Source organism: Chiloscyllium plagiosum, unplaced genomic scaffold (assembly GCF_037043375.1).
Source record: "Chiloscyllium plagiosum isolate Xiang-an unplaced genomic scaffold, Cpla_swu_hap1 HiC_scaffold_33, whole genome shotgun sequence".
NCBI classification, from domain to species: Eukaryota; Metazoa; Chordata; class Chondrichthyes; order Orectolobiformes; family Hemiscylliidae; genus Chiloscyllium; species Chiloscyllium plagiosum.
The window spans coordinates 14,236,376-14,348,361 of NW_028270171.1; the positions used below are offsets into that span (position 1 = coordinate 14,236,376).

At 49.1% G+C, this 111,986-nt stretch overlaps 1 protein-coding gene and 1 non-coding gene across 2 annotated transcripts; both read left to right on the forward strand.

Annotated features, from left to right (window-relative positions):
• Window positions 1–782: 782 nt before the first annotated feature.
• Window positions 783–82,484, forward strand: LOC122541974 (somatostatin receptor type 5-like). The gene is made up of 2 exons (XM_043679267.2): window positions 783–872; window positions 80,441–82,484. The coding sequence occupies exon 2, from the start codon at window positions 80,479–80,481 to the stop codon at window positions 81,664–81,666; it is 1,188 nt and encodes a 395-aa protein (XP_043535202.2). The 5' UTR covers window positions 783–872; window positions 80,441–80,478; the 3' UTR covers window positions 81,667–82,484.
• On the forward strand, window positions 28,478–28,609 carry LOC122542387 (U8 small nucleolar RNA). The gene has a single exon (XR_006309798.1). It is a non-coding gene; the product is annotated as a U8 small nucleolar RNA (small nucleolar RNA).
• Window positions 82,485–111,986: the final 29,502 nt, after the last annotated feature.

Genomic DNA, 111,986 nt, shown 5'->3' on the forward strand with positions numbered 1-111,986 from the left:
CTCCCGACCCTCGCCAATGCAGATGCCCCCGATGCTACCGGGTACCACACCAGCCCACACCCGACTCAGTCACTGTTGGCACCAGCACCGTATCGTCGATGCACTCTCTTCTCTGTTAAGCTCCTTCCTCGACTCAAAATAGGCCAGCCCCATGGGATTAGACTGTGCTGGAACGTGCACTGGGATGTAAGATTTAATGACAGTGATCGGGGGAATGAAGGGGATAGCTGCAGATAAGATGCTGACGGGATGAGGAGGGAAAGCATCTTTTGAGCACAAAGCCAGCACCAGGCTTTGAGGGGCTGAATGGCCATGTCTGTGCTGTAAAACTCCACGTTAAGATGCTTGCCTGCACGATGGAAATAAAAAGGAAGAAAATCTCAAGCATTGAAAACATCCGTTTGATAGGGTAGCCATGGAAATAACAGCAGCAGACAGACAGCGCAACAGGCTACACTGCAGAATAAGTACAAAGAGATGGCATTGTATAAATGATAAATGAATGCTACAGCAAACTTCTAAACCTTGCAGAGTCTGTCAAATAAATCTTGTCAACTCTCCGCCTCCACACACAAGACTGGCTGGTCCTCCTGTTTGTTCTGAAAGTGCTGATTGGTCTCTCGCAGTGTGGCTCCTGATCGGATCTCCGTACTGCCAGTCAAAGCGATTGACACAATTTATAGCAATATTTATGAGAGTGCTAGAGCTGTTGAAGCATTGTTTGCAAAGATTAGCAATTGTATCTCTTCTGTCAGCATGTTTGCTGAAGTCCTGGTGTAGCAGGGAGAGTGCTTTCAGACAGAGGGTACCAGACAGAAAACTGGAAGCAGTTTGTGTATTTTTTTTGAAGTCAAGGCAGAGCTTGAATTAAGGTAAGATGATTGCAAATACCTTTTACAGAGACAATGTGTTTTGAAAGATTTTGCGGGGCAGTTTGTGTTTTAATTTTTCCTTCGGTTTTGTGGCGGGGATGTTAGAGGAGGCAGGGCATTGGAGTTGATAAAGGGCAAAGGTGGTGTCTCTTCAGAGTAAACCTGTATTATACCTGTCCTGGGGAACGTTTGAGATGTTGATACAGGATGTGAAATCTCCTATTTTAATCAGGGCTGACTCTCCATCATCAGACTCCCTCAAAGAAATCTCTCACAAGAAAAACACCTGAGATTGATAGTGTGGCTTCTTTATCATTTAAAAAAAAAAGTAAACATAAAGCAATGAATGTTTAATCATTCTGCCTGTTAAAATATCTCAGCGTTCAAAAGCAGGACACAAGGGGTTGCAATATCTCCCTGACCTCCTTTTTATTTTTCTCATGCTTTAACTGAAAACTTTCTTTCTCTTCCTGCTACCTTCACCTCTATCATAGATTGCCCTTGTTCCTTCTGTACACTGGTGAGACAGTGTGAGAATGGAGGAAGAAATGCAGAAAATGCTTTCTTGTTCAAATGAGCTGGGAAAAAAGATCATCGTCAGTTGTGTCACATTAAACTATATTTGGTCAATGGATCACAAGTTGCCACAGATTGTCAAATGTCGCTTGTCCCTAGGAATGAAACATTAACACTCGTTTATGCTCTGTGTAAGCTTCTTGGCTTTAACATCTTACAGTATAGCAGGAGTCCATTCAGCCGGTCACATCTGTGCTGTCCCTTTCTTAGGAATATTCAGTCAGTCTCTCTCCCCTCCCTCCTTTTCTTCTCCCAATAGTTCTGTGAACCTTTTATCACACATATTGGTCTATTTCCCTTTGAAAAGTTTGCAATAATGAATCTGTCCCTTGTAAGGCAGTGAATTCCAAATCCAGAACATGTCGCTGTATAAGGAAGGTGTTCCCCTCAGCACCTCCTTGTTTTGGTTTAGTTAGTTATGTTACATCTGTAGGCATTCTGTAAATTCCTGGCAGAATGTCAAACACTCAGGTCCTCTTGGCAGCAGACCGGGATCACTGTGAGTCAGGTCAGGAACACTGGGAAGCAAACCAGGATCACTGTGAGTCAGGTCAGGATCACTGTGAGTCAGTCAGGAAAACTGGGAAGCAGACCACGACTACTGGGAAGCAGTCAGGATCACTGTGAGTCAGGTCAGGAACACTGGGAAGCAGACCACGACTACTGGGAAGCAGACCGGGATCACTGTGAGTCAGGTCAGGAACACTGGGAAGCAGACCGGGATCACTGGGAATCAGTCAGGATCACTGTGAGTCAGGTCAGGATCACTGTGAGTCAGGTCAGGAACACTGGGAAGCAGACCACGACTACTGGGAAGCAGACCGGGATCACTGGGAAGCAGACCGGGATCACTGGGAATCAGTCAGGATCACTGTGAGTCAGGTCAGGAACACTGGGAAGCAGACTACGACCACTGGGAATCAGTCAGGATCACTGTGAGTCAGGTCAGGATCACTGTGAGTCAGTCAGGAAAACTGGGAAGCAGACGGGGGTCACTGGGAAGCAGACTGGGATCTCTGGGGAGCAGACCGGGATCAGTGGGAAGCAGTATGGTCAACTGTGAATCAGTTGGGATCACTTTAAACCAGACCAGGGGGAGTGCAAATCAAATTGGGAGAGCTGAAATGAGAGCTAAAGCAAATGTAACTGGGATATCGCAGGGAGGCCATGGGTCAGTTAGCTGGGGTGGTTTATAGTTCTATAGTTCCCTTTCCACAATAGAAAGCTATTTGAATAACTAAAGGAAGATGTTTTGTTTATTGATGGAATAGGGAATAAATTTCAATATATAGTGAAGTGACAACAGAAGGGAGGAGGGAGAGGCTGTTGAGTCTTGATGATGTTAAATAGTCCATTACCATTGTCTAATGGATAGGTGAATGGCAGCTCCTATTCCTGTAGTATCCATCCTGTCCCACATGGGAATTTCAGCAGATTTCCGGATAAAGGAAGTGTCATTGGCTGAAGCACCTCAAACTCTGCCTTTTGGAGTTAGGCATCACTTTGTCGCAGAGGTGAGATGAAGAGATTATGGGCAATTTAGCATGGCCAATCCACCCTAGCCTGCACATCTTTGGACTGTGGGAGGAAACTGGAGTGAACCCACACAGACACGGGGAGAACATGCAAACTCCACACAGACAGTCACCCGGGTCCCTGGCGCTGTGAGGCAGCAGTGCTAACCACTGAGCCACCGCGCTACCCTCAGGTGTACTTGCATCCCATGGATTGCAGTGGTTCAAGAAGATGGCTCCCTACAACCTTCTCAAGGGCAATTCGGGATGTGCCATTGATCTCATTAAAAATATTTTTTAAATGGCATGGCTTGTTTAACCCATTGTTCAAATTTTGGACACGTAGCTTTGAGATGAATCGGGCATTTTTTGGGTTCTAAAGTGGTAGTCTTTGACCCACTGAGAGTGCACCCTGTGGTAATGTGATTGGACAAGTAATCCAGAGGCCCAGGTCATTGATTTAAATTCAATTAACGAAATCTGGAATGTAACACTAGTCCCTGTAATGGTGACATCAACTGTGGTAAAAATCCAATTGGTTCACTAATGTCCTTCAGTGAAGGAAACCTGCCGTCCTTACCTGGTCTGGCCTACATGTGACTCCAGACCCTAAACAGCGAAGTGGACTTTTAATTGCTCTTTGAAATGGCTGAGCATGTCACTCAGTGCTGGGACAATTAGAGGCAGACAGCAAATTCTTGCCACATCCCGTGAAAGAGTTACTTTCACATTTGCGAGCTTGTACATTATGCAGTTGCAGGAGTGGGGATTGGGAAACGAGCCCTGGAATTGTCAGGCTGCACTATACCTCCAGGACACAGTCAGGGATGTGAGGGGCCGCCCAATCAGAAATAAGAATGTCAGGAGACCAGAGAAAGAGGAACAGTGTAAAAAATCTGGGATAGGCTGGTTAGGACTGAGCTGAGGAGAAACGTTCTTCATCCAGGGAGTTGGGAGCCTGTGGAATTCTCTGCCACAGAAAATGGTTGAGGCTAAAACATTTGAAAGTTTTCAGGAATGAGTTGAGATGTGAAGGGTAAGCTTGGTTAGCCAAGGGGAAATGCAGGCTTACAGGGATATGGTGAGGGGGTGGGTCTGAGTGGGCCGAATGGTCTCTTTGATGGGCCGAATGGCCTGTTTCTACACTGTCAGGATTCCATGATTCCATGATAGAGTTCTCAGAGCTAAAGGGATCAAAGAATATGGGGAGAAACAGGAAGAGGGGTCTGATTTGGGTGATCAGCCATGATCATCTTGGATGATGGAGCAGGCTGGAAGGGCCGAATGGCCTACTCCTGTTGGTATTTTCTATATTTCTCAACGGAGAGCTATGGCACTTGGAGTGATATCTGACTTCTTCACTTAGAGGTATCAGTCTCAGTGTTGAGGCACATGATGTTATGTAAGGGAGTGGCTCTGAAAGGGATAATGTTGGAAAGTGAATGAAGTTCCACCCAAGTTGGATTTGGGAGGGGAAAGGCAGAACACTTTGGTGTCTGGTAGGATGAAGATATATGTACCTGGTGTCTTCAGTAACAATCATTCTAACTTACTAATGGAACGTACACCTGATGCTATCATGCAATAAATCACGCTGTGTTAAAGACAAAAGCCTCACCTTGTCAGGACTCTCTCAAGGTTTACCTCTATCACTGCAAACCAAATTGACCCAGTGAAGGGAAGAGCATGATGGCAGCAAGCTACAGGACACCAGCTGGGAACACTCAGCATCACAATGGCATTAGAAGATTCTCCAGTAGAGTGCTGAGGGAATGCTGCACTGTCAGAGATGCTGGCTTTCAAATGAGACGTCAACCAAGCTAAGTTCACATCAGCTCGCTCTGGGAGATGTGAAAGATCCTGTAGCACTATTCTAAACATGAATCTCTCTGGTGTCCTGGCCAAATTATAGAATCCCTACAGTGCAGAAAGAGGCTGTTCGGCCCATCAAGTCTGCACCGACCCTCCCAAGAGCATCCTCCATTCCTGTAACCCTGCATTTACCCTGGCTAGTCTACCTAGCCTGTGTAGTGATTGTAACAAGATGGACCTCATCGAATATGAGTTCCCTGATTGGGGCTGTTAACTTGGTCCAATCAGGGAGCCCTGGCTAACAGATACAAACAGGATTGTTAGGGGTTCTGTTCTCTCTGAAAGCTGGCTCTGAGGGAGCTGGAGCAGTGTCAAGAGTAAATAAAGGGTGACTTGATGATGGGATATCAGCCTCTGTGGAGTTATTTCAGCCTGCACATCACTATGGGCAATTTCCCATGGCCAATCCACTCTCATCTGCACATCTTTGGATTGTAGGAGGAAACCAGAGCACCCAGAGGAAAGCCACGTAGACATAAGTGCATACTCCACACAGGCAGTCACCTGAGGTTGAAATCGAACCCGGGTCCCTGGCACTGTGAGGCTGCAGTGCTAGCACCGATAACCCTCAGTCAACATCACAAAAATAAATTAACTAACCGTTTTCATATTGACAACTGAGGGAGCTTGCTGTGAGCAGATTGGCTATAGATTTCCCGCATTACAACAGTGACTACACGTTTGTAGGTTGTGAGGCAATTTGAGTTTAGATTAGAGTGGTGCTGGAAAAGCACAGCAGGTCAGGCAGCATCCGAGGAGCAGGAAAATCGACGTTTTGGGCAAAAGCCCTTCATCAGGAAATGAGGCTGGTAGCCTCCAGGGTGGAGAGATAAATGGGGGGAGTGGGGCTGGGGAGAAGGTACAATAGGTGAATGGGGGTGGGGATGGAGGTGATAGGTCAGAGAGAGGGTGGGGAAAGATAGCAAAGAGTACAATAGCTGAATGGGGATGGGGATGGGGATGAAGGTGATAGGTCAGAGGGGAGGGTGGAGTGGATGGGTAGGAAGGGAGATTGGCAGGTAGGACAGGTCATGGGGACAGTGCTGAGCTGGAAGGTTGGAACTGAGGTAAGGTGGGGGGAGGGGAAATGAGGAAACTGGTGAAATCCACATTGATGCCCTGGGGTTGAAGTGTTCCGAGGTGGAAAATGACGCGTTCTTCCTCCAGGCGCCAGGTGGTGAGGGAGCGGCGGTGGAGGAGGCCCAGGACCTGCATGTCCTCGGCAGAGTGGGAGGGGGAGTTGAAATGTTGGGCCACAGGGCGGTGGGGTTGATTGGTGCGGGTGTCCCAGAGATGTTCCCTAAAGCGCTCTGCTAGGAGGCGGCCAGTCTCCCAAATGTAGAGGAGACCGCATTGGGAGCAACGGATACAATAAATGACATTGGTGGATGTGCAGGTGAAACTTTGATGAATGTGGAAAGCTCCTTTGGGGCCTTGGATGGAGGTGAGGGAGGAGGTGTGGGCGCAGGTTTTGCAATTCCTGCGGTGGCAGGGGAAGGTGCCAGGACGCGAGGGTGGTTTGTTGGGGGGTGTGGACCTGACCAGGCAATTTGAGGCAGCTGGTGGTTGGGAGAGGTGCTTTATAAATGCAAATTGTTCTCCCAAGGAAGCCTCTCCACCAAATTGGACAGGGCTGTAGTTTCAATGGAAAATGTCAAAATTGGGATTGACAGATTTTTTGATATCAGGAGTGGTTAGTGGATATATAACAGCCTTAGAACAGCAACTCAGCCTAGGGCACTTCACCAGCAGATGGGAGTCTAAACAGGGTCTGCGTGAGGAGATAACAGGAGGGTTGGACATTAGCTGATCGGGTTTTCTGAAACTTGCTTCAGCAGGGTTAGAGAGACGGAGAGGTTTACGGAGAATATTCTAGACCGTGACCAATCCTGGCAGAGTCACCCCTGGTGGAGTGATGGACAGTACATTGTGTTTCACACAGCGGGTGTCGGGGAATGTGTCCGACAATTCAATCATGGAATCAATACTGAGCTGAAACATGTGGCAGGGGAGCCCCACTGCTGTTCCTCACTGCCAGCTCCGACATCCCCTTCCCACCCTTGCCCCTGGAAGGACAAATGGGGGCCTCGGTGCGACATCCCATCAGATGTTCCATTTTCCCACCTTGCTGACAATTATCTGGGTGAATTAATGGTGGAGGATTTAAAATAAAGGCCAATTCACCAGCTGGCACAAGGGGCCCATTTTGCCTGAGATGTCGATCCTCCTGCTCCTCGGATGCTGTCTGACCTGCTGTGTTTTTCCAGCTCCAAACTCTTGGCCCACTGTAACATTGTGTGAACCTGGGTGTGTTAATAAATAATCATTTCCCTTCAGTGATGGACTTGGTAGCATTCATCTGGACAATGCGACGTTTTACTCCAGAAATATGCTTTGTACGTAAGATTTGTATCAGTGCATTACAAACCATTCTCACTGAAAATGACAGCGTTTCCAGCAAAATGCAACACGTCAGAGATATCATGCTCCACTTTTCGTGTAACAATGCAACTGTAATTGTCTTAATACTTACAATGTCCATTCCACATCAGAAATGCAGTCTGAGGGATAAACATTTCAAATGAAATGTATTAGAAGGTGCAGTAGGAGTTTTTATTTCTCTCTATTCATGCTGTTCCGCTGTGGAGTGTCTCCATACACATTAATATGCTTGACGTTCACAGTTCAGTTTCTGGTCAGGTGTACAGTACAGGGGCTTCAGACTGTGAAGAGGGACTGAAAGGGTTAACCTTCCACATGACATCATCCATGCCAGACTTCCTTTGCAAAATTGAGAGTGTGGTGCTGGAAAAGCACAGTAGGTCAGGCAGCATCCGAGGAGCAGGAGAATCGACGTTTCGGGCAAAATCCCTTCATCAGGAATGGCTTATGCCCAAAACATTGATTCTCCTGCTCCTCGGATGCTGCCTGACTTGCTGTGCTTTTCCAGCACCACACTCCCGACTCCAATCTCCGGCATCTGCAGTCCTCACTTTTTTCCACTCTGTGCTCTACGGTCTGTTCCCCGGGATGCACACTGAGACAAACATCGACTGCGCCTGGAGGACCATCAGCCATTGAGAACATGGAGTTGACCCTGACTGAGTGTTACAGACTGGCACATTCCAAGGTCCAGGACTACATGCTGAGGGACGCATTGAAGGCAGGGGCAGCCGCCGCCAAGGCACAGTGGGGAAAGACCACCGTCTGAGGTCTTCCTGCTGAAATATAAGGGGTACATTCAGTTACCAGACCCTCCGGAAGCCTCAATGTATGTAAGTATGATCTTGTACAGGTGAGCGATGCCTTTGACTTGTTTCCTGGATAGGGTCAAACTCCAATGTTTGCTAGTTTCTTTGCTATGTTACTGTACAGAGCTGAACTGCTTTAGTGATGATGCATGTATGTAAAGATATTTTTAATGAATAAAGCATATTTTTGAAATAAAGAAAAATTAGCCCTGCAGCACTTGAAAGGGTTAACAGCCTCAGTGACTCCAGTAACGTACACACTGCAGGCAATGCTTAAGCCTGTGTTTTTTTAACGTGGTTCTGTCCTTTGGAGCCATCTTTCAGATCAGGATAATGTGGATGTGCAGGCTTCAGCTCCGAGTGAATCACAAAGCTGACACTAATTCAGAGCGTGGGCAGTGTCTGGACAAAGAAGCAGGATTGCTGAGAGGAAGCAGCCAAGTACAGTTAAGAATGGGCAGCCGATGGTGACCTTACCAGCAACATTCACATCCCAAACACCAATTAAAAAAATAACATTTATATCATTTTGACACTTAGCACCATCCAAGACAAAACAACCCACTTCGTCAGCACCATCTTTGAGATATACTTCCCACCGCCATCACTGCTCAGTAGCAGCACAGTGTACCATCTCCAACATGCACTGTAGAAACTCACCAAGGCTCCTTTGACCACACTGTCCAAACCCTCGATTCTACTGCCTGGTTTCATTCCCTGAATTCTCTTTCCCTCTGTGTATGTCTCCGAAGTCAGTGTGTGCTAGCTGGAGCAGCTGATGTCCATGTGACTTTGAGGGTATAATGCCACCTGGAAAGACAAATACATGAGAAGGGCACCATCCACAGACTCCCTGCCCATTCTAGCTTCAGCCCATCCTGATTTGGAACCAGATCATCATTCCTTCACCAGGTGAAACTTCTGGAGCTTAACACCTCTATGTACACCACATGGATTGTGGTGGTTCAAGATGGCGCCTCACATCCACACTGTTATGGCGCAATTAGTGACAGGTGATACATCAGTCACACCCACATCCTATGAACAATCGGAGTGTCTTAATGAAAACCAGAAGGAACGTTCCCTCTAATTATTTTTCTCTGCTCCATGAATGTCTAAGATCCGTGTGGGGCAGTGAATTCAGGAAATGGAAGAGAACATGTTGGCACGGCGATCGGTGCGTGAGGAAACTCGGAGTGGCTGTCTGTCCACATTTTTTGAGGGAACGCTAATCAGAAGGCAGTGTGGGTGACCTACTGAAGCAGGAACCTACCACAGACAGAATGGGCCTGAAACCCATCTCTGGTCAAAATCTGTCGGAGACTAGAGAAGGATGTCTTCAGAAAGAAAGCTCAAGGGTGACTCTGGCTCATTGGTTAACACTGCTGCCTCACAGTAGAAGAGACCCGGGTTCGACTCCACCCTTGGGTGCCTATCGATGTACAGTTTACACGTTCTCCCCGTGTCTGTGTGTGGGTTTCTTTCCACAGTCCAAAGATGTGCAGGTTAGATGGATTAGCCATGGGAAATTGTCCAGGGATGTGCAAGTGGATGTGTAGACATACTGATGTGTAGGAAGCTCAGTAATTATGCTTCAGAAAGGGCTGACACTAACTTAGAGGGTGGTACGTGTATGGAATGAGCTGCCAGAGGAAGTGTGGAGGCTGGTACAATTGCAACATTTAAAAGGCATCTGGATGGGTACATGAATAGGAGGGATATGTGCTGGCAAATAGGATTAGTTTAAGTTGGAATATCTGGTCGGCATGGATGAGTTGGACCAAAGGGTCTGTTTAGGTGCTGTACATCTCTATGACTCTATAACTATCAACCATTCAGCCCCTTGCTTTACCGTCCAATAAGATCATGGATGATCATGGCTATCATGATCATGCAAAAAAAAAAGAAAAAAAAAGAAGAAAAGAAAAAAAAAGAAAAAAGAAAAAAAAAATTCATGATCATGCAGGTTAGGTGGATTGGCCATGCTAATACTTGTCTCGTACTGACCAGCGATGTGCAGGCTGGGTGGGTTAGCCATGGGGAAAACTCCATGAGGGATTACAGTGAGGAAGGAGGAGGGGGGGGGGTGGGGGTAGGGCCTGGGTGATAATCTTTTCAGAGGTTCAGTGCAGAGCTTGATCAGTCTCTTTCTGCACTGTAGGAATTCTAAGAAGGGATTCAGTGAATCAAAATCACAATGGGATTTTCCTTCACACAGAGGATACTGAGATTGGGAACGCACTGAATCAGATTCCATTGGAACTTACAAAAGGCAATATGATTAGATGTCTTCATTGGAAGGTACTTCCTGGCTCTGGGAGAACAGCCTGTGAGTAGTTTTGGGTCCCGTGTCTAAGGAAGGACTTGCTGGCGTTGGAGAGAGTCCAGAGGAAGTTTACAAGAATGATGTGGGGCATGAAGGGCTTGTCATACGAGGAGCAGTTGAGGACTCTGGGTCAGTACTTGATGGAGTTTAGAAGGATGAGGGGAAATCTGATTGAAACTTGCAGAATACTGAGAGGATAGAGTGGACCTGGAGAAGACGTGTCCGCTAGTAGGAGAGACTAGGACCTGAGGGCACAGTCTCAGTAAGGGACAACCCTTTAGAACTGAGATGAGGAGGAATTTCTTCCGCCAGAGAGTGGGGAATCTATGGGACTCATTGCTGCAGAAGCCTATGGACGTCAAGTCTTTGAGTGTATTTAAGACAGAGATAGATTCTTGTTGGGCAAGGGGATCAAAGGTTATGGGGAGAAGGCAGGAGACTGGTGTTGAGAAATATTTCTCAGATAGAGAAGACTTGATGGGCCAAATGGCCTAATTCTGCTCCTTATTTGTATGGTTTTATGCCAACACCAGACTGTGAATTGAAATTAGTCTGCTCTTTCAATATTCTAGCACCAATATGAAAGGCTGAATGGCATTTTTCTGTTCCAGATGTGTTATGATCCCATGATTTATAATTGACACTCGTAATATGAGTCTAACCCTTCCTTTGATAAACTTTAACCTCAACTGGAACAAAGCCAATGTCCACATCACGCTCCAAGCAATTTATGATGCTCTAAAAAGAAAGCACACAAACTGTAAACATCCTGCTCCCATTCTCGTAGGAAGCTGTGCCAGATTCGTTAACCTGAGTTAAATTGGGCATCACTGGGGGGCCCGAGTTCTGCCACACTCCCACTGTCAGCCTGGTGAAGGTAAGTGCCTGAAAAGAAGTTGGAGATGCGGAGCTCCTCGAAGACTGTCCAATTCCTGAATTGCATCCATGGATCCCTAGTGTTGGATTACCATTAAGTGAGTGAGCGTGCATACATGTATGTGTATGCGTATGTGTGCATGTGTGAGAGTGTGTGCATGTGCGTGTGTGTATGGGTGTGCGCGTGTGAGAGAGTGCATGTATGTATGTGTGTGACAGAGTGTGTGTAGTGTGAGAGAGTGCATGTGTGTTGTGTGTGTATGGATGTGCATGTGTGAGAGAGTGCATGTATGTATGTGTGTGACAGTGTGTGTATGTGTGAGAGAGTGCATGTGTCTGTGAGTGTATATATGTATACAGGTATGTGTGTGTGTGTGTGTGAGTGTGAGTATGAGACTCTGTGTGTGTTGTTTGTGTGTGTGTGTACATGGGCATGTTTGTATGTTAATATGCGTTTAAGAGTTGATACGTGTGTAAATATTTACGTGCATGCAGGCACCATTGTACACAAGTGTATGTACACAGGCATATTGTGCAGTAAAGCATACACACAGATGCATGTGTGTGTGTATGATCTCATGTTGCAATGGAGTGTAGTTGCCTGTGAGTGGGCTAATGCATGTGTTTGCAGGAGCATGTATGAGGGCTCATGAGTTTGTCTTGGCCATACGTGTGCATATGTTTGGGTGTGCACATGAGTGCATGCATTAGTATGTGCAGATGGTGTGAGCGCAGGTGAGAGTCATGTATGTAAATGCATGTATTCATGTGTTTGTGCATGTTTGTGTGTGTTTAGATTATTGCGTGGGATATAAGTAGCAGTGCCTGTGTATGTGTAATTGTGATTGTGTATTTGATGAGGCATGTATTACTCAGACATATGGGCAGTGGGAAACCCCAGTGGAGGGCTCTCTACGCAGGAGTCCTCCCCCTTTCTCTCGGGGATCTGGGGTGGAGGGTGCTGCACGCAGCGGTCCCCTGCAACCGCAGATTGCGGTGGTTCACGGACTCCCAGCCCAGCTGCTTGTTCTGTGGCGCTGTGGAGTCCGTGGACCACGTGTATATTGGGTGTGGGCATTTGCACTTCCTTTTTGATTTTCTTAAAAACCTCCTCCTCTGCTTTTGGTTGCACTTCAGTCCCACGCTCCTGATCTTCGGGCACCTGGTACGGAGGAGGGAGGGCAGGTCTGAAGACCTCCTCGTGGGTCCGCTCCTGTGCCTGGCCAAACTGGCCATAAACAGGTCCAGGCAGCGGGCCGTGGAGGGGGTCGTTAGGGCCGACTGCCTGCCCCTCTTCTGCGGTTATGTTAGAGCCCGGGTGTCCCTGGAAAAGGAGCATGCGGTGTCGACCAACACCCTGGAGTTGTTCAGGGAGAGGTGGGCGCCGCAGGGAGTGTATTATATCCCCCTCCAACTCTATTTTGATTTAATCCCTGCCCTCCCCTTCACTGTTTGATAACACAGCATTGCCCTTTGATGTGAAGGGCACTACTTGTCACTGGACACCTGGGTGTTTTCTTTCTAAAAAATAACTCAGACATAAGCTCAGCTGTGATCTTTCTCAGTGTCTGACAGACCTGTCTGTCACAGGCAGTGGCTGATCTAGCTCATCTTTACCCTACATTCAATCAGCAGTTACAAGCGTTTGAAGATACGAGGCATTGTGTTAATACCATCAGCGCTTTCAGAAATCTTGTACAGCCTTCACAGCAACATTTCACCACAATTCTCAAATATATTCATTACACATCAATTGGAATTTCAGAAAATTGTAAAATAACAAAGTTAAAACAATGCAACTCCCTGGCATTATTCAGTGTGAGTTGGAAACCATGACTGAGATTTAAACAATTAAGTTGTTAATGGTTAAGAGTAAGCCTTTAGGGAGATATTAGCCTCGGTTAATGGAATTCTTTCAAGAGTCATAGAAGTGTACAGCTAAGAAACAGACCCTTCAGTCCAACTCGTCCATGCCAATCCCAGATATCCTAAATTAATCTAGTCCCACTTGCCAGCATTTGGCCCATATCCTTCAAACCCTTTCCCATCCAGATGCCTTTTAAATGCTATAATTGTACCAGCCTGCACCACTTCCTCTGGCAGCTCATTCCATACACGCACCAGCCTCTGTGTGAAAACGTTGCTCTTTAGGTCACTTTTATATCTTTCCCCTCTCACCTTAAACCTATGCCCTCTAGCTTTGGACTCCCCTACCCTGGGGAAAAGACTTTGGCTCTTTACCCTATCCATAACCCTCATGATTTTGTAAACCTCTATAAGGTCACCCCTCAGCCCCCGACGCTCCAGGGAAAACAGCACCAGCCTGTTCAGCCTCTCCCTACAGCTCAAGCCCTCCAATCCGGGCAACATCCTTATAAATCTTTCTGAACCCTTTCAAATTTCATCACATCCTTCCTGTAGGAGGGAGACTAGAATTGCACGCAGTATGTCAAATGTGGCCTAACCAATGTCCTGTACAGCCACAACACGACCTCCCAACTCAATGCACTGACCAATAAAGGCAAGTGTGCCAAATGCCGCCTTCTTTTCACATTTGAGAGAGTGGGTTAAAGTCCCACCTTGGAGTCCTGTGCTCAGACATCTAGACTGACCCCTTACTCTGGCGATGAGGGACACCTGTCGTGGCAGAGAGCCCCCTGTTGGGAAGATGTTTTTCGCAGAAGAGACCTGGGGCAGCATGTGAAATCATTTCTTGACAACATCACTAATGTGGGGTTGACCAGTTTTACGTTGTAGTGTGTGAGAGCTTGCTGTGTGCATATTGGCTGCTCAGTCTCCAATGTTATGAATGCTCGCCATTGGCTACAAAGCCATTGCAATGCCTAGATGGAGGAGATGTAATACCCTCTCTCAAAGTATGCAATACGAGTCAATAATTCTGAAAAAGGAAACATGCTGCCCAAATGATTCATTCATCAGGATAGAATCGCAAGAATACCAAATTTCAGAGGAAACAACGACTTCTACTGGTCTTTCGGTGGCTCATGGTGGCATCTCGGTTTGGTGTGCCCGTGGATCCTGCCCGGGCGTGTTACTGAGGCACCAGGAGGAGATCGGAGGGGCAGCAGATTCAGCAACAGCGACGGTACCTGATGCAGTGGCTTCGAGAATAGACAGCTGAGATCTCCTGGAGAGCGAGATAAATGGGGGACTCATCAAAGACTGTTGAACTTTTAACTTATTCCTTCATTTTCCTAGTTTATACTGCGAAAGACTTAAACTATTCCTGATTTCTTTATTTTTCTGCTATTCTATGAAGTAATGCTTAACTTTTCAACTCTTGTTTCTCTTACTACTTTGTACCTAAGCTTCTTTTCTACCCAGGTACCATGTGTGGTGACATTATTCACTTTTCACTGTACTTCTGTACTTCTCTACTTGAGTACACACTACAATAAAAATCTAAAGTCTAACAATCTAAATCTACTGCAAGAGAAGAGGGCTTTTATTGGTTGGCAAGGGATTTGCCATTTACTAATTATCCAGCAGTCTCTCCGCATGTCATGTTGCAGCTGTACGGGACATTGGTTAGGCCACTGTTGGAATATTGCATGCAATTCTGCTCTATCTCCTATAGAAAGATTTACAAGGATGTTGCCAGGGTTGGAGGATTTGAGCTATAGGGAGAGGCTGAATAGGCTGGGGCTGTTTTCCCTGGAGCATTGGAGGCTGTGGGGTAACCATATAGAGGTTTATGAAATCATGAGGGGCATGGATAGGACAAATAGACAAAGTCTTCTCCCTGGGGTGGGGGAGTCCAGAACTAGAGGGTAAGATTTAGGGTGAGAGGGGAAAGATATAAAAGAGACCTAAGGGGCAACCTTATCACACAGAGGACTGTGAGTGTCTGGAATGAGCTGCCAGAGGATGTGGTGGAGGCTGGTACAATTGCAACATTTAAGAGGCATTTGGATGGGTAGAAATGAATAGGAAGGGTTTGGAGGGATATGGGCCGGGTGCTGGCAGGTGGGACTAGGTTGGGTTGGGATATCTGGTTGGCATGGACGAGTTGGACCGAAGGGTCTGTTTCCATGCTGTACATCTCTATGACTCTATGTAGTTTAGACTATGGTTCCCTTTGAGACCTGGTATTCTGGATATTGTGTTCTGATGGGTGTAATGTTGACACATTGGTCCTTTGTACATCAATAGTCAAGTTCAAGCAACTATTTTGGTGAATATTTCTTTTATCCATCTAGTTTAATATGTCAGGATTGTTTTAATGGAAATAGTCTACCCATTAAACCTCTGGACAAAAAAAGGATATTAAAGATACATCTTTGTTCATTGAAAGAAGAAGGAAGGAAAAGTCTTGCATTGACATAGAATGTAGGCAAGGCTGAAACGTTCTTGAGAAAATCAGGTAATCTGGAAACAATCGCCTCCCTGTTTGTGGGCTCTGCTGCCATGTCTCCAACATTCCAAAAGCACCTGCACCTTACAGGTACTCAACCGATAAACCACCTCGGAGTCATATGGTGAAAGGCACTACACAAATGCAATTCCTTTCTTTATTTCCGAACGCTGGGGAAGGTCCCACATTTTAGGTGCATCACTCGGTTGTGTGAGCAGCCTAGACACTGCTGTGGAAATTGGCTGTTTCGGGTCAGGGCTGGTTAAAAGGCGGACTGTTCTGAAAATGGCTGCCTTTGATGTTTCTTCACGCGGACGTCTCGGGTTGTAGTAACGCGGTTGAAACTGGAGGTGTGCGGGTGGGTTGCTGTAACTTAACAAGGCCGGCTATATACTTGGCTTCACAAAAGCATTAATTTCTTTTTTGAAAATGTACTTTATTAGTCTCTAAAGCAGTTTGATTCTGTACTGTAGCATATGAAGCAAGCAAACAAACATTGGAGTTCGACTTTACCCAACAAACAAGCTAAAGGCTTCCCTTACTTGCACATTTAAACACATTTGAGGTACCGTGAGGGTCTGATAACTGAACAGACCCCCATTTAACTTCAGTAGAAAGCCCTCAGTCAGTGCCCTTTCTCCACTGCACTTTTGCTTTACAATAACATTCATTTCAGCAGCAAAGGCCACATTTCTTAGAGATTAATGGATCCATCATTGCCCCTTTCAAATGCCATCTGCTTTGTATAAAGGTGAGCAATACAGGGGGAACCGGTACTGAGCAGTCAAAGCAAATATCAAGCTCCAAGCTCTCTAATCTCTCCCATTACTTTGACTGCATCAGTGCGGAAGCAGAGAGGCTAACACCAGCTTTAATAAATGACCATCAACTTCAGCTCAAACAACAAATGTCCCAAAGGCCTTCAAGGTGGCTCAGCTGGTAAATAAGCTGTGGGGTGGCACGGTGGCTCAGCGGTTAGCACTGCTGCCTCACAGCGCCAGGGACCCGGGTTCGATCCCAGCCTTGGGCGACTGTCTGTGTGGTGTTTGCACATTCTCCCCGTGACTGCGTGGGTTTCCTCCGGGTGCTCTGGTTTCCTCCTGCAGTCCAAAGATGTGCAGGTCAGGTGAATTGCCCGTAGTGTTAGGTGCATTAGTTAGGGGGAATGGGTCTAGGTGGGTTACTCTTCAGAGGGTCGGTGTGGACTAGTTGGGCTGAAGGGCCTGTTTCCACACTGTAGGGAATCTAATCTAATTTGTGTCTGCTTCTTTCATGAACTGAGTAAATTCTGTGCCGTCTCACTCGCAGGTTACTTGGCCCAGACCCTCTCTCTCATGATTTTGAACATTTTTTACAAAGTGCCCCCACAGCTTTCCCAATGTTACTTCCCCAATCCATCTCCATCACAACAGGTCAGTTACAGCAGAAAGTTTAAATTAAATTGATGCAAATTTGCATTAGGGAGCAAATTAAAACAGTATCATGGTTGGATTGACTGCCTCCCAAAATGTATTGTTCATTTGTCGGTCACTGTTATTAAAATTCTCATCAGAAATACATCGAGGGCTTGCTGTTTTATAGAGTCATAGAGATGTACAGCACGGGAACAGACTCTTTGGTTCAACTTGTCCATGCCAACCAGATATCCTAAATTAATCTAGTCCCATTTGTCAGCACTCGGCCCATGTCCCTCTAAACCCTTCCTATTCATGCACCCATCCAGATGCCTTTTAAATGCTGTAATTGTACCAGCCTCTACCACTTCCTCTGGCAGCTCATTCCATACACGCACCACCCTCTGTGTGAAAAAGTTGCCTCTTAGGTCCCTTCTAAAGTTTTCTCTCTGACCCTAAACCTATGCCCTCTAGCTCTGGACACCCCCACCCCAGAGAAAAGGCCTTGTCTATTTACCCTATCCATGCCCCTCATGATTTTGTAAACCTCTATAAGGTCATCCCTCAGCCTCCGATGCTCCAGGGAAAACAGCCCCAGCTTATTCAGCCTCCCCCTATAGCTCAAACCCTCCAACCCTGGCAATATCCTTGTAAGTCTTTTCTGAACCCTTTCAGGTTTTAGTGGGGATCTTTGTAGATGCTATGAAAATGACTTTATTTATTGATGTTTATCATATTCCATGAATTAATCCATTCCGCGAGAGCTAGGCTCTCCCGAGTGGCCCCCATGAGCTCTGTATCTCTGACACAAGACATTATTCACCTTAATAAATAAAAAAAATTACTCAATAAAGGGCTCAAGACCCTGACTCTGGGATTAAGAGATCCTGTGGATGATCATGCAAACAATCTGCAGGGTTGGGGGAAAAGGAAGGCGATTGGCTGAACATTTTGAGGGCCAGTACAATCACAGTGGGCTGAATGGCCCCTTTCTACATTGTGATAACTCTGTAATTCTATTAACTGGGGCTGCTCAGGACTTTAAAATAAAATATTTTAGATTAGATTCTCTACAGCATGGAAACAGGCCATTTGGCCCAACCAGTCCACACCGATCCTCCGAAGAGTAACCCACCCAGACCCATTTCCCTCTGACTAATACACCTAATACTACAGGTAATTTAGGATGGCCAAATCACCTGACCTGCACATCTTTGGAGTGTGGGAGGAAACCAAAGCACCCGGAGGAAATCCACACAGACACGGGGGAGAATGTACAAACTCCACACAGACAGTCGCCCGAGGCTGGAATCGAATCCAAGGCCCTGGTGCTGTGCCATCCTGTGATTTGTGAAGCAACTTGTTCCAGAGGTTTTATCACACACCCCGGAGCAGGCTGGACTTCAACTCAGGCTCAGAGGTAGGGACATTACAACAGGGTCTGCCGCAGAAGGGCATCAGGATCAGTAACACATGTGCCAGCCTCTTGCTCTGATTAATTGCGTTGTGTAAGGGCTTTAGGACCCAGGAGTGACCTTGTGATGATGTCACTGAGTTGTTCCTCAGTGGACTTAAATAGTGCGGTGGAGGCAGAGATAGAGGGTTGAATGGAAGGATAGATAGATAGATGGGTTAGATAGATAGATAGATAGATAGATAGATAGATAGATAGATAGATAGATAGATAGATAGATAGATAGATAGATAGATAGATAGATAGATAGATAGATAGATAGATAGATAGATAGATAGATAGATGGGTTAGATAGATAGATAGATAGATGGGTTAGATAGATAGATGGGTTAGATAGATAGATAGATAGATAGATAGATAGATAGATAGATAGATAGATAGATAGATAGAATATGTGTAAGACATTAACCAATGGAAATATGTAGAGTGGAACCTGGTATAGCAGAGATTACAAGGTATAGTTATAGTTTGGATTAACATACAATGAACAGAATTCTAAAGAAACCTAACCTTACCAGGATTCCTCACCCTGCCTTCTCCTTGACCAATCTGTCTTGAACCAAAAACCTTTAGATTGGTCGCAAACCCACATGACAAAGAGGAATGAGCATGTGCGGTTAATTGTGACACCATTCTGATTGGCTGGAGGAATCGCTATGGTGAAGAGCTGTGGAACAAATTCCAGCAGAGAAGGCATGGGATGAGGGGCGGTGCGATAGACAAACAGGAACACGGCCATAAGGAGTTCAGGTGAAGCCTTTAAAGGGAATTCAGGTAAATGCATTCCATCCTTCAGGCCTTCTATCTTGCTTGGATTCAATGGAATAGGGAGAAGGTTACAGTGGATCAGGTGGGCTGTAAACGCTGTACAAGAACAGCAGATTTATTTCCCTGCAGTATGACGATGGTCAATAAGACACAAGAACAGCTCTTCTTCCTCAGGAGATTAAGGAATCTCAGCATGTCCATAAGGTCTCTCATCAACCTTTACAGGTGCAGCATAGGAAGCGTTCTACCTGGATACATCACGGCCTGGTAGAGCAAGTGCTCTCCCTAACCATAGGAAACTACAGAGAGTTGTGAGCACAGCCGTGTCCATCACATAAACCAACCACCCATCCATGGACTCCATGTACACTTCCTGCTGCCACAGGAAGGCAGCCAACATCATCAAAGCCCCCTCCCACACTGGTTCTAATCTCTCCCAACCTCTTCCGTCAGGCAGAAGATACCAAAGCTTCAATGTATCAACAACGGCTTCTTTTCCGCTGTTATTGGACATCTGAATGGACCTCTCAAATTGTAATCAATTGTTGATCTTGATCTTTTGTGCACTGCTTTGCGGCTGTAACTTGTATTCCTCGCTCTGTTCTATCACCCTGTGACCTTTGTATGATATGATCTGCCTGTACTGCACGCAAAACAAAACCTGTCACTGTACCCAGGTATACGCGACAATAATAAATCAAACCAAATCAAATCAAATGTGAGTGAGCCAGATGGGTTTTTGTAATAATCGCTGGCAGTTTCTTCAAAAGTGTTTAGCACAGAGGGAACTGGGTGTTCTTGTTCAGAAGGTTAGCATACAGATGCGGCAAGTAATTAAGAAGGCAAGTAGAATTTTAGCCTTTATTGCTAAAAGTAAGGAAGTCTTGTCACAATTCTACAGTGCATTGGTGAGGCCCCATATGGAGTACTGTGTACAGTTTTGGTCCCTGTATTTAAGAACGGATATGCTGGCATTGAAGGCAGTTTGAAAAAGATTCATTAGGATTATTCCTGGGATGAAGGGATTGATTAATAATCAGGAACAGCTAAACAGGTTTCAGCCTTTATTCATTAGAGTTGGGAAGAATGGGGCATGATCTTGTCGAAACATCCAACATCCTGAGGGAGATTGACAGGGAAGATGCTGAGAAGATATTCCCACGGGTGGGGGACTCTCTAACGAGGGGACACAGTTACAGAATAAGGGGACGCTATCATTTCAAACTGGGATGTGAAGGAATTTCTTCTCCCAAAGGCAAGTGAATGTCTGGAAAACTCTATCCCCTAGAGTTGTGGAGGCTAGATCAATGAAAGTACTTAAAGAAGAGGTGTTGGGTTTTTGAAATATTGGGATGTTGAGGGCTGGAAGAGCTGACAGGAGAGAGGCGACGAGGCCGAGGGTGATCAGACATGATTTTGTTGAGTGCTAGGGGCAGACTAGGAGAAAGTGAGGACTGCAGATGCTGGAGTACCAGAGTTGAAAAATGTGGTGCTGGTAAAACACAGCAGGCCAGGCAGCACCCGAGGAGCAGGAGAATTGACATTTCGGGCATAAGCCCTTCTTCAGGAATGAGGAGCTCATTCCTGAAGAAGGGCTTATGCCCGAAACGTTGATTCTCCTGCTCCTCGGATGTTGCCTGGCCTGCTGTGTTTTTCCAGCACCACATTTTTCAACTCTGGTAGGGGCAAGCTCAAGGGGCTGAATGGTGTACTCCTACCCTTATTTATTATGTGCTCTGCACCTTTATTCAAGTAATGTTTCAATTTGGCACCACATCTGTGGAACAGACGGCCTATGGTTTGGTTCATCTGATCGACCCCTCTCTGCTAGATAACCTTCTGGGTCATTGCTCACAGTCAGCTTGTAGTGTACAGCTCATTCCTGAAGGTGGAGCTATCTCTCTGAAAGTCGAATAAGGATGGGTAAGACGATCAGATGGTGATGGATGTCTTGGTGTACCAGTCATCTGAAGGAGGGATGGACTAGTTGGCATGGGTGAGAGATTTACTTATTGAGGACTGCATTGTACATAATGTCCCAATTGTTCTCTCACATAGAGACAAAAATACTGTGGAACTATTTTGAAGAGGGGCAGGGGAACATTCCTGGTTTCCTGGCTAGATATTTTCTAGTCTACCTGTTCAGAGATGTTATTACACAATTTGGAGTGGCTAGGACTTGAAACTCGGCCTCTTAGTCTCGAGGTAGGGACACTACCATTGGACCACAAGACTCATGAAGCTCTGGCTAGCATCTGACCTCAAACAGATATCACTAGGAACCAATTATCTGCTTGTTTTTTCTCATCATTAATCTCTTTTTCCAACCAACCTGTTCAGAGATGTCAGTACACACCTCTAGAACAGGTGGGGCTTGAACCTGGGCCTCCCAGTCCAGGGATAGGGACACTACCACTGCGCCACAAAATGATCTATCTGTTACCACATCGCCTTTTGTGAGTGCTTTCTTTAAGTGAATTTCCTACATCACTCCAGTAACTACACTTCAAAATGTACTTCAGGCATGAAGTTGTGAGACATAAATTCAGATTCTCACACACGTGATTACTGCTAATGGTTAAAAAAAAAGGTCACAGTGGCTTGGTGGTGGGAAAGTTGTTCAGTTGTACGTGATAATCCTCCCGAATTTATTAAAAGAAGTAAATTCAAGTTCTTCTTTCCTTTATAATCCCCATATTTTCTAAATGAGGAGAAAATTCAGAAGTTTGAACAGTGTGCAAAGAGACTTGGAAGTTCTAGTCCAGGATTCTCTCAAGGTAAACTTGCAGGTTGAGTCAGTAGTTAGTGTCGAGTGTGTGGTACTGGAAATGTACAGCAGGTCAGGCAGCACCCGAGGGAACAGGAGTCGACGTTTTGGGCACAAGTCCTTCATCAGCCCTTCCTGATTTAGGGTTTATTTCTGAAACGTTGATTCTCCTGCTCCTTGGATGCTGCCTGACCTGCTGCGCTTTTCCAGCACCACACTCTCGACCCTGATCTCCAGCATCTGCCATCCTCGCTTTCTCATGAGTCAGTAGTTAGGAAGGCAAATGCAATGATGGCTTTTACTTTGAAAGGTCTTGAATATAAAAGCAGGGATGTACTTCTGGGACTGTATAAGGCTCTGGTCAGACCACATTTGGAGTATTATATGCACTTTTTGGGTCTCATATCTCAGGAAGGATGAACTGGCCCTGGAGCGTGTTTTGAGGAAGTTCATGAGAATGCTCCCAGAAATGAAAAGCTTAACATGTGAGGAATGTTGGAGGACCCTGAGTTTATATTTGGAAGGATGAGGGGGGATCTAACTGAAACTTACAGCATACTGAATGGCTTGGACAGAGTGGTGTTTCCATTGGTAGGACAGACTAGGACACTTAGAGTAAAGGGAAGACCTTTTAGAACGGAGATAAGGAGAAATATCTTCAGCCAGAGGGTGGGGAATCTATGGAATTCATTGCCACAGAAGGCTGTGGAGGCCAGGTCATTGAATTTATTTAAGACAGAGATAGACAGGTTCTTGAGTATCAAGGTGATCAAGGATTACGGGGACAAAGTGGGACAATGGGGTTGAGAAATTTAGCAGCCATGATTGAATGGCAGAGCAAATGCATGGGGCTGATTGGCCTAAGTTTTGCTCCTATGTTTCTGGCCTTGTGATCTTTTAGGGGCTGATTCCATAGCATCAAACCCAACAATAGCACACAAAACTGTACAGCTAATAGTTTTAAAAGGGTCATTTGATATCCCATCTGCCTGAGTTTGCTTATCGATGGGCTAGAGGGATGGGGGGACCTTTTACTTGTTGGAATACATTGAGTCCGTCACTTGTTTGTGTCCTCGCAAAATGGTGTCCCATGCTGTCAGTTCCTCCTTTGTTGCTTGATGCAACTATAGGGGAGTACTTTCAGAGCTTTTCTTTATTTCCAAGATAAATGTTGTTCATGAAAAATATCTTTATGTACATACATAGTCTCTGAAGCAGTTTGGTCTATACTCCAGCATATGAAGAAAGAAACAAACATTGGAAGCAGAAACAGAGATTGCTGGAAAAGCTCAGCAGGTCTGGCAGCATCTGTGGAGAGAGGTCAGAGTTAACGTTTCGGGTCCAGTGACCCTTCCTCACAACTGAATCCAGGTCGCTGAGGAAGAATCACTTGACCTGAAACAATAACTCTGTTTTCTCTCCACAGATGCTGCGAGACTTCCTGAGCTTTTCCAGCCATTTCTGTTTTTGTTTCTGATTTACAGCGTCCGCAGTTCTTTGGGTTTTTAAACAAACATTGCAGTTTCACTCAATCCAACAAACAGACCAAAGACATTTCTACCTGTACAAGATTATAGTTACATGTATTTGAGTCTTCGGGAGGGTCTGATAACTGAATGGACCACCTTTTTACTTCTGAAAATGTGTTGCTGGAAAAGCGCAGCAGGTCAGGCGGCATCCAAGGAGCAGGAGAATCGACGTTTCGGGCATGAGCCCTTCTTCAGGAATGAGGAGAGTGTGTCAAGCAGGCTAAGATAAAAGGTAGGGAGGAGGGACTTGGGGGAGGGGCGTTGGAAATGCGATAGGTGGAAGGAGGTCAAGGTGAGGGTGATAGGTCAGACTGGGGTGGGGGCGGAGAGGTCAGGAAGAAGATTGCAGGTTATGAAGGCGGTGCTGAGTTCGAGGGATTTGACTGAGACAAGTTGGGGAGAGGGGAAATGAGGAAACTGGAGAAATCTGAGTTCATCCCTTGTGGTTGGAGGGTTCCTAGGCGGAAGATGAGGTGCTCTTCCTCCAACCGTCGTATTGCTATGGTCTGGCGATGGAGGAGTCCAAGGACCTGCATGTCATTGATGGAGTGGGAGGGGGAGTTGAAGTGTTGAGCCACGGGGTGGTTGGGTTGGTTGGTCCGGGAAAGGTGGGGGGTGGTGCCAGTGTAGCTGCGGAAGATGGGCTGTTCCACATATCCTTCCAAGGAGCAGGAGAATTGCGTTTCGGGCATGAGCCCTTCTTCAGGAATGAGGAAAGTGTGTCCAGCAGGCTAAGATAAAAGGTAGGGAGGAGGGACATATCGTAGGATATGTGGAACAGTCCATCTTCCGCAGCTACACTGGCACCACCCCCCACCTTTTCCTCTGCTACATCGATGACTGTATCGGCTGTATCGGCTCCCACGAGGAGGTTGAACAGTTGAACAGTTCATCCACTTTACCAACACCTTCCACCCCGACCACAAATTCACCTGGACCATCTCAGACTCCTCTCTCCCCTTCCTAGACCTTTCCATTTCTATCTCGGGTGACTGAATCAACACGGACATTTACTATAAACCGACCGACTCCCACAGCTACCTAGACTACACCTCCTCCCACCCTGCCCCCTGTAAAAACGCCATCCCATATTCCCAATTCCTTTGTCTCCGCCGCATCTGCTCCCAGGAGGAGCAGTTCCAAAACCGTACAACCCAGATGGCCTCCTTCTTCAAAGACCGCAATTTACCCCCTGACGTGGTCGACGATGCACTCCACCACATCTCCTCCACTTCCCGCTCCTCCGCCCTTGAGCCCCACCCCTCCAATCGCCACCAGGACAGAACCCCACTGGTCCTCACCTACCACCCCACCAACCTCCATATACATCCTATCATCCGTCGTCATTTCCGCCACCTCCAAACGGACCCCACCACAGGAATATATTTCCCTCCCCTCCCCTATCAGCGTTCCGGAAAGACCACTCCCTCTGTGACTCCCTCGTCAGGTCCACACCCCCCACCAACCCAACCTCCACTCCCGGCACCTTCCCTGCAACTGCAATAAATGCAAAACTTGCACCCATACCTCCCCCCTTACTTCCCTCCAAGGCCCCAAGGGATACTTCCATATCCGCCACAAATTCACCTGCACCTTCACACACATCATTTATTGCATCTGCTGCACCCGATGTGGCCTCCTCTATATTGGGGAGACAGGCCACCTACTTGCGGAACGTTTCAGAGAACACCTCTGGGACACCCGGACCAACCAACCCAACCACCCCGTGGCTCAACACTTCAACTCCCCCTCCCACTCCACCAAGGACATGCAGGTTTCCTCATTTCCCCTCCACCCCCACCTTGTCTCAGTCAAATCCCTCGAACTCAGCACCGGCTTCATAGCCTGCAATCTTCTTCCTGACCTCTCCGCCCCCACCCCCTCTCCGGCCTATCACCCTCACCTTGACCTCCTTCCACCTATCGCATTTCCAACACCCCTCCCCCAAGTCCCTCCTCCCTACCTTTTATCTTAGCCTGCTTGACACACTTTCCTCATTCCTGAAGAAGGGCTCATGCCCGAAACGTCGATTCTCCTGTTCCTTGGATGCTGCCTGACCTGCTGCGCTTTTCCAGCAACACATTTTCAGCTCTGATCCCCAGCATCTGCAGTCCTCACTTTCTCCACTTTTATACTTCGGCAGGATGACCTCAGACAGTGGTCTTTCCCCACTGTGCCTTGGCGGCAGCTGAGCACATAGTCCTGGACCTTGGAATGTGCCAGTCTGTAACACTCAGTCAGGGTCAACTGCTTGCTCTAGAAGACCAACAAGTTTCGGGCAGATCAAAGAGGGCCTTTCACTGAGTTGATGGTCTTTTGGGCGCATTCGATGTTTGTCTTGGTGTACATCATGGGGAACAGACTGTGGAGAACAGAGTCCCGCTTCATGGAGCTGCTCAGCATGAACTTCAAAACAAACCACTGCATCTCTCTCCAGACTTCCTTCGCGAAGTCACATTCCAGCAGGAAATGTGTGACAGTCTTGTTCACCCCATAGCCGCTTTGAGTGGAGTGGGTGGTGATACAGAGAGTCCGAGTGAACTTGAAGGATCTCACAGGTAGTTCCCTTCTCACTACCAGCCACGCGAGCACTTTTGCTAGCTGTCCCTCCTTTACAATTGTTGGCGGTTTGCAGTCACACATTGGAGCTGTCCGGACTTCTCTGTGACTACACATGTGTCAACAAGGGGCAGATATAGGGGAGGAGTGTGTTCCAATTCTCCAGGATTGTTCTGCATTCTCTGAGAATTGAGCATCACTGTGTCACTGTTTGCAACCCTGGAGAAACATCACAGGATGTCTAAAAAAGATCTGATCAAGAAACATTCACCATTCCAAACACAAAGTTCCCCTAAACACACACAATCCCTCCCTCCAACATTTACTCCCTCAAACACACATAATTCCTCAAACACTCCCTCCCTCCAACACTCACTGCCTCAAACACACACAATCCCTCCAACACTCACTCCCTCAAACACACACAATTCTTCAAGCACACACAATTCCTCAAACACATGCTCCCTCCAACACTCACTCCCTCAAATACACACAATCCCTCAAACACACGCTCCCTCCAACACTCACTCCCTCAAACACACACAATTCTTCAAGCACACACATTCCTCAAACACATGCTCCCTCCAACACTCACTCCCTCAAACACACACAATTCTTCAAGCACACACAATTCCTCAAACACATGCTCCCTCCAACACTCACTCCCTCAAATACACACAATCCCTCAAACACACGCTCCCTCCAACACTCACTCCCTCAAACACACACAACCCATCAAACACTCACTCCCTTCAATATTCACTCCCTCAAACACACACAATCCCTCAAACACACACTCGCTCCCTCAAACACACACAATCCCTCAAACACTCACTCCCTTCAATATTCACTTCCTCAAACATACACAATCCCTCAAACACACACTCCATCCAACACTCACTCCCTCAAACGCACACAATCCCTCCAAAACTCACTCTCTCAAATATTCACTCCCTCAAACACTCACTCCCTCAAACACTCACTCGTTGCAACACTCACTCCCTCACTCACTCCCTCAAACCCACACATCCTTCCAACGCTCACTCGCTCCAACACTCACTCCCTCAAACACAGACTCCCCCAAGCACATACTCCCTCAAACACACACATCCCAAAACAATCATTCCACCAAACACACTCTTCCCACTAACACTCACTCTGTCCAAACTCCCACTTCCCATCTGAACACACAACCTGTGCAAAGCCACCTAAAGCACGTAATGTTTCCCTACTCTCGCCTCTCATTCAGAGAGTCACTTGGCCCCACGTGGTTGTAATCTAGCCCCTCTCCCCATCCCACAGAGCAATAAGGGAATGCTGCACTGTCACATGCTCCCCCTTTGAAGTGACCATGATGTCGAGGTGCCGGTGTTGGACTGGGGCGGACAAAATCTGAAGTCACATGACTCCAGGTTCTACTTCAAGAGCTGTATACAATATCAGAAGTTTTTGGACCGCTGCCCCTTCGTCAGGTGAAAGCGTGTGATTTCAAATAAGTCTGTTGGACCATGACCCTGGTGATGTGTGACTTCTGATTTTTTCTTTCAGATCTTTACTCAGAGCGTGGTAAGGGCATGGAATGCACTACTTGCTAATGTAGTCAACTCAGCCTCATTAGGGAGATTTAAACAATCCTTAGATAAGCACATGGATGATTTTGGGATAGTGTAGGGGGACGAGCTGAGAATAGTTCACAGGTCGGTGCAACATCGAGGGCTGAAGGGCCTGTTCTGTGCTGTACTGTTCTATGTTCTATGACACACTGACTCTTGGGTTCCCAACTGTTCCCTCAGAGGGGTATTGTAGGCTGTGCATCAGTAGTGAAGGAGGAGCAGGAGTTATCCCCTCAGAGCGCTGCCAAAAACAGATACCCCAAAAACCTTCCTCAAGGCAGATTAATCTAGTCAGTATCAGGCAGCAGCTTTGTGGGATCTTGCTGTGTACAAATTGGAAGCCATGAGATTGTTGTGTGTATACATGCAGCATTTTCAGCTCAGAGAGGCATACTTTGGCAGTATCGGTTTTAAAGAAGATGATTCATTTTATTCGCTCATCTCCTTCACTCAATTTAAGACCTGCCCTGACTCCGCCCCTTTCGCGGGGTATGCAGATGAGCATCGCCGGGGATTATGGGATAATCACATCGACGGGGAAAAACTGACTTTCAAAGGAGAATATTTCAATGAATTTGGGTTTTACAGCTAAGAAAATATATATATGAGAACAGACAGGCAAATGTCGAGCATGCAGGGTGTAGGGCAGATCACCGTGACTGAACAATGTGTTGACTATCCTGGGTCTGGAGCCGCGTAGAGTAGATGGTTACATCAGTGAGGTATATCCTTGCCTGTTACTCCTTTTAGGAGTTGCAGAACGTGATGAATGGAGTATATGAGCTTGTGATTAGTCAGCTCCCACCCTTGAGGGACTAACAACTCCTCAAGGGCCATTCTGATTCTCACTGATGTTTCATGTTGAACTGGTTCGTCCAGTTCCTGTATGTCAAAATGATGGTGATATAAGGTGGTCTGTGTATCTTTACTTGCTTCAGGCAAGGCTGTATGTGATTACAGTCATGATTCGCAGATGCCGGTGTTGGACTGGGGTGTACAAAGTTAAAAGTCACACAACACCAGGTTATAGTCCAACAGGTTTAATTGGAAGCACACTAGCTTTCGGAGGGCTCGATCATAACACATAGTTTATAGCAAAAATTTGCAATGTTATGTAACTGAAATTATACATTGAAGAATTGATTGTCTGTTAAGCCTTTCATCTGTTAGAATACAGTGATAGTTTCACTTCTTTCATGTTTAAATCACAAAACCCTTTTTTTTTAAAGTTGCATTCTCGGGTTAGCTGTTAACAATGGTGGTGGATAGACAATATGTTGAAGGTCTTAGCACCTGTGTTCTCTATGATCTGATGTTTAGATTGATTCCAATCTAAAAAGTGAGATAACAGAGTTTTACATAAATCCATGCAGTTTTTGAGCTCAGAGTTCTACATGAGCAATTAGGGGAGGAGTGTGGTTTTTGAGCAAAGTGCAATGTAACTCTGAAAGTACCAAAAAAAATCACCACACAAAATATATGTGTGCATGTGGGTCTTTGTCTGTCTGTGTGTGTGTATTCTAACAGATGAAAGGCTTAACAGACAATCAATTCTTCAATGTATAATTTCAGTTACATCACACTGCAAATTTTTGCTATAAATTCTGTGTTACGATCGAGCCCTCCACAATCACCTGATGAAGGAGCGTCGCTCCGAAAGCTAGTGTGCTTCCAATTAAACCTGTTGGACTATAACCTGGTGTTGTGTGATTTTTGACTTTGTGATTATGGTGCATGGGATTGCAGGCAACTCATTGATGATAGTACTTGGGGTAGTGTATAGTCAATGAGGGAGGTGTTCATGCTCTGAAATTATTGAACTCCACAATAAATCTGAAGGTTATAAGGTCTCCAAAGTGGGCGATCCGGTGTCAGTTCTCTGAAACTAATAAATAGAAAACACTCGAGGATAGTGTTAGGTGCATTTTAATCAGATTGTCCTTTGTGGAGAAGCTTATGAAGAAAAACACCTTTGACCACAAGTCCATCAGGAAGTGGTCAGCACGTAGTGTCCTTGAGACCCTTCGGGAAAAGGAGAGGGCGGATCGTATCGAACGGTTCGCTGAGCAGACTGTCAAAGTCATTTGGCAGAATGCCTCATCGCCAGAACTTTCCAACAAGCACCAAGACATGGCTTGGCTGGTGGTGAGAAGGGCTCTGCCTGTGAGAACCTTTATGCACGCTCAGCCGCACCGCACGCTGCCCTCGAAGCGGCTGCGGGGGGGACGAGACTGTCACACACCTCCTTCTGGAATTTGCCTATGCAGAGGAAGTCTGGAGAGGAATGCAGTGGTGTTTGTCGAGGTTCGTCTCAAGCAGTGCTCTGACGCGGGACTCCGTGCTCTACGGCCTGTTCCCCGGGACGCACACCGAGACGAACATCAACTGTGCCTGGAGGATCATCAACTCGGTGAAGGACGCTCTCTGGGCGGTCCGAAACCCGTTGATCTTCCAGCTGAAGGAGTTGACTCCGACTGAGTGTTGCAGACTGGCACATTCCAAGGTCCAGGACGACGTGTTGAGGGATGCGCTGCAGCTTGGGTCGGCTGCCGTCAAGGCACGGTGGGGAAAGACCACCGTGTAACATCTGCCTGTCTGAGAAGAACAGGGGGCCCACGCAGTCATTTGGGCTGCGCTGACGCCTCAGCAGAAGAGCTGGATAGTAAATGTACAGACTTGTATATATGAAAAATAAATTTCGATGTCTGTATGTAAAGTAATGTAATGTGTGCACAAGAATGGCATGACCAATTGTATAGAGATCCAAATAATTTTATGAATAAAGTATATTTTTGAAATAAAAAAAAAGTCAGGCGTAAATATAGGGAATGGGTGGGTTACGTATTGGAGTGTCGGTGTGGACTTGCCCGAAATGTCAATTTTCCTGCTCCTCGTATGCTGCCTGACCTGCACTGCTTTTCCAGCACCACTCTAATCTAGACTCTGATTTCCAGCATCTGCAGTCCTCACTTTTGCCTTGTTGGGCTGAAAGGCCTGTTTCCATACTGTAGGGAATCAAATTCAGCATCGGTTGGCAGAGTTAACATTATGAGTCACGTATGACTTTTTCAGAACTTTCACTTGTCTGGCACTTTAGCCTGTACTGTAGTTGATGATTCACATGTTAGTTCTGTTTCACTTCACCTCTGACTGGCTGAGTTTTTCTAAAAAGTATCTCAAAAGTATGGTTTATTCACAGAAAAATCTCCTTGTATACATACATTGACACAAAAGCAGTTCGGTTCCACACAGTTGCATATCATATCAAACAAACAAAACGTTGAATTTTGAATCTATCCCAAATTAACCAAAGACTTCTCTTACATAATGCTCATAGTTACATATGTTTGCGGCAGGAGGAGCCTAATAATGTCCAACATTGTATGGCATGTTGGCTTGAGGGTTAGCACTGCTGCCTCACAGTGCCAGGAACTGATCGATTCCACCCTCAGGTGACTGTGTGGGTTTCCTTTGGGTGCTCTGGTTTCTTCCTATTGTCCAAAGATGGGTAAGCAAGGTGGGAATGCACAATTACAGGGATAGGTTAAGGGATGTCCACCCCACTGACCACCCTACTCCAATCCCCCACCCCACTGACCATTCCACTCCAATCACTCACCCCACTGACCATTCCACTCCAATCCCCCACCCCACTGACCATTCCACTCCAATCCCTCACCCCACTGACCATCCCACTCCAATCCCTCACCCCAATGACCACCCTGCTCCAACCCTCACCCAATACAATCCCTCACCCCACTGAGCACCCTACTCGAACCCCCATCCAACTGACCATCCCACTCCAATCCCTCACCCCACTGACCATCCCACTCCAATTCCCCACCCCACTGACCATCCCTCTCCAATTCCTCACCACACTGACCATCCCACCACAATCCCCCACCCCACTGACCATCCCACTCAAATCCCTCACTCCATTGACCATCTTACTCCAATCCCCCACCGCACTGACCATCCCACTACAATCCCTGACCCCACTGACCACACTACTCCAACCCCCACCCCACTGACCATCCCACTCCAATTCCCCACCCCACTGACCATCCCAAACCAATCCCCCATCCCACTGACTATCCCACTCCAATCACTCACCCCACTGACCATCCCACTCCAATTCCCCACTCCAATTCCTCACCCCACTGACCATCCCACTCCAATCCCCTACCCTACTGACCATCCCACTCCAATCCCTCACCCCACTGACTATCCCACTCCTATCCCTCCCCCCACTGACCATCCCAGTCCAATCCCTCACCCCACTGACCACCCTGCTCCAACCCCAGATGCCACTACAATCCCTCACCCCACTGACCACCCTACTCGAAACCCCACCCCACTGACCACCCTACTCCAATCCCCCACCCCACTGACCATCCTACTACAATCCCTCACTCCACTGACCACCCTACTCCAACCCCCACCACACTGACCATCCCACTCCAATCCCTCACCCCACTGATCATCCCATTCCAATTCCCCACCCCACTGACCATCCCACTCCAATCCCTCACCCCACTGACCACCCTGCTCCAACCCCTCACCCCACTGACAACCCTGCTCCAACCCCACACCCCACTGACCATCCCACTCCAATTCCTGACCCCACTGACCATCCCATTCCAATTCCTCACCCCACTGACCATCCCACTACATTCCCCCACCCAATTGACCATCCCACTCCAATCCCTCACCCCACTGACCATCCCACTCCATTCCCTAACCCCACTGACCATCCCACTCCAATCCCTCACCCCATGGATCACCCTGCTCCACCCCCCTACCCCACTGACCATCCCACTCCAATCCCTCACCCTACTGACTATCCCACTCCAATTCCTCACCCCACTGACCATCCCACTACAATCCCCCACCCAAATGACCATCCCACTCCAATCCCTCACCCCACTGACCATCCCACTCCATTCCCTAACCCCACTGACCATCCCACTACAATCCCTCACCCCATGGACCACCCTGCTCCACCCCCCTACCCCACTGACCATCCCACTCCAATCCCTCACCCCATGGACCACCCTGCTCCACCCCCCTACCCCACTGACCATCCCACTCCAATTCCTCACCTCATGGACCACCCTGCTCCACCCCCCTACCCCACTGACCATCCCACTCCAATCCCTCACCCTACTGACCATCCCAGTCCAATCCCTCACCCCACTGACCGCCCTGCTCCAACCCCCCACCCCACTGACCATCCCACTGCAATCCCTCACCCCACTGACCACTCTATTTTAACCCCCACCCCACTGAATATCCCACTCCAACACACATAGACACACATATACACATGCACACACAGGCACACATACGCATACAGACCACACCTACACACACACCACGCACACCCACATACATACCCATAGACACAGACACACGCACTCACACGCACACCACGCACACATACGCACAGACGTACACACACACCACGCAACCCCCCCACACACACACCTACACACACACACAAACACCCCACAAACACACACACTGCATGCACTACACCCACACACCCACTCACACGCATACCCCCACTCACACGCGCACACACGTACAGACACATGCACATGCACATGCATGCACCACACACCCACACACACCCACACACACATAAAACACACACACATCAAACACACACACATCAAACACACATCACACACACATCAAGCACACACACACATCACACACACACCACACACACACTTCACACACACACATCACACATACATCACACACGCACATCACATACACATCACACACACATCAAACACACACACACCTACACACACATCACACACACACATCAAACACACACATACATCAAACACACACATCACACACACACACATCAAACACACACACATCGCACACACATCACACACACACACCTAAAACACACACACACCTACACACACATCACACACACACATCATACACACATCACACACATCAAACACACACACATCACACACACATCACACACATCAAACACACAAACATCACACACATCACACACACCTCAAACACACACACACATCACACACACATCAAACACACACACACATCACGCACACATCAAACACACACACATCACACATACACATCAAACACACACACATCACACACACATCACACACACACATCACACACACATCAAACACACACATACATCAAACACACACATCACACACACACACATCAAACACACACACATCGCACACACATCACACACACACACATCAAACACACACACACACCTACACACACATCACACACACACATCATACACACATCACACACATCAAACACATACACATCACACACACATCACACACATCAAACACACAAACATCACACACACATCACACACACACATCAAACACACACACATCGCACACATCACACATACACATCAAACACACACACATCACACACACATCACACACACACATCACACATACACATCGCACACACATCGCACACACATCACACACACATCAAACACACACACACCCACACCCACATCACACACATCACACACACATATCAAACACACACATCACACACACATCAAACACACACACATCACACACACATCACACACACACATCACACACATATCAAACACACACACATTACACACACATCAAACACACACACATCGCACACACATCACACACACACATCAAACACACACATCACACACACATCAAACACACACACACCACACACACACACCAGACACACACACATCACACACACACATCAAACACACACACACACACCAGACACACACACACATCAAACATATACACACACATCACATACGCATATCACACACACACATCACACACACACACACACACACCCTTAAGATTGTCATCAGGCAGCTTTTCCTCAAATCAAAAATTCATATGGCCACACTGTGTCCGTCATGTAACAATCTCATGGCTCTAAAAGCAACACTGTCTTGCGCTAAAAATGTGTAACATGTCGTTTTTCAAGTTGCAAAACATTCCTAATCCAAGTGGTCCGGTGGCTCAGTGGTTAGCGCTGCTGCCTCACAACGCCAAGAATCTGGGTTTGATTCCACACTTAGGCCACTGTTTGCACGTTCTCCCCGTGTCTGCGTCGGTTTCCTCCGGGTGCTTCAGTTTCCTTCCACAGTTCAAAGATGTGTAGGTTAGGGAGGATTGGCCATGGGGAAGTGTCCCATCGTGCCCAGGGATGTGCAGGTTAGGGTGGATTGGCCATGGGAAATTGTCCCATCGTGCCCAGGGATGTGCTGTTTAGGGTGGGATTGGCCATGGGAAAATATCACATCATGCCCAGGGATGTGCAGGTTCGGGTGGGATTGGCCATAGGAAATTGTCCCATTGTGGCCAGGGATGCGCAGGTTAGGGTAGATTGGCCATAGGAAATTGTCCCATCGTGCCCAGGGATGTGCAGGTTAGGGTAGATTGGCCATGGGAAATTGTCCCCTTGTGCCCAGGGATGTGCAGGTTAGGATGGGTTGGCCATGGGAAATTGTCCCATCGTGCCCAGGGATGTGCAGTTTCGGGTGGGATTGGCCATGGGAAATTGTCCCATCTTGCCCAGGGATACGCAGGTTAGGGTGGATTGGCCATGGGAAATTGTCCCATCGTGCCCAGGGATGTGCAGGTTAGCGTGGATTGGCCATGGGAAATTGTCCCATCGTGCCCAGGGATGTGCAGGTTAGGGTGGGGATTGGCCATGGGAAAATGTCCCATCATGCCCAGGGATGTGCAGGTTAGGGTGGGATTGGCCATGGGAAATTGTCCCATCGTGCCCAGGGATATACAGGTTAGGGTGGATTGGCCATGGGAAATTGTCCCATCATGCCCAGGGATGTGCAGGTTCGGGTGGGATTGGCCATAGGAAATTGTCCCATAGTGCCCAGGGATGTGCAGCTTAGGGTGGATTGGGCATGGGAAATTGTACCATCAAGCGCACGGATTTGCAGGTTAGGGTGGATTGGCCATGGGAAATTGTCCCAACGTGCCCAGGGATGTGCAGGTTAGTGTGGAGTGGCCATGGAAAATTGTCCCATCGTGCCCAGGGATGTGCAGGTTAGGGTGGATTGGCCATGGGATATTGTCCCATCGTGCCCAGGGATGTGCACGTCAGGGTGGATTGGGGATGGGAGATTGTCCCATCGTGCCCTGGGATGTGCAGCTTAGGGTGGATTGGGCATGGGAAATTGAACCATCATGCCCAGAGATGTGCAAGTTAGGGTGGACTGGCCATGGGAAATTGTCCCAACGTGCCCAGGGATGTGCAGGTTAGTGTGGAGTGGCCATGGAAAATTGTCCCATCCTGCCCAGGGATGTGCAGGTTAGGGTGGATTGGCCATGGGAAATTGTCCCATCCTGCCCAGGCATGCGTAGGTTAGGGTGGATTGGCCATGGGAAATTGTCCCATCGTGCCCAGGGATGTGCAGGTTCGGGTGGGATTGGCTTTGGGAAATTGTCCCATCGTGCCCAGGGATTTGCGGGTTAGGGTGGGATTGGCCATGGGAAATTGTCCCATCGTGCCCAGGGATGTGCAGGCTAGGGAGGGTTTGGCCACGTGAAATTGTCCAATCGTGCCCAGTGATGTGCAGGTTAGAATGGGATTGGCCGTGCGAAATTGTCCCATCTTGCCCAGGGATGTGCAGGTTAGGGTGGATTTGCCATGGGAAATTGTCCCATCGTGCCCAGGGATGTGCTGGTTAGGGTGAATTGGCCATGGGAAATTGTCCCATCCTGCCCAGGGATGTGCAGTTTGGGGTGGATTGGCCATGGGAAATTGTCCCATTGTGCCCAGGGATGTGCAGGCTAGGGAGGGTTTGGCCACGTGAAATTGTCTGATCGTGCCCAGTGATTGGAGTTTAGAGTGGGATTGGCCATGCGAAATTGTCCCATCTTGCCCAGGGATGTGCAGGTTAGGGTGGATTTGCAGTGGGAAATTGTCCCATTGTGCCCAGGGATGTGCTGGTTAGGGTGAATTGGCCATGGGAAATTGTCCCATCCTGCCCAGAGATGTGCAGGTTGGGGTGGATTGGCCATGGGAAATTGTCCCATCGTGCCCATGGATATACAGCTTAGGGTGGATTGGCCATGGGAAATTGTACCATCATGCCCAGGGATATGCAGGTTAGGATGTACTGGCCATGGGAAATTGTCCCAATGTGCCCAGGGGTGTGCAGGTTAGTGTGGAGTGGCCATGGGAAATTGTCCCATCGTGCCCAGGGATGTGCAGGTTAGGGTGGATTGGCCATGGGAAATTGTCCCATCGTGCCCAGGGATGCGCAGGTTAGGGTGGATTGGCCATGGGAAATTGTCCCATCTTGCCCAGGGATGTGCAGGTTAGGGTGGATTGGCCATGGGAAATTGTCCCATCGTGCCCAGGGATTTGCAGGTTAGGGTGGGATTGGCCATGGGAAATTGTCCCATTGTGCCCAGGGATGTGCAGGCTAGGGAGGGTTTGACCACGTGAAATTGTCCGATCGTGCCCAGTAATGTGCAGTTTAGAGTGGGATTGGCCATGCGAAATTGTCCCATCTTGCCCAGGGATGTGCTGGTTAGGGTGAATTGGCCATGGGAAATTGTCCCATCGTGCCCAGGGATTTGCAGGTTAGGGTGGATTGGCTGTGGGAAATTGTCCCATCGTGCCCAGAGATGTGCACGTCAGGGTGGATCGGTGATGGGACATTGTCCCATCGTGCCCAGGGATGTGCTGGTTAGGGTGGATTGGCTTTGGGAAATTGTCCCAACGTGCCCAGGGATGTGCAGGTTAGGGTGGATTGGCCATGGGAAATTGTCCCATCGTGCCCAGGGATGTGCAGGTTAGGGTGGATTGGCCATGGGAAATTGTCCCATCGTGCCCAGGGATGTGCAGCTTAGGGTGGATTTTCCATGGGAAATTGTCCCATCGTGCCCAGAGATGCACAGGTTAGGGTGGATTGGCCATGGGAAATTGTCCTATTGTGCCCAGGGATCTGCAGGTTAGGGTGGATTGGCCATGGGAAATTGTCGCATCGTGCCCAGGGATGTGCAGGTTAGGGTGGATTGGCCATGGGAAATTGTCCCATCGTGCCCAGGGATGTGCATGTCAGGGTGGATTGGGTATGGGAAACTGTCCCATCGTGCGCAGGGATGTGCTGGTTAGGTTGAATTGGCCATGGGAAATTGTCCCATCGTGCCCAGAGATGCTCAGATAAGGGTGGATTGGCATGGGAAATTGTCCCATTGTGCCCAGGGATGTGCAGGTTAGGGTGGATTGGCCATGGGAAATTGTCCGATCGTGCCCAGTGATGTGCACGTCAGGGTGGATTGGGTATGGGAAATTGTCCCATCGTGCGCAGGGATGTGCTGGTTAGGTTGGATTGGCCATGGGAAATTGTCCCATCGTGCCCAGGGATGTGCAGGTTCGGGTGGGATTGGCTTTGGGAAACTGTCCCATCGTGCCCAGGGATTTGCAGGTTAAAGTGGGATTGGCCATGGGAAATTGTCCCACCGTGCCCAGGGATGCGCAGGTTAGGTTGGATTGGCCATGGGAAATTGTCCCATCGTGCCCAGGGATGTGCAGGTTCGGATGGGATTGGCTTTGGGAAACTGACCCATCGTGCCCAGGGATTTGCAGATTATGGTGGGATTTTTTTTAGAGTAGATTACATTACAGTGTGGAAACAGGCCCTTCGGCCCAACAAGTCCACACCTACCCGCCGAAGCGAAACCCACCCATACCCCTACATGTACCCCTTACCTAACACTACGGGCAATTTAGCATGGCCAATTCACCTGACCCTGCACATCTTTGGACTGTGGGAGGAAACCGGAGCACCCGGAGGAAACCCACGCAGACACGGGGAGAACGTGCAAACTCCACACAGTCAGTCGCCTGAGGCGGGAATTGAACCCGGGTCTCAGGCGCTGTGAGGCAGCAGTGCTAACCACTGTGCCACCGTGCCGCCGACCATGGATTGGCCATGGGAAATTGTCCCATCGTGCCCAGGGATGCGCAGGTTAGGTTGGATTGGCCACGTGAAATTGTCTGATCGTGCCCAGTGATGTGCAGTTTAGAGTGGGATTGGCCATGCGAAATTGTCCCATCTTGCCCAGGGATGTACAGGTTAGGGTGGATTTGCCGTGGGAAATTGTCCCATTGTGCCCAGGTATGTGCAGGTTAGGGTGAATTGGCCATGGGAAATTGTCCCATCCTGCCCAGGGATGTGCAGGTTGGGGTGGATTTGCCGTGGGAAATTGTCCCATCGTGCCCAGGGATGTGCAGGTTAGGGTGAATTGGCCATGGGAAATTGTCCCATCCTGCCCAGGGATGTGCAGGTTGGGGTGGATTGGCCATGGGAAATTGTCCCATCGTGCGCAGGGATGTGCTGGTTAGGTTGGATTGGCCATGGGAAATTGTCCCATCGTGCCCATGGATGTGCAGGTTAGGGTGGATCGGGGATGGGAAATTGTCCCATCGTGCCCAGGGATGTGCTGTTTAGGGTGGGATTGGCCATGGGAAAATATCACATCATGCCCAGGGATGTGCAGGTTCGGGTGGGATTGGCTAGAGGAAATTGTCCCATTGTGGTCAGGGATGTGCAGGTTAGGGTAGATTGGCCATGGGAAATTGTCCCCTTGTGCCCAGGGATGTGCAGGTTAGGGTGGGTTGGCCATGGGAAATTGTCCCATCGTGCCGAGGGATGTGCAGTTTCGGGTGGGATTGGCCATGGGAAATTGTCCCATCTTGCCCAGGGATACGCAGGTTAGGGTGGATTGGCCATGGGAAATTGTCCCATCGTGTCCAGGGATGTGCAGGTTAGCGTGGATTGGCCATGGGAAATTGTCCCATCGTGCCCAGGGATGTGCAGGTTAGGGTGGGGATTGGCCATGGGAAAATGTCCCATCATGCCCAGGGATGTGCAGGTTAGGGTGGGATTGGCCATGGGAAATTGTCCCATCGTGCCCAGGGATATACAGGTTAGGGTGGATTGGCCATGGGAAATTGTCCCATCATGCCCAGGGATGTGCAGGTTCGGGTGGGATTGGCCATAGGAAATTGTCCCAACGTGCACAGGGATGTGCAGCTTAGGGTGGATTGGGCATGGGAAATTGTACCATCAAGCGCACGGATTTGCAGGTTAGGGTGGATTGGCCATGGGAAATTGTCCCAACGTGCCCAGGGATGTGCAGGTTAGTGTGGAGTGGCGATGGAAAATTGTCCCATCGTGCCCAGGGATGTGCAAGTTAGGGTGGATTGGCCATGGGATATTGTCCCATCGTGCCCAGGGATGTGCACGTCAGGGTGGATTGGGGATGGGAGATTGTCCCATCGTGCCCTGGGATGTGCAGCTTAGGGTGGATTGGGCATGGGAAATTGAACCATCATGCCCAGGGATGTGCAAGTTAGGGTGGACTGGCCATGGAAAATTGTCCCAACGTGCTCAGGGATGTGCAGGTTAGTGTGGAGTGGCCATGGAAAATTGTCCCATCCTGCCCAGGGATGTGCAGGTTAGGGTGGATTGGCCATGGGAAATTGTCCCATCCTGCCCAGGCATGCATAGGTTAGGGTGGATTGGCCATGGGAAATTGTCCCATCGTGCTCAGGGATGTGCAGGTTCGGGTGGGATTGGCTTTGGGAAATTGTCCCATCGTGCCCAGGGATTTGCAGGTTAGGGTGGGATTGACCATGGGAAATTGTCCCATCGTGCCCAGGGATGTGCAGGCTAGGGAGGGTTTGGCCACGTGAAATTGTCCGATCGTGCCCAGTGATGTGCAGGTTAGAATGGGATTGGCCGTGCGAAATTGTCCCATCTTGCCCAGCGATGTGCTGGTTAGGGTGGATTTGCCATGGGAAATTGTCCCATCGTGCCCATGGATGTGCTGGTTAGGGTGAATTGGCCATGGGAAATTGTCCCATCCTGCCCAGGGATGTGCAGGTTGGGGTGGAATGGCCATGGGAAATTGTCCCAACGTGCCCATGGACGTGCAGCTTAGGGTGGATTGGGCATGGGAAATTATACCATCATGCCCAGGGTTGTGCAGGTTAGGGTGAGGATTGGCCATGGGGAATTGTCCCATAGTGTCCAGGGATGTGCAGGTGAGGGTGGATTGGCTGTGGGATATTGTCCCATCTTGCCCAGGGATGTGCAGGTTAGGGTGGGATTGGCCATGGGAAATTGTCCCATCATGCCCAGGAATGTGCAGGTTGGGATGGATTGGTCATCGGAAATTGTCCCATCGTGCCCAGGGATGTGCAGGTTAGGGTGGATTGGCCATGGGAAATTGACCCATCGTGCCCACGGATTGCAGGTTAGGGTGGATTGGCCATGGGAAATTGTCCCATCATGCCCAGGGATGTGCAGGTTAGGGTGGATTGGCCATGGGAAATTGTCCCATCGTGCCCACGGATGTGCAGGTTAGGTTAGATTGGCCATGGGAAATTGTCCCATCGTGCACACGGATGAGCAATTCAGGGTGGATTGGGCATGGGAAATTGTCCCCTCGTGCCCAGGGATGTGCAGGTTAGGGTGGATTGGCTGTGGGAAATTGTCCAATCGTGCCCTGGGATGAGCAGGTCAGGGTGGATTGGCCGTGGGAAATTGTCCAATCGTGCCCAGGGATGTGCAGGTTGGGGTGGATTGGCCATGGGAAATTGTCCCATCGTGCCCAGTGATGTGCTGGTTAGGGTGGATTGGCTGTGGGAAATTGTCCCATCGTGCCCTGGGATGAGCAGGTCAGGGTGGATTGGCCGTGGGAAATTGTCCCATCATGCCCAGCGATGTGCAATTCAGGGTGGATTGGGGATGGGAAATTGTCCCATCGTGCCCAGGGATGTGCATGTTAGGGTGGGATTGGCCATGGGAAATTGTCCAATCGTGCCCAGGGATGTGCAGGTTGGGGTGGATTGGCCATGGGAAATTGTCCCATTGTGCCCAGGGATGTGCAGGTTAGGGTGGGGATTGGCCATGGGGAGTTGTCCCATAGTGTGCAGGGATGTGCAGGTTAGGGTGGATTGGCTGTGGGAAATTGTGCCCTCGTGCACAGGGATGTGCAGGTTAGGGTGGGATTGGCCATGGGAAAATATCCCATCATGCCCAGGGATATGCTGGTTAGGGTGGGGATTGGCCATGGGGAATTGTCCCATTGTGCCCAGGGATGTGCAGGTTAGGGTGGGGATTGGCCATGGGGAGTTGTCCCATAGTGTCCAGGGATGTGCAGGTTAGGGTGGATTGGCTGTGGGAAATTGTTCCCTCGTGCACAGGGATGTGCAGGTTAGGGTGGGATTGGCCATGGGAAAATATCCCATCATGCCCAGGGATGTGCAGTTTAGGGTGGGATTGGCCATTGGAAAATGTCCCATCGTGCCCAGGGATGTGCAGGTTAGGGTGGATTGGCTGTGGGAAATTGTCCCCACGTGCCCACGGATGTTCAGGTTGGGGTGGGATTGGCCATGGGAAATTATCGCATCGTGCCCAGGGATGTGCAGGTTCGGATGGGATTGGCCATGGGAAATTGTCCCAACGTGCCCAGGGAATCGCAGGTAAGGGTGGATTGGCCATGGGAAGTTGTCCCATCGTGCCCAGGGATTTGCAGGTTAGGGTGGGATTGGCCATGAGAAATTGTCCCATTGTGCCCAGGGATGTGCAGGCTAGGGAGGGTTTGGCCACGTGAAATTGTCTGATCGTGCCCAGTGTTGTGCAGTTTAGAGTGGGATTGGCCATGCAAAATTGTCCCATCTTGCCCAGGGATGTGCAGGTTAGGGTGGATTTGCAGTGGGAAATTGTCCCATTGTGCCCAGGGATGAGCTGGTTAGGGTGAATTGGCCATGGGAAATTGTCCCATCCTGCCCAGAGATGTGCAGGTTGGGGTGGATTGGCCATGGGAAATTGTCCCATCGTGCCCATGGATATACAGCTTAGGGTGGATTGGCCATGGGAAATTGTACCATCATGCCCAGGGATATGCAAGTTAGGATGTACTGGCCATGGGAAATTGTCCCAATGTGCCCAGGGGTGTGCAGGTTAGTGTGGAGTGGCCATGGGAAATTGTCCCATCGTGCCCAGGGATGTGCAGGTTAGGGTGGATTGGCCATGGGAAATTGACCCATCGTGCCCAGAGATGCACAGGTTAGGGTGGATTGGCCATGGGAAATTGTCCCATCTTGCCCAGGGATGTGCAGGTTAGGGTGGATTGGCCATGGGAAATTGTCCCATCGTGCCCAGGGATTTGCAGGTTAGGGTGGGATTGGCCATGGGAAATTGTCCCATTGTGCCCAGGGATGTGCAGGCTAGGGAGGGTTTGACCACGTGAAATTGTCCGATCGTGCCCAGTGATGTGCAGTTTAGAGTGGGATTGGCCATGCGAAATTGTCCCATCTTGCCCAGGGATGTGCTGGTTAGGGTGAATTGGCCATGGGAAATTGTCCCATCGTGCCCAGGGATTTGCAGGTTAGGGTGGATTGGCTGTGGGAAATTGTCCCATCGTGCCCAGAGATGTGCACGTCAGGGTGGATCGGGGATGGGACATTGTCCCATCGTGCCCAGGGATGTGCTGGTTAGGGTGGATTGGCTTTGGGAAATTGTCCCAACGTGCCCAGGGATGTGCAGGTTAGGGTGGATTGGCCATGGGAAATTGTCCCATCGTGCCCAGGGATGTGCAGGTTAGGGTGGATTGGCCATGGGAAATTGTCCCATCGTGCCCAGGGATGTGCAGCTTAGGGTGGATTTTCCATGGGAAATTGTCCCATCGTGCCCAGAGATGCACAGGTTAGGGTGGATTGGCCATGGGAAATTGTCCCATTGTGCCCAGGGATCTGCAGGTTAGGGTGGATTGGCCATGGGAAATTGTCGCATCGTGCCCAGGGATGTGCAGATTAGGGTGGATTGGCCATGGGAAATTGTCCCATCGTGCCCAGGGATGTGCTGGTTAGGGTGGATTGGCTTTGGGAAATTGTCCCAACGTGCCCAGGGATGTGCAGGTTAGGGTGGATTGGCCATGGGAAATTGTCCCATCGTGCCCAGGGATGTGCAGGTTAGGGTGGATTGGCCATGGGAAATTGTCCCATCGTGCCCAGGGATGTGCAGCTTAGGGTGGATTTTCCATGGGAAATTGTCCCATCGTGCCCAGAGATGCGCAGGTTAGGGTGGATTGGCCATGGGAAATTGTCCCATTGTGCCCAGGGATCTGCAGGTTAGGGTGGATTGGCCATGGGAAATTGTCGCATCGTGCCCAGGGATGTGCAGATTAGGGTGGATTGGCCATGGGAAATTGTCCCATCGTGCCCAGGGATGTGCATGTCAGGGTGGATTGGGTATGGGAAACTGTCCCATCGTGCGCAGGGATGTGCTGGTTAGGTTGGATTGGCCATGGGAAATTGTCCCATCGTGCCCAGAGATGCGCAGGTAAGGGTGGATTGGCCATGGGAAATTGTCCCATTGTGCCCAGGGATGTGCAGGTTAGGGTGGATTGGCCATGGGAAATTGTCCCATCGTGCCCAGGGATGTGCACGTCAGGGTGGATTGGGTATGGGAAATTGTCCCATCGTGCGCAGGGATGTGCTGGTTAGGTCGGATTGGCCGTCGGAAATTGTGCCATCGTGCCCAGGGATGTGCAGGTTCGGGTGGGATTGGCTTTGGGAAACTGTCCCATCGTGCCCAGGGATTTGCAGGTTAAAGTGGGATTGGCCATGGGAAATTGTCCCATCGTGCCCAGGGATGCGCAGGTTAAGTTGGATTGGCCATGGGAAATTGTCCCATCGTGCCCACGGATGTGCAGGTTAGGGTGGATCGGGGATGGGAAATTGTCCCATCGTGCCCAGGGATGTGCTGTTTAGGGTGGGATTGGCCATGGGAAAATATCACATCATGCCCAGGGATGTGCAGGTTCGGGTGGGATTGGCCAGAGGAAATTGTCCCATTGTGGCCAGGGATGTGCAGGTTAGGGTAGATTGGCCATGGGAAATTGTCCCCTTGTGCCCAGGGATGTGCAGGTTAGGGTGGGTTGGCCATGGGAAATTGTCCCATCGTGCCGAGGGATGTGCAGTTTCGGGTGGGATTGGCCATGGGAAATTGTCCCATCTTGCCCAGGGATACGCAGGTTAGGGTGGATTGGCCATGGGAAATTGTCCCATCGTGCCCAGGGATGTGCAGGTTAGCGTGGATTGGCCATGGGAAATTGTCCCATCGTGCCCAGGGATGTGCAGGTTAGGGTGGGGATTGGCCATGGGAAAATGTCCCATCATGCCCAGGGATGTGCAGGTTAGGGTGGGATTGGCCATGGGAAATTGTCCCATCGTGCCCAGGGATATACAGGTTAGGGTGGATTGGCCATGGGAAATTGTCCCATCATGCCCAGGGATGTGCAGGTTCGGGTGGGATTGGCCATAGGAAATTGTCCCAACGTGCCCAGGGATGTGCAGCTTAGGGTGGATTGGGCATGGGAAATTGTACCATCAAGCGCACGGATTTGCAGGTTAGGGTGGATTGGCCATGGGAAATTGTCCCAACGTGCCCAGGGATGTGCAGGATAGTGTGGAGTGGCCATGGAAAATTGTCCCATCGTGCCCAGGGATGTGCAAGTTAGGGTGGATTGGCCATGGGATATTGTCCCATCGTGCCCAGGGATGTGCACGTCAGGGTGGATTGGGGATGGGAGATTGTCCCATCGTGCCCTGGGATGTGCAGCTTAGAGTGGATTGGGCATGGGAAATTGAACCATCATGCCCAGGGATGTGCAAGTTAGGGTGGACTGGCCATGGGAAATTGTCCCAACGTGCCCAGGGATGTGCAGGTTAGTGTGGAGTGGCCATGGAAAATTGTCCCATCCTGCCCAGGGATGTGCAGGTTAGGGTGGATTGGCCATGGGAAATTGTCCCATCCTGCCCAGGCATGCGTAGGTTAGGGTGGATTGGCCATGGGAAATTGTCCCATCGTGCCCAGGGATGTGCAGGTTCGGGTGGGATTGGCCATGGGAAATTGTCCCATCGGGCCCAGGGATGTGCAGGCTAGGGAGGGTTTGGCCACGTGAAATTGTCCGATCGTGCCCAGTGATGTGCAGGTTAGAATGGGATTGGCCGTGCGAAATTGTCCCATCTTGCCCAGGGATGTGCAGGTTAGGGTGGATTTGCCATGGGAAATTGTCCCATCGTGCCCAGGGATGTGCTGGTTAGGGTGAATTGGCCATGGGAAATTGTCCCATCCTGCCCAGGGATGTGCAGTTTGGGGTGGATTGGCCATGGGAAATTGTCCCAACGTGCCCATGGACGTGCAGCTTAGGGTGGATTGGGCATGGGAAATTATACCATCATGCCCAGGGTTGTGCAGGTTAGGGTGAGGATTGGCCATGGGGAATTGTCCCATAGTGTCCAGGGATGTGCAGGTTAGGGTGGATTGGCTGTGGGAAATTGTCCGATCTTGCCCAGGGATGTGCAGGTTAGGGTGGGATTGGCCATGGGAAATTGTCCCATCATGCCCAGGAATGTGCAGGTTGGGATGGATTGGTCATCGGAAATTGACCCATCGTGCCCAGGGATGTGCAGGTTAGGGTGGATTGGCCATGGGAAATTGACCCATCGTGCCCACGGATTGCAGGTTAGGGTGGATTGGCCATGGGAAATTGTCCCATCATGCCCAGGGATGTGCAGGTTAGGGTGGAATGGCCATGGGAAATTGTCCCATCGTGCCCACGGATGTGCAGGTTAGGTTGGATTGGCCATGGGAAATTGTCCCATCGTGCACACGGATGAGCAATTCAGGGTGGATTGGGCATGGGAAATTGTCCCATCGTGCCCAGGGATGTGCAGGTTAGGGTGGATTGGCTGTGGGAAATTGTCCCATCGTGCCCTGGGATGAGCAGGTCAGGGTGGATTGGCCGTGGGAAATTGTCCAATCGTGCCCAGGGATGGGCAGGTTGGGGTGGATTGGCCATGGGAAATTGTCCCATCATGCCCAGTGATGTGCTGGTTAGGGTGGATTGGCTGTGGGAAATTGTCCCATCGTTCCCTGGGATGAGCAGGTCAGGGTGGATTGGCCGTGGGAAATTGTCCCATCGTGCCCAGCGATGTGCAATTCAGGGTGGATTGGGGATGGGAAATTGTTCCATCGTGCCCAGGGATGTGCATGTTAGGGTGGGATTGGCCATGGGAAATTGTCCAATCGTGCCCAGGGATGTGCAGGTTGGGGTGGATTGACCATGGGAAATTGTCCCATCGTACCCAGGGATATGCAGGTTAGGGTGTGGATTGGCCATGGGGAATTGTCCCATTGTGCCCAGGGATGTGCAGGTTAGGGTGGGGATTGGCCATGGGGAGTTGTCCCATAGTGTCCAGGGATGTGCAGGTTAGGGTGGATTGCCTGTGGGAAATTGTTCCCTCGTGCACAGGGATGTGCAGGTTAGGGTGGGATTGGCCATGGGAAAATATCCTATCATGCCCAGGGATGTGCAGTTTAGGGTGGGATTGGCCATTGGAAAATGTCCCATCGTGCCCAGGGATGTGCAGGTTAGGGTGGATTGGCTGTGGGAAATTGTCCCCACGTGCCCACGGATGTTCAGGTTGGGGTGGGATTGGCCATGGGAAATTATCGCATCGTGCCCAGGGATGTGCAGGTTCGGATGGGATTGGCCATGGGAAATTGTCCCATCGTGCCCAGGGAATCGCAGGTAAGGGTGGGATTGGCCATGGGAAGTTGTCCCATCGTGCCCAGGGATTTGCAGGTTAGGGTGGGATTGGCCATGAGAAATTGTCCCATTGTGCCCAGGGATGTGCAGGCTAGGGAGGGTTTGGCCACGTGAAATTGTCTGATCGTGCCCAGTGATGTGCAGTTTAGAGTGGGATTGGCCATGCGAAATTGTCCCATCTTGCCCAGGGATGTGCAGGTTAGGGTGGATTTGCAGTGGGAAATTGTCCCACTGTGCCCAGGGATGAGCTGGTTAGGGTGAATTGGCCATGGGAAATTGTCCCATCCTGCCCAGAGATGTGCAGGTTGGGGTGGATTGGCCATGGGAAATTGTCCCATCGTGCCCATGGATATACAGCTTAGGGTGGATTGGCCATGGGAAATTGTACCATCATGCCCAGGGATATGCAGGTTAGGATGTACTGGCCATGGGAAATTGTCCCAATGTGCCCAGGGGTGTGCAGGTTAGTGTGGAGTGGCCATGGGAAATTGTCCCATCGTGCCCAGGGATGTGCAGGTTAGGGTGGATTGGCCATGGGAAATTGTCCCATCGTGCCCAGGGATGCGCAGGTTAGGGTGGATTGGCCATGGGAAATTGTCCCATCTTGCCCAGGGATGTGCAGGTTAGGGTGGATTGGCCATGGGAAATTGTCCCATCGTGCCCATGGATTTGCAGGTTAGGGTGGGATTGGCCATGGGAAATTGTCCCATTGTGCCCAGGGATGTGCAGGCTAGGGAGGGTTTGACCACGTGAAATTGTCCGATCGTGCCCAGTGATGTGCAGTTTAGAGTGGGATTGGCCATGCGAAATTGTCCCATCTTGCCCAGGGATGTGCAGGCTAGGGAGGGTTTGACCACGTGAAATTGTCCGATCGTGCCCAGTGAAATGGGAAATTGTCCCATCGTGCCCAGGGATGTGCAGGTTAGGGTGGATTGGCCATGGGAAATTGTCCCATCGTGCCCAGGGATGTACAGGTTAGGGTGAATTGGCCATGGGAAATTGTCCGATCGTGCCCAGTGATGTGCAGTTTAGAGTGGGATTGGCCATGCGAAATTGTCCCATCTTGCCCAGGGTTGTGCAGGCTAGGGAGGGTTTGACCACGTGAAATTGTCCGATCGTGCCCAGTGAAATGGGAAATTGTCCCATCGTGCCCAGGGATGTGCAGGTTAGGGTGGACTGGCCATGGGAAATTGTCCCATCGTGCCCAGGGATGTGCAGGTTAGGGTGAATTGGCCATGGGAAATTGTCCCATCGTGCCCAGGGATTTGCAGGTTCGGGTGGATTGGCTGTGGGAAATTGTCCCATCGTGCCCAGAGATGTGCACGTCAGGGTGGATCGGGGATGGGACATTGTCCCATCTTGCCCAGGGATGTGCTGGTTAGGGTGGATTGGCTTTGAGAAATTGTCCCAACGTGCCCAGGGATGTGCAGGTTAGGGTGGATTGGCCATGGGAAATTGTCCCATCGTGCCCAGGGATGTGCAGGTTAGGGTGGATTGGCCATGGGAAATTGTCCCATCGTGCCCAGGGATGTGCAGCTTAGGGTGGATTTTCCATGGGAAATTGTCCCATCGTGCCCAGAGATGCACAGGTTAGGGTGGATTGGCCATGGGAAATTGTCCCATTGTGCCCAGGGATGTGCAGGTTAGGGTGGATTGGCCATGGGAAATTGTCGCATCGTGCCCAGGGATTTGCAGGTTAGGGTGGATTAGCCATGGGAAATTGTCCCATCGTGCACACGGATGAGCAAGTCAGGGTGGATTGGGCATGGGAAATTGTCCCATCGTGCCCAGGGATGTGCAGGTTAGGGTGGATTGGCTGTGGGAAATTGTCCCATCGTGCCCTGGGATGAGCAGGTCAGGGTGGATTGGCCGTGGGAAATTGTCCAATCGTGCCCAGGGATGTGCAGGTTGGGGTGGATTGGCCATGGGAAATTGTCCCATCGTGCCCAGTGATGTGCTGGTTAGGGTGGATTGGCTGTGGGAAATTGTCCCATCGTGCCCTGGGATGAGCAGGTCAGGGTGGATTGGCCGTGGGAAATTGTCCCATCGTGCCCAGCGATGTGCAATTCAGGGTGGATTGGGGATGGGAAATTGTCCCATCGTGCCCAGGGATGTGCATGTTAGGGTGGGATTGGCCATGGGAAATTGTCCAATCGTGCCCAGGGATGTGCAGGTGGGGGTGGATTGGACATGCGAAATTGTCCCATCTTGCCCAGGGATGTGCAGGTTAGGGTGGATTTGCAGTGGGAAATTGTCCCACTGTGCCCAGGGATGAGCTGGTTAGGGTGAATTGGCCATGGGAAATTGTCCCATCCTGCCCAGAGATGTGCAGGTTGGGGTGGATTGGCCATGGGAAATTGTCCCATCGTGCCCATGGATATACAGCTTAGGGTGGATTGGCCATGGGAAATTGTACCATCATGCCCAGGGATATGCAGGTTAGGATGTACTGGCCATGGGAAATTGTCCCAATGTGCCCAGGGGTGTGCAGGTTAGTGTGGAGTGGCCATGGGAAATTGTCCCATCGTGCCCAGGGATGTGCAGGTTAGGGTGGATTGGCCATGGGAAATTGTCCCATCGTGCCCAGGGATGCGCAGGTTAGGGTGGATTGGCCATGGGAAATTGTCCCATCTTGCCCAGGGATGTGCAGGTTAGGGTGGATTGGCCATGGGAAATTGTCCCATCGTGCCCATGGATTTGCAGGTTAGGGTGGGATTGGCCATGGGAAATTGTCCCATTGTGCCCAGGGATGTGCAGGCTAGGGAGGGTTTGACCACGTGAAATTGTCCGATCGTGCCCAGTGATGTGCAGTTTAGAGTGGGATTGGCCATGCGAAATTGTCCCATCTTGCCCAGGGATGTGCAGGCTAGGGAGGGTTTGACCACGTGAAATTGTCCGATCGTGCCCAGTGAAATGGGAAATTGTCCCATCGTGCCCAGGGATGTGCAGGTTAGGGTGGATTGGCCATGGGAAATTGTCCCATCGTGCCCAGGGATGTACAGGTTAGGGTGAATTGGCCATGGGAAATTGTCCGATCGTGCCCAGTGATGTGCAGTTTAGAGTGGGATTGGCCATGCGAAATTGTCCCATCTTGCCCAGGGTTGTGCAGGCTAGGGAGGGTTTGACCACGTGAAATTGTCCGATCGTGCCCAGTGAAATGGGAAATTGTCCCATCGTGCCCAGGGATGTGCAGGTTAGGGTGGACTGGCCATGGGAAATTGTCCCATCGTGCCCAGGGATGTGCAGGTTAGGGTGAATTGGCCATGGGAAATTGTCCCATCGTGCCCAGGGATTTGCAGGTTCGGGTGGATTGGCTGTGGGAAATTGTCCCATCGTGCCCAGAGATGTGCACGTCAGGGTGGATCGGGGATGGGACATTGTCCCATCTTGCCCAGGGATGTGCTGGTTAGGGTGGATTGGCTTTGAGAAATTGTCCCAACGTGCCCAGGGATGTGCAGGTTAGGGTGGATTGGCCATGGGAAATTGTCCCATCGTGCCCAGGGATGTGCAGGTTAGGGTGGATTGGCCATGGGAAATTGTCCCATCGTGCCCAGGGATGTGCAGCTTAGGGTGGATTTTCCATGGGAAATTGTCCCATCGTGCCCAGAGATGCACAGGTTAGGGTGGATTGGCCATGGGAAATTGTCCCATTGTGCCCAGGGATGTGCAGGTTAGGGTGGATTGGCCATGGGAAATTGTCGCATCGTGCCCAGGGATTTGCAGGTTAGGGTGGATTAGCCATGGGAAATTGTCCCATCGTGCACACGGATGAGCAAGTCAGGGTGGATTGGGCATGGGAAATTGTCCCATCGTGCCCAGGGATGTGCAGGTTAGGGTGGATTGGCTGTGGGAAATTGTCCCATCGTGCCCTGGGATGAGCAGGTCAGGGTGGATTGGCCGTGGGAAATTGTCCAATCGTGCCCAGGGATGTGCAGGTTGGGGTGGATTGGCCATGGGAAATTGTCCCATCGTGCCCAGTGATGTGCTGGTTAGGGTGGATTGGCTGTGGGAAATTGTCCCATCGTGCCCTGGGATGAGCAGGTCAGGGTGGATTGGCCGTGGGAAATTGTCCCATCGTGCCCAGCGATGTGCAATTCAGGGTGGATTGGGGATGGGAAATTGTCCCATCGTGCCCAGGGATGTGCATGTTAGGGTGGGATTGGCCATGGGAAATTGTCCAATCGTGCCCAGGGATGTGCAGGTGGGGGTGGATTGGCCATGGGAAATTGTCCCATCGTACCCAGGGATATGCAGGTTAGGGTGGGGATTGGCCATGGGGAATTGTCCCATTGTGCCCAGGGATGTGCAGGTTAGGGTGGGGATTGGCCATGGGGAGTTGTCCCATAGTGTGCAGGGATGTGCAGGTTAGGGTGGATTGGCTGTGGGAAATTGTTCCCTCGTGCACAGGGATGTGCAGGTTAGGGTGGGATTGGCCATGGGAAAATATCCCATCATGCCCAGGGATATGCAGGTTAGGGTGGGGATTGGCCATGGGGAATTGTCCCATTGTGCCCAGGGATGTGCAGGTTAGGGTGGGGATTGGCCATGGGGAGTTGTCCCATAGTGTCCAGGGATGTGCAGGTTAGGGTGGATTGGCTGTGGGAAATTGTTCCCTCGTGCACAGGGATGTGCAGGTTAGGGTGGGATTGGCCATGGGAAAATATCCCATCATGCCCAGGGATGTGCAGTTTAGGGTGGGATTGGCCATTGGAAAATGTCCCATCGTGCCCAGGGATGTGCAGGTTAGGGTGGATTGGCTGTGGGAAATTGTCCCCACGTGCCCACGGATGTTCAGGTTGGGGTGGGATTGGCCATGGGAAATTATCGCATCGTGCCCAGGGATGTGCAGGTTCGGGTGGGATTGGCCATGGGAAATTGTCCCATCGTGCCCAGGGAATCGCAGGTAAGGGTGGGATTGGCCATGAGAAATTGTCCCATTGTGCCCAGGGATGTGCAGGCTAGGGAGGGTTTGGCCACGTGAAATTGTCTGATCGTGCCCAGTGATGTGCAGTTTAGAGTGGGATTGGCCATGCGAAATTGTCCCATCTTGCCCAGGGATGTGCAGGTTAGGGTGGATTTGCAGTGGGAAATTGTCCCATTGTGCCCAGGGATGTGCTGGTTAGGGTGAATTGGCCATGGGAAATTGTCCCATCCTGCCCAGAGATGTGCAGGTTGGGGTGGATTGGCCATGGGAAATTGTCCCATCGTGCCCATGGATATACAGCTTAGGGTGGATTGGCCATGGGAAATTGTACCATCATGCCCAGGGATATGCAGGTTAGGATGTACTGGCCATGGGAAATTGTCCCAATGTGCCCAGGGGTGTGCAGGTTAGTGTGGAGTGGCCATGGGAAATTGTCCCATCGTGCCCAGGGATGTGCAGGTTAGGGTGGATTGGCCATGGGAAATTGTCCCATCGTGCCCAGGGATGCGCAGGTTAGGGTGGATTGGCCATGGGAAATTGTCCCATCTTGCCCAGGGATGTGCAGGTTAGGGTGGATTGGCCATGGGAAATTGTCCCATCGTGCCCAGGTATTTGCAGGTTAGGGTGGGATTGGCCATGGGAAATTGTCCCATTGTGCCCAGGGATGTGCAGGCTAGGGAGGGTTTGACCACGTGAAATTGTCCGATCGTGCCCAGTAATGTGCAGTTTAGAGTGGGATTGGCCATGCGAAATTGTCCCATCTTGCCCAGGGATGTGCTGGTTAGGGTGAATTGGCCATGGGAAATTGTCCCATCGTGCCCAGGGATGTGCAGGTTAGGGTGAATTGGCCATGGGAAATTGTCCGATCGTGCCCAGTGATGTGCAGTTTAGAGTGGGATTGGCCATGCGAAATTGTCCCATCTTGCCCAGGGATGTGCAGGCTAGGGAGGGTTTGACCACGTGAAATTGTCCGATCGTGCCCAGTGAAATGGGAAATTGTCCCATCGTGCCCAGGGATGTGCAGGTTAGGGTGGATTGGCCATGGGAAATTGTCCCATCGTGCCCAGGGATGTGCAGGTTAGGGTGAATTGGCCATGGGAAATTGTCCCATCGTGCCCAGGGATTTGCAGGTTAGGGTGGATTGGCTGTGGGAAATTGTCCCATCGTGCCCAGAGATGTGCACGTCAGGGTGGATCGGGGATGGGACATTGTCCCATCGTGCCCAGGGATGTGCTGGTTAGGGTGGATTGGCTTTGAGAAATTGTCCCAACGTGCCCAGGGATGTGCAGGTTAGGGTGGATTGGCCATGGGAAATTGTCCCATCGTGCCCAGGGATGTGCAGGTTAGGGTGGATTGGCCATGGGAAATTGTCCCATCGTGCCCAGGGATGTGCAGCTTAGGGTGGATTTTCCATGGGAAATTGTCCCATCGTGCCCAGAGATGCACAGGTTAGGGTGGATTGGCCATGGGAAATTGTCCCATTGTGCCCAGGGATGTGCAGGTTAGGGTGGATTGGCCATGGGAAATTGTCGCATCGTGCCCAGGGATTTGCAGGTTAGGGTGGATTAGCCATGGGAAATTGTCCCATCGTGCACACGGATGAGCAAGTCAGGGTGGATTGGGCATGGGAAATTGTCCCATCGTGCCCAGGGATGTGCAGGTTAGGGTGGATTGGCTGTGGGAAATTGTCCCATCGTGCCCTGGGATGAGCAGGTCAGGGTGGATTGGCCGTGGGAAATTGTCCAATCGTGCCCAGGGATGTGCAGGTTGGGGTGGATTGGCCATGGGAAATTGTCCCATCGTGCCCAGTGATGTGCTGGTTAGGGTGGATTGGCTGTGGGAAATTGTCCCATCGTGCCCTGGGATGAGCAGGTCAGGGTGGATTGGCCGTGGGAAATTGTCCCATCGTGCCCAGCGATGTGCAATTCAGGGTGGATTGGGGATGGGAAATTGTCCCATCGTGCCCAGGGATGTGCATGTTAGGGTGGGATTGGCCATGGGAAATTGTCCAATCGTGCCCAGGGATGTGCAGGTGGGGGTGGATTGGCCATGGGAAATTGTCCCATCGTACCCAGGGATATGCAGGTTAGGGTGGGGATTGGCCATGGGAAATTGTCCCATCGTGCCCATGGATATACGGCTTAGGGTGGATTGGCCATGGGAAATTGTACCATCATGCCCAGGGATATGCAGGTTAGGATGTACTGGCCATGGGAAATTGTCCCAATGTGCCCAGGGGTGTGCAGGTTAGTGTGGAGTGGCCATGGGAAATTGTCCCATCGTGCCCTGGGATGAGCAGGTCAGGGTGGATTGGCCATGGGAAATTGTCCCATCATGCCCAGGAATGTGCAGGTTGGGATGGATTGGTCATCGGAAATTGACCCATCGTGCCCAGGGATGTGCAGGTTAGGGTGGATTGGCCATGGGAAATTGACCCATCGTGCCCACGGATTGCAGGTTAGGGTGGATTGGCCATGGGAAATTGTCCCATCATGCCCAGGGATGTGCAGGTTAGGGTGGAATGGCCATGGGAAATTGTCCCATCGTGCCCACGGATGTGCAGGTTAGGTTGGATTGGCCATGGGAAATTGTCCCATCGTGCACACGGATGAGCAATTCAGGGTGGATTGGGCATGGGAAATTGTCCCATCGTGCCCAGGGATGTGCAGGTTAGGGTGGATTGGCTTTGGGAAATTGTCCCATCGTGCCCTGGGATGAGCAGGTCAGGGTGGATTGGCCGTGGGAAATTGTCCAATCGTGCCCAGGGATGGGCAGGTTGGGGTGGATTGGCCATGGGAAATTGTCCCATCATGCCCAGTGATGTGCTGGTTAGGGTGGATTGGCTGTGGGAAATTGTCCCATCGTTCCCTGGGATGAGCAGGTCAGGGTGGATTGGCCGTGGGAAATTGTCCCATCGTGCCCAGCGATGTGCAATTCAGGGTGGATTGGGGATGGGAAATTGTTCCATCGTGCCCAGGGATGTGCATGTTAGGGTGGGATTGGCCATGGGAAATTGTCCAATCGTGCCCAGGGATGTGCAGGTTGGGGTGGATTGACCATGGGAAATTGTCCCATCGTACCCAGGGATATGCAGGTTAGGGTGTGGATTGGCCATGGGGAATTGTCCCATTGTGCCCAGGGATGTGCAGGTTAGGGTGGGGATTGGCCATGGGGAGTTGTCCCATAGTGTCCAGGAATGTGCAGGTTAGGGTGGATTGGCTGTGGGAAATTGTTCCCTCGTGCACAGGGATGTGCAGGTTAGGGTGGGATTGGCCATGGGAAAATATCCTATCATGCCCAGGGATGTGCAGTTTAGGGTGGGATTGGCCATTGGAAAATGTCCCATCGTGCCCAGGGATGTGCAGGTTAGGGTGGATTGGCTGTGGGAAATTGTCCCCACGTGCCCACGGATGTTCAGGTTGGGGTGGGATTGGCCATGGGAAATTATCGCATCGTGCCCAGGGATGTGCAGGTTCGGATGGGATTGGCCATGGGAAATTGTCCCATCGTGCCCAGGGAATCGCAGGTAAGGGTGGGATTGGCCATGGGAAGTTGTCCCATCGTGCCCAGGGATTTGCAGGTTAGGGTGGGATTGGCCATGAGAAATTGTCCCATTGTGCCCAGGGATGTGCAGGTTAGGGTGGATTTGCAGTGGGAAATTGTCCCACTGTGCCCAGGGATGAGCTGGTTAGGGTGAATTGGCCATGGGAAATTGTCCCATCCTGCCCAGAGATGTGCAGGTTGGGTTGGATTGGCCATGGGAAATTGTCCCATCGTGCCCATGGATATACAGCTTAGGGTGGATTGGCCATGGGAAATTGTACCATCATGCCCAGGGATATGCAGGTTAGGATGTACTGGCCATGGGAAATTGTCCCAATGTGCCCAGGGGTGTGCAGGTTAGTGTGGAGTGGCCATGGGAAATTGTCCCATCGTGCCCAGGGATGTGCAGGTTAGGGTGGATTGGCCATGGGAAATTGTCCCATCGTGCCCAGGGATGCGCAGGTTAGGGTGGATTGGCCGTGGGAAATTGTCCCATCTTGCCCAGGGATGTGCAGGTTAGGGTGGATTGGCCATGGGAAATTGTCCCATCGTGCCCATGGATTTGCAGGTTAGGGTGGGATTGGCCATGGGAAATTGTCCCATTGTGCCCAGGGATGTGCAGGCTAGGGAGGGTTTGACCACGTGAAATTGTCCGATCGTGCCCAGTGATGTGCAGTTTAGAGTGGGATTGGCCATGCGAAATTGTCCCATCTTGCCCAGGGATGTGCAGGCTAGGGAGGGTTTGACCACGTGAAATTGTCCGATCGTGCCCAGTGAAATGGGAAATTGTCCCATCGTGCCCAGGGATGTGCAGGTTAGGGTGGATTGGCCATGGGAAATTGTCCCATCGTGCCCAGGGATGTACAGGTTAGGGTGAATTGGCCATGGGAAATTGTCCGATCGTGCCCAGTGATGTGCAGTTTAGAGTGGGATTGGCCATGCGAAATTGTCCCATCTTGCCCAGGGATGTGCAGGCTAGGGAGGGTTTGACCACGTGAAATTGTCCGATCGTGCCCAGTGAAATGGGAAATTGTCCCATCGTGCCCAGGGATGTGCAGGTTAGGGTGGACTGGCCATGGGAAATTGTCCCATCGTGCCCAGGGATGTGCAGGTTAGGGTGAATTGGCCATGGGAAATTGTCCCATCGTGCCCAGGGATTTGCAGGTTAGGGTGGATTGGCTGTGGGAAATTGTCCCATCGTGCCCAGAGATGTGCACGTCAGGGTGGATCGGGGATGGGACATTGTCCCATCGTGCCCAGGGATGTGCTGGTTAGGGTGGATTGGCTTTGAGAAATTGTCCCAACGTGCCCAGGGATGTGCAGGTTAGGGTGGATTGGCCATGGGAAATTGTCCCATCGTGCCCAGGGATGTGCAGGTTAGGGTGGATTGGCCATGGGAAATTGTCCCATCGTGCCCAGGGATGTGCAGCTTAGGGTGGATTTTCCATGGGAAATTGTCCCATCGTGCCCAGAGATGCACAGGTTAGGGTGGATTGGCCATGGGAAATTGTCCCATTGTGCCCAGGGATGTGCAGGTTAGGGTGGATTGGCCATGGGAAATTGTCGCATCGTGCCCAGGGATTTGCAGGTTAGGGTGGATTAGCCATGGGAAATTGTCCCATCGTGCACACGGATGAGCAAGTCAGGGTGGATTGGGCATGGGAAATTGTCCCATCGTGCCCAGGGATGTGCAGGTTAGGGTGGATTGGCTGTGGGAAATTGTCCCATCGTGCCCTGGGATGAGCAGGTCAGGGTGGATTGGCCGTGGGAAATTGTCCAATCGTGCCCAGGGATGTGCAGGTTGGGGTGGATTGGCCATGGGAAATTGTCCCATCGTGCCCAGTGATGTGCTGGTTAGGGTGGATTGGCTGTGGGAAATTGTCCCATCGTGCCCTGGGATGAGCAGGTCAGGGTGGATTGGCCGTGGGAAATTGTCCCATCGTGCCCAGCGATGTGCAATTCAGGGTGGATTGGGGATGGGAAATTGTCCCATCGTGCCCAGGGATGTGCATGTTAGGGTGGGATTGGCCATGGGAAATTGTCCAATCGTGCCCAGGGATGTGCAGGTGGGGGTGGATTGGCCATGGGAAATTGTCCCATCGTACCCAGGGATATGCAGGTTAGGGTGGGGATTGGCCATGGGAAATTGTCCCATCGTGCCCATGGATATACAGCTTAGGGTGGATTGGCCATGGGAAATTGTACCATCATGCCCAGGGATATGCAGGTTAGGATGTACTGGCCATGGGAAATTGTCCCAATGTGCCCAGGGGTGTGCAGGTTAGGGTGGATTGGCCATGGGAAATTGTCCCATCGTGCCCAGGGATGCGCAGGTTAGGGTGGATTGGCCATGGGAAATTGTCCCAATGTGCCCAGGGGTGTGCAGGTTAGTGCGGAGTGGCCATGGGAAATTGTCCCATTGTGCCCAGGGATTTGCAGGTTAGGGTGGGATTGGCCATGGGAAATTGTCCCATTGTGCCCAGGGATGTGCAGGCTAGGGAGGGTTTGACCACGTGAAATTGTCCGATCGTGCCCAGTGATGTGCAGTTTAGAGTGGGATTGGCCATGCGAAATTGTCCCATCTTGCCCAGGGATGTGCAGGCTAGGGAGGGTTTGACCACGTGAAATTGTCCGATCGTGCCCAGTGAAATGGGAAATTGTCCCATCGTGCCCAGGGATGTGCAGGTTAGGGTGGATTGGCCATGGGAAATTGTCCCATCGTGCCCAAGGATGTGCAGGTTAGGGTGAATTGGCCATGGGAAATTGTCCGATCGTGCCCAGTGATGTGCAGTTTAGAGTGGGATTGGCCATGCGAAATTGTCCCATCTTGCCCAGGGATGTGCAGGCTAGGGAGGGTTTGACCACGTGAAATTGTCCGATCGTGCCCAGTGAAATGGGAAGTTGTCCCATCGTGCCCAGGGATTTGCAGGTTAGGGTGGGATTGGCCATGAGAAATTGTCCCATCGTGCCCAGGGATGTGCAGGTTAGGGTGAATTGGCCATGGGAAATTGTCCCATCGTGCCCAGGGATTTGCAGGTTAGGGTGGATTGGCTGTGGGAAATTGTCCCATCGTGCCCAGAGATGTGCACGTCAGGGTGGATCGGGGATGGGACATTGTCCCATCGTGCCCAGGGATGTGCTGGTTAGGGTGGATTGGCTTTGAGAAATTGTCCCAACGTGCCCAGGGATGTGCAGGTTAGGGTGGATTGGCCATGGGAAATTGTCCCATCGTGCCCAGGGATGTGCAGGTTAGGGTGGATTGGCCATGGGAAATTGTCCCATCGTGCCCAGGGATGTGCAGCTTAGGGTGGATTTTCCATGGGAAATTGTCCCATCGTGCCCAGAGATGCACAGGTTAGGGTGGATTGGCCATGGGAAATTGTCCCATTGTGCCCAGGGATGTGCAGGTTAGGGTGGATTGGCCATGGGAAATTGTCGCATCGTGCCCAGGGATTTGCAGGTTAGGGTGGATTAGCCATGGGAAATTGTCCCATCGTGCACACGGATGAGCAAGTCAGGGTGGATTGGGCATGGGAAATTGTCCCATCGTGCCCAGGGATGTGCAGGTTAGGGTGGATTGGCTGTGGGAAATTGTCCCATCGTGCCCTGGGATGAGCAGGTCAGGGTGGATTGGCCGTGGGAAATTGTCCCATCGTGCCCAGGGATGTGCAGGTTGGGGTGGATTGGCCATGGGAAATTGTCCCATCGTGCCCAGTGATGTGCTGGTTAGGGTGGATTGGCTGTGGGAAATTGTCCCATCGTGCCCTGGGATGAGCAGGTCAGGGTGGATTGGCCGTGGGAAATTGTCCCATCGTGCCCAGCGATGTGCAATTCAGGGTGGATTGGGGATGGGAAATTGTCCCATCGTGCCCAGGGATGTGCATGTTAGGGTGGGATTGGCCATGGGAAATTGTCCAATCGTGCCCAGGGATGTGCAGGTGGGGGTGGATTGGCCATGGGAAATTGTCCCATCGTACCCAGGGATATGCAGGTTAGGGTGGGGATTGGCCATGGGGAATTGTCCCATTGTGCCCAGGGATGTGCAGGTTAGGGTGGGGATTGGCCATGGGGAGTTGTCCCATAGTGTCCAGGGATGTGCAGGTTAGGGTGGATTGGCTGTGGGAAATTGTTCCCTCGTGCACAGGGATGTGCAGGTTAGGGTGGGATTGGCCATGGGAAAATATCCCATCATGCCCAGGGATATGCAGGTTAGGGTGGGGATTGGCCATGGGGAATTGTCCCATTGTGCCCAGGGATGTGCAGGTTAGGGTGGGGATTGGCCATGGGGAGTTGTCCCATAGTGTCCAGGGATGTGCAGGTTAGGGTGGATTGGCTGTGGGAAATTGTTCCCTCGTGCACAGGGATGTGCAGGTTAGGGTGGGATTGGCCATGGGAAAATATCCCATCATGCCCAGGGATGTGCAGTTTAGGGTGGGATTGGCCATTGGAAAATGTCCCATCGTGCCCAGGGATGTGCAGGTTAGGGTGGATTGGCTGTGGGAAATTGTCCCCACGTGCCCACGGATGTTCAGGTTGGGGTGGGATTGGCCATGGGAAATTATCGCATCGTGCCCAGGGATGTGCAGGTTCGGGTGGGATTGGCCATGGGAAATTGTCCCATCGTGCCCAGGGATTTGCAGGTTACGGTGGGATTGGCCATGAGAAATTGTCCCATTGTGCCCAGGGATGTGCAGGCTAGGGAGGGTTTGGCCACGTGAAATTGTCTGATCGTGCCCAGTGATGTGCAGTTTAGAGTGGGATTGGCCATGCGAAATTGTCCCATTGTGCCCAGGGATGTGCAGGTTAGGGTGGATTTGCAGTGGGAAATTGTCCCATTGTGCCCAGGGATGTGCTGGTTAGGGTGAATTGGCCATGGGAAATTGTCCCATCCTGCCCAGAGATGTGCAGGTTGGGGTGGATTGGCCATGGGAAATTGTCCCATCGTGCCCATGGATATACAGCTTAGGGTGGATTGGCCATGGGAAATTGTACCATCATGCCCAGGGATATGCAGGTTAGGATGTACTGGCCATGGGAAATTGTCCCAATGTGCCCAGGGGTGTGCAGGTTAGTGTGGAGTGGCCATGGGAAATTGTCCCATCGTGCCCAGGGATGTGCAGGTTAGGGTGGATTGGCCATGGGAAATTGTCCCATCGTGCCCAGGGATGCGCAGGTTAGGGTGGATTGGCCATGGGAAATTGTCCCATCTTGCCCAGGGATGTGCAGGTTAGGGTGGATTGGCCATGGGAAATTGTCCCATCGTGCCCAGGGATTTGCAGGTTAGGGTGGGATTGGCCATGGGAAATTGTCCCATTGTGCCCAGGGATGTGCAGGCTAGGGAGGGTTTGACCACGTGAAATTGTCCGATCGTGCCCAGTGATGTGCAGTTTAGAGTGGGATTGGCCATGCGAAATTGTCCCATCTTGCCCAGGGATGTGCTGGTTAGGGTGAATTGGCCATGGGAAATTGTCCCATCGTGCCCAGGGATGTGCAGGTTAGGGTGAATTGGCCATGGGAAATTGTCCGATCGTGCCCAGTGATGTGCAGTTTAGAGTGGGATTGGCCATGCGAAATTGTCCCATCTTGCCCAGGGATGTGCAGGCTAGGGAGGGTTTGACCACGTGAAATTGTCCGATCGTGCCCAGTGAAATGGGAAATTGTCCCATCGTGCCCAGGGATGTGCAGGTTAGGGTGGATTGGCCATGGGAAATTGTCCCATCGTGCCCAGGGATGTGCAGGTTAGGGTGAATTGGCCATGGGAAATTGTCCCATCGTGCCCAGGGATTTGCAGGTTAGGGTGGATTGGCTGTGGGAAATTGTCCCATCGTGCCCAGAGATGTGCACGTCAGGGTGGATCGGGGATGGGACATTGTCCCATCGTGCCCAGGGATGTGCTGGTTAGGGTGGATTGGCTTTGAGAAATTGTCCCAACGTGCCCAGGGATGTGCAGGTTGGGGTGGATTGGCCATGGGAAATTGTCCCATCGTGCCCAGGGATGTGCAGGTTAGGGTGGATTGGCCATGGGAAATTGTCCCATCGTGCCCAGGGATGTGCAGCTTAGGGTGGATTTTCCATGGGAAATTGTCCCATCGTGCCCAGAGATGCACAGGTTAGGGTGGATTGGCCATGGGAAATTGTCCCATTGTGCCCAGGGATGTGCAGGTTAGGGTGGATTGGCCATGGGAAATTGTCGCATCGTGCCCAGGGATTTGCAGGTTAGGGTGGATTAGCCATGGGAAATTGTCCCATCGTGCACACGGATGAGCAAGTCAGGGTGGATTGGGCATGGGAAATTGTCCCATCGTGCCCAGGGATGTGCAGGTTAGGGTGGATTGGCTGTGGGAAATTGTCCCATCGTGCCCTGGGATGAGCAGGTCAGGGTGGATTGGCCGTGGGAAATTGTCCAATCGTGCCCAGGGATGTGCAGGTTGGGGTGGATTGGCCATGGGAAATTGTCCCATCGTGCCCAGTGATGTGCTGGTTAGGGTGGATTGGCTGTGGGAAATTGTCCCATCGTGCCCTGGGATGAGCAGGTCAGGGTGGATTGGCCGTGGGAAATTGTCGCATCGTGCCCAGCGATGTGCAATTCAGGGTGGATTGGGGATGGGAAATTGTCCCATCGTGCCCAGGGATGTGCATGTTAGGGTGGGATTGGCCATGGGAAATTGTCCAATCGTGCCCAGGGATGTGCAGGTGGGGGTGGATTGGCCATGGGAAATTGTCCCATCGTACCCAGGGATATGCAGGTTAGGGTGGGGATTGGCCATGGGGAATTGTCCCATTGTGCCCAGGGATGTGCAGGTTAGGGTGGGGATTGGCCATGGGGAGTTGTCCCATAGTGTCCAGGGATGTGCAGGTTATGGTGGATTGGCTGTGGGAAATTGTTCCCTCGTGCACAGGGATGTGCAGGTTAGGGTGGGATTGGCCATGGGAAAATATCCCATCATGCCCAGGGATATGCAGGTTAGGGTGGGGATTGGCCATGGGGAATTGTCCCATTGTGCCCAGGGATGTGCAGGTTAGGGTGGGGATTGGCCATGGGGAGTTGTCCCATAGTGTCCAGGGATGTGCAGGTTAGGGTGGATTGGCTGTGGGAAATTGTTCCCTCGTGCACAGGGATGTGCAGGTTAGGGTGGGATTGGCCATGGGAAAATATCCCATCATGCCCAGGGATGTGCAGTTTAGGGTGGGATTGGCCATTGGAAAATGTCCCATCGTGCCCAGGGATGTGCAGGTTAGGGTGGATTGGCCATGGGAAATTGTCCCCACGTGCCCAGGGATGTGCAGGTTAGGGTGGATTGGCCATGGGAAATTGTCCCATCGTGCCCAGGGATGTGCAGCTTAGGGTGGATTTTCCATGGGAAATTGTCCCATCGTGCCCAGAGATGTGCAGGTTAGGGTGGATTGGCTGTGGGAAATTGTCCCCACGTGCCCACGGATGTTCAGGTTGGGGTGGGATTGGCCATGGGAAATTATCGCATCGTGCCCAGGGATGTGCAGGTTCGGGTGGGATTGGCCATGGGAAATTGTCCCATCGTGCCCAGGGAATCGCAGGTAAGGGTGGATTGGCCATGGGAAGTTGTCCCATCGTGCCCAGGGATTTGCAGGTTAGGGTGGGATTGGCCATGAGAAATTGTCCCATTGTGCCCAGGGATGTGCAGGCTAGGGAGGGTTTGGCCACGTGAAATTGTCTGATCGTGCCCAGTGATGTGCAGTTTAGAGTGGGATTGGCCATGCGAAATTGTCCCATCTTGCCCAGGGATGTGCAGGTTAGGGTGGATTTGCAGTGGGAAATTGTCCCATTGTGCCCAGGGATGTGCTGGTTAGGGTGAATTGGCCATGGGAAATTGTCCCATTCTGCCCAGAGATGTGCAGGTTGGGGTGGATTGGCCATGGGAAATTGTCCCATCGTGCCCATGGATATACAGCTTAGGGTGGATTGGCCATGGGAAATTGTACCATCATGCCCAGGGATATGCAGGTTAGGATGTACTGGCCATGGGAAATTGTCCCAATGTGCCCAGGGATGTGCAGGTTAGGGTGGATTGGCCATGGGAAATTGTCCCATCGTGCCCAGTGATGTGCAGCTTAGGATGGATTTTCCATGGGAAATTGTCCCATCGTGCCCAGAGATGCGCAGGTTAGGGTGGATTGGCCATGGGAAATTGTCCCATTTTGCCCAGGGATGTGCAGGTTAGGGTGGATTGGCCATGGGAAATTGTCGCATCGTGCCCAGGGATGTGCACGTCAGGGTGGATTGGGTATGGGAAACTGTCCAATTGTGCGCAGGGATGTGCTGGTTAGGTTGGATTGGCCATGGGAAATTGTCCCATCGTGCCCAGGGATGTGCAGGTTCGGGTGGGATTTGCTTTGGGAAACTGTCCCATTGTGCCCAGGGATTTGCAGGTTAAAGTGGGATTGGCCATGGGAAATTGTCCCATCGTGCCCAGGGATGTGCAGGTTCGGATGGGATTGGCTTTGGGAAACTGACCCATCGTGCCCAGGGATTTGCAGATTATGGTGGGATTTTTTTTAGAGTAGATTACATTACAGTGTGGAAACAGGCCCTTCGGCCCAACAAGTCCACACCTACCCGCCGAAGCGAAACCCACCCATACCCCTACATTTACCCCTTACCTAACACTACGGGCAATTTAGCATGGCCAATTCACCTGACCCTGCACATCTTTGGACTGTGGGAGGAAACCGGAGCACCCGGAGGAAACCCACGCAGACACGGGGAGAACGTGCAAACTCCACACAGTCAGTAGCCTGAGGCGGGAATTGAACCCGGGTCTCAGGCGCTGTGAGGCCGCCGTGCTAACCACTGTGCCACCGTGCCGCCCACCATGGATTGGCCATGGGAAATTGTCCCATCGTGCCCAGGGATGCGCAGGTTAGGTTGGATTGGCCATGGGAAATTGTCCCATCGTGCCCAGGTATGTGCAGGTTCGGATGGAATTGGCCATGGGAAATTGTCCCATCCTGCCCAGGGATGTGCAGGTTGGGGTGGATTTGCCGTGGGAAATTGTCCCATCGTGCCCAGGGATGTGCAGGTTAGGGTGAATTGGCCATAGGAAATTGTCCCATCCTGCCCAGGGATGTGCAGGTTGGGGTGGATTGGCCATGGGAAATTGTCCCATCGTGCCCAGGGATGTGCAGGTTCGGATGGGATTGGCTTTGGGAAACTGACCCATCGTGCCCAGGGATTTGCAGATTATGGTGGGATTGGCCATGGGAAATTGTCCCATCGTGCCCAGGGATGTGCAGGCTAGGGAGGGTTTGGCCACGTGAAATTGTCTGATCGTGCCCAGTGATGTGCAGTTTAGAGTGGGATTGGCCATGCGAAATTGTCCCATCTTGCCCAGGGATGTGCAGGTTAGGGTGGATTTGCCGTGGGAAATTGTCCCATCGTGCCCAGGGATGTGCAGGTTAGGGTGAATTGGCCATGGGAAATTGTCCCATCCTGCCCAGGGATGTGCAGGTTGGGGTGGATTTGCCGTGGGAAATTGTCCCATCGTGCCCAGGGATGTGCAGGTTAGGGTGGATTGGGCATGGGAAATTGTCCCATTGTGCCCAGGGATGTGCAGGCTAGGGAGGGTTTGGCCACGTGAAATTGTCTGATCGTGCCCAGTGATGTGCAGTTTAGAGTGGGATTGGCCATGCGAAATTGTCCCATCTTGCCCAGGATGTGCAGGTTAGGGTGGATTTGCAGTGGGAAATTGTCCCATTGTGCCCAGGGATGTGCTGGTTAGGGTGAATTGGCCATGGGAAATTGTCCCATCCTGCCCAGAGATGTGCAGGTTGGGGTGGATTGGCCATGGGAAATTGTCCCATCGTGCCCATGGATATACAGCTTAGGGTGGATTGGCCATGGGAAATTGTACCATCATGCCCAGGGATATGCAGGTTAGGATGTACTGGCCATGGGAAATTGTCCCAATGTGCCCAGGGGTGTGCAGGTTAGTGTGGAGTGGCCATGGGAAATTGTCCCATCGTGCCCAGGGATGTGCAGGTTAGGGTGGATTGGCCATGGGAAATTGTCCCATCGTGCCCAGGGATGCGCAGGTTAGGGTGGATTGGCCATGGGAAATTGTCCCATCTTGCCCAGGGATGTGCAGGTTAGGGTGGATTGGCCATGGGAAATTGTCCCATCGTGCCCAGGGATTTGCAGGTTAGGGTGGGATTGGCCATGGGAAATTGTCCCATTGTGCCCAGGGATGTGCAGGCTAGGGAGGGTTTGACCACGTGAAATTGTCCGATCGTGCCCAGTAATGTGCAGTTTAGAGTGGGATTGGCCATGCGAAATTGTCCCATCTTGCCCAGGGATGTGCTGATTAGGGTGAATTGGCCATGGGAAATTGTCCCATCGTGCCCAGGGATGTGCAGGTTGGGGTGGATTGGCCATGGAAAATTGTCCCATCGTGCCCAGGGATGTGCAGCTTAGGATGGATTTTCCATGGGAAATTGTCCCATTGTGCCCAGAGATGCACAGGTTAGGGTGGATTGGCCATGGGAAATTGTCCCATTTTGCCCAGGGATGTGCAGGTTAGGGTGGATTGGCCATGGGAAATTGTTGCATCGTGCCCAGGGATGTGCAGGTTAGGGTGGATTGGCCATGGGAAATTGTCCCATCGTGCCCAGGGATGTGCACGTCAGGGTGGATTGGGTATGGGAAACTGTCCCATCATGCGCAGGGATGTGCTGGTTAGGTTGGATTGACCATGGGAAATTGTCCCATCGTGCCCAGGGATGTGCAGGTTCGGGTGGGATTGGCTTTGGGAAACTGTCCCATCGTGCCCAGGGATTTGCAGGTTAAAGTGGGATTGGCCATGGGAAATTGTCCCATCGTGCCCAGGGATGTGCAGGTTCGGATGGGATTGGCTTTGGGAAACTGACCCATCGTGCCCAGGGATTTGCAGATTATGGTGGGATTTTTTTTAGAGTAGATTACATTACAGTGTGGAAACAGGCCCTTCGGCCCAACAAGTCCACACCTACCCGCCGAAGCGAAACCCACCCATACCCCTACATTTACCCCTTACCTAACACTACGGGCAATTTAGCATGGCCAATTCACCTGACCCTGCACATCTTTGGACTGTGGGAGGAAACCGGAGCACCCGGAGGAAACCCACGCAGACACGGGGAGAACGTGCAAACTCCACACAGTCAGTCGCCTGAGGCGGGTATTGAACCCGGGTCTCAGGCGCTGTGAGGCAGCAGTGCTAACCACTGTGCCACCGTGCCGCCCACCATGGATTGGCCATGGGAAATTGTCCCATCGTGCCCAGGGATGCGCAGGTTAGGTTGGATTGGCCATGGGAAATTGTCCCATCGTGCCCAGGTATGTGCAGGTTAGGGTGAATTGGCCATGGGAAATTGTCCCATCCTGCCCAGGGATGTGCAGGTTGGGGTGGATTTGCCGTGGGAAATTATCCCATCGTGCCCAGGGATGTGCAGGTTAGGGTGAATTGGCCATAGGAAATTGTCCCATCCTGCCCAGGGATGTGCAGGTTGGGGTGGATTGGCCATGGGAAATTGTCCCATCGTGCCCAGGGATGTGCAGGTTCGGATGGGATTGGCTTTGGGAAACTGACCCATCGTGCCCAGGGATTTGCAGATTATGGTGGGATTGGCCATGGGAAATTGTCCCATCGTGCCCAGGGATGTGCAGGCTAGGGAGGGTTTGGCCACGTGAAATTGTCTGATCGTGCCCAGTGATGTGCAGTTTAGAGTGGGATTGGCCATGCGAAATTGTCCCATCTTGCCCAGGGATGTGCAGGTTAGGGTGGATTTGCCGTGGGAAATTGTCCCATCGTGCCCAGGTATGTGCAGGTTAGGGTGAATTGGCCATGGGAAATTGTCCCATCCTGCCCAGGGATGTGCAGGTTGGGGTGGATTTGCCGTGGGAAATTGTCCCATCGTGCCCAGGGATGTGCAGGTTAGGGTGAATTGGCCATGGGAAATTGTCCCATCCTGCCCAGGGATGTGCAGGTTGGGGTGGATTGGCCATGGGAAATTGTCCCATCGTGCCCAGGGATGTGCAGGTTAGGGTGGGGATTGGCCATGGGAAATTGTCCCATCGTGCCCATGGATGTGCAGGTTAGGGTGGATCGGGGATGGGAAATTGTCCCATCGTGCCCAGGGATGTGCAGGTTAGGGTGGATTGGCTGTGCGAAATTGTCCCATCGTGCCTAGAGATGTTCAGGTTCGGGTGGATTGGCTGTCGGAAATTGTCCCATCGTGCCCAGGGATGTGCACGTCAGGGTGGATCGGGGATGGGAGATTGTCCCATCGTGCCCAGGGATGTGCTGGTTAGGGTGGATTGGCCATGGGAAATTGTCCCAATGTGCCCAGGGATGTGCAGGTTAGTGTGGAGTGGCCATGGGAAATTGTCCCATCGTGCCCAGGGATGTGCAGCTTAGCATGGATTGTCCATGGGAAATTGTCCCATCGTGCCCAGAGATGCGCAGGTTAGGGTGGATTGGCCATGGGTAATTGTCCCATTGTGCCCAGGGATGTGCAGGTTAGGGTGGATTGGCCATGGGAAATTGTCCCATCGTGCCCAGGGATGTGCACGTCAGGGTGGATTGGGTATGGGAAATTGTCCCATCGTGCCCAGGGATGTGCAGGTTCGGGTGGGATTGGCTTTGGGAAATTGTCCCATCGTGCCCAGGGATGTGCAGGTTCGGATGGGTTTGGCTTTGGGAAACTGACCCATTTTGCCGAGGGATTTGCAGGTTATGGTGGGATTGGCCATGGGAAATTTTCCCATTGTGCCCAGGGATGTGCAGGTTAGGGAGGGTTTGGCCATGGGAAATTGTCTAATTGTGCCCAGTGATGTGCAGGTTAGAGTGTGATTGGCCATGCGAAATTGTCCCATCGTGCCCAGGGATGTGCTGATTTGGGTGGATTTGCCGTGGGAAATTGTCCCATTGTGCCCAGGTATGTGCATGTTAGGGTGGATTGGCCATGCAAAATTGTACCTTTGTGCCCAGAGATGTGCAGTTTCGGGTGGGATTGGACATGGGAAATTGTCCCATCGTGCCCAGAGATGTACAGGCAAGGATGGGATTGGCCATGGGAAATTGTCCAATCGTGCCCAGGGATGTGCAGGTTAGGGTGGGATTGGGCATGGGAAATTGTCCCATCGCGCCCAGGGATGTGCAGGTTAGGGTGGGATTGGGCATGGGAAATTGTCCCATCGTGCCCAGGGATGTGCTGTTTAGGGTGGATTGGCCATGGGAAATTGTCCCATCGTGCCCAGGGATGTGCAGGTTAAAGTGGTTTGGCCATGGGAGATTGTCCCATCATACCCAGGGATGGGCAGGTTATGGTGGATTGGGCATGGGAAATTGTCCGAACGTGCCCAGGGATGTGTAGTTTCGGGTGGACTGGCCATGGGAAATTGTCCCATCGTGCCCAGGGATGTGCAGGTTAGGGTGAATTCGCCATGGGAAATTGTCCCGTAGTGCCCAGGGATGTGCAGTTTAGGGTGGGTTGGCCATGGGGCATTGTGCCAACGTGCCCAGGGATTTACAGGTTAGGGTGGGTTGGCCATGGGAAAGTGTCCCATCATGCCCAGGGATGTGCAGGATAAGTGGATTTCAATAAGCCATTTGATAAGGTTCCTCGTGGTAGGCTATTGCACATGATACAGAGGCATTAGATTGAGGGTGATTTAGCAGTTTGGATCAGAAATTGGGTAGCTGAAAGAAGACAGTGGGTGGCGGTCAATGGGAAATATTTATCCTGGAGTTCAGTTACTAGTGGGGTACCACAAGGTTCTGTTTGGGGTTCACTGTTGTTTGTTATTTTCATAAATGAACTGGATGTGGGCATAGAAGGATGGGTTAGCAAATTTACGGATGACACTAAGGTTGGTAGAGCTGTTGATAGTGCCCAGGGACGTTGTGGGTTACACCAGGATGTAGATAAACTGCAGAACTAGGCTGAGAGCTGGCAAATGGAGTTTAATGCAGAAAGTGTGAGGTGATTCACTTTGGAAGGAGTAACAGGAATGCAGAGTACTGGGCTAATGGTAAGATTCTTGACAGTATAGATGAGCAGGGAGATCTCGGTCCAGGTACATAGATCCCTGAAAGTTGCCACCCAGGTTGATAGGGTTGTTAAGAAGGCATATGGTGTGTTAACTTTTATTTGTAGAGGGATTGAGTCTCTGAACCATGCAATCATGCTGTGCAAAACTCTGGTGCAGCCACACTTGGAGTATTGCGTACAGTTCTGGTCATCGCATTATGAAAAGGATGTGGAAGCTTTGGAAAGGGTTCAGAGGAGATTTACCAGGATGTTGCTTGGTATGGAGGGAAGGTCTTACAAGGAAAGCCTGAGACACTTGAGGCTGTTTTCGTTAGAGAGAAGAAGGTTGAGAGGTGACTTAATTGAGACATATAAGATAATCAGAGGGTTAGATAGGATGGACAGTGAGAGCCTTTTTCCTCAGATGGTGATGGCTAGCCCGAGAGGACATAGCTTTAAAATGAGGGGTGATAGATACTGGACAGATGTCAGAGGTAAGTTCTTTACTCAGAGAGTAGTAGTGATGTGGAACATCCAGCCTGCAACAGTAGTATACTCCCCAACTTTAAGGGCATTTAAATGGTCATTGGATAGGCATATGGACACGAATGGAATAGTGTAGGATAGCTGGCTTCAGATTGGTTCCACAGCTTGGCGCAACATTGAGGGCTGAAGGGCCTGTACTGCACTGTAATGTTCTATGTTTTATCTTTGGACTGTGGGAGGAAACTGGTGCACCCGGAGGAAACCCACACAGTGAGAGCATGCAAATTCCACCCAGACATGTGCCCGAGGGTGGGGTCGAGCCTGGGTCCCTGGCACAGTGAGGCAGCAGTGCTAACCACTGAGTCACCATGCCACTATTTTCAGAAATATCTTCTCTCTGCTCACCCGCCCTGCCCTGAAAGCAACCCTGACGGAGACTGGCTTGTCCAGGGAGCAGATCGGAGACTACAAACGAATCAAATAGGTCACAAAATGATGAGATTAGCTGATGGGTCACATAGCCCACCACGACGTCTCCAACATGCTCCGAAATCATAACAGTCTTTGATGGAGGTTGATCACATAGTGTAAAGGTTTCAGGCCCAATATCATTTTTATTCTTTTACAGGATGTGGACGTCACTGACTGGGCCAGCAATTTTTGCCTGTCCCTAATTGCCCCTTGAGGAGGTGGTGTTGAGCTGCCTTCTTAAAGCACTGTCGTCCATGGTGTGTAGCTGCTCCCACCCATTAGGGAGGGGATTCCAGGGTTTTGGCCCCAAAGGGACTGTGATATATTTCCAGGTCAGTTGGACATGAGCTTGTAGGTAATGGTGTTCCCATGGATCAGTTGCTCTTGTCCTTATAGATGGAAATGGTCACGGGTTTGGCTGGTGAAGGAGCCTCAGTGAATGACTGCAGTGCATGATGGGTTAGCGCGGCTGCCTCACAGCACCAGGGACCCGGGCTCGATTCCAGCTTTGGGAAACTGTCCGTGTGGACTTTGCACATTCTCCCCGTGCCTGCGTGGGTTTCCTCCGGGTGCTCCAGTTTCCTCCCACAGTCCAAAGATGTGCAGGTTAGGATAGATCAGCCGTGCTAAAATTGTCCCGTAGTGTGCAGGCTGGGTGGATTAGCCATGGTGGATGTGGGGATGGAGTTGGTGAGGGGGTGCTGGGTCAGGGTGGGACCCTCTTCAGAAGGTTGGGCCGAATGGCCTCTTTTCTCACCTGTAAGTGTTCAATGATCTTGTGGATGGTACACACTGCTGCTACTGAATGTCAGAGGTGGAAGGGGTTGCTGAGTAAGTAGGACTGCTTTATCCTGCACAGTCTTGACTTTCCACAATGTGGCTGGAATGGCACTTGTCCAATAAGTAGTTTCTCAGCAGATGTGTGAACGAGTCCCGATATCATGCCATTAGCTGGTAACCAGGCAACTGAATCAGACAGGTGGAAAGTTATAGTCAGGTATAGATTTCTCTCCTGAAGTTGTCTCCTCACACAATCTACACAGCTGCCATATTATAGCTATTAACCCAGTCACGAAGAGCACAAAGGTAAGGTTTTATTGGACAACCACATAAGAGGGTGTAAGAACTCGTGCGATAATTATCTGAAGACTGACATTTATCTGGAGTGGAAGCACATCCAAGATCATGGATTCGTTGCCATTTTAATGGGGACTATTCTGATTTATGGTTCTAAGGACCCATTGGCCCATTGTTTGTGTTGATATTAGTAAAGTGCCCTTCACGCAGTCCCCCACCAGCCTAGCAACACTCCCTAGCAACCAGGCGTATCTCATCCTTGAACTGACCACAATTTGCATTTACTTCTCCTCATGCTGTCCAAACAGGAAGCTTTAATTTGTGTAATCTGCAAACAGATATTGAGTTGGCAACTGCATATCTGTTCAAGCCACATTACTGAAGCCAGCGGAGCTAATCATTAATTGGGAAGGTGCAATGGGATAAGTAGACACTCCCCCACCCCAGCAGGTCTAGGTAGGCAAGGATGGTGTAATATCATTGGGGCTGGTATGACAGAGACTCCAGGGGCTGAACGTTCTGAGGTGGGGAGCAAGAGGGGTTCAACTCCCACTGCAGCCACCTCTGGGATTTCAGTTCAATTAGTATCAGAATTTAAATATAAATAATCCCACAGCTGTTGCTGACTTTCGGGTTCAGTTTGAACAGCTCTGGGGAATTTGTCAAGGCTCAGCAACGGGAACTAACAAACTTCAGTGCCCTCCTCTCCTTGACAGTCTACTCACACTGTTTACCATTGAGAGCTTGCAAGCATTAGGAACCACTCCCTTTTTAGGTCAAACCAAGATTGCAGTCACAAACACTATTTACATCATTTATAAGCTGCACTTGGGCCATTAACACTTGAGGCACTGCCTCGGAAAAGTTGCTGCATTTGTCCAGACGTTCCTTTAGCCGAGCTGTCCCCTCTCGGTTTAGCCGATTCCCCGAGTAAACTTATTTCCAATGCGACACTGCTATGTTTTCTTTAATGCATTCTGTCCAAGAACATGGGTACCAATGGTGAGGCTGTCCATCCCTAATTACCCCGGGGAAGCAAATGGTGGAGCTGGCTTCTGAGAGTCGGAAGGTTTTACAGAGGCCCATTATGTCGCAGACAGTTCTCGCCTGAACCACTCTTGACCCACTTCCCAGCACTTAGAATTCCTACAGTGTGGAAACAAGCCCTTTGGCCCAACAATTCTGAAGTGCATCCCACCCAGACCCATTCCCCTATCCTATTACTCTACATTTCCCCCTGACTAATGCACCTAACCGACGCACCCCTGAACTTGGCCCGTAGCCTCGTTTACTCTGATGGATCGGCTTGAATGGACGAGGTGGTGTTGAGGTAGTGGAAATGTCACCAGGCTAGTGATCCAGAAGGGCTAGATTGAAGTTCTGCAGACCTGGGTTCAAATCCCACGGGGTAGGGAAGGAAGGTTCAATTCATTAAAAATTAGGAATGCACGCTAGCTTAAAGGTAACCGTTTAACCATGGCCAATTGCTGTCCCCGTCCAGTTCCCCCATGCCCTTTAGAGAAAGAAATTGGCCATCCTTACCCAGTCTGGGCTACATGTGACTTTAGACTCACAACAAGATGGTTGACTCTTAACTGTTAGCTGGGTAATTGGGGATGGGCAATAAATATTGGCCTTGCCAGTGATGCTCATACCTCCCTCAGACAATTAAAAATGCTTCCGAAATGTTGCACTAGCTCCTGACTCTATCAGCCTTTTAGGCACTGAGTTCGAAATACCCACCACCCACTGGTGAAAGAATTCTTCCTTAAATCTCCCTCTAAACCTCCTGCTCCATACATAACCCTTTGCTTGCTAGGTATTGACCCTTCCTTTAAGGGAAAATCTTCGCCCTATCTGTCCTGTCTAGATCCCTCAATTTATTTTACCTCAATCAGCCCTGCAGCCATAGAGTCATGGAATCATAGAGTCATAGAGTCATAGAGTCATAGAGTCATAGTCATAGAGTCATAGTCATAGAATCATAGAGTCATTGAGTCACAGAATCATAGAATCATAGTGCTATAGAGTCATAGTCATAGAATCATTGAGTCATTGAGTCATAGAATCATAGTGCTATAGAGTCATAGTCATAGAGTCATAGTCATAGAATCATAGAGTCATTGAGTCACAGAATCATAGAATCATAGAGTCATTGAATCATAGAATCATAGTGCTATAGAGTCATAGTCATAGAATCATTGAGTCATTGAGTCATAGAATCATTGTGCTATAGAGTCATAGAGTCATAGTCATAGAATCGTAGAGTCATTGAATCATAGAATCATAGTGCTATAGAGTCATAGAGTCATAGTCATAGAATCGTAGAGTCATTGAATCATAGAATCATAGAGTCATAGAGTCTTAGAATCACAGAATCATGCAGCACAGAAACAGATCCTTCAGTCCAACAGTCCATGCCACCTATAATTCCAAACTAAACTGGTCCCCTCTGCCTGCTCCTAGCCCATATCCCTCCAAACCTTGAATGTTCTAACTGTACCTGCCTCCACCATTTTCCCCAGAGACAAAAGAAAAATTGCAGCTGCTTGAATCCAGGAAGAAGGGTTACACCCGAAATGTCGACTTCTCCGCCTCCTGATGCTGCCTGGCTTGCTGTGTTCCTCCAACCTCCTACCTGTCCCTCCTGATGCTGCCTGGCTTGCTGTGTTCCTCCAGCCTCCTGCCTGTCCTTCCTGATGCTGCCTGGCTTGCTGTGTTCTCCCAGCCTCCTGCCTGTCCCTCCTGATGCTGCCTGGCTTGCTGTGTTCCTCCAGCCTCCTGCCTGTCCCTCCTGATGCTGCCTGGCTTGCTGTGTTCCTCCAGCCTCCTGCCTGTCCCTCCTGATGCTGCCTGGCTTGCTGTGTTCTCCCAGCCTCCTGCCTGTCCCTACTGATGCTGCCTGGCTTGCTGTGTTCTCTCAGCCTCCTGCCTGTCCCTCCTGATGCTGCCTGGCTTGCTGTGTTCCTCCAGCCTCCTGCCTGTCCCTCCTGATGCTGCCTGGCTTGCTGTGTTCTCTCAGCCTCCTGCCTGTCCCTCCTGATGCTGTCTGGCTTGCTGTGTTCCTCCAGCCTCCTGCCTGCCCCTCCTGATGCTGCCTGGCTTGCTGTGTTCTCCCAGCCTCCTGCCTGTCCCTCCTGATGCTGCCTGGCTTGCTGTGTTCCTCCAGCCTCCTGCCTGTCCCTCCTGATGCTGCCTGGCTTGCTGTGTTCCTCCAGCCTCCTGCCTGTCCCTCCTGATGCTGCCTGGCTTGCTGTGTTCTCTCAGCCTCCTGCCTGTCCCTCCTGATGCTGCCTGGCTTGCTGTGTTCCCCCAGCCTCCTGCCTGTCCCTCCTGATGCTGCCTGGCTTGCTGTGTTCCCCCAGCCTCCTGCCTGTCCTTCCTGATGCTGCCTGGCTTGCTGTGTTTCTCCAGCCTCCTGCCTGTCCCTCATGATGCTGCCTGGCTTGCTGTGTTCCTCCAGCCTCCTGCTTGTCCCTCCTGATGCTGCCTGGCTTGTTGTGTTCTCCCAGCCTCCTGCTTGTCTACCATTTTCCCTGGCACTCATTGAGTTGTCTTTTTAAAATCTTTCTCCTCTCACCTTAAAATTATGCCCCCGGTCTTGAAACTCCCCACCCTATAGTAAAGGCACCTGCCATTCACCTCATATACCTGTATCCTTCATGGCTTTGTAAACCTCCATAAGGTCACCTCTCAACTCCTACCCTCCAGTGAGAAAAGTTCCAGCCCATCAGCCCCTCCTTATAACTCAAACCTTCTATTCTTGGCAACATCCTGGTGAATCTCTTCTGAACTCTCTCCAGCTTAATAATATCCTTTCTACAACAATTTTAGCACAACACAAATAGAAGGATCAAACGCTGGAAGAATTCAAAACCAAAATGACTGCGAAAGCTGGAAATTGAGCCATTTAAGGAAAGCCTTCAATCTCGAAGTAGAGGTCAATGTTTCAGAATCATTGGTGACCCATTTCAATTGAGATGGGGTGAAATGTTTTCTCTCACGAGTCTCTGGAAATCTGTTTCTGAAAGGACAGGGATTACAGCGGCCTTGAAGATTTCTACAGTTGAAGTGGGTAGATTTGTGTTAAGCAAGAGGGGTGAAAGGTCATCAGGGAGAGACAGGAATGTGGCTTGGAGGTAATGAGATCAGCTGTGACTTTATTGAGCACTCTCAAGGGGGCTGAATGGCCTACCCCTCCTAGTCCAGATATAAATAAAAACAGATCAACAAAGCTACCAAAGTAAAGCCAGAATCCCTATCGAAGCAGAAAGTTTAATTGTTTTTATTTCAAAAATTATATTTTATTCATAAAATATCTTTATATACATTCATAGTCACATATGCAGTCTGATTCTATAGTGTAGCATACTATGAAACAAATAAACATTGGAATTTAACTCTGTCCAACAAACAAACCAAAGGCATTTCTTAGCTGTACAAGATTATAGCTGCATGTATTTGAGGTATCCGGAGGATCCAGTAATTGAACAGACCCCCATTCACGTACAGCTGAAAGACCTCAGACGGTAGTCTTTCCCCACTGTGCCTTGGTGGCAGCTGCCCCAGGCTTTAGCACATCCCTCAGCACGTAGTCCTGGACCATGGAATGTGCCGGTCTGCAACACTCGGTCAGAGTCAGCTCCTTACTCTGGAAGACCAATACGTTTTGAGCAGACCAAAGAGCATCTTTCTCTGAAGTGATGGTCCTCCAGGCGTGGCTGATGTTTGTCTTGGTGTGCGTCCTGGGGAACAGCCCATCGAGTATGGAGCCAACTCTTCAAAGCACAATTGAGAGAGTGGTAGTGTCGCTGGACTGTGAGTCCACACACCCAGGTTTAGTTCTGGGGAACTGAGTTCAGATTCTACCATGGTGGATTCTGGAATCTGAATTGGGGGGAGGAAAAAGAATCTGGAATTAAGTGTCTAATGGCTACCATGAATCCATTGTTGGAAAGATCTCATCAGGTTCCTTTAGGCCGACATGTGACTCCAGGCCCACAGCAAGGTGGTTGACTCAGAACTGGCCAATGGGAAGCTCAAGAAATGCTGGCCTTGCCAGTAATGCCCTAATCTTGCGAATGAATTAAATAAGAATATGCAGAGTATGTGGTGCCAAAGCAGACTGGCATATATCTACCTGGGCAAGCCTGTCAAAATACTTGTCACATCATCATCAATGGAGCCCGTAGATGTCCTCAGAAATGTTTTCCCTGACTAGTCGCAATGGTTTTGTACAAACCAAGTTTCACGTCAGCTGAGATGAACAACAATGTTTTAATAACAAGCAATGAGATCATAAAATTATTTTGGGAAGATCAGTGCAGAGTGGTGTTAATTATAACTGAAGATTGAATGGTGAGTATGATGCAAAGAGATGACACAATGTGTCATGTATGCGCCTACTGTTTCCTCATGGTCTTTCTCTCATCTATTTCTCCATCCATTCTCTTATGGCATATTAATATCTATTTCTTCTCATGCCCGAAGAGAAGCCAATTAACTGGATATAAATTTTTGCCTCTTATGCCTGGTCCTTTCTGAGTTATACTGAATACTAACCATATTCTTGCTGTAAGATTGTAACACCAGGCTATGCTGTTTTACAATAGCTCAAAACATGCTCAGGATGAAGAGTCAGTGAACCTCAAAGGGAATTGAAATTCTCTGCTAACAACTCCTTCTCCTTTTCCTCCTCCGTCTCTTCCTCTCACACCTTCCACAGACCGAGAAAATAAAAGTGATGTCTCTATTGTTCCAGAGAACTGTCGGACTGCTCTCCCATTAGAGGGAGAGAGAGAGAGAGAGGGAGAGAGAGTGAGAGAGCTGATGGTGGTTTAACCTGAGGGTCGCTGTGCCTCAGATGAGGGGAGAGCTTGAGAAGGAGAATCCTTCATTGTAACCTATCAATCCCACGACTCCATGCCCGGACAGCATTAAACAGTTTGGTCATCCAGGGATATGGGTTCAAATCGTGGGGAGCACGGTGGCACAGTGGTTAGCACTGCTGCCTCACAGCGCCAGAGACTCGGGTTCAATTCCCGCCTCAGGCGACTGACTGTGTGGAGTTTGCACCTTCTCCCCGTGTCTGCGTGGGTTTCCTCCGGGTGCTCGGGTTTCCTCCGGGTGCTCTGGTTTCCTTCCACAGTCCAAAGATGTGCAGGTCAGGTGAATTGGCCATGCTAAATTGCCCGTAGTGTTACGTAAGGGGTAAATGTAGGGGTACGGGTGGGTTGCGCTTCGGCGGGGCGGTGTGGACTTGTTGGGCCGAAGGGCCTGTTTCCACACTGTAAGTAATCTAATCTAATCCCATGGTGTCTGCTGGTGAAATTTGAATTTAATAAACATCTGGAAGTAAAGAGATTGTTGGTGACCTTTTAAGCATTGTCAGTTGTTGTAAAACCCCATCTGGTTCAGTTCACTAAATGCCCTATAGGGAATGAAACTGCCATCTCTACCATTCGTTCCACTTAGCGGGAGGTTATGGCTTTGTGTTATAATCGCTGGACTGTTAATCCAGAGATCCAGGTATTGTTCTGGGGCAACCTGGGTTCAAATCCCGCCTTGGCAGATGGTGGAATTTGAATTCAATGAATGAAAATCGGAAATTAAGAATCTAGGGATGACCATGAATCCATTGATGATTGTTGGAAAAACCCATCTGGTTCACTAATGTCCTTTAGAGAGGGACACTACTATCCTAATCTGGTCTGGCCTACATGTGAATTCAGGACAACTGCAATGTCGTTGACTCTGAAGTGCCTTCTGGGTAATTAGAGATAGGCGGCACGGTGGCTCAGTGGTTAGCACTGCTGCCTCACAGCACCAGGGACCCAGGTTCAATTCCAGCCTCGGGTGACTGTCTGTGTGGACTTTGCACATTCTCCCCGTGTCTGCGTGGGTTTCCTCCGGGTGCTCCGGTTTCCTCCCACAATCCAAAGATGTGCAGGTTCGGGCGTATTGGCCATGCTAAATTGCCCATAGCATTCAGGAATGTGTAGACTAGATGCATTAGTCAGGGGGAAAATTAGAGTAATAGCGTAGGCGAATGTGTCTGGATGAAATACTATTCAGAAGGTCTGTGTGGACTTGTTGGGCCAAATGGCCTGTTTCCACACTGTATGGATTTTATTTTATAGGTATTAAATGCTGCTTAGTTAGTGATGCCCTTATCCCATGAGAAAATGTGCTTATGTGTCTCCCTTTTGAAAGTTATGATTAAATTTACTATTCTACCTTGACCAAGATTTCTCCCTCAATCGATACCTTGAAGACTGACTGTCTGGCCATTATCACCTTGCTGTTTATGGGAACTTGCTGCACACAAATTGGTTGCCATGTTTCTGACATGACAACTATACATAGAGTTCAAAAAGGATTTACCAGATGTAAAGGCTTGGAGGCGTTCAGTGATCAAGAAAAGGCATGATACAAATTCAAATCTGTTCTTTTTCCCTCTCACCCTGGTGATGTTAAATTCCCATCCATGGAGAGAGTCATCATAGAGTCCCCACAACATGGAAGCAGGCCATTCGGCCCATCGAGTCTACACAGACCCTCCAAAGCCCACCTCACCCAGACCCACCCCCCAACCTATCCCTATAACCCTGCATTTCCCATGGCTAGTCCACCTAGCCTGCACATCCATGGATACCATGGGACAATTGAGCATGGCCAATTCACCCTAACCTGCACATCTTTGGATTGCGGGAGGGCACCAAAGCACCCGAGGGAAACCCACGCAGACACGGGGAGAATGCGCAAACTCCACACAGACAGTTACCCGAGGCTGGAATCAAACCCGGATCCCTGGCGCTGTAATATATTATCATTTAGAAACCCATCTAGGTCACTAATGTCCCTTTACAAAAGACAATTTGTCGTTTTTACCTAGTTTGGCCGACATGTGACTGCAGGTATGGTTGATTCCTGCCCGCCCTATGAATGGCCCCAACAAGCCACTCATTCAAGGATAATTAGGTTGAGAATGTTGACTTTGCCAATGATGTCCACATTCTGCAAAAGAATGAAGGAAAGAAAGTTCCCCTTCAAGACTGACATCATCCTGAGTTGGAAACAGATCCCTGTTCCTTCAGTGTTGCTGGGTCAAAATCTTGGAACTCTCTCCCTGACAGTGTTGAGGATGTCCCTATACTTAAGCAGTTCAAGAAAGCAGCTCACCACCACCATTGCCACAGCGATTAGAGATGAGCAATAAATCTTAGCACGGTCGGCAATGTCAATATCTCATGCGAAGACGCATAAAGGCTATCTGGATTACCAGTCTGATGACAATATTATGAGGGGCCATCTCAGCCTGAAATACATAGGGAGTGTAATGGTTAACACGAGAAAACGCGGATCCATTTGTGAGTGATTTCTTTGATCACATGAATTTGGTTTGTTTTTCAGGAACCCATTGCGGTCAGAGGCAACACACCCAGGGAGCAATGGAGAAACATCTATCTGACCTTGCAACACCTTCAGCAGGTGCCAGAGATTACAGCATTCCCACCCTTTATGTTGAAAACGTGTCCATGAATAGCACTTTGGAACCGTCAATTAATGGCAGCGGAGGGGCCATACTCATCCCTGCCATATATTTCACCGTGTGTGCCATCGGACTCAGCGGCAACACACTGGTCATCCACGTCATCCTCTGTTACGCCAAGATGGAATCTGTCACCAATCTGTACATCCTGAACCTCGCCATAGCAGATGAACTTTTCATGGTTGGCCTGCCCTTCCTCGCCATTCAGAATGCCTTGTCCTACTGGCCATTTGGCTCGCTCGTGTGCCGGTTGGTGATGACGGTGGATGGCATCAACCAGTTCACCAGTATCTTCTGTCTCACCGTCATGAGCATCGACAGGTACTTGGCAGTGGTCCACCCTGTGAAGTCCATCAAGTGGCGCAAGCCCCATGTGGCCAAAGTCATCAATGCCATGGTCTGGGCCATCTCCTTCGTGGTGGTCCTCCCTGTTGTCATCTTCTCAGATGTGAAGACAGGCATGCACACTTGCAACATCAACTGGCCGGAGCCTATTATCGTCTGGTCTACTGCCTTCATCATTTACACGGCCACCTTGGGCTTCTTCGGTCCTCTGCTGGTCATCTGTCTCTGCTACCTTCTCATCGTCATCAAGTTGCGGTCCTCGGGCAAGAAGGTGAGGGCCACCTCAACTAAGAGGAAGAAATCTGAGCGTCGGGTGACCTGGATGGTGGTCATCGTGGTAGCGGTGTTCGTCTTCTGCTGGTTACCGTTCTACGTGATGAACATCGTCAACCTGGTGTCCAGCATGCCCTCAGAGCCTGCCTTGGTGGGCCTCTACTTCTTCGTGGTGGTGCTTTCTTATGCCAATAGCTGTGCCAACCCCATCATCTACGGCTTCCTGTCGGACAACTTCAAGCAAGGCTTCCGCAAGATCCTGTGCCGCTCCAGCCGCAGGGTAGACGTCAACAATCCGGGCAGCCGGGGGACGGGCAGCACCTACACGGAGATGCAGCATATCAACAACATCGCCCAGAATGCCCCAGCCTGGGAAAACCTGCTGGGCGAGAGCTCGGAGCAGAAAGTGCCCAACGAGGTTTTACCCAACGCAACCAAAAACGGGACTCTGGAGATCAGCGACTTGTGAACCACTGCTAACCGTCTTCACCACCCGCTGTTGCTTTTTTTCCTTTCTGTTGTCGAATAACTCTGAATGTATCAAACCTTCTCTACCAGTTGCTCTGGAAGGGAAACCCATACTGCCCAACATGGAGTTGAGGAGGATATACTTGGAGAGACTTCCTCGGCTCATTTCTCATTCCAAAGTGTTGAGGTTCGGGCAGTGGCATCATTGGCCTCAGTGGCCCCGAGGTTAGGGAATGCCTTGGCGGCCAAAAGTTTGTCGTAGCTTAAAGGCCAAGATCTTGTCTCTTGGCACAAGCTCGAGTGGCTATCAAGAAGATGGACGGGTAGCCAATGGGCAGGCCTTAGCCCAGTCCCGGGCAGACTCTCATTGGAGGACAGTTCCACAATCATGGAGCTGCCGTTGGAAGCAGTCAAGTCCAAGTCTTCGGGATGGTGAGGGAGGTGGGGAGTGATTAGAGGGAGGAGACGAGGGGAGAATTTGTGAGCACACACAAGCCCCTTGGTGCTACAAGCCCCTGGGAGGGGGAGTGGGAAACGAGGTAGAGTTGTGTGGAGGGAGAGGTGGCAATGATCCACAGCGCATTTAAATTCCTTCGAAATACATTTTACGAGTTTTGTTACCCGGTGATGTCTGCAATACTGTTTGTAGATTAGGATTTGAAGAACTGAATCACTGTATGTATGTGTGTGTGTGTGGTGTATCACAGTATTTGTACTGCACTGCAGGGATACCTGTCCTGCACGGCCAGTAGATTATTCATGGTTTTATAACAATTATCAATGTAATTTTGCCTTTCTTGTGATCAATTAAACTTTTCAAAGTCAAATCTGTTGCGTGTGATCTACCAACATCTGCCTGAGAACTCAATCAGTGCCTTCAGTGAGGAGAATTGAAGGAAGGTTTCTATTTTAGGTTAAAACAGAATCCTAGAAGACTTCTTGACAAAAGATGAAGTGTTTCCTGAAGCAGGGGGTGTGACTAACCGTCACAAAGAGGACGAGAGGTGAGGTTTCAGCTCCAGTTTCCTGTTTTTAAACCTTCACCAGCGACTGAAAAGGCCATGATGGCAGAGAAAAAGACCATTCAGCCCATTGAGTCGCGCCTGTTTTCTGGAGAGCAATCCATTGTTCCTTCCATGATGTGGCTCTTACCAAAAATCTGTGCCACTTCCCCCAGTCCTTGGCTCATTATCTCAAAGCCATTCTTCATCATGCCGTTATCGTTTTCAATGTGGAGGGTGTTGCCTAACAGAGAGATCTAGGGGTGCAGGCACATAGTTTGTTGAAAGAGGAGCCGCAGGTAGACAGGGTGGTGAAGAAGGTGTTTGGTGTGCTTGCCTTCATTGGTCAGTTAGGAGAAAGTGGGGACTGCAGATGCTGGAGATCAGAGCTGAAAAATGTGTTGCTGGAAAAGCGCAGCAGGTCAGTCAGCATCCGAGGAGCAGGAGAATCAACGTTTCGGGCATAAGCCTGAAGAAGACCTGCTGCGCTTTTCCAGCAACACATTTTTCAGCTTCATTGGTCAGCGCATTGCGTACGGAAGATAGGACGACATGTCGCTGCTGTACAGGACATTGGTAAGGCCACTTTTAGATTACTGCATCCAATTCTGGTCGCTCTTCATTTGGTTTGATTTGTCACTGTCACAGGATGTTGAGAAGTTGCAGAAAAGATTTACCAGCATGCTGCCAGGGTTGGAGGGTTTGAGCTATAAGGAGAGGCTGAATAGGCTGGGGCTGTTTTCCCTGGAGCATCGGAGGCTGAGGGGTGACCTTATAGAGGTCTATCAAATCATGAGGGGCATGGATAAGGTGAATATAACATAGAACATAGAACAGTACAGCATAGCACAGGCCCTTCAGCCCTCAATATTGTGCTGATCTTTCATCTTACCTTAAGATTAAACTAACCTACGTACCCTTCATTTTACTGTCATCCATGTGCCTATCCAGGAGTCGCTTAAATATTCCTAACATATCTGACTCTACTACCACCACTGGCAATACATTTCACACATCCACCACTCTTTGTGTAAAGACTCAAACTCTGACATCTCCCCTAAACCAGCCTCCAATCACCTTAAAATTATGCCCCCTTGTGATGGCCATTTCCACCCTGGGAAAAGGTCTCTGTCTATTCACTCTATCTATGCCTCTCATCATCTTGTACACCTCTATCAAATCACTCTTCATCCTTCATTGTTCCAATGAGAAAAGCCCTAGCTCTCTCAACCTTTCTTCATAAGACATGCCCTCCAGTCCAGGCAGCATCCTAGTAAATCTCCTCTGCATCCTTCCTAAAGGTTCCACATCCTTCATATAATTAGATGACTAGAACTGAGCACAATATTCCAAGTGTGGTCAAACCAGGGCTTTACAGAACTGCAGCATAACCTCGTGGCTCTTAAACTCAGTCTGCTAATGAAAGCCAACACACCATACGCCTTCTTAACAACCCTATCAACTTGGGTGATAATGTTGAGAGATTGTTGGACATAGACCCGAAGATCCCTCTGTTCCTCCACACTGCCAAGAATCCTGCCTTTAACCATGTGGTCTGCATTCAAATTCAGCCTTCCAAAGTCAATCACTTCACACTTCTCCATGTTGAACTCCATCTGCCACTTCTCAACGCAGCTCTGCATACTCAGGAGGTAGACAAGGTCTTTTTCCCAGGACAAAGTAAGAACCGCAGAAGCTGGAGATCAGAGTCGGAGAGTGTGGTGCTGGAAAAACACAGCAGGTCAGGCAGCATCCGAGGGGCAGGAGAATCGACGTTCCGAGCATAAGCCCTTCATCAAATTCCTGATGAAGGGTTTATGCTCGGAATGTCGATTCTCCTGCTCCTCGGATGCTGCCTGACCGGCTGTGTTTTTCTAGCACCACACTCTCGACTCTAATCTCCAGCTTCTGCAGTCCTCACTTTCTCTAAGGTCTTTTCCCCAGTGTAGGAAGGTCCAAAACTAGAGGGCATAGGTTTAGGGTGAGAGGGGAAAGATATAAAAAGGACCTAAAGGGTAACACAGAGGGTGGTGCGTGTATGCAATGAGCTGCCAGAGGAAGTAGTGAAGGCTGGTACAATTACAACATTTAAAAGGCATCTGGATGGATATATGAATAGGAAGGGTTTGGAGGGATATGGGCCAAATGCTGGTAAATGGGACTAAGTCAGATCGGAACATCTGGATAAGTTGGTCTGAAGGGTCTGTTTCCGTGCTGTACATCTCTATGACTCTATGATTTCAATCAAATCTCTCCTTTGCTTCCAGGAGAATAACTTGATTTTGAAGATAGCCAGAGATACAGGGATAGTACTGCAATGGGTGCTGACCTGAAGGATCAGCCCTGATCTAATTGAACATCAGTGCAGGCTTGAGGGGCTGAATGGCCTACTCCTGCTTCTATTCCTACATTCTCTCATAGCTAAATTCCCTCATTGCTCAAGCTATTCTGACATATTTCCTCCACTGGTTCCTCCAAGAAACTCCCTGTGGGCCACATCTTCTCAAACACCGTTTGCAAACCCAGATGTCCCTTACAGCATCCAGCGTTGGGAGATGATCTCGCTGGCTGCCTTTCTGCTTCCCAAATAGTTGACACGTCCAGCCGCATGGGGTGAAAGTGTTCTGTGCACCGACATCTTAGGTCCTACAGACTGGCTCAGAGGAACCATTTGACCAGGGATTCACTGCCTGCAGAGCTTGGACCTCCTACTCTTCCTACACCAGCTGCCATATTGGATTGGTCTATTCCATAGATGCCCTTGGCACCTTTTCTTTTAATCATTCACAGGAATGAGGGCATTGCTGGCTAGGCCAGCACTTATTGCCCATCCCAGAGGGCAGCTAAGAGTCAACCACCTTGCCGTGGATCTGGAGTCACATATAGTCCAGACCTGGTAAGGATGGCAGTTTCCTTCCCTAAAGAACATGATGTGGAGGAACCGGTGTTGGACTGGGGTGGATAAAGTTAAAAATTGCACAACACCAGGGTATAGTCTGACAGGTTTATTTGGAACCACTAACTTTCGGAGCACTGCTCCTTCATCAGGTAGCTAGTGAGGCAGGATCATAGGACACAATAAAAGATCAAAGTGTCGTACAACTTATTGAACAAACCTAGACTACGGTTAAATCTTTAGTCAGTTAGAATGGGGATTGTAGGTTTCGATTCATGAATGTGTAAATCCCAGAACATCTTTCAAGTCACAATCCCAAGATAACTTAAGGTTTTATCAGTATTAAGAAAAAGACGACATCTCAGCTCAGATAATGCATTAAAGGTCTGAGGTTACAGTCTGTCTGTATCCCAATCTGGAGTCAGACTGGTTCTATTTCCAAAGTAGGAATTTATAAAATATTACATGGACTGACTGCCTACAAATTGTGTGCTTTTTGAACAAAATAGAATGTAACTGCACATACACATAATCATACTCGCATTCACACAGACCCTCTGTCATACACGTTCTCTCTCACACACTCACTCACACTCACGTGCATACCCTCTCACAGGCATGTACTCTGTCACACCCCTTATCCTGACACTACGACCCCGTTACCCTGATGCTACGACCCCCTAACCCTACCATGACCCCTGTGTTCCAGACTCTGCAGCCAGGGCTGGGAAATTTTTTTCTCCACACAGTTGAGTCAATTGCATTATTGTAGGTCTGGAGTCACTTGGAGACCAGACCAGCTAAGGACTGCAGATTTCATCATAGAATCCCTAAAGTGTGAAAACAGGCCAATCCTCCACAAGGTGTCCCACCAAGACCCATTCTCTTACCCGATTACTTTACATTTACCCCTGACTAATGCACCTAGCCTACTCATCCCTAAACACTATGGGCAATTTAGCTTGGCCAATCCACCCTGACCTGCACATCTTTGGAGAAAACCCATGCAGACATGGGGAGAATGTGCAAACTCCACACAGACACTCTGCCCAAGGCTGGAATCGAACCCAGGTCCCTAGTGCTGTGAGGTAGCAGTGCCAACCACTGAGCCACTGTGCCAACCTAAATAATTTTAGTGAGCCATATAAGTTTTCTCCCCAACAATTGGCAATGGTTTTGTAGCCATGATTGAACTTAGTTCCAGATAATTATTGAATTCAAATTCCATAATCTACCATCGAAACTGGGTCCCCAAAACATTGCCTCATTTTCTGGTTTACTACATCCAGGGACGCTATCACTTGACCATTGCCTCTCAATGTTACAGTGACTTGGCCTCCACAGCCTTCTATGGTAGAGAATTCCACATGTTTACTACCCTCTGTGAGGGGTGGGTGGGGGTTGGGGTGGGTGGGGGTGTTAGTTAGCTCGGCAGCTGGTTGGTGATACCGAGTGATGCCAACAGCATGGGTTCAATTCCTGTGTCGTTTGAGATTATCACGGAGGACGGTCCTTCCCTCCCTCTCACCACATCAGAGATGTAGTAACCCTTAGATTAAACCAGTCACCTCTTTCTAAAGAGAGAGTAGCCCTATGGTCCAGTTGGACTCTGGCACCGTTTACTTACTTGCCCTTAGAGTCTAGGCACCATTGCACTTCTCAGTTCCAGAAATGTCCTATGTCCCTACATTCCCTAACCAGGGAAACATTCTAACCCCTCCATAAGACCATAAGACCATAAGACATAGGAGTGGAAGTAAGGCCATTCGGCCCATCAAGTCCACTCCGCCATTCAATCATGGCTGATGCGCATTTCAGCTCCACTTACCAGCGTTCTCCCCGTAGCCCTTAATTCCTCGAGACAACAAGAATCTATCAATCTCGGCCTTGAAGACATTTAGCGTCCCGGCTTCCACTGCACTCCGTGGCAATGAATTCCACAGGCCCACCACTCTCTGGCTGAAGAAATGCCTCCGCATGTCTGTTCTGAAATGACCCCCTCTAATTCTAAGGCTGTGTCCACGGGTCCTAGTCTCCTCGTTTAACTGAAACAATTTCCTAGCATCCACCTTTTCCAAGCCATGTATTATTTTGTACGTCTCTATTAAGTCTCCCCTTAATCTTCTAAACTCCAACGAATACAATCCCAGTATCCTCAGCCGTTCCTCATATGTTAGACCTGTCATTCCAGGGATCATCCGTGTGAATCTCCGCTGGACACGTTCCAGTGCCAGTATGTCCTTCCTGAGGTGTGGGGACCAAAACTGGACACAGTACTCCAAATGGGGCCTAACCAGAGCTTTATAAAGTCTTAGTAGTACATCTCTGCTTTTATATTCCAACCCTCTTGAGATAAGAGACAACATTGCATTCGCTTTCTTAATCACGGACTCAACCTGCATGTTTACCTTTAGAGAATCCTGGACTAGCACTCCCAGATCCCTTTGTGCTTTGGCTTTATTAATTTTCTCACCATTTAGAAAGTAAATCCTGGTAGCATTTTCTATGTTTCAATCAGACACCCTACCATTGTTCTGAGAGGCTGCACCCACAGTCGGTTTTCAGAGAGCACCTTAACTTCAGGAAAAAGTCATGTGTTTGTTTCCAGTCTCCTCCATCAGGGGGCATTATTGAGTGATGTCACCCACTGTTGCCATACCAGTTGTCCCAGCCCAGGGTACAGGCAGCACTGCCTGTGGCTCTCAGTCAAGCTAATAGTTCATACGTCAAGCTTCCTGTTTATGGGGGAGTCCACAGCTGCTTACAAATTAGGCTTCACCCTTTTAGGGTAGAGATGAGGAGAATTTAGTTTCTTACAGAGGATCGGGTGACTCTGGAATTCAGCCTCAAAAGGCAGTTGAGGTGGTGGTCACTCAACAATCTAAGGAAGAGGGGTAGATTCCTGTCTGTCAAGGCATTCATTATTGTTTGAGGGTAGATCAGAACCTAATTCACACAACACACTCTCTGCCCCACACACTCACATTGACACACATATACTGTCCCACACACACTGACACACACACTCACATTGATGCACATATACTGTCCCACACACTCACATTGACACACACATACTGTCCCACACACATTGACACACACATTCACACTGACACACACACACTGCCTCACACACTCTCACACTGACATACACACAGCGACATACACACACGCACACAGAACGACACACAGACACACTGACATACATGCACTCACTGAAACACACACACACAGAGGTGCACACACACTGACACACACACTGACACACACACACAAAGAGAGACACATACAAAGAGACACACACTGACACACACATACTCATCACTCACGTACACACTGACACACACATGTATGGAAATGCACAGATACATGCTCATATACACACACACACACACATACACACAGACCCATGCACTCACACTGACACACACACAGAGACACACATACTCATACATACACGCATACAGACACAGACACACACGGACACACATACTATACACAAACATGCACACCGACACATACACAGACAGACACACATGCACATAAATCATCTGGCTCCTCTCTCCCCACACACTAAAATCCATTGAACATATCATCTCTTTCTTCAGTAATTTCCTCTGTGGATATCTTAGTACAGCACAAAGGAAGTTTTTAAAATTATTCCACCAAGTTAGAAAGAGCTCTGTACTTAGTCAGTATCTCACCCTCACCCCATATGCTTTTAAATTGTGTTTCTTTTAAAATAAATGCAACACTTTAGTAACCTTGACTCATTCTCTTTTCTCATCGCTCCCATTTTGCTTTAACCATGTTTTGATGATGTGGATATTCAGTCTAACACCTCCGTGTACAACTGAAAGTGTCTCCTGAAATCTCTTCTTCTCTTGAAATGGTGACTGGAAACTTCTAGAGTGTTCAGCGTGTGAGAGAGGCTGCCACAGAATATTGGGTGATCGGGGTGAGATGTTATGGGGGAGAGAGCTCCCATTTTCAGATTCCAAAGTTCCCTAGCTTTTCACTCCTTCTCTCCCCTCCCCAGTCAATTTGCAACTCTGGCTCTGAATGTCTCGGAAAACTGTCGCTAAGCAACCACAGACGTCTACATCATTTTTGGGGGAATTTCAATTAGAGATGAGAATTTGATAAGATGCAAATGAGCAACAACTTGGTCCAGCAGTTGTTGTAACTAATGAGACTTTAAATTGAATGCTTTTGACATCTGGAGTGGGGAGTATGCGAATTAACAGGAAATACAGCAGCATTATGTTTCAAGTTAATTGTTCGACTCTTGTAGTGCATATCTTTTTTTTATTGTCAACATTGGCGATTCAGACCATTCGGCCCATCTGGTCCGTGATCCCACTCTAACACCATCCTGGCTTCTCACCAAAATTCTTTCCTCCTCTTGAGTGCATCCAGCTATTAGATGCAATCATTCTTGCCTTGGAGTAATTCTTATGGAAAAAGGTTTCTCCTGAAATCTTTCTTGGATTTATCCTTGATTTTCTAATATCTGCGCCCATGGAGTCGGAGCCTCCCACCAAGAGAAGCATCGATTTCAGACCTTTCTGATATTTTTACAGTTCTTTACCTGGCTGCTGCGTAGGCGTAGGGTTAGGGACTCTGAAGATCTTGAGACAAAAGACGGCTGAACACAAGGCTAAAGTGAATGGCTAACTTTTACCAATGATATTTAGAAATGAGCATGGTAGGTCGGGGCTCCACTGATAACCTTTCTGATCAGATCTCGGCCCCATGTTACCTCACATCTTGATGGTAGATCGGGGCTCCACTGATAACCTTTCTGATCAGATCTCGGCCCCATGTTACCTCACATCATGTTGGCATGGTGCCTAATGTATGATATATATCCACATCAGGATGATTGAGAAGGTTGGAGGAGAACTTAGATACAGAACTCCATTCAGCCCATCGGGTCGCCACCAAACCTTCGAAGAGCATCCCACCTCATCCCCTACCTGTAATCCTGCATTTCCCACAGCTAACCCACCTAGCCTGCACATCCCTGAACACTATGGGCAATTTAGCATGGCCAATCCACCTAATCTGCACATCTTTGGACAGTGGGAGGAAACTGGAGTACCCGGAGAAAACCCACGCAGACACAGGGAGAATGCATAAACTCCACACAGACAGTCGCCCGAGGGTAGAATCGAACACTGGCACTATGAGATAGCAGTGATAACCACTGTGCCACGCTAACTTAGTGTTCCCATGTATCCATTGCCCTTGTCCTTCAAGATGGTAATGCTCATGGGTTTGGAAGGTTTTGTCTGAGGATCTTTGGTGAATTTCTGTGAAGTAAAGGATTAACTATACCAATTCTTTGACAATAACTACTGAGTACAGTGACTCAGAGACAGTGGGGAGAGAGAGTAGGTGGCGAGAGCAGAGACAGAGATTGGGGAGAGAAAAGGGAGGAGGGGGAGAGAGAAATAGTGTGAGAGAGGTGGTGAATGAGAGGGTTTAGAGAGAGTGGGGGAAAGAGAGTGGGGCGTGAGGGCAGAGAGAGAGGTGTAGAAAGACAGAGACTGGGAGAGATGGCAAGCGAGGGGTTTAGAAAGAGTTGGGGAGAGAGAGTCGGGGAGAGAGAGAGAGTGGGTTGGAGTGAAAATTCCCCTCCAAGCCAATCGCCATGTAGACTTGAAAATATATCACTGTTCCTTCAGTGTCGTTGGGTCAAAATCCTGGAATTCCCTCCCTAAGGGCTTTGTGGGTCTACTTACAGCACGTGTACTGTAGCAGTTCAAGAAGGCAGCTCACCCCCACCTTCTCAAGGGGCAACTAGGGACGGGCAATAAATGCTGATACAGTAATGCCCACATCCCACGAGTGAATAAAACATTCCATACTCAGTTTTCCTTTTTCCAAAGGCAAGGGTGTCAACCTACCTGCGTAGTTATAATTTCACTCTGTCTGACAACATGAGGCGAAATGTGTCACAACAATTTTTACCATAAGACCATAAGACATAGGAAGAGAAATTAGGCCATTCAGCCCATCGAGTCTGCTCCACCATTCAATCATGGCTGATATGTTTCTCAAGGCAAAAGTGAGGACTGCAGGTGGTGGAGATCAAGGGATGTGAGGAAGGGCTATTGCCTGAAATGTCGATTTTCCTGCTTCTTGGATACGTTTCTCAATCCCATTCTCCCACCTTCTCCCCACAACCCTTGATCTCCTTGACAATCAAGAATCTATCTATCTCCATCTTAAATATACTCACTGACCCGGCCTCCACAGCCTTCTGTGGCAGTGAATTCCATAGATTCCCCACTTTCTGGCTGAAGAGGTTTCTCCTTATCTCCATTCTAAAGGGTCTTCCCTTTACTCTAAAGCTGTGCTCTCGGGTCCTAGTCTCTCCCACCAGTGGAAACATGTTCTCAACATCTACTCTGTCCAGGTCATTCAGATTTCTTCAGAATAATGAAACAGAATCAAAGCCATAGAAAAGGAAGCGAGTGCCTGTGTTTCTGTCTTCAGTTTTTCAGTAAAATGATGCATGAAATGAATTCCCTTGGACATACAGTAACAGAGATAAAAATGCCAGCCGTTTTACCCTGCTAATCTCAGCTGGCACTTAAGGGGTTGATTTAGTGAGCTGCTTTGTCAAGAATAATGCCCAATATGTCATGACTCTGCCGCGGCTGGGTTTAAAATAACGAGGTGACTAATTTTATCGGCTGCTATGAATTAGTTAACCTTCTTCCTTTCCATCTGCCTTATTTTCTTTCAAGGACAGTGACTCACGATGAAATATATCTTGAGGTGTTGGTATATGCTTCGTCGAGTGCATTTTTATAATGAATTCTCTCAGAAAATTCTCCTTCCCTTTGGAGAATTTGATCCCTTTCGGGAGATTGGGAAAGAGCGGAAAAGTGAGATTAATTTTCAAAGAGCTAGCACAGGCTTGGAGGACTGAATGGCCTCCTTCAGTATGTGTGATTGTGTCATCCTGTCTTTCCTGTGCCTTTTCCCCATCACCTCGAGCTTCAACTCACAATTCCATTCCCTTATTCAGCTCCTCTTTGAATAACTGTAACTCAGACTCATTGACTTTTGGGGAGCATCATACATGGATGTAGACACGTCCAGCCTTCCAAGAGTCATAGAGATGTACAGCATGGAAACAGACCCTTCAGTCCAATTCGTCATGCCAACCAGATGTCCCAACCCAGTCGAGTCCCATTTGCCAGTATTTGGCCCATATCTCTCCAAACCCTTCCTATTCATATACCCATCCAGACGCCTTTTAAATGTAATTGTACCAGCCTCCACCACTTCCTCTGGCAGCTCATTCCATACCCATGCCACCCGCTGTGTAAAAAAGTCACCGCTTTGGCCCCTTTCAATCTTTCCCCTCTCACCTTAAAGCTATCCCCTCTAGTTTTGATAATTGGACTTCGAATTGAATTATAAATTGTAGACATGAGTTAAAACTCTGATCCTCTGTAAACTGCACACCACTCCACACATGCTCAGAGATGCAAAACGCATATGGTTTATGGATGGATGCAAAATCTGGGAAAACAGTTCAGTGGTTCCTGCTCATGTGGGTTGCAGAAATGATTCTTATGACTCTCACACCGGCCAGAAGATTGCTCCTCAGTTGTCCTTCTCCGGACAACTTCTCTAGTTTGCAGCACGCACAGGGTGGCTGATTCAGCTCCAAAGGATCTCTGATTAGTCAATTAAAGGTAATGGTTTAAAGCAACTCCAGGAATAAAAATGAGGATTTATTTTGGGCTTAAAGTGGCTTACTGCAGAAATGGAGAGAGAGAGAGAGAGAACTCTCAAGATAGTGGTGGTCCTCTCTATCATTTTTGCAGCCCCAAGATGTTCAGCTACCCTGACAACCAATTGCTGAGAGGCAGAAAACTTCTACCAAATAACTGGTCAATAGTCTATTAGCCAATCAGCTCTTTGTTGCCAAGCAAAGCTTCATTTGTACATAACCCTTCAGCTCCAGCTCATCTGCAAGCTACAGTTCAACCATTGCTAGAACTAGAAGCTGTGTAAACAATGCTTACAATCAGTGACAGGTTATTTGCTTTCAAAACATGCAGCAATTGTGCATCCTCGATTTCTCAAAGAATTATTTTCTCATTTTGGTCCACGGCTAAAATGATTCACTCAGTTAAGAAGACACGGTCCTTACATAGTCACAAGAGGAGGTTCACCAGGATATTGTTTGGGATGGAGAAATTGAGTGAGAAGGAGAGACTGGATAGGCTTGGATTGTTTTCTCTAGAGCAGAGAAGACTGAGGGGGGACAGGATTGAGGTGTGAAGGTTATGAGGGGTATGGACAGGGTGAAGTTCCCCTTGGTTGAGAGGTTAATCATGAGAGGGCATACGGGGCAAAGAGATTCAGAGGGGATTTGGGAAAACATTTCTACACAGTGGGTGTTGGAATTCTAGAAAGTACTGCCTGGGGAGGTAGTGGAAGCTGGAAACATTTAGTAAATGTTTGAATAAGCACTTCAAATATCATAACATTCAAGGATAAGGGACAAATGCAGGATTAGTGCACTTTTAGTCATAAAGTCACATAGCATGGAAACAGACCCTTGGGTCCAACCCGTCCATGCTGACCATAATCCCAAACTAAACTAGTCCCACCTGCTCCTGGCCCATATCCCTCCAAACCTTTTCCATTCATGTACTTATCCAAATGTTGTAATTATACCCACATCCACCACTTCCTCTGGTCGTACGTTTCACAACAAACCACCCTCAGTGTAAAAACTTTTCCTCTCGTGTCCTGTTTAAAATTTCTCTCCTCTCACTTTAAAAATGTGGCCCCCTAATTTTGAAATCCCCCACCCGAGGGAAAAGACAACTCCCATTAACCCTATCTATACCTCCCATTATTTTATGAACTTCGATAAGGTCACCTCTCAACCTCCCACGCTCCAGTGAAAAAAAGTCCTCGTCTATCCAGCCTTTCTTTATAACTCAAACCTTCCATACCTGGCAACATCCTGGTAAATCTCTTCTGAACCCTCTCCAACTTAACGATATATTTCCTATAACAGGGTGACCAAAACTGGACACAGTTCTCCAGAAGGGGCCTCACCAACATCCTGTACAACCTCAACATAATGTCCCAATTCCTATACTCGAAGGACTCAGCAATGAAGGTGGTAGTTATGTCCATACAGACTTGATGGGCCAAAGGGCCTTTTCTGTGTTGTATGAATCTATGAAGAAAGGAATAGAGGATGTGGGGATACAGTGAGTTGAGGAGAGATGGAGGACGTCTTTGTCAGACCCAAATATTGGCATAGATCTATTGGGCTGAATGATCATTTCTGCTCAGCACTGTCTATAGAATCACAGTCAATAAGTGATGTGAGGGAGAATTATTGAATCCAGTGGCAGGGGGCTGATAAGGCAAACCACTCTGACAACTGTTCAGCAGCCTTTGCCCTCACTAAGCTAACCAACCCCCCCCCCCACAAAAACTGATTATTTGCAACAGCTGAATACGTGAACACTTCGGGAGGAATCCAGACATGAGCTTCAGTCTGCAGCTGAAATTCTGAGGAATGTTATTAAATCAAACTCTATAAGTCGTATTAAACTTGTTGTGCAATCTTGGTAATGTGCTCCAAAGGAAAGCAAAACCAATATTAATATCTGGAGGTGTATTTATTTCACCTTTATAAAATATTAAACCTATGTTTGATTTGGATTCATAATACCAAGAGGGGCAATTTCAGATTTATTAGAATCCTCTGGGCAGCTTTGAGCTAAAGCTGCAAATCTCTCTCACAATCCTTTATCAGGCTGACACCAGCTGAGTGTGCAGGGCTTGCTCGGTTATTAACTCAGGTTTGCTGCATTAACCCCAAAGCAATCAGAGAAATCACATTTCTTTCGACTTTGTCCGATTGCCCCCTTGCCCACGCTGAGATTAATGGCTTCCCCAAAGTGCAATTGAGTGCCCTGGAGCAGCAAGATCCCAGGTCCCGTCACTCAACCTCTGCTGAGCTTTGACACAGGCCCACGCTTTGAGGAGCTGTTGGCTCAGGAGGGGGAAAAATCATCCAATTATTTGTCATTATCTTTTCATATCCATTAGGCTGCTGGGAACTGTGTGTGTGTGTGTGCGCGCGTGTGTGTGTTTGTGTGTGTGTCTGTACTTCTGTGTGTGTGTCTGTGTTTCTGTGAGTGTGTGTATGTGTGTTTGTGTGTGTGTGCGTGCGTGTGCACGTGTGTATGTCCGTGTGTATGTGTGTGCGCGCACGTGTGTGTGTGTAAGTGAGTGTATGCGCGCGTGTATCTGTGTGTGTGTCAGTGTGTGCGCGTGTGTCTCCGTGTGTGTGTGTGTCTGTGTATGTGTATGTATCTGTGTGAGTGTGTATGCGTGTATCCGTGTGTGTGTGTGTATCTGTGTATGTGTGTATCTGTGTATCTATGTGTGTATCTATTTGTGTGTGTGTGTGTGTATCTGTGTGTGTGTACCTGTGTGTATCTGTGCGTGTGTGTGTTTCCGTGCATATGTGTGTGTTTCTGTGTATCTGTGTGTGTATATATCTGTGTGTGTGTGTATCTGTGTATGTGTGTATCTGTATATGTGTGTGTGTATCTGTGTGTGTGTATGTGTGTATCTGTGTGTGTATGTGTGTATCTGTGTGTATATCTGTGTGTGTGTATCTGTGTATGTGTGTATCTGTGTATGTGTGTGTGTATCTGTGTATGTGTGTGTGTATCTGTGTGTATATGTGTGTATCTGTGTGTGTGTATATCTGTGTGTGTGTATCTGTGTGTGTGTGTATCTGTGTATGTGTGTGCATGTGTGTGTGTGCACGCGCGCACGAACATACCTGTGTGTAGTCCCACCTGCCTGCACTTGGTACATAACCCGCCAGTTTTTATCTATGAACTGATCTAAACGTGTTTTAATTTTTGTAACCGTACCTGCATTCATCACTTTCTCTGGAAGGTGGTTCCACACTTGAACCACCCTCTGTGTAAAAGAATTGCGCCTGACTCTTTTTTAAATCTTTGTCAGCTCACCTTAAACATATGTCCCCTAGTCTTGAAATCTCCCACCCTTGGGAAAAGACACCTTAATTATACACTTCATGATTTTATAAATTGTTATAAGGTCACCTCTCAGTCTCCTATGCTCCAGTCAAAAATATTCAAGTCTATCTAGCCCCTCCTTATAACTCAAATCCTCCAGTCCCGGCAACATAGGTAAATCTCTTCTGAACTCTCTCCCACTTAATAATAACCTTCCTGTAATGACTTTTAATTATTTATTTTCATTAATTTATTTTGAATAATTTACCAAAACAGCTTAAAGAGAGCCAGCTGACACACTGCGTTGGAAGGTAAGGAGCAGGCAGATATAATGTTGCAGTCTGTATATTAACCTATTGCCAGGAAAAGTTTAAGTATCTAGTATCAACATCATACATCTCAAACTGACTTGGTATCAGATTAACAAGATGGAGGACAGGATGGCAGAGTACTGCAAAGTACAAGTTGCATTGGCGTAATTGCTGACTTGTTGGCTTAAGAGGCCCAAGTTGGAGACACAGTCCCCATGTAAATCTTGCACGCTTTTATTGAGGTCAGTCGTAATGTTAAACTAGGGAACTAATGTTAAACTAAATGCCAAACTCGTTCTCTTTTTGGCTCAACGGAATGAACCAAGGGCCCACTACAGTGATTGGAATGAGTTTGGCCAGCTGGATGGATCTCATTGAGTATGGAATCCCTGACTGAGCTTGTTAACGTGAGCCAATAAGGGAGCCCTGGCTGACAGGTATAAATGGAAGATCTAAATAAGCTCTACTGCAGTTAGGCGGTAGTGTGGGGGTAAAACAAAAGGAGTGTAAACAGTAAAAAAGAAAAAGACAAAAAAAGAGAAAAAATAAATAAATAAACAGGAGTGTCAGAGGTTCTGTAAAAAATTTAAAAAAGATAAATGGAAGACTTAAATAAGCACTACCGCAGTTTGGTGGTAGTGTGTGGGTAAAAAAAAAGAAAAAAAGGTAAAAAAATACAGGAGTGTCAGACCTCCGAAAAAAGAAATTGAAGACTTGCTGCTGAAGGAACTTCGACATGGTGGTTGTGTGGACCAATACTTGCAGGGTCAGATCATTATACTCATGGCCCTAGCAAATGTGTCTCCAGAGTAGGAAGTGGGCCCTTGACACTTCACACCCAGACAGCCATACACTTTGCAGAAATGCTAACTACAGCGAAGTTTACAGTGCACAAAATAGATGATCAAGAGTCCAGAATAGACAGTAATACCATAGAATGTGCAGCTATTGGAATGACGAATCCCTACTTATGAAGCCGAAAACTTCAAAGGTGTTAATGGAAACAAAAATGTGCATAATCTTTAGCTAAGAATGTTTAACATTAGAAATAGCTTCCTATGTGTAAAATAAATACAGATTTAAAACAATAAATACATGGAAGATTATCCCTTGTTCAGGGAAGGCATTAGTTCCTTCGGTTTTCTTTTTTGTTTTTTGCTGTGTTTATTGGTTTTTTCCTAATAAAGAGACAAAAAGAAGAAAAAAAAGAAACAAAAAAACGGGAGCTGAGAGTCTCCTCAGCTGAGCACTGACTCTGAGCTGGCTTGCTGCAGCTAGTATGTTGGTTTCTGGGTTTACTGGGGGAAACCCAATTCCTGAACTGGTTGGGTTATATAGCCAGTTTGTTAACTGTTATTCCTTTTATATTGATGACTGACTTATTTGAAAAAAAGAAAACTCACTGTTTTTTTAAAATCTAATTGGACTGCCTTATATGTATTTGTCACTATTGCTGTTTTTGTGATGACTAAAAGTGGGATTTGAGGTTTGTCCTCATTTATCTGAAAATTGGTTGAACGGTATGGTTTGGGGTCTTGCTTTGTTGCTTCTCTCCCTTGTAAAATTGCTGTTTCTCTGTATACAGCTGTTAATGTTAACTGTTTTGTAAACTGTATTGCTTAATAAAATAATAAAAAAACAGAAGACTCAGAGAGACTCCTCACCTGAGGGATTGGCTCGGAGCTGGTTGGTCAGGCCCCATGTACTGTGCATGTGTAAGGGCTGAGGAAGGGCTAATGCCCGAATAGTCAACTCTCCAGCTCCTCGGATGCTGCTCAACTGGCTGTGCTTTTCCAGCGCCACACTCTTCGACGTGTAAAAGAAAGGTGACTTGGTGACAGGAGACCAGGCCTCCATGCAGTTAATTCACACACTAACTGTCACAGGAACATCATGCCTCTATTTCTCAATTCTTACCCATCTTTTCAAAACCCTCAGCCCTAAGACCCTTAGAAATTTCTGTGCCCCTCCATTTCTGGCACATCCCTGATTGTTCATTGCCTCAGAATTACTGAGCATGCCTTTAACCGACTGGAACCATTACTGAACATTTTCACTGCACCCTCCTTCTTAAAACACTAAGATTTGTACCGAGGTACTTTGTACCTGAGATGGTGCCACGTGTTGCCGACATTGTAAACTTTTCAATGTACTCCTGCTCTTTTGTACCTTGTCTACATGTGACAATGAACCTCATTCGAATTCTAATTCTATTCCTACAAACTTCTCCCCTTTTGGGTGCTCACCTTCTGCAACATCTCATTCAGTGTCAAATTTTCTTTGCGAAAGCTCCTGTGATGCGCCCTGAAACATTCTGCTCTGTTAAAGTTGCTATATAAATGCTGATTGTTCGTTTTCCCAAAGTCATGGGCAGCATGGTGGCTCAGTGGTTAGCACTGCTGCCTCACAGCACCAGGGACCTGGGTTCGACTCCAGCCTCAGGTGGCTGTCTGTGTGAGGTTTGCACATTCTCCTTGTGTCTGTGTGGGTCTCCTCCCACAGTCCAAAGATATGCAGGTTAGGATGAATTGGTCAGGTTAAATTGCCCATAGTGTTCAGGGCTGTGTAGGTCAGAGGCAAATGTAGAGTGGTAGGAAAATGGGTCTGGGTGGGTTACTCTTTGGAGGGTCAGTGTGGGTTTTTTGGGCCTAATGGCCTGTTTCCACACTATAGGGATTCTTTCCTGATAAATTTATTCTTTACGCAGAGAGTTGTGAATGCGTGGAATGCATTGCCAGCGGTGTTGGTGGAAGCAGAGTCACTGGGGACATTTAAGCGATTATTGAACATGCACATGGAAAGCAGTGAGTTGTGGGGTGCATAGGTTAAGTTATTATATTTTACATTAGGACTAAATCTTGGCATAACATCGTGGGCCAAAGGGCCCGTTCTGTGCTGTAATTTTCTATGTTCTATGTTATGTTATGAAGCGCATCAGATAAAGGAGTGCTCACTCTTCCCCTCTCCCCAGGGTGTACCAGCGGCCTGTGCAGATATACAAGCAGCTCCTTATCCAATTACATCAATGAGCTCTTTCCTTAATTAAAAGGGAAGCTTTTTCAGTTATATTCTTTCAGGGGATGTGAGCAGCATCGGGTGTGTCTTTCCTGTTGCTGATTACTCTTGCCTGTAGGACAACCCTCACAATTTTGCCATAAACGCTCAGTTGATAATAAGGAAGACTCCATGTGACCAACGGGGTTGGTAGTTCCGTATCATTTCCAGTGGTCTGTTCCGTTTTATTCTGGGGACCTGGCGTCAAACCCTACCGTGGCAGATGGTGGAATTTGAATTTAATCCAGTCAAGGTTCGAATGGTGGCCGTGAACTCATTGTCGATTGTTGGAAAAACCCCATCTGGTTCACTAACATCCCTGAGGGCAGGAAACTGCTATCCTGACTTGATCTGGCCTACATGTGACTCCAGACTCACGAGAATCTGGTTGACTCTCAACAGCCCTCTGGGTAATTAGGGATGGGCAATAAATGCCGGCCTTGCCAGATCCCGTGGGGGAATTTAAAAAAATAATAAATTGTCAAAGGTTTGATAGAATTGAAATGCAAAACGTTGAAAATAGAATCAGAAGGAGGCCATTTGGCCCTTCGAGCCTGCTCAGGCCATTCAATATGGGCGGCACGGTGGCACAGTGGTTAGCACTGCTGCCTCGCAGCGCCAGAGACCCGGGTTCAATTCCCGCCTCAGGCGACTGACTGTGTGGAGTTTGCACATTCTCCCCGTGTCTGCGTGGGTTTCCTCCGGGAGCTCCGGTTTCCTCCCACAGTCACAAAGATGTGCAGGTTAGGTGAATTGGCCATGTTAAATTGTCCGTAATGTTAGGTAAGGGGTAAATGTAGGGGTATGGGTGGTTTGCGCTTCGGCGGGTCGGTGTGGACTTGTTGGGCCGAAGGGCCTGTTTCCACACTGTAAAGTAATCTAAAAAAATATGATCACGGCTGATCATCCAAACTCAGTCCCCTGTCTCCACTTTCTCCCCCTACCCTTTGATCCCATGAACTATATCCAACTCCTTGAAAATATTCAATGTTTTGATCTGTGTGAGAGAATTCCACAGCTTCACCGCTCTCTGGCTGAAGAAATATCTCAGTCTAAAAGGTGTATCCTATATTCTTAAACTGTGACCTCTGGTTTTGAACTCTTCAGTCATAAGGAGCTTCTCTCAAAGTACAAAAAAACAAAGAACAATACAGCATTTTCTGCATTTACAGCCCAGTCCGTTTCTTGAGAGAATTTTATAGATTTCTGTTAGATCTCTCCCTCATTTTTCTAAACTCCAGTGAATATAATCCTAACCGGTCCAGTCTCTCTTCATACAATAGTCCTGACATCCCAGGAATCAGTCTGGTGAACCTCCAATGCTGTCTATCTGTAGCCAGAGCAGCTTTCCTCAGGTAAGGAGAGTAAACCTGTACACAAGTGTGGTCTCACCATAGCCCTGCACAACAGCAGCAAGACATCCCTGCTCCTGTATCGGAATCCAAAGGCCCACAGACCATTCACCCTCTTCACTCCCAGCTGCAATGCTCTCTTTCAGTGACTGGTGTACAAGGACAAAACCGGAAATTACTGGAGAAGCTCAGCTGGTCTGATGGCAGCAGTAGGGAGAAAAGCAGAGTTAATGTTCAGAGTCGAGTGACCCTGGGACTAGAAGAATCGACGTTTTGAGCATAAGCTCTTCATCAGGAAACGTCATCAGCTTATGCCTGAAACGTCGACATTCCTGCTCCTTGGATGCTGCCTGACTGGCTGTGTTTTTCCAGCGCCACATTCTTCGACGTTGATCTGCAGTCCTTGCTTTCTCCAAGAACTGGAAGACCATGTCTTGTCTCACCTCCCTCCCCCTTTTCCCAATCTTTTACCATTTAGATAATTCTCTGCCTTTCTGTTTTAGCTACCCAACAGGGGTAACCTCACACATTTCTCCACATTGTACTGCATTTGCCATGCGTTTGCTCACCCACTCAACTTATCCAAAATGAGAAGCTTGATAGGCCATTTACAAAGGCATTTAAAGTGTGAATCACATCGTGTGAGTCTGGAGTCACATGGAGGTCAGACCAGGTAAGGATTTCTTTCCGAAAGGGCATCACTGAATCAGATGGGTTTTCACAAAAATCAACAATGGTCACATGGGCGATAGAATCACCACAGTTTGGAAGCAGGCCATTCAGCCCGTTTGGTTCATGCATCCCTCCGACGAGCATCATACCGAGACCCACCTCACTATCCTATAGCCCTGCACTTCCATTGGCGAATCCATCTAATCCGCACATCTTTGGATCATGAGAGGAAAGCAGAGCGCCCAGAGGGAACCCACACAGGAGAACAGGCAAACTCCACACAGACATTCATCTGAGGGTGGGACCGAACCTGAATCCCTAACACTGTGAGGTAGTAGTGCTAACCACTAAGTCACCATGTCGATAATACCCACAACCCATGAAAGAATAAAGAAATATCTAGTATTTTTTGAAAAGATAGTCTGTATTCAAAGATTTAATGTCCCGGATACAATGGCTGCGGTGCCACAGTTATTTACCACAGAAATATCTCAGCTCTGTAACAAAGTAAGCAAGCTAATGGAGTCCACTATCAAGCAGTCACGGGAAAGTGTGTGAGGGGTGACGAGAAAGGCCAGGGTCAGAGTGCTCATAAAAACAATAAACTGTGGAAATCTGAAACCAAAACCGAAATTGCTGGAGAAACCCCGGCAGGCGGAACTCGTGTTTGCAGTATCCACTCCACCAGGAAGGAGGATCGAGGGGAAAAAAAGAGATAAAATGAGGAAAACTTAGGAAATAGGGTAAGAAAAACAAAGGAGTGACAAGTGAAAGAGAAATGATAATAGTGGGTTAAAGCCAAAAAATGTAAAGTGAAAATGAGACTAAAGGGGTGGTGTGGAGACAGAGCAAGGCAACAAGATAGGAGATTTTGTATTGGAGATTTTGCGTGATTAGATTCCCTACAGTATAGATACAGACCCTTCAGCTCAAATCACTCCTCCAAAGAGTAACCCACCCAGACCTATATTTACCCCTGACTAATACAACCAACACTACGGGCAATTTAGCATGGCCAATCCACCTGACCTGCACATCCTTTGGATCGTGTGACGAAACCAGAGCACCCGAAGGGAACCCACGCAGACATGGGGAGAATGTACAAACTCCACACAGTCAGTCACTTGATGGTGGGAATCGAACCCGGGTCCCTGGCGCTGTGAGGCTGCAGTGCTAACCACTGAGCCACCATGGCACCCCTTGTCTAATGCATTCATGGAATGTGGGCATCACTGGCCAGGCCAGCATTTATTGCCCATCCCTAATTGCCCAGAGGGCAGCTTAAGAGTCAACCACATTGCTGTGGGTCTGGAGTCACATGTAGGCCAGATCAGTTAAGGATGGTAGATGTCCTTCCCTAAAGGACATCATTGACAGAGTAGGCTGGATGGAGAGAAGAGGGACAGAGTAGGGAAAGAGGGATATGAGAGGAATAAAGTCTTCTGTTTATCTGCTCAGGAATTGTTTAAGTAAGACATTTTTCCCAAACGGTCCTTTGCAATTGCTCTCTCACAGGAGAGTCCAGGGTCAGAGGGCATAATCTGAGAATAAAGGGGTGGGACTAAGATGAGGGGGGATTTCTTCTCTCAGAAGTCTTTGGAACTCCTTGCCACAGGGAGCTGTGGGGTGGGGGTGGGGGGGGGGGGGGCAGAGTCTTTGTGTACTTTTAAGGCTGAGAGAGATAGATTCTTGATCAGTCGGGGAATCAAAGGTTAAGGGGGAAGGGCAGGAAAGTGGACGTGAGGGATGTTGGATCAGACATGATCCTATTGAATGATGGTGCAGGCTTGAGGGAACCGAATGGCCTACTCCTGTTCCTATTTCTTACGGTCCAATGCCTTCTCGGGGATGCATCTCCAGATTAAAAGTTGGAGCGTGGGAGCCCATGGTGTGTTGGAAAAGCTCTGAGACACAGTCACCCAAAGCACTCCTCACTACTCACACCTCAGGATGTAGAGATCACTTACCCTTCCTTCTCAAAGTCAACTTACATGCACTCCTTTGCTCAGGCTGTAGGCTGCTCTCTCTTGAGATATAGAAAGAACTGAACCCTGCCCAGGGCCAGTCAAACTCTCAGGTATGGGTTGCTGTGATATGTTGAAATACACATCCCCCCCCCGCCCCAGCACCCCGTGAATTAGTACAACACTCACCCACCATGAAAAGTTAGCAAGCATCACAGGTATCACTCACCCAACCCACACCTGAGCTACCTGGTCCAACTTTCTCTGTCTGAATCATGGTCAAAAAGTGTGGTGCTGGAAAAGCACAGTCGGTCAGGCAGCATCCGAGGAGCAGGAGAGTCGATGTTTCGAAGAGAAGCTTATGCTCAGAATGTCGACTCTTCTGCAACTCGGATGCTGCCTGACCGGCTGTGCTTTTCCAGCAACACATTTATTGACTCTGACTCTCCAGCAACTGCAGTCTTCCCTTTCTCAAGGTGGATGGTGTTGATACATACTGTTAGTCCTCAGAACGACTGACTTTGGTGTTTCAATGGTAAACTGCGATACGTCTATCAAATCAATTCCACCTCAACAGAGGAAGCTGCCTTCCCTCAGGATAAACCAACCCCACAATGTTCCATTCAATCCCAGCGAGTTGTTCTCCACTAACCTGAGAGAGTGTTACTGTGTGGTGAAGAGAAGGGCTGACTCATTCTTTTCCTGCCCTGTCACTTTCCAGTCAGTCCTCCGAGGTACATAACAGAGGTCGATTTACACCGAGAAAGAGACAGCAAAGGAGAGCAGGGAGAGTGAGGGAGAGAGGATGAGGGCAGAATGGGTGGTGTGGTGGCTCAGTGGTTAGCACTCCTGCCTCACAGCACTAGGAACCTGGATTCGATTCCCACCTCGGGCAACTGCCTGTGTGGACTTTGCACATTCTCCCCGTGTCTGTGTGGATTTCCACCCACAGTCCAAAGATGTGCGGGTTAGGTGAATTGGCTGTGCTAAATTGCCCATTGTGCATTAGTCAGGGGTAAATGTAGGGGAATCGGTCTGGGTGGGTTGCTCTTCAGAGGGTCAGTGTGGACTTGTTGGGCAGAATGGTCTGTTTCCATACTGTTGGGAATTTAATCTAATGCTGGTGGAGTAATGATGAGAGAGGGAAGGTAGAGAGTGATAGAGGGATGAGGAAGAAATGAAGCAAAAAATTGAGGGGAGAGAATAAGAGCCTGACAGTGAGGAAAATGGGAAAAGAAAAGTAAGGAGGGGGAAGAAGAGACATGGGGAGTGGGACTCTGAGAGAGGGAGGAAGAGACAAAGTGAGAAACATAAGAAATGGGGTGAGGTGGAGGCCATTTTTGCCTTTCAGACCTGCTCCGTCATCCAGCAAGATGGTGGCTGATCTGACCCAGACCCAATCTCCTCTTTCCTGCCAGCTCTCCCAGCCCTCAACTCCCCAATATTTCAAAAACCTACCAACCTGCTCTTTAAATACTTACATTGATCTAGCCTCCACAACTCTCTGAGGGTAGAGAATCCCAGACATTCACTATCCTCTTGCAGAAGAAATTCCTTCACATCCCGGGTTGAAATGAGTGTCCCTTTTACCCTGTAACTGTGCCCCCCCTAATTGGAGAGTCCCTAACTCGCGGAAACATCAATCCCCCTCAGGAGTAAGTTTCAGTTGGATCATTGCTCATTCTTCTCAACTCTAATGAATGAAGGCCGAACCTGTTTAGGTGTTCCTGATAAGTTATACCCTCCTTCCCAGGGATCAGCCCCGTGAATCTGCCTCCAATGCCAAAGAACGGAAGGGTGGATGAAGGGAAAGATGAATGGAAATGGAGAGAATTGAAAAAGATGCTAAGTTCAGACTGAGGTGCAAGACATTGCTTACAGTCACTAGAGGGTAGTAGATCTCTCTGTAATGGGCTGATGATTAACATATTTGGCTCAAATCTTTCCAGATTGATCGAGATGAAATGTAAGGTGCAAGAGTGGACCCCATTGAAGTCTTACCACCACACGATTGTACTGAACCTGCCAGAGGGATATCACCCTGTATTGGTCTCATTTGCTCTGTATCCTTAACTGCCCCAGCCTGAATACCATTTCGATCCACTCCCACTCACTTTTTCACACACTAACACTCTCATTAATTTACCCAATCACACACTCATCCACTCATGCATTCACACACTCACCTGCTCACACACTTACACACTCACTTGCACACACACGTACTCATCCACTCACTCACCCACTCACACCTCACTCACCCTCTCACACCCTCACCCATTCACTCACTCACCCATCACACACTCACTCACCCTCTCATACACTCATCCTCTCACTCACTCATTCACCCACTCACACACACACACTCAGTCACTCATTCACACTGTCACTCACTCTCTCTCACATACACTCTCCCACTCACTCACACTCTCACTCACATAAACTCACTGACTCACACTCTCACACTCACACATTTATCCAATCACACACTCACACTCACCCACACACATTGACCCACATACACTCACCGACTCACACTCTCACACACCCATCCACTCATACACACGCACACTCATCCACACACACTCACACACTCACCCACTCAGTCACTCACCCACTCGCACACTCACTCATTCATCCACTCACACACTCAGTCACTCACTCACTCACACTGTCATTCATTCTCTCTCACACACACACTCTCCCACTCATTCACTCACACACTCACTCACACACACTCACTGACTCACACTCTCACACACTCACACACTTACCCACTCACACACGCACACTCACCCACTCACACTTACACACTTGCCCACTCACACACTCATACTCACCCACTCACACACCGTCTTACCCACTCACCCTCACACACTCACGCACACACATTGACCCCCACAATCACCGACTCACACTCTCAAACACCCATCCACTCCCACACACGCACATTCACCCACACACACTCACACACTTACACACTCATCCACTCACACACTCAGTCACTCACTCACACTGTCACTCACTCTCTCTCACACACAGGCATACACACACTCTCCCACTCACAAATTCACACATGCACACACTCACACCCTCTGCGCATTAAATTCTAAACAGAACCAGACACACGAGATGCAGAGAGGATACTTCCCTGGGTTGGAGAGCCTAGAACCAAGCAGCAGAATCTCAGGATGAAAAATAAAGGTGAGACGAGATGAGAAAATATTTCTTCTGTCGAAGAGTTGTGAACCTGTGGCACTCCCTCCCACATTCCTGATGAAGGGCTTGTGCCTGAAATGTCGACTCTCCTGCTCCTCGGATGCTGCCTGACCTGCTGTGCTTTTCCAGCACCCCTGCGTTCGACTCTGATATCCAGCATCTGCAGTCCTCACTTTCTCCCAGCATTCCCTAACACAGAAAGCTGTGCAGTCTTGTGGGTAATTACAACAAGCTACTTTTAATTCAGCTACTTATTAAGAAATCTCACAAACAATCAAGGACGGAAACAGTGATTTAAACTTTCCATGAGCAGTTATTAAAGTTCTGAAGTTTACACTTTCAGAGTAGGCTAAGGCACTGAAAATATTGAAGAACACAGTAGATTTCCCAGGATGTGGCCGGGTAGGGAAGGTTTGAGTTATAAAGAAAGGCTGGATAGGCCGGAACTATTTTCACTGGAGTGTGGGAAGTTGAGAGGTGACCTGATAGAAGTTTATAAAATAACGAGGGGTATAGATAGAGTTGACAGTCGGTGTCTTTTCCCTAGGATGGGGGAGTTCAAGACAAGGGGGCACATTTTTAAGGTGAGAGGAGAGAGATTTTAAAAGGACGTAAGGGGCAAATGTTTTACACAGAGGGTGGTTTCTGTGTGGAATGAACTTCCACAGGAAGTGGTGGATGTGGGTACAGTTACAATGTTTAAAAGACATTTGGATAACTACATGAATGAGAAAGCGTTGGAGGGATATAGGCCAGGAGCAGGCAGGTGGGACTAGTCGAGTTTGGGATTATGGTTGGTATGGAGTGGCTGGGCCGAAGGGTCTGTTTCTGTGCTGGATGACTCTATAAATTTGTTAATGCTAAAGACACCAAGGCAATTGGGGAGAAAGCAGAACACTGGCATTGAGATAGAGGATCAACCATGGTTGCATTGAATGGTAGAACAGGCTCCAAGGGCCAAATGGCCTACTCCTGCTCTGAATTTCAAAGGTTCTAAATGTGTTGACGTCTCAAGTAGGTGTGTTGACAGATTTGGAGAAAGTGAGGACTGCAGATGCTAGAGAGTCAGAGTCGACAACTGTGGCGCTGGAAAAGCAACAGCATCCGAGGAGCAGGAGAGTCGACGTTCCGACGAAGGGCCTATGCCTGAAATGTCAATTTTCCTGCTCCTCGGATGCTGCCTGACCTGCTGTGCTTTTCCAGCACCACACTCTCGACTCGTACTCACAAATATGGCAACTGATGACAGAAGGAGCCTAATGGAGAGAGTTAGTGAGGGAGAAAACTCTGTAAGCACTGGAATATGAAGTAAGGTGGAGAAAGCATTTGAAATACCCAGGTGGTGCTTCAGTACATGAGGAGGATAGACAGGCTAACCTTTCAGAGAGTGATTATTTGTCATGAAGTTTTGCTGTTCACTTTTCCAGCCTCTGTCATGTCAAAGTACACCCCACAAAGCTGCGTGACAGCCACAGAAAACATGTCCTCCCAATAGTGGCTAATGCAAAGCAAATCTGTTCTGACATAAGTGAGTTTACCCCCTGAGAGGTAGTCTGAAATAACAATACTCTCAATATACAAAGACGATTCCTGACATGAAACTGTATCAGTCAATCCTCTCGCCGTGTTGCACGGTAAGGTGGAGTTAGAGTGCAAAATGATAATTGGACCCGAGCATGCAAATATATTCAGTGTCTGTTTTAGAATCCCTACAGGCCATTCTCTCCATCACAGTCCATACCAACCCTCTGAAGTGTATCCAGATCCATCTCCTTACCCTGTCCCCCTGCATTTCCTGTGGCTAGCCTACGAGGCAATTTAGCACAGCCAATCCTGGCCTGAACATCCCTGGACACTATGGGGCAATTTAGCATGGCCAGTTCGCTCTAACCTGCATATCTTTGGACTGTGGGAGGAATCCGGAACACCCGGAAGGAACATCATGGACATTGATTCATTTTGACAAGTTATCTTAAGCATATGTGCACGCGTTCTGACTGAAAAAAAAACAAGCACAACTTGTATTCATATAGCACCTTTAATGTGGTCAAAGAAAAATCCCGAGGCATGTCACAGAGAAATATTGACGCTGAGCTAAAGCAGAAAGCATTAACCCATGTGACCAAAGGCTTGGTCAAAGAGGTAGGTTTAAGGAATTATCTCAAAAGAGGAAAGAGAGAGAGAGAGAAAAAAAGGCAAAAGGCTTTAGGCAGGACATTCCTGAGCCAGGGGCCCAGACAGCTGAAGGTGTAGTGTAAGAGATGAAGGGAATGCCGGGTAGTTCTTCTGTAACGCGAGGATTGCGTTCTGGTGCAATCCCACGTTATAGAAACATTGCGTTTTAGAAACAGAACTTAAAGTGTTGCCGCTGTAATCGCGTTACAGCCAATACATGTTTTAAAAGTTCACACTTTAGAAACAGTGTCCCCAAACCGTCAATGGCATTGCAACAAATCCACGTTTAATGAAATGCATGTTATAGCAGAACGACCTGCACTCACGGCTGGGATTTCCAACTGGATCGTTCCACCTGCTGTTGAAGGACAGTGGGCACACAGGGCAGAGATGGTGATGTAGCCATAATGTCATTGGGCTTATAAACCAGTGACTTCCCAAAGCAACATCTCTGGCGCTTGGCAGATGGTGCCATTTGAATTCAATAAAGGAAAATGGTGACCATGCCATTGTCATTAAAAAAAAGCCCCTCTGCTCCATTAATGCCCTTGAGGGAAGAAAATCTGCCACCTTTACCTGGTCTGGCCTACATTTGACTCCATGTAGATTCAAGAACAGCTTCTTGCCCACTGTTATTAGACTTCTGAATGGACCTCTCAAGTTTGAGTGTTAATCTGCAGCCTCTCTGTTCTATTACCATAACACGCTTTGTATTGTATGTACTGCAAGCAAAACAAAACTTTTCACTGTACTGAGGTACGTGTCAATAATAAACCAAATCAAAAATCAAAAAAATAAATCCAGACCCACAGCAATGGGGTTGACTCTTAACTGCCCTCTGGGCAATTAGGGATGGGCAATAAATGCTGGCCTAGCCAGTGAAGTAAACAGAAAGGAAGAGAAAAACACTTTCTGTCACTTCTGATGGTTTGTTACTGACAGGAAGGTCACCAAATCGACCAGGTCTATTTTGCAAACAAAAATTAGCCCTTCTTCAGCTGCCACCCTATGTCCCCTGCCAATGGATGGGCAAGCAATCAGAGAGAGATTACACGCTGACACATTGCTGATCCCATTGGCAAATACTCTGCCACTAAAGCAGAAAGTGCTGGAGAAACTCAGCAGGTCTGGCAGCATCTGCGGAGAGAGAAACAGAATTAATGTTTCTGGTCCAGAACCCAGTAAGAAAAAGCGTCTCTGGACCCAAAGCTTTAACTCTGATTGCTCTCCCCTCCCCCGGCAATTTCTCCGCCAGAATCGCAGATTTCCAGAATCTGCAGCTCTTTGTTTTACTTTAGACAAACTCTCTGTCGCTGGCTGAATAGATGCCCCATTTAGTGCATTTAATCTTGAGCCCCCCTCCCCCAAGTATCCACTGGTGTGGCCCCACGTACATTCCCATAGCCTCAGCTTTCTGTTGCCTTGCAGCCACATCTCCCAGACCATCTGCAAGCAGCCCTGTGAGTAATGTGTTAACTGACTGCCTCGTTGCGATGGGAGATTCTGACCACGAGGTTAGGGGGGAGGGGGGTGGGGTTCACCCTTAATCCATCTCAACAACAAGCAACCTGCATTTACATAGCACCTTTAACATAGTCAAGCACCCTAAAGTCGCTGAAGTGGGTGTTATCGAATGTCATATAGCACCAAGCCCACGTTCAGGCATGCGAACAAAAATTTTGTCGGAGAGGTAGGTTTTTAGAAGCACCTTAACAGGAAGACAGAGCAGCAGAAAGAGAATTTCAGATTTTATCAACTTATATATACATAACAAAACTTATGTTTACTAGGTTAATGTGGGCAGACAATACGGGTGATCTGACAACTCATTTTATGACTTATTTCATGGCATTCATTAACAATTGTTGGAATGAGCACCTTTCTTATGCTGTGTGTGGTGTGTAGTTGTTTGATGCCAGTCTGGTCACTGATCCACATTCACTGTACTTGAATGATTAAACCCAGGTATGGACTGGAGCAAAATAAACAGATACCACTGAAAGCATGCAGAAGCTGACCTGTAGGCCTGAGTGCAGACACTCTGTGCTTGCGGAAATAGTTTAATACTTGTGAATAATCTTATTGTATGCTTGCAAACTAGTGTCATCTCTGCATTACTCTGAGAGATATAAAATATACAACTAAACTTCAGGATAGGTTCGTTAATGCAGTTGGCTGGATGGCTGCTAACTGATGCAGAGTAATGTCAACAGCGTGGGTTCAATTCCCGCACCAACTGGGGTTATTATGAAGGTCACACCTTCCTAACCTTGCCCATTGGTGACCCTCAGGTTAAACCACCATCAGTCATCTCTTTCCCTCCAATGAGAGATCAGCCCTATGGGGCTATGGGGACTTTACAGTCCTGAATGGCAATGTGTTATCGGAAGGATTGTCTGTATCAGTTAGTTTGACAGTTAGATGCCAAGTATCTGGTGACATGATTAAGACAGTGTCCATAATGAGGGCAAAGTACTGTCAATAAGAGAGTTGACAGCAGGGTTGACTGCATCATTGGTTTAGAAGCCATTTTAGCTATCATCAGGGGAACTGCATGTTGCTAAGAGACCAGACAGTAGACTCCGTTGGTTTTAGTCAAAAGGTGTGGAGCTGGAAAAGCACA

Bases quoted from the DNA above. Each gene is read 5' to 3' on its own strand.
- LOC122541974 (XM_043679267.2), top strand. From the start codon at position 80,479: ATGGAGAAACATCTATCTGACCTTGCAACACCTTCAGCAGGTGCCAGA.